At 32.4% G+C, this 144,179-nt stretch overlaps 3 protein-coding genes and 2 long non-coding RNA genes across 9 annotated transcripts; 2 read left to right on the plus strand and 3 right to left on the minus strand.

The window, feature by feature from the left end:
- Positions 1 to 8,413: 8,413 nt before the first annotated feature.
- LOC132733756 (arrestin domain-containing protein 3-like) lies at positions 8,414 to 24,292 on the plus strand. Its single transcript, XM_060720436.1, has 8 exons — positions 8,414 to 8,589; positions 13,788 to 13,938; positions 15,061 to 15,183; positions 16,291 to 16,514; positions 19,741 to 19,923; positions 20,693 to 20,875; positions 21,320 to 21,518; positions 22,802 to 24,292. The coding sequence occupies exons 2-8, from the start codon at positions 13,821 to 13,823 to the stop codon at positions 22,954 to 22,956; spliced, it is 1,185 nt and encodes a 394-aa protein (XP_060576419.1). The 5' UTR covers positions 8,414 to 8,589; positions 13,788 to 13,820; the 3' UTR covers positions 22,957 to 24,292.
- A 10,680-nt stretch (positions 24,293 to 34,972) lies between these two features.
- On the plus strand, positions 34,973 to 46,861 carry LOC132733755 (large ribosomal subunit protein eL36-like). 2 transcript variants are annotated; one of them, XM_060720435.1, is made up of 4 exons: positions 34,973 to 34,996; positions 42,484 to 42,587; positions 45,426 to 45,560; positions 46,724 to 46,861. In XM_060720435.1, exons 2-4 carry the CDS (start codon positions 42,486 to 42,488, stop codon positions 46,811 to 46,813), a joined length of 327 nt encoding a protein of 108 aa, XP_060576418.1. In that variant the 5' UTR covers positions 34,973 to 34,996; positions 42,484 to 42,485; the 3' UTR covers positions 46,814 to 46,861. The 2 variants fall into 2 exon arrangements, with proteins under 2 accessions (XP_060576418.1, XP_060576417.1); XM_060720434.1 differs by lacking the exon at positions 34,973 to 34,996 and adding an exon at positions 35,271 to 35,291.
- A 5,073-nt stretch (positions 46,862 to 51,934) lies between these two features.
- LOC132733754 (uncharacterized PE-PGRS family protein PE_PGRS54-like) lies at positions 51,935 to 81,234 on the minus strand. Of its 3 annotated transcripts, none has more exons than XM_060720432.1 (19): positions 81,078 to 81,234; positions 80,315 to 80,354; positions 77,443 to 77,502; positions 76,366 to 76,920; positions 74,047 to 75,768; positions 72,175 to 72,252; positions 70,990 to 71,058; positions 69,597 to 69,722; positions 68,908 to 69,030; positions 66,046 to 66,141; positions 64,651 to 64,778; positions 62,107 to 62,196; positions 59,120 to 59,209; positions 58,361 to 58,465; positions 56,908 to 57,037; positions 54,549 to 56,606; positions 54,313 to 54,375; positions 53,619 to 53,711; positions 51,935 to 53,020 (listed from the first exon to the last, which is right to left on the minus strand). In XM_060720432.1, the coding sequence occupies exons 2-19, from the start codon at positions 80,319 to 80,321 to the stop codon at positions 53,010 to 53,012; spliced, it is 5,604 nt and encodes a 1,867-aa protein (XP_060576415.1). In that variant the 5' UTR covers positions 80,322 to 80,354; positions 81,078 to 81,234; the 3' UTR covers positions 51,935 to 53,009. The 3 variants fall into 3 exon arrangements, with proteins under 3 accessions (XP_060576415.1, XP_060576414.1, XP_060576416.1); XM_060720431.1 differs by having other exon boundaries at positions 56,893 to 57,037; XM_060720433.1 differs by having other exon boundaries at positions 56,893 to 57,037; positions 76,387 to 76,920; positions 81,078 to 81,233.
- A 34,400-nt stretch (positions 81,235 to 115,634) lies between these two features.
- LOC132733753 (uncharacterized) lies at positions 115,635 to 124,161 on the minus strand. 2 transcript variants are annotated; one of them, XR_009626210.1, is made up of 4 exons: positions 123,417 to 124,161; positions 122,878 to 122,937; positions 121,712 to 121,781; positions 115,635 to 115,987 (listed from the first exon to the last, which is right to left on the minus strand). It is a non-coding gene; the product is annotated as an uncharacterized LOC132733753 (long non-coding RNA). The 2 variants fall into 2 exon arrangements; XR_009626209.1 differs by lacking the exon at positions 123,417 to 124,161 and having other exon boundaries at positions 122,878 to 123,029.
- Positions 124,162 to 133,399: 9,238 nt separating this feature from the next.
- Positions 133,400 to 136,751, minus strand: LOC132733757 (uncharacterized). The gene is made up of 3 exons (XR_009626211.1): positions 136,674 to 136,751; positions 136,353 to 136,437; positions 133,400 to 135,705 (listed from the first exon to the last, which is right to left on the minus strand). It is a non-coding gene; the product is annotated as an uncharacterized LOC132733757 (long non-coding RNA).
- Between the last annotated feature and the right edge of the window lie 7,428 nt (positions 136,752 to 144,179).

Genomic DNA, 144,179 nt, shown 5'->3' on the forward strand with positions numbered 1-144,179 from the left:
TACGCTCGTCCCACTCAAAGAAATGTCTATTTATACAAGAGGGGCCACTCTCGGTACAATCTGTTTACAGTTAGGGTATGTCCGTTCCACTCACAGCACCGTCGTTTTATAACAATGATATGCCCGTCCCATTTTCATAACGGTCTATTTACAAGAATGGTATAACAGTTCCACTCACAGAACAATTTATTGACAAGAATTTTATACCCGTTCTATCCCTCAGTAACATCAATTTACAAGAATAGTATTCCTGTCCCACTCACAAAGCCATCTTTTAATATGAGAAGCATCATTGTCCCACTCAGAGTACCTGGTCCACTTAAAAAACCATCTATGAACAAGAAAAGTATACCCTTCCCACTCAAGAAACTACTAGGTATCTTATTACAATGAATGTATTCCTCTTATTACATGAAGTAAATATTAGGTATCTATCTATTATAGTAATTTCTGGCAAATACCGTTTCTGACACCGATAGGAGTAATTGTTACGGAAGTAAACTAACTATTATGGTCATGTTTTTTACACCAAATATAATTAATCAAGAAACAACATGTCCTTCGTCAGATTATGTTTGCATGTATATTTTGAACTAATTTCTGGCGTGCATTGAGCTTACCATTATAATGATACCTTTGGGCATTGGTTACGCGCTCTGTCAACGTTTGTGTGTTTATACATGCAAATTTGCAAATCATAAAGCAATAAATAACGTTAAATAGAACAAAATGTCGAATTAATTATTTATAACTCTGTGCGTATGATAATGGATTTGAATGAAACATTATGAATGCATACATTTATGAATAACCTCTCAATCCGCAGACTTGTAGTTTGCAGACTTAAAGTCGAACATATCCATTTAAATACCTGCATTGTCTATTTAGTGTTGTTCCATTGTTAAATAGAATGTAATGTGAATCGTATGACAACTGCCAAACAGTAACTACCCTTTCGAGACAACAAACTCGTCAAAATTATGGGTCAGTTGCCTCCCTTCCACCAACAAAAGGTTGATTTATAAGCCGATTATGTTGTAAAGCATGTAATAATCCCGCTACAGGTGAAAATTCGATTTTTAATTTTATTTGACCTAATAAATAATTCAACAGACCGGAGTCAAAGTCGATGCAGAAATCAAACAAGAGTTAAAGAGAAGAAGAAACTATTAGCACCTATTGAGTTGAAGATGAGCACATTTTGAATCACAATGCTTAACAATGGCTGTATAAATTTAAAATCAACATATTTATTAATCATTACCACGGAAAATAATTATTCGACATGAAAAAAAAGTTGTTTTGTAATCTTTGGCAAGAAAATATTTGACTCACCCCTGACTTTTAGACTATCAAACAATTCCAGGTCTACTCTTCCGGTAACGGGTTGACCAGGGTAGAACACTCCACTTTGATTGTCTAATATTATCTGGAACACTTCTTTACCCATCTTTAAATGTCAAAACTATTATAACATTAATACATTTATTACGTTAATATTCGCGATCATTTAACTGTATTAAATATATATTTTATTCCTTCGATATTTCATAATTGCTTACATTTCAAAATGCCCTGATCAAGTATACTGTATGTTCAAACCCTTAGATAGTATAGAAAATTATACAGATCGATTTTTATAATGCATTCATATTGTAGAATGTACATTTTAACCATTCCTCGCTAAATATAGATCAAAATCGATATCGGTCAAAACCATGACCGGATTATATATTTAATTTAACCCGAAATTTAGAACAAGATTTATGTAAATTTACATAGGCCCACCTTTCTGTGTAGTCTGTGAAGAACTCCAACAACTTTATTGAAAAGTTTTACTTACATTTATTGGATTTTTTGTGTGATCGGTTTAAGATATTTAAAAGAGTTATGAATACAAAATGAAATTAGACAATCATTTATTTAACACAAAAATTTAAAAATGCCATGTCATTACAAAGAGTATGTCCGTTCAGTAACTCTCATTTATTATCACAATATTGAACTGAATAAAAATGAATAAATGGGATATTAAATACCGTTTTATGTTAACGGAAGATCATTATTTGTTGGGTTATTTTGGTGTCTTTTTTATTGGTTGGTTTGTTTTTATTATTTGGACTGAAGGGGGGGGGGGGGGGGGGGGGGGCTGGGGTGAGGCGAGGAGGAGTGATTGGGGCATCTGTAGGGCAGTTATCATAATGTATTGTGCGATGATCGCGGTGAATGATAAATAATGTAGAAATTACTGACAAGTTTAATGACATAATCAATAATCATGATAATCAAGTATAAATAGTTAAAGATGAGGAGTTATGTATTAAAGATACAATATTCGACAATAATGGAATTACCAAAAGATTGGGTGAAGACAAATAACATTTCCTAGACGAATTATGTGATAAGTAATGATATAAAGGGATTTTCCCAATGGTTTTATTTGATCTTCATAATGAATAATTAAACGTTTTGATTAAATTATTTAATAAAATGATATTAAATGTACTAAGCTATATATAATGTCTCACTTGTCATTTGAGCCGTGTCACGACAAAACCAACATAGTGGGTTTGCGACCAGCATGGATCCAGACCAGCCTGCGCTTCCGCGCAGTCTGATCAGGATCCATGCTGTTCGCTATCAGTTTCTCTACATGTAATAGGGTTGGTAAGCGAACAGCATGGATACTGATCAGACTGCGCGGATGCGCAGGCTGGTCTGTTTCCATGCTGGTCGCAAACCCATTATGTTGGTTTTGTCGTGACGCGGCTCATTTATTGATTAGACAGGTTGCCATCGATGAACTTCAATCAGTTGGAAATAAAGAAGTTAATTATGCACAACATATTGTACATGCATGCTAAAGTCTACACAGGTTTCTGCATACTCACATTTAACGATACAATATCTCGACTTGAAAAGCATAAACATTAAAAATTTTGAAGTTTTTTTTTTGAAAGGGTGTAATTTTCACCGACACTTTGTAAAGATTAGGAGGAAGACCTTAAATGTAACTTCATTCACTGTTTAAGACAGCAGCTGGCACCTGAGTAGAACCGCTGACCGTCTGTAAGCTAGCTGGATAGCTTCTTCACATGAAATAATAATAATAATAATAAAGACTTTATTTAACGAGAGAACTCATTTGAACAAACAAATCAATCTTCCATGAGGCCCTCAACAAGGAACAATATAAATTTAACATAATCAAACTATTAAAATACATAAATGTAAAACATACAGGAGATTATCAATTTGTATACATCAATGCGTGATAAAACCTCAAGTATAAGGTTTTAAAATGGTTAACAGATGAAGCAGACTTAATATAATCAGGAAGGCCGTTCCAAATACAAGATCCAGAATAAACAAAAGACTTACGAAATTGTTCAGAATTTGGTCTAGGGGTATAAAGTTGAAAATCAGATGATGAACGCAAAATGCGAGTATGAACATCTGACGATAAAATGAAATTATTCAATAAATAGGAAGGCGCCTGATTATTCATTATTTTAAACATCATAATAGCTTTTTGAAAAACAACCCTCTGTGAAAAGGTCATCCAGCGGAGTTCAGAAAAAAGTTCAGAAAGAAGTCAAATTCCCTGATCCGATGTTAGAGATCTTAACCACTCTGTCGCGTTCGGAGGCCCTTTATTGCTAGCAAATTTAAAGTATGATTATTCTCAAAATGCTAGAATGTATACACTTGACTTCTTTGCGACAGATAATTTTCATGAGAAATTCATATATTTGCTATCAAATGAAAATATTGTAAAATATTCTTCCAAAGCCTGCTTTGATATATTATGTGTGCATGAGGCGCAATTTATTATATAATGGCTAATTTTTACTCTGTACATATGTAACATAGTCAAAATCCGAATAATAGTTAGTATGCGTTTGTTTTATATGTGTAATATAAGTTTTATTGCCACCACATATTTCAGCTTTTAACAATATCTTAATATTGTTTTTAAATGTTTTTTTTTTATTTATGATCATGTTCTTAGTCTCTCATAACTCTTTTAGAGTGGTTTTGTGCACATTTTTCTTTTATAACTTTGTTATATTTGTTAATGTATGTACAAAATGAGACTTAAATAAACACATTGACTTGACTTGACTTGCAGACAAATTCGTTAATTAATATCACTCATAATCTAGAAATATGCACAAAATCATCTAGAATTGTACACTTAAGATGTGCATTATTTACAAAATCAATTATAGTCGGTACAACAATAAACTAATGTGAACAATTATGTGTGTAATGTAATAATCAATATAAAACATGTACACAAGTGAACCGGACCATGCTTGTCTTAAATGTATGTAAAATTATGAAAGTGCCAAATTGAATTTCATGTGATACGAAATGTAAACTAATTCATTAAAAAAAACGCGTGATTTTTCTTTTTTTTCTATCATTATTTTACCGTTAAGGTGGAAAAAAGACTTGATGTGTTTGAACATTTTTATGTTCTTTTAGTATTTACCTCACATTTTACACCACGAGTGACCTTTGCCATAATAAATAGAAATATTAGATTTATTTTTTTCACAGAATTTTTCATACAACTGTCTTTAATAATTTTCTTATAATGGAATAATTGAATAAAAAAATACCAAAAACATACAAAAAAATAAATAAAAAAATAAACAAAAAAACAATAAAGATCGTTATTTCACACCATTTATGAATGATACAAAGAGTGTCCAACTAATCGACCTTCTCCGGTCTCCGGTCTCCGGTCTTCGACTGTCACCGGTCTCCAAAGACCGATATATGTCCAACAAATGTAAAAAAAGTTGATTGTAATAACAACACAGTGCTACGAACCTGTAGATAAGTTTGTTATGGCATAGGTTTAAAGCCACTATTTTCTAGAGTTTATCCGAGTACTAGTTTCAAACATAACATTATATATGCGACCCTATGGGGCTCTTGGGGTGTGCACTATTGTGTCCAAACAAGGTCTACACGGCGACGTTGTAAGGGCGTCATGGAAATGTTATAGTCGTTTTAAGAACTACCTAGATGTACTGCAAACGCGTGAAGTTCAAATCTTGAATTCGTAAAGTTGAAATCGTGAATTCATGAAGATGAGCCCGAGAATTCAAGAAGTTAAAATGTCACCACCGGTCTAACGTTAAAATGTCTGCATCTTTATTTGCATTGCAGTATGTTCTGTGTATGTCACTATGTAAAACGAGTACATTGTACATTTTAAATAGACTTTCTTATTTTGGTTTTCGTAAATAAAAATAGCCAACAATTACCAGAAAGACACGTTGAGATAAATTTCTATTAAATATTCGTTAAATGACTTATAAAAATGCCAACAGATACCACTATAAAGCCGTTTCCATATTCGTATATTATCCGTACCCTTAGAAATATTTAGATTGTTCACTTTAACTCAACAGCAGTAAAATGGTCACGTATATCAGAAAACTATCTTAGTTGTGTCAATTGTAATCTAAATGAAAACAAGTAAAATGGTTTCCTGCGGTGAACATTTTAATGATATAAAGATATTTAATTTAACTATTTTCAACATTATTTGGGGTGGGGGGATAAATAAACGTTTGTATCAGGAATAACTGCAGAAACGATCAATATAGAAGAAGCTAGGTCTTAGGAAACTGGTGACAGTTGAAGACCGGAGAAGGTCGAACATAAAACAATTATTTCTTTTTAAGAAAAAGATTGAATAGGCCTACCATTTTATGAATAATTCCGAGCAAAAAGATAAATAAAGTAGACACACAAGTTTACGCAGAAAATATCTCTATTTGTTATGGCAGATGCCACTACGAATATTTTAATTTTGTAGATTTTCAGTATAAACAATTTATTGTTTGTAAAATTTGAGATAGATATTAAAGAAACATTGATAATTTTCAAAAACATCATTCAAGTTTTTCCACCTTAAACGGTAACATAATTATAGAAAATTAGAAATATCACGTAATAGTTTTTTGTTCTTAATATGTGTAATTCGGACTAATTCCCTACAGGTAAATCCGTAATGTACCGGCAAACGGTATTTAGCTAGGTTTTCGAAAAGGTCAATTAACCAATCATGTTTACAGATCACATGCTCCTCCATGTACCGAAAACGGTCACGTGCTCCTCTATGCCTCAAAAGTTAAACGCGTACCAATACCCAGCGGTTTCCAGACCGCAGGGAATAACAGAAGGTATTCACTAGTCACTCTGATTATTTACTTATCATAGAGCCATAATTTTGTCCCATTATTAAATGCATTGCGTTTGTGTTTACATGTTTCACTTGGTAGATAACTATAATTTAGTGCAGAAACTAAAAAATTACAATACCTGTCTCTTTACAAGTGCAACCTTTTAAGACCTCTTATCTCCTTCCTGAAACACTCGCCATGTATATAAATGTATGGAAACCGGTGACAATTCGCATAGAAGCAATAGAACGTATAAATCGGCCTCATAGAAGTCGTTTAGATAGACCACAATGTGGTCTTAAGAAAACTCCATAAAAGCTCACACCTTTCTGACAGAAGACGCGCTAGGATCTCCAACACGGACGGGGAGTACTAATATAATTACTTGTAGACTATGTAAACGAGTATTTGGAATGCCACAACTTGTTTAACAAAGAACAACCTGGTTTAAATCACAGAATAGTACCACTGATTATATATTTTTAAAGATGGTAATTGATACTTTTGTAAATTTGTTATAAAAGATAAAAGTTAAACACAACAGAGCAAACATGACAGGTAATTTATTTGCTATGTCATAACCTTTAACAAGATTTCTGCAATAAAAGAACAATAAGAAATTTCACAGTCCTGAACTTTAAAACTAGGTTTACCTCGACTAAGCTTGTTTTGGAAAATGAGTCAACTTTTTACTACCCGCTGTGGTGAAGATCAGATTTTAGTTGTACGTCCATAAAACCGCACTCCATTATCTCTGTATCTGCTTAAAAGAGACAACTCCTCAGGCCATGTAGTATCAGGATTAGGAAGGAGTTACGTACATTGATTTCGTATTTCAAATTAAATTTTCTATTTTACTGTTTCTATGTCTTCTTTCATTATTCATGCATTCAAAGAGGTATTTCAAAATCCCGCAAGCTTGTGACCTCATGGTTTGTAAAGATACAGTTATTTATCAATTGTTTAATAAAATAGCATTGATCAATAAGGAATTGATCATTTGTAGCGTTCGTGTTGCAGCCATTTGAAACCCAAGCATTCACGTTCCACTTATTCCCATAATTCATTTATAAATTAGATGTATTCTTCTAAATGTATGAAGCAACGAATGACTTAGATTTTCATATTCATCTTTTTTCACTTATCGAACAATCTACAATTTTATTATTATTATGCTAGTATTATTTATGTTAGTTGTTATGTTAATCGAAGATTTTATTTCAAATATTTAAATTGTTCGGATATCTAATATTGACAATAATTTTCCATGAAACTTTACCGCATTATAAATATCTTTTCTGCAAAGCTTTTGCAAACATTAAACTCTTGTATTCTGGAGTACCCCCCCCCCCCCGGATGAGCGAGGCGAAGTTTTAGTTATTAAACTTCGCCACGTGCCCTGCTAATTAGCGTGTTTTTCGCTCCGCGCCCCGTCATTTTATTTCTTAAATCTCGCTCCACACCCCCGCTAGTAAGCGTTTCTTTCGCTCCACGCCCTGCAAAGTCGAAAATTAACAAGTTAAAATGGCGGGGGCGCGAAGGGAAAACACGCTAATAAGCGGGATGAGCGAGGCGAAGTTTTAGTTATTAAAGTACGTCGCGGCCCTCGCTAATTAGCCTGTTTTCGCTCCGCGCCCCCGTCATTTTATTTCTTAAATCTCGCTCCACACCCCCGCTAGTAAGCGTTTCTTTCGCTCCACGCCCTGCAAAGTCGAAAATTAACAAGTTAAAATGGCGGGGACGCGAAGGGAAAACACGCTAATAAGCGGGATGAGCGAGGCGAAGTTTTAGTTATTAAAGTACGTCGCGGCCCTCGCTAATTAGCCTGTTTTCGCTCCGCGCCCCCGTCATTTTATTTCTTAAATCGCTCAACTTCCAACTTTTCGACATTTTGCGTGGCGGGGTCGCGGGGCGAAAACACGACTGGCACAAATCAGCCACCATAGTAGCCATAAATTTGCATAGGGTGTGAAAATTGGCTACACTAAAAAGTCGGATTCTTATTAAACAACAGGGGTAGAGCAAAAACATTCTGTAGAATGGATTAGGCAATAATAATAATCTCCGTAAGGAGTTATGTTATAGATGAATACCCGAACTTAATGCGAGGTTTAAACTACATTTAATGTCATAGATTTTGCACTCGTAATCAATAATCTATTCAGTAATTCTAAAACGTACACATACATAAAAAAGGAACACATGTGGTTTTACGAATTTTTTTTTTCGATATTGAGTTAACATAATTACGTTTTTTAATATGTCACAAAATTTAAATGGATATATTTAGTAAACTGAGTTTTATTTTGTATTTAAACTCAAAGCCAGTGTGACAAAGCTTGATTGAACACGATTCCTTGTTCATTAATTAACCAATAAAAAGGTAAGGATTATTTTACTTAGACACCTTGATGTTATTAAAGATATAAATGTAGAATGCGATTAAAATTTAAGCTTTTTAAAATTGATTTGCAAAAATAAATATGACAGTAAAGTACAGGTTCAGTCAAGATTAGCTCTAAGGTCTTAACAGATCTGCAAATTACTGCGAGTTAACCTCACAATCTTAAAGATAAACTTCATCTATGCTACTTCATCACATTATTAATTTCAAATTAAATCTAATAATTTCATGCTTAAAAGAAGCACTTATTTATCCACAATGACTGTATGTATATGTACTAAATACGCGTATTTACATGATTTATTGGTGAATATTTTTACACACAATTTATAAATGGATATCTTGTTTCTGGTTATTATATCTATACTATTTTACTCCACATTTACTTGTTATAAGTAAAATGTATGGGTTTGTTTTTATACTGTCATGCATGCAGTTTGATAGAAATGAAAAAAATCAAAGCACAGAAGGCACTAAATTTGTTTGGTCTCAGAATGTCAGAAAGGTGAAGGTTGTGAGATTATAAACCAATTTGTTTGTAAAGTGTCATCAAATTCTTTTTCCAGTGTTATAACTATAGTAAATTGGCTATAAGACTAATTGCAACACTGATATTCAATTCAATGTTTTTAGCTTAATCAATTACAAAAAATACACAAAAAAACAACAACAAAAAACATGAGTTACATGAATTGGGATTTGAACTCCGGATCTCGCTTCTAAAGCGAGCGTGTAAACCCCTTGACCACGGGGATTTATAAGATAACAGCCTGAAGACCATATTATTCTTAATTAGGGTTTGTAACCATTATTAATTTCGATATATTTTGTTCACGGTAAACCTGTTGTTTAACACTGAAGTAAATAATCATGGAGTTGAATATAAGCATGTATATCTATAAGAATAACACAATATTAGAAATCCAAACCAATCGGGAACTATTTGTTCGTTACGAAAATTAATGCGCCTGTCATTTGACAATCTTTTCGCAGTGCTCTACCCTTAATTTTTCGACGTTAATGTACATATGAAGGGAAGTAACCGCTTCGAGGAGTTTGGACTACTTTCGGCATTTGCAAATAAGAACATCAGGGTCTGAAATTTCGCTACCATTATTTGTTTGGTCTGACGACCCAAACAAAAAAAAACACAGACATACATGACTGTATTTTAGCCTGGCGGGTAGTTACCTAATGTAACCTTTACACTATGTTCCCTGTGGCCACGACAAATCCTTTTGGGCCCTGCAACACCGCACTTTGGGGTCCAACGCACTTTGGTGTCATACCCCAAAGTGCGTTACATTTCCCATCACACTTTGGGATCCAATGCACTTTGGGGTTAAAATCGAAAAACTAACCCCAAAGGGCGTTAATATGCTACATATCGACGCACTTTGGGTTCCAGAGTTCTGAAGGTGTCAACAGAGTTCTGCTTAAATACCGAGTACTGACTTATTTTCGATCTGCGACATTGAAATATTTGAGGTGGAGTTCAAGATGGCGGTCGATACTTTGTTTGATGCTTAAGTGATAAAAGTTTCATTAATTTTACCACTTGAAATATCTAAAAATTGTGTCCAGAAAACAAAATACTCTAGCACATAAATTGTGAATGTTTTCCTAAAATTAAAAGTTGCTGCGAAAAATATCCTGTGTCAGTCATTTACTTGATAACTGTTGGTGCCATATTGAGCGCGATTTTAAATATGATGGGGATGAAATAAAATGCGGTTAATATCTTTTTTCCCCAAAGAACTATAAATATACTCTATTGCAATGTTTCGGTGAAATATAAAGTTTCTCGATCGGACTGTAAATAGTGATTTTTACAAATACATGTATATTAATAATCTTATCAACAAAATTAAGTTTTGTTTGTAAGCTCCGTAACAACCGTTCGCCAGAGTCTTTTTTTAATGGGAAATCTTACATAATTATTTAGAAAGGGCAAACATGAAATTTATAATGTTTGAATAATGGTATCTGAGAAATGTAAGATGCTTGTTACCTGGATAAAGTAGCGATAATGTGAAATAATTTGTCATATAAGTAGCAAAAAGTAAACAATGTAGTAATTGACTTCCGCACAAAATGAGTAACCAATGAGTAACTCTTTAGATACTATAAAAGTACACCAAAATTAGCTTTTAAGAAATTGAAATAAAAGCGTAATGGGCCTTTAAAACGTTATTTGTATAATATCGGGGGTCGGAACACCACCATCCCCTCTAGATCCTGCAGTCAGAACTTTACATTATTATGAAGTCCCACGCTTTTTAGCTTATCTAAATGTGATTTTTAAGAAACTTGACTAGGTGTAGATGCAGGCAGTACTCAAAAATATCTTAAACTAATGTGTGACTTCTTAAACAGTTTAAGATATTTTTGAGTACTGCCTGCATCTACACCTAGTCAAGTTTCTTAAAAATCACATTTAGATAAGCTAAATAAATGGCCCTTTCAACATATTATCAGGCATATTGTTTTATTGAAATCTCTTATTGAGATTTCCAAGGATTTATACCTCTCTCTGTTCCTGTCTCTGCTAAGACTATCATATTTGTATAAAAATGTAAATAAAAAACCCGGGAAAATGATGCAATTAGCTAAAAAAACAATGGGGTTAGTGAAAGGTGTACACTCTTTTTGAATAAATGGAAAATAAGAGAAAAAAATACCTTGAGCTCATTAATTGATACAAATTCTTTATTTGATGAAAGTTCTTCACTAACTGATAAAGATCATTTAAATCCCTATTGATTCTACAATAATTCAGTGCACATGTTTTGCGTCTTTTTAATACTTTGAAGTTTGTTTACCTTTGACTATGACTACAATATATTATTTAAACATCATAAAAATTCATTTTTATTGATTTAATTTTTATGACCCCAAAGTGCAGTCGTTTGTCTGAAGTAAAAAAATGCATATGTACCTGTTTAACGCACTTTGGGGTCAAAATTGGACCCCAAAGTGCGTTGGACCCCAAAGTGCGTTGGACCCCAAAGTGCGGTGTTTGAGGGCCAATGTAAAGAGAATAGAATTAAAAATCTTGCTTTTTTACGCAACGGAATGAACTTTAATAGGTCTAATTCATCTTTTCACACTGATTTATGTATGATAATGCATGAAAAATGTAAAAATCAGCGAAAAAACGATATTTGTCTATTTTGTGATCATGATTTCTGCAAGCGTCTAGAGGTACTGCTCCAATCCTGTATTGAGCTAAATCCATTCTTAGTACCTGCAGTTCTTTTTTCAGTTTTATTACGTTGTTTACCGTGTTGTTACTGCTATTATGGAAAGCGTGTTTGTACGATAGCCATATTTCATAACATTTCAATCACGATGCAGTACGGTTTGTGATACTTTGCATCCAGGCGCGTAACGGTATGAAGCGTTCACTGTTATAGTGGTCTTTGAAAGGTGTAAGACCTTAACCTGTTCCTCCAATAACGTTGAAGATGGTATTTTTAATGAAACCTTAAAATCGAGGACCCATGCATCAATGCTCAACACCTGACATAAAATACTTATCAGACCTGAATGAAGACAGATCCCATCAGAACGCATCGTACCTGGGAGCAACATACATGTATCCCTTTTAGAACGAGGCTCGAATCTCAGTTGCACCTTAAAAGACCTGCTTCTTTGTTCAAACGGCTCGTCAGTTATAAACCATGGTGAAACTTTGCAAAACTTGATATAACTTGGATACATAGAGACATAAGTGGTCAAAATCCTACAGGGAAATAAGTTCATAACGAGGCTACCGTGACTGCCGGAAACATAGTGTAAACGTAGCATTACGGGTATACATACATGTACTATTAGCAGAGGAAACAATAAAAAAATCTCTTTCTTAGATTGATAACGTTTTACTGAGGTAAATTAGGTTTGGCAGTATTTTGTCCATGGCTGTTTAAGAATATTAAATATTCCAAATAAATAATATATTATATGACTAAAGCCCATATGGCTGATTTAACTCCGGACAGTAACATAAATTGCTCCGGATATCGGAAGGTTAATATATTTATTCAGATATAATCAATTAAAATTATATTTTGAAAAAGAGACACCGTGCTGAGAAATGCCTGCAAGATATGATAAACTCTGGATATCAGAAGCTTATAAATTATGTTTTATAGATATATAATAACATAAATAAATTTAACTTAAAGTTACATTTTGAAAAAAGAGATACTGCCATTAGTTTTTATATCAGAAAAAAGGATAAATATTTATCAAGCATATCACAATCGAATTTGCCATACAATGCCCAGGACATTTCAAACCAGAACAATTACTCTAACAGATTCGGTCGTATATTCGTCTTAGGAATACTGCCCGCCTTCGTAAAACCCTTTTTTTCTTTTTTTTAAATTGAAGAGGGACCGTATAATCCATTGGTATGCACGGAGGAAACCTCCTCAGACTATTCCACGGAATATAGAACAACGGACCGTGCTCAGATATGCCAATAAACGCATAAAATACAAACAACTCAATAAAGAGAAACGTTCTTCTTAAGCAAAATATTCTTTAAAGAAAACGTACAATGTAGCGTAATATTTAATGTAAGTTTGCTTAAAACCATGTATAACAATGTAATAATAATAACCACCATTATATAAATGCTATAAAACTTATGCAGATCTCGTAAAAACAATTCAATCATAAATGCGATAAAGGGATAGAAAACATATTAATCAATTCATCATCTATAAGGTTTGTATGTATGATTACATGGAATAATTAAAGTCTTTAGGCACGTGTCTCTAAAGTGTAATTACTAACGCAATATGAAATCCAGCCATGACGTTTCGTTTGAACACTATTGATAGCATCCATCTTAAATAAAGCTGAAATTTGAAATAAAAAAAGCACAACAAAAGCAGAAGCAAAATAAGTTAAAACTAAACTTTGTGATGGAAATAAACACAAAACAAAATATAAAAAACAAAAGCTTTTCTGTAAAGGGAGATGACTAGTATAAAATACGATCATAATGACATACCAGGGTTGTCTCCCTTCTAATAAACTGCAATTAACGAAATACGAGATTTCGTATAATGCTTATTATATAATGTTGAAGTTATGCGTATTAAACTATGGTACATATAAACGTATGACAAATGCAGACCTGACAGTGTAAATATCTTATTTTATAGGCATTAACGGCTATTGAAACCTAAAAAACATACATGGCTCTGCAAGATTTGTCTCAAATTATATTAGACAATCCTACTGGTGTTTTTTACCCTGGTCAACTTATTACAGGGAAGTTTGAACTTGTTCTAAAAGAGGAAAAAACTATTACAGGTGAGTCTTAACTACGATAATAAGTTAAGTCACCCTTTAAAGCTGACCATGCATGTAAAACATTTTTAATTACACGGTAAGACGATTTAAAGCTGTATGCCTCCAAATAAGAAAAGTAAAGATATTTGCAATTCAAGTAACAATTGACATGTTACTGATATTGTTGTAATTAATATCATATTTCTAGCGTGTGACTAACGCATTAAGGGCTTACTCTGCATATTTGTCATTCATTTGGTAATTTACGTGGACTTAAAGTTTTGTTTGCAATGTGTTAATTACTTTCTTCCTTCACTTGAAAAAAACTTAATTTTTGATATATTTTTTAAAATTTATATAAAATATAAACATGAATCTGGAGGCACGCTGCTTTAACCTGATTAAGATATTTTATTCAATCAAGCATTTACCTTTAATATAATTAGCTAATATTACTAATATCTAGAACTCAAGTGGAAAACTATCTACGGTGATATTTGTTTTGGCTAACAGACTGTATATCGTCATATTGAAAATATGTTAATATTTCCATGATGACAGACTTTTGGAAAAGTGCACGAAGGAAAATGCTTAAAACCGCACCGTTTTAAATCGGATTTTTCGTGAATGTCTTTTATACTGACTGTATTTCTTCAAATGAGGGGCATGTACATTAACACACAAATCATTTTAACACTTTCTACAACACGTTTATTCCAAACGATTCAATCGCTGGGCAATTTTGAACAATTTACAAGGATTAAGCGGCTGAATTTTTTTTGGAAGAGATTGTGGAAAATCGGCAAGACTTTGTGAACAGAGCAGAAAAGAACTAGTAGAAAATTTATTTAGATATTTCACAAAGTTGGTAACAGTCGTGAGAATAACTTTTAGGGATTTATGCAATTTATTAAAAGAAAATCTTTTTCGATATTAAAAAAAGACAAATTTCAGAAAAAGGGCAATTGTAGTGTAGTTTTCATATGGATTCTCCTACGGGCAGAAAACTTACCAAACTTGTAATAAATAAATTAAATTCAGATTATACACGAAAACTTTCTGCTGAAACTCGTTCATAACGCACAACCCGCGGTATTAACGTTAATGTTCAAAGGTTATGTAAATTGTACATTCTTATTTCAGCTATCAACTTCATTTCCAAGGGCCAAGCAAAATGTCATTGGACAGAGGGAGGGGGACAAAATACCCGATATTACTACGGAAATGAAAAATACTTCCATTTTAAACAGTGTCTGTTTGGAAAACGTGAGTGCAATTTCATGTTTTTTTTAAAGTTTCTTTTTATAGATTTATCTGTACAAGTCGCTAAACCAAGCTACTTAAACTAGTGCATAATAAATCAAAAAGTTCTTTAATAATATGTGATTGGGTGGGGGAGGGGTCTGAAGTAGTGGTGACATTGTTAATGTTAAAAGGAGACTGATTTTCCACGTTCATTTTCTTAGAATAAATCCCGCCTGCATAGCAATATTTGAGCAATGGTTGGCAAGTTATTTAAATCCTTATACTTGAGTTTTGTATGTATATAACGTATATTGTTAGCAGGTTACAAAACAGGAGACAAACAAAATAAAACGGATGGTAAGTTTTATATATCTTTTTTTTCTATATTTCTATGCCAGACTACTGTTATAGGTTAATTTGTGAACTTACGAGGCCTATAAAGACATAATCGCATACATGCATATTTAATTTAAACATTTACATCATATGTCATTTTATTGTTTTGTCAATATGTGATGATGTGGATATATTGCCAACCTAATTTTCGAATATGTTTATTTTCTATGTTAAAACTACTCCTCGTATGCGCGACACTCAAAACATTTAATGGGAATATCATATATCAGCTTTTGATCCCTCTTATCTGTATGATTTCGTTAAAACTGCATGCCTCCAGATGAGTCAAGACATTTCAAGAAAGTCAAATTTGAGAAAAAAAATGTATTAAGATTTTAAGCAAAGTGAAAAAAGGTTCAAGATTCAAGTAATAACTAACATGTTATGTGCGATTAAAGAATGATTATACAGTATCTAATTCTTATGCGTGACTAACGCAGTGAGGGCTGTCTTTGCATATTTTGATCTCTTTTAGATCATTTACGTAGATTTTAAGTGCAGTTTTAATGTGAAATTTATTTTCCTTGTTCACTTCAAAAATTTACTTTTAAATACATTTTCAAATTTTCGTGAAAATAAGCATAAATCTTTAGACATGAAGATGTTGAGTGGTGTACATGTATATTATAAAGAAACAGATAAATTCTCACCTGTCTCATCAAAGACAGAATAATCCCTATGCATTAATTGATACCTGTACATGTTTAAAAATGTGTTGTTTTTAACTTGCAGAACAATCAGGTGAGAGCAGTGTAAAATTCAAGCCAGGGAAGTATGAATACCCATTTAAAGTCCAGCTTCCTATAAATATACCGGCGTCATTCGAGGCAGTCATTGGTCATGTGAGATATTCCTTAAAGGCACACATCGACATCCCATGGGCACGGGATAAATACTGTAAAAAGCTTATAACAATTGTCGTGCCACTTGATTTAAATACAATTCCCAATGTTACGGTAAGTTACTTCACAACCACTGTGATACCATGCCGAAAAATTGTATATACATTTTCGTATATTCGAATACTTATTAGTTCTGTATAATACAGTCCTTTCATATGGTTCTGATTAACTTTTGTGTATTTTTATAATATATGTGTTTCACTTCGAACAATATTGTGAACATTTGGTTCTATGTATATATTAGTGTTTTATATTAGTGTTTATCCAAGCTGTTCTACAGAAAATAGAAACTTCGACGGCTGCGATAGCGACAAGAGTGAAACTGTACGAATGTGAAATTGTACTGTCATCCAATGAAAATGCTGTGTTTCTTAAAAATTCTGTTAGAAGAGCAAAAGACGATACTCTAGATATCAATTTCAATTCATAGTGACTGTCGCTATCTATTTTTATTGTAGCATTTTCATTGGATGACAAATAAAGCTGGACACTAAATACGTTTCAAATCTTGTTGTAGATAATTATGTTTCTCTTATCTGTTTATAGGTTTTAGTGTGCATCGCACCATCGTGACATTGTTTGCATCGTGAAATCGCGATGTCACAATGTACAATGGTGAAAACGCGATGTAATATCGCGTTTTAATCATCATGCCATCGCGATTTCATCATCGCACAACGTTATATTTCCGATCCTTAAAGATCGTTCAGCACGGCATTATTGTTGTGCTTGTGGTAATTTAGTTCTTTCTATTTGGCTTTTTTCTTGTTGGGTGGTTCCAGTATTCCTCACTTGAATACTGTTGAATCACCCTTAGGATATGTTGCCTGCTTTTCAAATTTGTCTTTTGACGTCATATCTGTGATATGCAGGCTTCATAACCTCAGATCCCCTGTCAAAATACCATTTTATTTAGTTCCGCCCATTGTTTTCTCGTTTCGGGCACACGCATTTTTTTACTTGGGGACCATATGCCGCTTTTCATGGAATGGCACCTAGTGTCACATTGAAGGTTCCATGATAACCGCCATATGAACACATCTGCGAATGTTTCAAAATTCAAAATTGTACCAGTTCATTTTAAATGTTGAATTCTGTTTAATTAAGCCGGTGCTAGGGGGCGTGGACGGTAGTTTGCACTTTACAGTACCGTCCATCAAACCGAGCCTGCAACATTTTCAATTATGTTGTGTTGGACTTTCTTTAGGGATTCTTGCTTTTTTCTATTTTACCATCGTACCATATCACTTCATCGCGCCATCATATTTAAACTGCAGGGTATAGATCCGTCAATCCTAGTAGTGTAGTATCTCGGGTTATAAACAAGGTTTTTCGAGGTCAAGTCTGCCTCTATGCACAATCAAAGTATGTTTGATATAATTGACGAATATGGAATTGTTGTTTTTGTGTCATTGGCGAGGTCATCAGACCTCTCAACAGTGTTGAGGATGATTACTGGCGGCATCCATTTTTGCTTATCAAATTGAAGTTAATGAATCTCATTTACAGCCTCAAATCATGATAACCAGCCTACAAACATTGTTATGCGCATTTTCGACATTAATGGTGAATGGTAGGAAATTTTCGTAACAGTTTTCTCAGCAACTACTTATCACAGCCTCATGGTATTTGGCATACAGCATTGATACATGGTCCCATACTGTGGGATTCTATTTCAGGTCTGTCGCTCATCCACTTTTTGTTTACCGACCTAGTTAAATTTTCGACATTTATGGTAAATGGTAGAAAATTTTCGTAACAGTTTTGCCAGCAACTACTTTTCACAGCCTCTTGATATTTGGCACGTGGTTCCATACAGTGGGATTCATACAGTTTCACCTTATACAGTTGCACAATCGTCCAGTTGCACATTCGTACAGTTGCACATTCGTACAGTTGAACATTCATACAGTTGCACATTCGTACAGTTGCACATTCGTCCAGTTGTCCATTCGTACAGTTGCACTTTCATACAGTTGCACATTCGTACAGTTGCACATTCGTACAGTTGCACATTCATACAGTTGCACATTGTCCAGTTGCACATTTGTACAGTTGCACATTGTCCAGTTGCACATTCGTCCAGTTGCACATTCGTCCAGTTGCACATTCGTCCAGTTGCACATTCGTACAGTTGCACATTCGTACAGTTGCACATTCGTACAGTTGCACATTCGTACAGTTGCACATTCGTACAGTTGCACATTCGTACAGTTGCACATTCGTCCAGTTGCACATTCGCACAGTTGCACATTCGCACAGTTGCACATTCGCACAGTTTCACATTCGCACAGTTTCACATTCGCACAGTTGCACATTCGCACAGTTGCACATTCGCACAGTTGCACATTCGTACAGTTGCACATTCGTACAGTTGCACATTCGTCCAGTTGCACATTCGTACAGTTGCACATTCGTATAGTTGCACTTCGTACAGTTGCACATTCGTCCAGTTGCACATTCGTACTTTTGCACATTCATACAGTTGCACATTCGCACAGTTGCACATTCGCACAGTTTCACATTCGCACAGTTTCACATTCGCACAGTTGCACATTCGCACAGTTTCACATTCGCACAGTTTCACATTCGCACAGTTGCACATTCGCACAGTTGCACATTCGTACAGTTGCACATTCGTACAGTTGCACATTCGTACAGTTGAACATTCATACAGTTGCACATTCGTCCAGTTTCACATTTGTACCGTTGCACATTCGCACAGTTGCACATTCGTACAGTTGCACATTCGTCCAGTTGCACATTCGTCCAGTTGCACATTCGTACAGTTGCACATTCGTCCAGTTGCACATTCGTCCAGTTGCACATTCGTACAGTTGCACATTCGTACAGTTGCACATTCGTCCAGTTGCACATTCGTACAGTTGCACATTCGTCCAGTTGCACATTCGTACAGTTGCACATTCGTACAGTTGCACATTCATACAGTTGCACATTCGCACAGTTGCACATTCGTACAGTTGCACATTCATACAGTTGCACATTCGTCCAGTTTCACATTCGTACAGTTGCACATTCGTCCAGTTGCACTTTCGTACAGTTGCACATTCGTCCAGTTGCACATTCGTCCAGTTGCACATTCGTCCAGTTGCACATTCGTCCAGTTGCACATTCGTACAGTTGCACATTCGTCCAGTTGCACTTTCGTCCAGTTGCACTTTCGTCCAGTTTCACATTTGTACCGTTTCACCAGGCTTCATGCTGAGCTGTACAAATATTTTTCACAAACTTAATATGTTATGGTTTAAACTACTATTAGGAAGGAGCAACAAACACTGGAGAGAAGAGATTATGTTGTCTTTGCTGTGAATCTGACCCGATTTCCGGCATGATCGCGATTGACAGGAAAGGATATGTCCCGGGAGAAATGATAATAGTTCGAGGAGAGATCAACAACCAAAGTAACAGAGAAATGACTTGTACAAAAGTATGCTTACAAATGGTATGTCTATAGATATACGTGTATACCGATATTTTATAATAAAGAACAAATTTTTTCAATTATGGCGATTTTAAGGGGCTCCGTTTTTGCTTTTCAAATATTTATCTAGGTCATTTTCTGTTTATCTTTTATTTCTTTCTCATTAATTCTTAAATGAAATGGTGTATTACATATAAACATAAGCACAATATAAAATCCCATATTGATAATTTTGACTGTGCATCCGTTTGACGTTATGGAATTATCTATTTTTATGCCAGCATCAGTCTGCAATTCGTTGGCATATACCGATTCATCTTATGTGTATGTATGTATGCGATGCGTGCGTGTGTGTGCGTGTGTGTGTGTGTGTGTGTGTGTGTGTGTACGTGCGTGTACGTGCATGTGTGGTACATAGATTATATAGTGAACTTAGAAAATCTTTTTAAAAAGTCCAATTTCAACATGCCAGGATTGTTTCTTGTGCAAAGGTATTCCGAAATTGTCCAAAGAATTTGATTCCATGCAGAAATTGTATTGCCATGGCAACCGAAAGGAATAATATAAAAGAATTTAAAGAAATCTACTTCTCTTGAACCAAAAGACCTAGTGCAAAGATAGTTTGCAAAAGCCATTGTCTTGTAGACCTCTACCAAGATTGATCAGATTATAGCCTTTTGGTCACAATTGGTCCCGTCCAAAGGGGTAATTGTGTTTTCCTTATACACATGTATATAATTACTTGAAGAAATCTTTTTCTTTAATCGTCTCAAATCTGATTTTGTTTCAGGAGGTTACATACCATGCAACTATGAAGTCCAAGCCTTTTAAACAAACCATAGGAGAACTGAAACATGGGAAACTTAATGGTGGAGAGACGGAAATCTTTAACAATGAAAGACTGCACATTCCACCTGTCCCGAATTCCTATCTCCATGATTGTAAAATTATTGACATCAAATACTTGGTAGAGGTAATTCTGTCCGAGAACATCCGGGCATTTGTATTTAAGAATCGCTCAAAATGAAATAAACATATTCATTATTTTCGTACTAAATGCAAACAAATGAGTTTATTGTATTTTTGCACGAGTGTATATATAATATACATTTGAACAAATATATCTTATTTTATGACAAACAAACACAATATCACATTGTAATAATTGTTATTATAATTGATTTAACATAAACTAATGGTGTTTAATAGTTAAATAATATAAATCTATATTCATAAATTTTATCAACAGTGAACTTATATTGTTTCTATAATCTTATGACTGATTCTCGAATGAGTTGTAATATAGAATGTCTATGTTATGTAACACACATGAATATTGTACGTTAACAGAATAAAATGTTGTGTAGTAGATATATAGCTTTATACACAAGAAATAATGAAAATATAATATGTACAGATTATAGCAGATCCTTCCGGCCTAGGATTTGATCTCGAGGTTCCCGTAGAGATTGTTATAGGGAGTGTACCACTAACCTCAGTTGCAGAACAGCATGGTCTTTCACTTTCGACACAAGAACCAATGTCTGTCTCGCTCCCCCAACCAGGCAATAACATTCACGGCTTATACTCTGACTTATCAATGCCAACAAATATACGTAAGTGCATATGAGCCTCGTCACGACAAAACCAACATAATGGGTTTGCGACCAGCATGGGTCCAGACCAGCCTGCGCATCCGCGCAGTGTGATCAGGATCCATGCTGTTTGCTATCAGTTTCTCTACATGTAATAGAGTATGTAAGCGAACAACATGGATCCATGCTGGTCGCAAACCCATTATGTTGGTTTTGTCGTGACGCGGCTCATATTGTTTTACAAGCATAATGCATTTAAGAAAGATATTTTTGGAATGTGGTAGCCCCACTATTGCATAAGTTAATGAATCATTTTAGAAGTGTCATTAAACTAAAACAATATACATGTACCATGTATATTCTCTAATTGCTGTCACGACGAAGGTAATATTATTTACATACATACATGTACACAAGTAATTCACAATACATAATAACAACAACCAACTTTAAGTTTATTAACATTTATACATGCAGTGTCATGAACTAAAATTTTATATGTGCATTCTTTTTTGCTGTAACAACAAAAGGTAGATTAAGCAGTAATATAATAACACACATAGAAGCAAAATAGACACTTTATAAATGAATAATCGTATAGCCATAACAGTTTGATACATCCTCAGAACGAATGTCCGTAGGAATAAAAGTCATTTGAATATGGAAATCACTGTAAACTGAATCGTCTGAATATTATGTAGTCTTTTTGAAAATATTTTTACGAGATTTCTATATTTAAATATGGGTTTGAATCAATAGCTCGTGTGTTTCAGATCACTTGTCACTAGAAACAAATTGTAAAAAAATGGTCGAGTAATGAAAACCGTTGTAATGCTTAAAAAGAAAAGATTTTCAATTAAAATTCGGAGCATATCTATATTTCTTTATTGTCGTTTGCAAATATTTCTATTTTAGGTGCTTAAAAATCATGGTTTAAGTTTACGAGTATGTACCTCAATGGAGATCCTTATTGCTCGATTTCGTTGAGTATAAAAGTATTTAGACAAAGTTGTGAATCATTTAGAAAATAGCAATACTTGTATCAACATATATGAGCCGCGTCACGACAAAACCAACATAATGGGTTTGCGACCAGCATGGATCCAGACCAGCCTGCGCATCCGCGCAGTCTGATCAGGATCCATGCTGTTCGCTATTGGTTTCTCTACTTGTTATAGAGTTTGTAAGCGAACAGCATGGATCCTGATCAGACTGCGCGGATGCGCAGGCTGGTCTGGATCCATGCTGGTCGCAAACCCATTATGTTGGTTTTGTCGTGACGCGGCTCATGTTATCACTTTCAGCAACTGCTACCATGACTGAGAGTGCAACAGGACGAGTAAAAATTAAAGAAGGGAAAGACAGCAAGGACACCGTGGAATATGCTCCAGTCTACACCTATTATAACTGGAATACACACGACACGGACACATTGTTCTCCGTACAAAAAGAAAAATGACAGAACATCTTTCAATATATAGTGATATTCATTTTTAACAAGCTTGGTGAATTTATTAATTTTATTAATTAGACGTTTGTCATGTTAATTTCAGTCTAGACATTGAATATATCCGTGCATGTATATCCCAAAACGTAGTACATCTTTAGAAGCAATAGTCAAATTGTATTATTACTAGACCTAAATAATATACATGTAATATGAAATAAGTACAGTTCTGAATTCTGTTGGACGAGAACACATGCAGTTGTCATACAGAAAATCGACGAGGCACCAGCCGAGTCTGAAATAGATTTGCAACTGTGTCCGATAAAATCAGTGTTGTTCTCAACAATACTTTATTTTGCACCATAATTTTTGACACGACATATTGTTTCAAGTACAATAAGTAACTGATTGTTCGAATCTCAAAAATAAAAACTACGCTAGATGGAGTATTTTATAAAAATGAAAACGAGGCAATATGCAATAATTAGTATCGACTTGAGTTTGGAAATGAAAACAATCCAATAATGTTTTTTATAAGAGCATCACGTGAAGCAAACACTGAAAATTCATCTGTTATACTTTATGAGGTGTGAAAAAATACTTTATTCGTGCATTTAATAAAGATTGAATATGATGAAATTTATACATTTGATAATCGTAAAGAATACTTTAACAAGGCTGATATCATATGCATCGTATGTTTGAACGATACGAGAGGAAACATTCTGAATACTTAGTTACACCCTGGCTTCAGTAAAAGCCGTTGTAGAACGTTATATCTTCGATTCGCCCGCCGTATCGTCTTTTTATATATGAATGGAAACAATTTTAAGATATAATAGAATTCCATGATGAAATGTGCCGTAGTTAATGTACATACGATGGTATACTTTTGTACGGAGCCCCTAAGGTGACATTTTCCACACTTTTTTCCCCGTAACTTAATTCGTTTTTGTGAAATAATAATTCGAAATTACGAAATAATAATTCGTAATTACGAAATATTTATTCGTAATTACGAATTATTATTTCGAAAATCGAATTAAATGCCGGTAAAAAAGTGTCGGAAACCTTAGGGGCTCCGTACTTTTGCTATGTTTTGATGTCTTTTAGTGTAAGTACGTACATAGAAGATTAGTTGTTAAAATTATGGAACTGAACATAATTGATTTTCACTCGGTAAAGAGATGACTAATTTCATGTATAGAAAAGTGACAGAAGTTGAAAAAATATTTGTTGCTCAATTTTGTATATTATTACAAATGCATTATTATCACATTTTGCTTTATTTATTTATTTTTCTCACGTTTTTTAGCTCATTTTGTTATTAAAACTAAAAGAAGTATCACTATTTTGTTCGTATTTTTTATTTATGATGAAACAAATAATACTCATCTGTTTATAAAATTTATTACTATATATTTTCTGAAGTCATGGCACTAATAAGTAGAGTCGTTTATTATCTACGAATTAAGAATCGATCTGTATATACGAGTAGATGCTTGAATGTGCAAACATTGATATCCAACCCACGTTATCGTATACAATGTACATACATGTATACATGTATTTAGTTGTAAAAATGAGCTCTCCAAAAAATACGAACCTTAAAGAAACTTGTGGAAGTTTTGTAACAAAGCCTGATATGATTTATAAGGATAACCTCAACATTCAAATTTTCAAGATCAGTTATTTATTAATCGGTCATCCATATTTATGAACAGAAAAGCCTGAATAGAAATAATTGTGAAAAATGGGAAAAGGCTTCAAAATATCAGACTTTATCATAAATTTATTTATTTATATATCATAGTTTGGGGACCTTTCTGTTGAAAATGTGTCAGAGTTAAATCATATACATAAACATGCACAATGAGTTAACTGGATTGCACGTATCAGTTACCCGCACTCCAGAGCATGCCCATTGATTGGCTCATATTTGCTGGTGTTTACTTATTGTGACGGCAGAGAAAGGGAAAGCGACCGAAATGTCATATTCAGATGCTCGTTCATTGGTTCCTTTTTTCTGGGGTTTCATGTTGTGGCAGCAGGGAACGTGTTTTATGTTTGACTATGATACAAAAGATAAAAGAACATCAAAACACTCGACAATCTGATTAATACTTGGGGGCTAAGCCCCTCATACAAACCAGATACCCTCATGTTTCGATGCTCTTTCTATTACTAAATTTAAAATAAATGATATATTAGTATATATGTTAAAAGTAGTATCAAAAAGTTTCTTGTAAAATTCAATACGCAAATTTTCGGTTGATGTTTCGGTAAGTATATGGAAACATTACTTCTACATTTTCCAAAACGGGCAGTATTTTAATCAAACAATTTTAAGTCCAGGATTTACATAGAAAATGTTTATATCATTTGATTGGAATAAACAGTATATACAGTAAAAAAGCATGCCTCTAACCACAATATTTGATGAAAATCAAACTTGAGTAAAATTTGTGCCATTTGCGCCAAAAAATCTCAGTAAAGACCGTTGCGTTATTTAGTCATACCAGATCAAAAGTTTAAGGAGCAGCAAAATTTAGTTATACGGTTCACTCGGTCATATAATAGTACATGGTGATACTGTAGCTATAATGTTCACTGTTACTATTTATCGGAACATGAAATAGTAAAACACTATTCAGAAAACAATACGGTAATCGATTTATAATGTTTAAAATATTAAACCGGTATGAAATGATATTTTCCGATTTTTCTATGTACCGATTTGTTCACCACGATATTAATTTTTCGTTTAAGTTAAGTCGTATTTTGAAACGGAGCATGCGCAAAACAATTTTTGTAGACTGCTCCTAATGATTTTTCGCTTTAAATGAGATTCATTCACTACAATCAGATACGCAAAAATGGATGCCGCCAGCAATCAGTCTGAACACTGTGGAGAGGTCTGGTGACCTCTCCAATAAGAACAGATACAATGTGTATAAACTGATGATTAGTCATGCAAACAACATTATATATCAAGAGTCGCAACAAAAGTTTTTATTTAGTTTAAACATATTTTATTTCACAGTTATTCTATACGTGTTTACCTCTATACGTATTTTCACATTCATTTGGCTGGCCAAGAAAAAAAAATCACTTCAATTATGTTCAGAATCATTTTGCATATCAGAAGATATTATTACAAATAATAATATAATTTGATCATATTTATTTTTCCAACATAGTCACTTTAAAGGAACAAATGATAATAAATGCAACATATATGTTTAACTTATTTTATTTATGGTTGGCATAAAATTTCCGTCATGACTGGTCATTAAGTAACATAAAGTTAATAGAGTTTGAACCTTTATATAAAATAGAATATTATAAAATAGGTTTTGCTTCGTCATCGATTGCAAAAACCTGTAATTTTATGTTAGATTTTCGCCATATCGACGGCTGAATAAGAGCATTAAATATTCCAGACAATCTGTTATAGAATAATATTAACAATTACATGTATATCAATTATAATATTATATGACTAATACTCATATCCTAACAGTCGGAAGTGACATTTTATATATTGCTTATATATGCTTCGGTAGCTTAATATTTTTATTCAGATATAATCAATTAAAATTATGTTTCGAAAAAGAGACAATGTGCTGACAATGCCAGATATGATAAACACTTGATATCCGAAGCTTATAAAATATGTTTTATAAATATTATCAATTAAAATTAGTTAAATTTTGAAAAGAGTGATACAGCCATTTGTATATATAAATACATTTATCAAGCATATCACGATCAAAACTGCCATAGAATGTCTAGGACATTCCAAACCAGAACAATTACTCAACAGGTTTGATCGTATATTCGTCTTAGGAATACTGGCCGCCTACGTAAAACCCCTTTTTTAAGAGGAACCGTAGCATCCGTTGGCATGCACGGAGGAAACCTCCTCAGACTATTCCTCGGAATATAGAACAACGGACCTGCTCAGATATGCCAGTAAACATATAAAAGACAAAATACATACAGCTCAATAAAGAGAAACGTTCTTTATAAGAAAAATTATAATTTTAAATAAATAGTAGTGTGATATATAATGTAAGTAAACTTGCTTGAAACCATGTATAACAATGTAATGATATGATAATAACCATTATATCAATATTTTTTTTTTTTTTAAAGAACAATATGTGTTTTATTTACACATAGGTTAAGTTAATTAACAGTGTTTATTTTTGTACCGACATCGGTTACAGGTTATCTAATGACTATTCTACAAATATCCGAAAATCAGTTGCATCCCACAGGTGTTCGAAATGTTTATGGTTATGTACAGGCCAGTTAAATGTAAATTATGAACCGACGTCGGATTCAAATGATAGGGGTCTGGCAGTCGACGTTGGTAAATTTCCGGATGTCACAAAACAAATATTGACTGTTGAAATGATAATTCCAGCCATGACGAAGAAGGGCTAAGTATCGCGGCGGTCATAATTACCTGAAAACAGAAAAAAAGAGACAACAGCAAAGCAAATGGGAAGGGCGGGTGGGTATTTTTCCGTGTTAGTTCACGGCAGCTTCTGGAGCTCGGAGACTGGATCGAAAAGGAATTTGCAGAAGCGTGCTCGGTTTATATACCCAGTCTACTAAGCATGCGCGAACGAGATTGAATGACTTGTTAGGAGGAGGAGCCAAATATACAGGTCATTGCAAAAATACTGTGACGTATAGTGTAAAAATAAAGAGTTTAAACTCAAGCGCTTAAACTGAATATTATATGCGCAATACAAAAAAAATATTCATTCATTTCGAATAAACTGCCGTTTAAAATCGGGTAATTTTGACAAAAACCCAGCGGTCAGGTCTCTGTCGAGTTACACTTGCGGTGACTTTGATATTACATATCTTCTTAAAACTTGAAAATGATTGTAATGACAGCTTAAATTCCTTTAAAAGTAATCAATTCCCTACCATTTGGTACCAAGATATTGAAAATTGGTGAAAAAATGTTTACATGGTTTTGAGAGGTAGGAGGGTTGTAGAGTGGATGAGGGGGGGGGGGGGATTGGCCCGGGGGTAGTGACAAATCAACGCGCCAAACGCCTGTGATTTGGATTTTAAAGGCGTTAAAAATTGAGCTCCACGCCATGTTGTGCACGAGAAACTTGTCTTGTAGTTCCATCCATACAATCTATGGCCCCCGATTTTCTTTCAGCATCATACTGTGTAATAGGTTTTCTGCTCGCTATTCTGAAATCAAACCATCTTTTTATTTTTAATTATGATACTTACTTATTTGAGCTGTTTCAGTTTTCGCGCTCTTCGTGTTGGAGACTAAAAGTTTAACTTGCAAGGGTGTTAAAACACTAAAAGTTGAAAAATTACCAAGTGTCTAAATATTAAAGTTTATCCTGCAATATAATAGATCATATATCAATAATGAAAATAAATACCGATTTATCATAATTATAAAGTAAGAGTTTAATGTTTGTACTTCACGTTACTATATATGCAACACTACCAACTTCTTCTTAGGACTGGGCGATGGCTAGCAATAATTTACTTCACATAATGGAAAAATGGTGCAATTTAGTGTGTTCCAAGACGATTTATAATATTATTGTAGCAATGTAATATAATTGAATGCAAAACTTAAAGTGACATTATGACCTTCCATAGATGCAAGGGTATATAGTGAGTGAACGATGAAAGTCAAAATAACTTTTCAATTTTGCTATATAATTCCTTTTAATTAAAAAATTTTCTTCGTCTAAACAATGAATAACGCACGGATTCAAACATGTTTTTGTAAATATTCGTTAGAATTAGCCTTTAACGTTCTGTTTATGAAAAGAGTGAGGCAGTCTTTGTATTTTTTTTAGGCAGATTTAAATTTTATCCTAAACATATCCACTGGCAACTGTTGGTCAAACACCATCTAATAAGTCAATCTTTTGAAATATAAAGTCAATTCAGCTTGGCTGTAAAGATATGAGCCTAATGTCTCTTACACCTAAAAAAAGGAAAACTAAACATTTGACTACAATAATTATTCTAAAGGACCGTGTCAGTGCTGACTGCATTCTGTGGAATATTGTATTCCACAGGTACTATTCAATGAACAGGTAGACTGTACAAGTAAACTATTTATAGATGGCATTTGATGAAAGTAAAAGATGATTAGCTTGATTGTGTCAATGCATTAATTGCCCGTTGTATTGCTGCTGGCTTATGCACTTGACTTACTTGTGAAGCTGACTGAGGTATCTGCAGTGATTTCAATTCATAGACAAGTAGCTTTGTTGACAGGCTAAAAATGTATATTGGTTTAAAAAGGTTTTTTTCAGACACGTTGTATAGCCACAACGGACAATGGCTGTTGTGAACGCGTTACTGTAAGCAACGGACAATCTGCGTTCCATTCTCGATAGAAGAGACAGATACCATAAAAGGTGATTATTTCGAATAGAAAGAAGTAAGTGTTTGAAAAAAAAAAAAAGTGCTACATTAAAATGAGCCGCGTCACGACAAAACCAACATAATGGGTTTGCGACCAGCATGGATCCAGACCAGCCTGCGCATCCGCGCAGTCTGGTCAGGATCCATGCTGTTCGCTATCAGTTTCTATACTTGTTATAGGGTCTGTAAGCGAACAACATGGATCCTGATCAGACTCCGCGGATGTGCAGGCTGGTCTGGATCCATGCTGGTCGTAAACCCATTATGTTGGTTTTGTCATGACACGGCTCAAATGTTGACACCTGATGACGTTTGTGTATTAGGCAGGGGAAAGTGGTTCTAATTACAATTATAAAAAATAAGAAAATGAATGGTAATTTAAAGGCATCCTTTGTCCCAACGTCTGACTCGGTCTCCCCGTTCATCTGTGTGTTAAATGTTTATCGTTTGGATCATTCATGTTACATCTTAAAATTTATTTATTTATTTATTTATTTATTTATTTATTTATTTTTTTATTTTTTTATTTATTTATTTATCGGGATTTAAGTTAGTTTCAGCATTTGTCGAGTTATCATTTTCCTTTCGATGAACAAGAAATATTCTTCTAAAATATAGTTCATATCCATTTTTACATATTTGATATTTATTACTTACTTATGGAGATATTAAAATATATATGAAATTGAAATAGTGAAACTAAATAAATAACATCGTACTGTATGAAAATGGTATTTTGTACAAACGATACAGTAAGGTATCAGTTGAAAACTAGCTCTTTAATGTATGTATGCAGGCAAATCACGGGGGAGGAACTGATACACGAAGAATGGAGTTCTTATGATAACTTGTTCAGGAGTTCTTGCGATAACTGTTACGGAGTTTGTCGGAAAACATCTGTATATACTACAAAAACATTGGACAAAAATGGTTATTTTCATCTTTCAAAAATGATAGGTGAATAAATTTAATATCAAATATTCTTTTTGTTCTGATTTCAAAATTAATCATTGTATGATGTACATAAATCACATATCATATCAGACATTATTTCTGCACAAAATAAATGTGCTTAAAGCAACATTAAACCACTCTTAAATTTACTTTCTCACCTTATTCATACAATAACCCAATAACAACAGTTTTTGACACCTTGTGAAATCAAGCGTCATGCCTAAGAGCATTCAAGCAGATAATAACAACATATCAACAAATTTACGATCTAGGTAGGTGTTGATTTGAATATCGGTGGTCTCAATAGTGAGGTCAAATAAAGAACAAAACAAAGCATTGGGACTGAATTTGGTGGTCTTAACAGTGGATAAGCGAGGTGGTCTTAATTCTGGATCATGTAACCATTGACATAATGAAACAGAAAATTCCGTTCTTTTAAAACTGGTCTCAATAGCGGGGTGGTCTTAATTCTGAGGTGGTCTTAAGTAGGGTTTCTACTGTAGTTCATATTTTAGCTACTAAAGTTACGTTACTAGCATACCTTGAATGTTGTATTCGAATGTAGAAAAGTACTGTGTGGAGCTTTGAAAGAAGCAAATATTACTACAATTTTCAAAGCAGGGAACAAAAATAATGTAGCAAACTACCGTCCCATCAGTGTAACATCAATAATATTATTTAAAAAATCATAAATGCTATTGTATATCATTTAGAGGAAAACAATCAACTGTCTTTATATCAACATGGATTTATGAAAGGAAGGTCTTGCACCATACAACTTTTAGAATGTACTGCATGGAGACTGGTCTAAAGCAATACACGAAAGGTATGATATTGTGTATATTGATATCAAAGCTGCATTCGATAAGGTACCTCACAGACGACTACTTGATAAGGTGTGAAGCTATGTATAAGAGGTAAATTTTATGAATGGATCAATTTCTTTTCGAAAACAGACAACAAAGCGTAAAGATAAATGGAATGTTTTCAGGATGGCGAACAGTAACATGTGGTGTCCGTCAGGGTAGTGTACTAGGACCTATTCTATTCCTGATATTTATAAACGATCACCCAGATGCAATTACTTGTACAGCGAAACTCTTTGCAGACGACAACAAACTATATTCTGTCATTAATGGGCACAATGATTAAACTCAACTTCCGGACAATATATTCGAAATGTGTAATTGGGCAAGTAAATGACAAATGATATACAACACAAATAAAATTTGTAAGACCATGCACATTGGACAAAACATACCATGTGATTATTTTATGAAAGACTCAAGCAATAATACCTGCAAAATTCAACAAGTAAGCGAAGAATAAGACCTTGGCGTGATCTTTGATTGCAAAATGACATTTCGTAAACATATAAGCAGTAAAGTAATTAATGCAAACAGACACTTGGGACTTATAGTCAAACACTTTACTAATATGAACAAAGAAATATTCCTATAACTTTGAACATCTCTTGTCAGGCCTCATCTTGAGTATAGCTCCGCAATTTGGTCAGTAAATTTAAAAAAAGTTGCGATATCCATTGAAAATATCCAAAGAAGAGCTTCTAGAGTATTAAGTGAATTATCCGGGAAAGGATATAGCGAAAGACTGTTACATTAGGCATGCCAACTTTAGAACACAGAAGAAATAGAGCAGACATGATTGAAACTTATAAAATAATTAACATCATTGATAAAATAGACAAAGAAATATTAAAAATACGAGAAGGCGCCATTACCAAAGGTCACAAGTATAAAATACTCAAGCCAAAGACAATAAATTACACAAGAAAAAACACATTCAGTCATAGAGTTGTGGATTCGTGAAACACATTAAATCCTGAGGTCGTAGAAGTTGCATCATTGAATTCGTTCAAGACAACATTGAATATGCTATCGGTCTGTCAAAATAACATATAAGTTTAATGCAAAATGTTATCAAACCCAGTGAAGATATAATAATCAGATAAACAATAAACTAACAGATTTGCGTCCAGTTGTTTTAAACAAGAAAATTGTATGTGAAAATATATGATCTATAAGATGCAAAAGAAACTGATATTGTATATATATTAAATTGAGGATTCACAATAATATGGGAACCCTCACAAAGAAGTAGATGAAAAATAAAAGACGTGAAAACGCTCCCAAATCGTCCTAAGAAGCTCAGCTTGGCATCCTTGATAATGTTCCGGCCTGGATACTACATTAATACATATATCTGGTTTTCAGTCATTCCAACAAAACAGGTAATAAACAGAGACATAGAATGTACATTGCATTTTTGTTCCAAGATGGCGGCGTAACTTTCATTATATTTTGTAGGAAACGACGCAGTTCTGATTACCGGTCGTGAAAAGGGAGATTTTAATGATAATTTGACCATTATTGGAGAGGCAAATGTGCCCAACGCCTGTGTTTTAAATAAGTCTATACAATAAGCCTCCGTTGTTTCTTCTGTATGTATATTTGTACAAATGTTATTCATAAAAAATCTCATATCATTATTTGTTTTACTTCATAAAAGTACAAGAATATGTTTTTTTAAGTGTTATGCCTTGTTTTGTATCGTTCAAACTCTTTACTTACCGTTATTTTTCCATTTCTTTTTCTTTCATATCAGAGTATCCTAGTTTTTATCTGTTTTATTTGTGACTAGTCATTTTTGATAATGGTTACATATGTCTTTTATAAATCTCAGTTGATTTGTCTTACATTATTTTAAACGTATATGAATTTCATGTACTATGTTTGTACATGTGAGAATTTAAAGAGACTTAAGACAGTGGCGAATCAAGCCGGGGAACAGGGATTGGTCCTCAGGACAGGCTTTGACCCTCGGGACTGGGTTTGGCCCTCAGTGGCTGGCAGTATTCTACAGTAGCTTAGGTCAATAGTTTGTAAACACCTGAAGCTGCCTTGTTGTTCATTAAAATGCTTAAAAACGGTGTGTATTAATGAAAATATATAATATGTTGTTTATTTAAATTAGACTGCAAGAGAGAAATAACTTGTCATATTCAGTTTCTTATTTAAAAAAATGAGTTTACTCCATAAGTAGCAAAAAAGCGTTATTTAATTAGCATTGCATCATCATACACGCAAAAGGGGAGGTTAATCATAGTTTTATTTTATAAACAACAGTCTAACACGTACGTAACACTAGATTTGTATCCAAGTCGGTTTACACATTTACACGTCTTGTTTCATATTTTAATGTTATGAAAACCCTGCAGTAGTAAACCGGCTTAATTTTGTACTGAGCGCGTGGTTGTCAATAATTTATTGTTTACGTTGCATGCTAATAAAAAATGAGCCATAGATAAAGGCATTCTTTTGATCTTGAACTTACTAAAGGACTTATTATCTCTTATACTCTTATACTTTACCGCCTCCGTGGTCGAGGGGTTAGAGTCGATTTCTTCTAATCCAATTACCTCTCTTGCGTGGGTTCGATCCCCGGGAGATGCTTTGGTAGTTTAGCGCTGAGGACTGGTGTAACTCTCCAGGAACGATGGTTAGGAAACTATCCGCCTATATGACTGAAATACTGTTGGGAAAAGGCGTAAAATGAAACAAACAAACAAACAAACATCTCTTATACTTTGAGGAAGTATATTCCATATGTAGAGTTCAACATTTATAAACGAATGGTACTGGATAATAGAAGTGGCTAATCACTTTTAGTAAGGCAAGATATGCAGTAATCTTTTTCATATAAAGAATTTTTAGTCTAGAGTTAAGCCTTTGCAATGACTGACATAATTATTAAATCAAAAGTAAGACTCCGGCCAATGGTTGATCCAGATAGTGTACTGAATCCTTTGATTGAATATGTTGCCCGTTATGCACATGTCACAATGTAGAATGTGTTGTCTTTGTTATTTTACATTATTAACTTACAGTAAATTACAGTTAACACCAACACTTCCTTCATAGAACTATAATTGTATCAGTATTACCATGGAGCTAAATATATCTGTGGTATTACAACTACACTTGTTTATGCCACGGACTTTAATTATTGCTTATCTGGGAGTTTCAGATCGCCTGTGTTTATGCAATGATGTTCGTTGCATTATATGATTAATTTTGGGTGGGGCATATGGTCAATTTTTAAGATTTACTACATTTTTTAATTTATATAGAATTTAACTCATTACAGGATTGGAGCAGTACCTCTAGACGCATGTAAAATTCATGATCACAAAATAGACAAACATCGTTTTATTCGCCGATTATTACATTTTTCATGCATTTACAAACAAAAATCGATGTGAAAAGACGAATTAGACCTTCTATAGTTCATTCCGTTGGGTAAAAAGGCAAGATTTTAGCATTTTATCATTCAAGCGCCTTGTCCGGTATATACCCGAATACGGTATTTAGTGTGGTGCTCCAATCCTATTTTTAGTCTCACTCATTTATATAAGGGTGCATTTTAATTTAATAAAGTCCGTGCACATAAGCTTCCGTTTAGTATCTATCACAGTGAGCAAAGTGATATAAGGCGTTTTACAACTTTAAGGAAACATATTATTTAGAGGTGTTCAATCTTAAAAAAAGTGTACGGAAAAATAACGATGTCATACAGAATGTAGTCATTCTCATCTTCACTGAACATATCCGAATGCGTATCTTCCTTTTCCGGTTTTAAATAGGTACATGATTGTTATGTGACGATAACTTTGTATAAATCTTCATATATCGTTCGCTTCTATAGTAAATCGACACTTTTTCACCCTGAATATGCTACGAACAGCAATTTTGTTGCAATTGTCATACAAAGTTTTTTGATTTCTTGTTTAACTTTTATAGAAATTGTTAGTTAAAACACACAAGGGATCCGAGTCGTCGCTAAAAGCTAAAACAGCCAAGATTTATATATATTTAAATAATTGTTTTGATACAAGTAACAAATACAGAAATAAGCTGCAAATATTCCTTGTTACATGAGTAAATTCATTCTATAGATATTTTATGACATTTACAAATTAATTTAATCTGATAGCAGTTTGACCAGATGATTTTGAAAATCACACAGGTCTGCATTATATACAGGTGCCTCATATTTCCTTGGTACCCATAATTCCAAGGTATTAGGCTTAAACAGTCCCTCCTAGTCCTCTTGCACCTGCCAGGCGTTTTACTTCACTTATTGTATTTAAAATTTTTATTGAAAAGCTACATAAATAGATCTATTCAACTGAGAAAACTTATTATTTTGGAAGTGGCTAGCCGTACAGGCCCATACAGCTAGCCAAAAGTTAGTTAGATGCAAGTTACATATGGCTAGCCAGGACACACTTGTTGAATTGTCTAGCTGTACGGCACTTTAAATTATATGAAAGTCCAAAATGCATTATGTTATTTTATGTTTCTAAGTTAGGCCGTTACAGCTAGCCGCTTCCTATTATTTTATTCAGATTAAGACCAAAGTAAATTATTTGTAATAAATAAGTCTTAACACAAGCAGTTAAAACCATCATCTTTCCTGTTTCTGCCCATTAATTCCGAAATTGTGTTGGTGCGCTATAAAACCAAACAGAAGAAACAACATTGAGATTTTTATCAGGTCCAAGATATCCCTTCAATCGAGAGATTATCTTTAAAACGAAAGATAATCTCTCCTTTTACATATAAATTTATCTTTCGATTGAAAGATATCGCCCGATAAACGTGTAACACGGTCGATTTTTAGCTCGACTATACGAAGTATATGGAGAGCTGTCCTACTCGCCCCGGCGTCGGCGTCCGCGTCCAGATTTTAGATTAAAGTTTTTGTGCAGTAAAATATTTTTCACTATAACTTTGTCATTTCTTAAGGTATCAACTTCAAACTTCAAATATATGTTCCTTATCATCAACCACATCTTATGTGACAAGGTTCATAACTCTTGCACCAATATTTTCAGATTTATCTCCCCTTGAACTTAGAATTTTCCTTAAAAAATACTTAAAAAATACTATTTTTTACTGTTACTTCTTTATTTCTTAAGGGATCAACCTCATACTTCAAATATATGTACCTTATCATCATCCCCATCTTATGTGACAGGGTTCATAACTCTAGCACCAATATTTTCAGATTTATCTCCCCTTGAACTTAGAATTTTCCTCAAAAAATGCTATTTCTTACTGTTTCTTCTTTATTTCTTAAGGGATCAACCCCATACTTCAAATATATTTACGTTATCATCATCCCCATCTTATGTGACAAGGTTCATAACTCTAGCACCAATATTTTCAGATTTATCTCCCTTTGAACTTAGAATTTTCCATAAAAAATATTATTTTTTACTGTTACTTATTTATTTCTAAAGGGATCAACTTCATACTTCAAATATATTTACGTTATCATCATCCACATCTTATGTGACAAGGTTCATAACTCTAGCACCAATATTGCAAGAACTATCTCCCCATAAACTTAGATTTTTTTACTAGAAAAAAATTATTTTTAACTATAACGTTTTTAGTTTTAAAGGTATTTAGCTCAAACTTCAAATACTTACTAGTATTCCTTATCATCAATTACATTTTATGTGACAGGGTTCATAACTCTTGAAGCAATATTTACAGATTTTCTCTCTTTGAACTTAGGATTTTCTTTAACAAATATTATAACTTCTTTACTTTTTAAGGTATCTACTTCAAACTTCAAATATATATTTCTTATCATTACACAAAATTAATGTTGTGTGACAAGGTCCATAACTCTAGCATGACTATTTAAAGAATTATTCCCCTTGATCTTGGAATTTATGTTAACAAATGTTATTTTTTTACTATAACTTAATACATAATTATACAAACTTGATTTTTCTTTCGTATTTTGTCCTCCTTACTGTGTCCAGTATTTTATTAGTCGAGCTTCGCTGTCTCCTGTGACAGCTTTTGTTGTTTACATTGTCTGAGCATTTCCGCATCATGTCTTCTCCTGAATCTGATTCGCCACATGTATTTTATTGTGGTTTACAACGTTTTTCATCAATAAATTAAATCATTTAAAAGCGGAACACTTATTTCTAACAAAATATAGGAAAGAATTACAGATAATATGAAATAATACCATATTACAAGTATTTTTCTGCATTTAAATAACCACGCAAGATGACTTCCTTATCATGGCGTCCATTTTTATGCCACCGCAGCATCTGCGATGCGGTGGCATATAGCGATTCACCTGTGTGTGTGTGTGTGTGTGTTTGTGTGTGTGTTTGTGTGTGTGTTATATAGATTATATAGTGAACTTAAAAAATCTTCTTGTGAAAAACCACTAGTCCAATTTCAACCAAACTTGGCAGGATTGTTCCTTGGGTGAAGGGCTTCCAAAGTTGTTCAAAGAATTTCATTCCATGCAGAAATCTGGTTGCCATGGCAACCAAAAGGAATTATAAGAATAAATTTAAAAAATCTTCTTGTAAAAACCCAAAAGGCCTAGAGCTTAGATATTTTGCATAAGGCATCGTCTGGTAGACCCTTACCAAGATTGTTCAAATTATAGCCCTTGGGTCAAAAATCGGCCCCGCCCCGGGGTCATTGATTTTCACTATATGTACATATAGTAAAAACTTAAAACACCTTCTTGTAAAGACCCAAAAAGGCCTAGAGCTTATATATTTTGCATTAACATTGTCTGGTAAACCTCTACCCAGATTGTTCAAATCATAGCCCTGGGGTCAAAATCGGCCCCGCCCGGAGGTCATTGGTTTTCCTTATATGTATATAGTAAAAACTTATAGTAAAAACTTCAAAAAAAATTCTTCTAGCAATTGACAAATGCTAGAGGTTAGATATTTTGCTTGAAACATTGTGTAGTAAACCTCTAGCAAGATTGTTCAAATTATAGCCCTGGGGTCAAAATTGCCCCCACCCTTGGGGTCATTGATTTCAATATATACATATAGTAAAAAATAAATAAATCTTATTGTCTGAAGGTACAAGGCTTAGAGCTTTAATATTTGTTAAATAATATCATCTAAAGGTACTCTACAAAAGTTATTCAAATTTTGCCTCTTGTGTCAAAATTAGCTCCGCCCCGGTGGCCATAGGTTTTCCTTATATGTATATAGTAAAAACTTAAAAAATCATCTTCTCTAAATTTACAAAGGCTAGAGTTAAGATATTTTGCATGAAACATTGTGTAGTGAACCTCTTGCAAGATTGTTCAAATTATAGCCCTGGGGTCAAAATTGGCCCCACCCCTGGGGGTCATTGATTTTCATTATGTACATATAGTGAAAAAATGAAAAATATTTTTGTCTGAAAGTACAAGGCATAGAGCTTTGATGTTTGATATATAATATCATTTATAGGTCCTCTACCAAAGTTGTTCAAAATTTTCCCCTGGTGTCAAAATTGGCCCTGCCCGGGGGCAGTGATTCTCATTATGTACACATAGTAAAAACAGAAAATTAGGGTTGGATATCGTTCTTCACGAAACGGTCCGATACCGATACCGGTACTGACGAAACGATACGGGTATTTTATCGATACTGATACTGATACTTTTACAATACCAAACCCGTTGCTGCAAGTATAAGAACTGTAGTAATAGAAAATAAATATGTTACATTACTGGTCTTTCTGAAATTTCATGCTGTAAAGTATAATTTTCTTTTGTTGTTTTGTGTTTACTCTTTTTTACAACATTTACACATGTTAATTGTAAAATACTTTTACTTTTTCATCAAAAGGACATGACATAATTTAAACACAGCAAAATATCTTATGCAGGACAGCAGTCTGCAGCTGAGAAGTCTACAAATTATTGTTTTAATCTTGATATCTCTACATCTGAAAGAATTTAAGACAGTTGGTTATCTATTATTTTCTTACAGCTATTATTATAACTGTGTAGAAATTTTATTCTGATGCTGATATTCTTTTTAAATCACATTATTGTTTACTGTAATAAATGAAATCACTGGATTGGTTGGCTTACTTTGCAATTTGGAATTACATGTAAGAAATTTCATAAGATGTTTTTTTCAAAGTCACTTATGTTTCCAGTCTGTTCTACTACAACAGCACAAACATATTTTCCACCAGTAATTAACTTAGAAATTTTGAAATACATGTATATGCACAGTCAGCACAGACTGTTTCCAAAATGACTTGTTTACATTTTCATGTTAACCTAATATTAGTCTTTGTAGAAGTCATAAAGCAAATACCTATGCTTTACAAATAATAAGGATTTGGTATTTATTAATATTGAATTTACCCTTCAATTGTATACATCTTTTATTTTTCAATAGCATGCACCACAGAAAAAAGTATTGTCCTTACCAAATTGCATAATTCCATACTGCTCAAATACGCAAAAATACTAGCCAACATTTGCAAAAAATCCTACAAAACACAATATGAAATATGTTACAGTTGTTTAAAGTATCACAGATCTAAATGTGTAATACACACAAGTTGACCTTTGACAGGTGCATAATAGGCTATTCAAAAGAATATGCCTCCCTTTGATGTTGTTACTCTATCACCATCAAAGAGCCGCCGACATTCACACTTTTTGATTGAAGTGCTGTCAGCATTCTTTTGTTAAGAAAATGTATACATGTTTAATAATAGTTCAGTGTTACACCAAAAACAAATAGAGGCATATTTTGTTGGAATATTTCGGCCTCATTTATGTTAAAATCGTAATTAACGTGTGGATTTGTACATGTGGTAATGGATGAAAAGAACCTGGAAACATTAAATATGTATTCATTATGAGTGTTTAGAGACTTAAACTGAAAAAAGGATTTAATTATTTTTTAAAAGCATTCTTTAAATAAATAATTGTCATATGTTGGATTTACATTGTCATTACGGCAAAAGCTGTGTGCGATGTGTTTGGAAGGACTGTGTGCGATGTTCCGATGATTACTAAAGTATTTGATTTGTTTTCTCGTTATTTCTTTGACATTTAAAACTTACAAACTTTTAGCAAAATCAGTTCGAATAATTCTATTTTCCTGCTGAGTACAAAAATATTATTATCTTGAACATAAGCGGCACAATACTTTTACAAAAATATCGCCGCGTCACAAACTTTAAGTTTGCCGCGAAAGCCGTACTCGCCGCATGATAATAGTAATTCATATTGTTTAACGTGTTTGTAGGCTGTTTTTATTTAAAAATCTTCTTATTTTTTTGACATATTGACTATTTAATTTTTTTTTTTTACAAAATTACAAAAGTATCAAATCCAGTACCGGTATTTTACGAAACGGTATATACCGGTAATTTACGAAGTTACTATTCGGTATAGGACCGATACCGGGAACCGGTGTCCAACCCTACAGAAAATAAAACAAATGTTTTCTGAATGGGAGAAAGCTATAGCTTAGATATGTTATTTGGTGGACCTGTATCAAAATTGTTTTGAATTAAACCCTTGGGTCAAAATTATGCCTTGCCCAAGGGGACAGTGACCTACTTTCTTGTCCTTTGATGTACAGCAATGACATTTTGACCACGTGCACAGTTTTAGTTGTAAAATTGAACTTTGATATCAGGTGACCTAGATTTTGATGATGTGACCTACTTTCTTGTCCTTTGATGTACAGCTATGAAATTTGAACCATGCGGTGGCATAGCATTTTTCTCAAATGCAATCTTGTTTGTCAATTGCATGCCGGGAAAATTGTTTAACACTCGGCTGCAGCAAAAAGTATCAGAATCCTTCATAAAGCAGTGTTTCTGCCAGAGCGCGTTTTTGCGTTTTTGGCGCACTATTTTCAGCCATGACGCAATGAAATTTAGTTAGTGCGTATTTTGTGACGCAAGAATTTCACCGTCGCTGATTTCAACACAAGTCAGATATACAGACTATAAACCGTCAATTCAGTATAAAAATGTACGGAATGTTTACCGTGGGCTCCACTATAATTTTAATGAGAAATGAAATTTACCGGGTCCGTGGTCCGGCATTTAGCCAATTTCAACTAGTTAATAAACGCTTGCATTTATACGTTACTGCATATATTGAAAGCGCCCAGACAAAATTATTTATTTTGTTGTCGTCATATTCTGCGAACGAATAACTGTCTGCTGGAAAATGCAGTCTGCGTATATGTTAGTGTTCATCTGTGCTGTTCTACAGAAATTAGAAACTTCGAAGGGAGCGATAGCGACAGGAGAATGTTTCTAATTTCTGTAAAACAGCTAAGGATGAACACGAACATATTTAGTGTCAAGCTTTATTTGGCCCTTGATTACGTCACTAGGCGGTACTATGAAGCACTATGAAAAATAGAAGGCGACTATGAACGAATTTCAATATAGTATCGACTTTCTTTCTTCTATGAAAATTAACACACATAATTTTTAAGAAATACAGCGTTATTATTGGATGACAAATAATCCAAAATAGCAGAGATTGACCAATTTCTTTACGAAAAATATACAAAATATTGTAAATAAAACTGTTGTTTTGGCAGTCTTTGGGTTACATCAAGGGGCTCCAAAATGGCGACGAAAATGTGAAGAAGAACATGGCACTTTACTTTTTCTAATTATTATTTACCTTGTGTGCAAATTTAAACAAATTATGGTAGGTTCTCTCCAGAAATGAAGTATGCACATGCATAAAAACTTATTTACGCTGGAAGTGACGTATTTTCTTCAAAAAAAATCCGCTTTACATCATAGAATATGTTGATGTGTGTTCGTCTAAAACGGATTTCGGATGCGCTTTTTTAAAACTATCGGAATTTTTTAAATAAAACAAAATTGTCTTTCGATCGAAAGATAAATTTATATGTAAAAGAAGAGATTATCTTTCGTATTAAAGATAATCTCTCGATTGAAGGGATATCTTGGACCTGTTTATCCCTTGCTGCTTTTGTTTACCGTCTCTTTTAAAATACTAATTTTGGACCTAATTGAGGGGAATGGAGGCCGTATGACTTCGGGATATTTTGCTGTAATAGTACTAATACAAGTATAATAGAAAAATATTTTTCAGCTAAAATATCTTGGCTGTTGTATATTTGACTCTTTTGTTAGGATTGGAGCCAATATTACTATTTGATATAAAATGAAGAAATGAAAGCATAATTTGGTTTTCTTTCAATTCAAATTCTTTACTGGATAGTGACACGTTAAAACTTTATTTGATAAATGTTATGATTTTTCATTGCAGATATGGGTCTCCCAAAATATGATTTGGCCGTTGGGCTCACCAAAGGCCATAAAACAACTAAAATAGATAATCCCTCAAAGAAGAGGCAATCAAGGAGGAGAGGGGTAATATATTTCTTTATGAATATTTTGACTTGTCACTTGATGTTTTAGTTTATGTACTACTGGAGTGTAACCTCACAATTTCATAAAAATTTTGAGTTTTGACGCATTTGATATTGATGAAGTTGTGGACCTTGCTTTGATTTTTATGCTCCCCGAAAAAATTTCGGGGGAGCATATAGTCGCCGCCTTGTCCGTCCGTCCGTCCGTCCGTCTTTCCGTCCGTCCGTCCGTCCGTCCGTCCGTCCCCTTTTCTTGTCCGGGACATAACATTGAAACAACAAGAGGTATCAACATGAAACTTTGTAGGTAGATAGATCTCATTGAGTAGGTGTGCAGTGCACAAGAACCGTAACTCTGCCTTGCCTAATTTTTGAATTATTCCCCTTTGTTTATTTTTACACTTTGAACTTTGTCCGGGACATAACTCTAAAAGTATAAGAGGTATCAACATGAAACTTTGTAGGTAGATAGATCTCATTGAGTAGAAGTGCAGTGCACAAGAACCGTAACTCTGCCTTGCCTAATTTTTGAATTATCCCCCTTTGTTTATTTTACACTTTGAACTTTGTCCGGGACATAACTCTAAAAGAATAAGAGGTATCAACATGAAACTTTGTAGGTAGATAGATCTCATTGAGTAGGTGTGCAGTGCACAAGAACCGTAACTCTGCCTTGCCTAATTTTTGAATTACCCCCCTTTGTTTATTTTACACTTTGAAATTTGTCCGGGACATAACTCTAAAAGTATAAGAGGTATCAACATGAAACTTTGCAGGTAGATAGATCTCATTGAGTAGAAGTGCAGTGCACAAGAACTGTAACTCTGCCTTGCCTAATTTTTGAATTATCCCCCTTTGTTTATTTTACACTTTGAACTTTGTCCAGGACATAACTCTAAAAGTATAAGAGGTATCAACATGAAACTTTGTAGGTAGATAGATCTCATTGAGTAGGTGTGCAGTGCACAAGAACTGTAACTCTGCCTTGCCTAATTTTTGAATTATCCCCCTTTGTTTATTTTACACTTTGAAATTTGTCCGGGACATAACTCTAAAAGTATAAGAGGTATCAACATGAAACTTTGTAGGTAGATAGTTCTCATTGAGTAGGTATGCAGTGCACAAGAACCGTAACTCTGCCTTTGTTTAATTTTTGAATTATCCCCCTTTGTTTATTTTACACTTTGAACTTTGTCCGGGACATAACTCTAAAAGTATAAGAGGTATCAACATGAAACTTTGTAGGTATATAGATCTCATTGAGTAGGTGTGCAGTGAACAAGAACCTTAACTCTGCCTTGCCTAATTTTTTAATTATCCCCCTTTGTTTATTTTTTACACTTTGAACTTTGTCCGGGACATATTTCTTAATGTATAAGAGATATCAACATGAAACTTTGTAGGTAGATAGATCTCATTGAGTAAGTTTGCAGTGCACAAGAACTGTAACACTGTCTTGCCTTCTTTTGTAGTTATTGCCCTTTGTTCATTTTGACACTTTGAACTTTGTCTGGGACATTATTCTAAAATTATAAGAGATATCAACATGAAACTTTGTAGATAGATAGGTCTCATTGGGTGGAAGTGCAGTGCTTAAGAATCATTACTCTGCCTTGCCTTATTTTGAAGTAATTGCCCTTTGTTTATTTTTACTTTTTGACTTTTGTCCTGGACATTACTTTAAAACTATTAGAGATATCAACATGAAACTTTGTAGGTAGCTAGATATAATTGGATAGAACTGCAACGCTTCAAGAACCTAAACAAAGCCTGGTGTAATTTTGGAGTTATTGCCCTTTGTTCATTTTTTTTATACTTTCCTGTGTCCAGAACCTTCTCGGGGAGCATCACCCGGTTCAACCGGTTCTTGTTCCACTTTAGTGCGCAGAGGTGAGCTTTTGTGATGGCAGTGTCTGTAGTTATCCACAATTTTTTTAAACAACTCCTTAAAGTGGATTTTGACCAAACTTCACAGTAATGATCTTTGTGTTGTCCTCTACAAAAGTTATATGGTCCCAGTCTGATGCATAAGTCACAGAGGACTGGAGCAAAAATTATGTTTTAAAAATCTTCTTGGAATAAATTGTGATCCTACGGTCAAAACCCTTTCCAGTATAAAGACCACCAAGCCAATTTCATCCAAACTTCACAGAAATGTTCCTTTGGTGGTTGCCCTTAAAAATTGTTCAAAGAATTTAAGTCCATGGCTGATGCAGAACTCTGGTTGCCATGGCAACCGAAAGAAATTTTTTTAAATATATTCTTTTAAAAAACCCTAAGAGCTAGAGCTTAGATATTTGGCATGAAACATCTTCTAGTGAGTGTCTACCAAGTTTGTTCAAATAAAAGCCCTGGGGTCAATGTTAAATGTGTGATTTTCCTCCGATTTTATTTTTGTTTTCGAGGGCATTTTTCAGGTCGAATGCCCTGGCTGATTTGGCGGAAATAAAAAAAAATCTGATTTTTTTAAGCTGAAAAAAACTTTTTGAGTCGGCTTTTCGCCAGGTCGGCCGGCAATAGCAAACAGATATTTTTACTTAGTTAACAGATTTAGATAGTAAAAGTCTTTTAAAACTAAACAAGAATGACCGAGGCTTAGATATTTGGCAAGCATCACCTTCAGCTTGTGGTCCTCTACAAAAACATGCCTCTGGTGTCAAAATTGGCTTTAGGCAGTGGGTTTGTGGGTTACTTGGTCCATGTAGACAAGTAAAATACTTTTTAGTCTTCTTGTGTCTTGATGTAACATTTTTTTATTGTGAATGTTTTAAACTGGCTGGTTATAAATTGTTCATAAATTACATAATGGAGTCTGTAAAACTGTATGCATTTTATTCAGACTGTCACAAAGAAGACAAGATTTGTACGTGATCTTGTAAGGGAGATAACTGGCTTTGCCCCATATGAGAGAAGAATACAGGAATTGCTGAGAATTTCAAAAGACAAAAGAGCACTCAAGTTCTGTAAAAAGAGGGTATGTGTTGAATCAGTTTAGAAGAAAAGTTTTTCTGTCTGAAAGTGATTAATTGTTAATTGCTACATCTATATCCAATTTAAGGAGATACATTCGAACAAATCATGGATAGATCAATGTGATAATGTCTACTATGTCTATTGGTTAAGCAAGATTTGGACTTTTCCACTACTGTTATATTGTAACATTAAAGTGTACACAAGACAAACAAACAGAAGCTTAAAGCAGTTTTAAGATAAGCATCAAATAGAAATTGATGTTAAAAAATAATACAATTAAGTTTAGTATTGTGGTTTCTCTGTTTCAATATTATTTAAAAAAATGTAAAATGCCCAATGTACCAATCACTTTTTAATCCACATACATATATGATATTTTGTTGTTCTGAGTTTGTAATTTATGTAAAATATTTTTCTCAAGTTACGTGATAATATACTCCATTTACAATATTTGTATTTCTTGAGTGCTGGTAAATTTTAACTGTTGTACTTTTAAAAGGATACAAGTTACCATGTCTCGACTACCTTTAGACATTATATTAAATAAAAATGTTGAGTAATATCAAATTCAATAAAGAAGCTGCTGGTTAAAAAAGTACTTTTAATGGTGTCGAAATTTTGATATTGCAAAAAAAGCCCTGTTTTCAGTGGGAGTTTGGTGGGTGATTGATTCATATCACAGTTGACAAAACAAATCACTTGCCCATCTACACTGTGGGTTCTAAATTCTGCCAAATTCTGGAACTATTGAAATCTTTCATGCGAGGGCAGGCTGATATTAATTTGACTTGAAGAAGAGTTTCTGGTCTTATGTGTGCCTGCTCATGTGACTGAAGTAATGTACATTATAAATGAATATATCATTATAACTAGAAAGTGGCCATAATATTTTTTTACCTTTACAGTGTCTATGTGACATAAAATCAAACTATTTTGTGAATCATTAGTCTTCCAGCAAGGTCCTGGAAGGTGAATGGGTCAATGCATTTGAGTTAAATAATACAATATAAGACATCATTCTAACATTTCCTTCTATGCAGTTTTGGCTGTATAATTGCTTTATGACATCTAATTTAATAGGAAAAAAAAAGATGTTGGAAATGTTTCAGACTATATACATATCTGTATTGTAAGTTTCATATTTATGTAATTTTTTTTCTGCAGTTGGGTAGTCATGTCCGAGCAAAGAAAAAGCGAGAAGAAATGCAGGATATGCTCCAGAAGATGAGAAAGGCAGCTCAACAACAGAAATAATTGCATTGTACTGTATATAACTTGGTCATTAAACATCATGCCAGTTGATTGATGTTGTTTTTATCTTAATTCTGAATTAAGTTCGTGTCCACTACTGGATATCTGAAATTAGGCTGTCAGAACTTAGTACTGAAATTGTTCGACATTCTTAAATCTTGCAATTGTATTTTACTGATTATTAGTTCCCTACCCGTTTAACCCTGAAAGTGCTGGAACTGAAAGCGTCAAGCCTTTGCCACCATCCGTGCAGTTTGACCAGGCTCTATACTGTTGGCTGACAAACTTTAAATATTCAAATTGACATCATAGAGAGTTCCAAAATTGGAAGTGGGACATGTCCATTTAAAATACTCAGCATGTTAAGGGTTAACTGGAGAGAACTTTAGGTTTTCCCTCCGCCCGTCTGTCTTTTTGTTCATATGTCCGTCAACAAAACTGGATCCAGATACCACGCAAAAAGATCTGAAAATATTTTTTGTGCCCCCACTTTAGTGGCGGGCATTTAGATTTACCCTTGTCCTTCCGTCCATCTGTTCTCTTTTGTGTCGCACGTAACTCAAAAAGTATTTGACCTAGAGTCATGAAACTTTACAGGAATGTTGATCAGCATGTGTAGTTGTGCACCTGGGTATTTTTGTCTGGATATTTTTAGAGTTATTGCCCTTGATTTAGTAAAATTTTGCAATTTTCAACTTGTCGCATGTAACTCGAAAAGTATTTGACCTAGTCATGAAACTTTACAGAAATGTTTATCAGCATGTGTAGTTGTGCACCTGGGTATTTTTGTCTGGATTTTTTTAGTATTTTTAGAGTATAATTATTGCCCTTGACTTAGTAAAATTCTTGCAATTTTCAACTTGTGTCGCATGTAACTCAAAAAGGATTTGGCATAGAGTCTTGAAACTTTACAGGAATATTGATCAGCATGTGTAGTTGTGCATCTTGGTATTTTTGTCTGGATTTATTTAGTATTTTTAGAGTTATTGCCCTTGACTTAGAAAATTTTTGCAATTTTCAACTTATGTCGCATGTAACTCAAAAAGGATTTGAAATAGTCATTTAACCTTACGGGAAGGTTGCTCAGCATATTTAGTTTTGCACCTGGGGTTTCGCTTGTGGACTTAGCCAGTATTTGTAGAGTTATTTCCCTTGACTTAGTAAAAAACGTTTTATTATGTTGTTATTTGTTCCTTGAGTGCTTGAGTTAGAATCAACCAACTTTATAGGAATAATGATCAACATCACTAAATTAAAGGAATAATGATTCACATCACTGTGAAGCTATGCACCTGGGACTTTGCATGTGGATTTTTTACAGTTTTGTTAGAGTTATTGCTCTTGACTTACAGTTACAGTAGTATAAATTTGCAATTTTCAACTTGTTCATGCATAGCTCAAAAAGGCCTGAAAGTTAACAAGAATGTTGGTCAGCATGTGTACTTATGCACCTTGGGGGTTTGCTTGTGGATTTATTCAGTATTTGTAAAGTTCTTGCCCTTTACTTAGTAAAAGATTTTTAGTTTTCAAAAAATATTTGACCTAGAGTCATAAGATTGACAGAACAGTGGCATGTGGGGGCACCCGTGTCCTATTGACACATTTCTAGTATTAAACTTGATATATGGATAGATGGCAGTCTGGAGATTATGCACATCTCTTACTTTTCTTCATGTATGGAAAACTGATTGCTATGGCAACATACTGAAAATACACAAAAGCTGGATCCTGTGATAATGCAAAAAGTGCTGAAAATATTTTTATGAAACTTGAAATATAGATAGATGGCAGTATGGCACTATTTTTAGTATTTTTAGAGTTATAATTATTGCCCTTGACTTAGTAAAATTCTTGCAATTTTCAACTTGTGTTGCATGTAACTCAAAAAGGATTTGGCATAGAGTCTTGAAACTTTACAGGAATATTGATCAGCATGTGTAGTTGTGCATCTGGGTATTTTTGTCTGGATTTATTTAGTATTTTTAGAGTTATTGCCCTTGACTTAGAAATTTTTTGCAATTTTCAACTTGTGTCGCATGTAACTCAAAAAGGATTTGAAATAGTCATTTAACCTTACGGGAAGGTTGCTCAGCATATTTAGTTTTGCACCTGGGGTTTCGCTTGTGGATTTAGCCAGTATTTGTAGAGTTATTTCCCTTGACTTAGTAAAAAACGTTTTATTATGTTGTTATTTGTTCCTTGAGTGCTTGAGTTAGAATCAACCAACTTTATAGGAATAATGATCAACATCACTAAATTAAAGGAATAATGATTCACATCACTGTGAAGCTATGCACCTGGGACTTTGCATGTGGATTTTTTACAGTTTTGTTAGAGTTATTGCTCTTGACTTACAGTTACAGTAGTATAAATTTGCAATTTTCAACTTGCGTCATAGTTTCTATTTTTAGAAATTGCGTCATTGTTTCTATTTTTAGAAATTGCGTAATGTTGTTATTTTTAGAAATTGCGTAATGTTTCTATTCATTATATATATACAAAATATATAAACAAAACTAATGTGACAAGACAGACCAACTAAATTTATAAAAGGAAACGTTAAGATATGTTCAAACCTTTCTATGTTTGCATTTAGAAAAAGTAGAAAGTCGAGCGTTGCCCCCGCCCGGCGGTGGCTCTTGTTAAGCTTACAACACTTTGTTATTGTAGTGAGGTGCAGTTGTAAGAATAAGACAAGGGACTCAATGCTGAAAGTTAGATTTCTGAAATTATGCCTCTAACGTTTTGGTAAACATTGCCTATTTAGTAAATTTGATTTTTTTTTAAACTAACATGAAATACTTGATTATCATCACAAGGTCCAGTGTAAGGGGCAATATCCTGAAAGCAAATATTTTTACGGGTTGTTTCCCTTTTCAATATATACTATTACTGCTTGACAGGCAAATGATAACACCACATGCAGCACTCTTGCTTTATCATCTCCCATCGTTAGCATGGAGGACGGTAGTCTAGTACTGGTGTAACTCTCTAGGAACGATGGTTAGGAAACTACCCGCCTATATGACTGAAATACTGTTGGGAAAAGGCGTAAAATGAAACAAACAAACAATCTCCCATCGTTATACTTAATAATTCTTTTCCTATGAGGTAGTCTGCTCGTAACTGTTGCAAGGATCTTTGTCTGAATTATACAACTCTTTGTGATTTTATAAAAAATTCCTGTTTGAGAAACAGCTTGAAATAACATGATTCAGAATTATTCCATGTATGGGTGACCTTGTACCCTCCTAACAAGTATGCAGGACAAATTAATTTTGTTATGACAATGGCAAGTTCTATGCCAGTCTGTCTTGTATATTTGATAAAAAAAGGTGCAAATTAAAAAAAATACATGTACATGCGAAGCACATGAATTAAAATCTAGGCTTACATGATTTCTATAATAATTGAGATTTGTGAAATCTACTTCTGGGCGAAAACTTAATGTGTGAAAATACTCTGAAGATCAAAACCTGCATGCCAAATGAAAAGAAGAGGCATGTCTGTTTGTGCAGTCCTACTTATTTAAGGAAACTGTTTTATAAGGAAACTGTTTTATAACTGGGAAATTTTATCATCTTATTCATTAGGAAACATCTAGTTTTATACCAACGGCCTTTTAAGGCTTCTTACTAAGAGTAATATACAACTTGACCAAAAGCTATTATTCTTTAGAGTTTAGACATCTAAGGGACACCAAAGCTGAAAATTAGAATGTATAGTTTAATAATATATATCAAGATGAATGTATTTAGCATATTTGTACCGGTATAGTCTGCTTCCTTTCAGAAATTGTGTCAATATTCATATAATTATGGAAGCATGGCCCTGCCGGCAGTAGTGCTTATAAACAAATTGGACCACTGCATCGTTTTATTCCAAACCCCATAAAACTGGAATGTTCTTGTGAACTTTCATCAAATTCTGTCCGTTTTTTATTTCATGTGAGGGAGCTATCCAGCTAAGATAATGGAAGGTCGGTGGTTCTACTCGGGTGTGACCACTTGTGCTTGAAATAATGCACAAATCAGCAGCTGGAAAGTTGCCATAGGACCATAGCTGTGTTGGTGTGACTTAAAAACCAACAAAACAATAGAAATTTGTTTAATCTCTATGGTCCGTCTTCTTAAGGTGGTTTTACACGAAATTTTTCTTCCCTCAAACTGGACACCATGGCTAAAAGGGACACTTTTTATTTAACTTATCCTTCACAATATTATAATTAAACATACATTCAAGAAATGAATGGAACATACATCTCAACTAAACTGATATGATAGAATATTTCCTGTTTATTCCACTCACAAATATTGTTTCACTCAAATCATACATGTACAAATGTTAAAAAGTATTAAATCATACAAAATAATAATACATTCTCTGTGTTTTCAAGTACATGAAAGAAATTATTCATATCATGTTTAAAGGCACAAAAATATCTAATTATGCATGATTATAAAGATTTAAAAAATACTATGAATTCAAACATGTTATTATGAATATATAGGAAACTGATAATCTAAGATCAGAAGTTTTGGGCAAACATACATGTAATCACGTACAATCTTTGACGTAGTTAAACACAAAATAGGTTTAAAAAATATGGTATTAGAACGAATAACTAATGTACGTGTATAATGTAGATAAAAAATGAGTTGCTTTGGGAATGTAACAGTTGATAATAATTTAAATACATATACATTTATACAGATGATTACATCATCGTCATGTTTAATAAACATTATATTATTTGTTAATATAAAGATTTTGACAGGTTATATATGGCCCTTTATAAATGGTTGTTTGCATGATATATCCAAAACCACTTAGTCTAGTATATTTATAATACAGCAAACTTCCTTTTTTTAGAGAAAAAATGTGAATTCTTCACAACTGGACAGCAGCTGTGTATATAAAACTACAAAATGTATATTAACATCATGATTATCCAATGAAAAGCATCAATACACACATACAGTGTTATAAAATTATGAAATAAAATATCACATAAAGAATAAGTGCCTTAGTGCCCATTAAAACACAGAGCATTAAAGTTTTACAGTTTAACTGATGCCTCTTTTTTAAAGTATATACAAGTGCAAAAATCACTCAAAGTGTAGCAACAATTTCAGATATTTTAATTCTGTATCATAATAAAAGCTGTAAAAACATTTTAAAAACAGTCTTATTTATTAAAAAAACCTTCAAGGTTATAATCATAACTTCAATGCAATATGTCAACATGTACATTATATAATTGTAAGCAAAGGACAACCATAATATAATTAAATTGCAAGCAAAGGACAACTAATCTTGCAGGTATCAGAGACTGAAATAATGAATTGTCCGTTTAATTGCAATACATAACACAACAGTAAGAATCATTCTAAAATAATAATTATAATAAAATACGAAAAAGAACAAAAAAAACAACAAAACAAACAACAACAAAAACCACTAAAATAATGGTACGAATAATCTGAACCAAAACTGGTCTAAAAAGGACAAAATTTGTCACCTTAGTGCAATAACTGGTCAACTCCTATTGAATTTAGAAGGACTTAATCCATTATTGCACTAAGGTGATGAAATATTTGCCCCAAACACTGCTATATAATAACTTTATTAGACATGGCATAAATTTTATCATGTGGAGTGAATGTTTTTAAAATACACTGTAACAGTATCACAAAACAAATGTTTAATCATTTCAATGATTATTATGAGCACTTTCATCTCAACATTAATGCCATATTATGACAAAATACAAATACCGAGACATTCAGTGTTTTGTCAAGCATCCTGTGCAACTGAAAACTTTATGTTGTCAAAACTTTTCAAGGGTACTGTACATACATCTTTTATGGCACTATGTAAATAATTATTCCTCTTTATGCTTACATAAATATTTTATGTGGACAAGTTTCTTCATTTGAACATGATGGTGTAATATGATTTATGTAATTTTCAACATGTAACTGACTGTTCATGATTCAAACTTTCAACATGATGAAGATGATTATAGATTACACAGAAATCACTTTATGTCAAAATGTTTATGAATTACACAGAAATCATTAGGAAACATGTTATGTCAACATGGCTGATAGTGTCATAATATTGTCTCTCACAAAATGTCTGCAAAATCCGATCTGTTTTTTTCTTTATTATCCAACATTAGTTGGTCCATCATTTATTAACCTTGACCTAGGATGAAAAACAACATGTGAAAAATAGAGTATAATCAAAAGATCTTTTTCCAATGGTTTATGCAAAAAAAGAAGATAATCAAAAGGTTTTTTTCAATGGTTCATGCAAAAAAAACACCCTGAGCTAATATGATCTCCCTGCCAAGTATATACTTGAGTCTCCACTATGACTAACCCTTATCCTGCTGGAAATAAAATTCATCAGCATTAAACAGTGTGCCATTCATGCAGTCTCACACCATGCGCTTGTTTTCTGGTAGCTCAGTTTTTATATTTAGATACTGAAATCCCTTTCCAGTTGAATTGACCGTTCCAAATTCAAAGCAGGTAAAGACAAAAATTATAATAGTGCTCAGGTTACAAATATCTCACAGTAACTTTATGCCATGGGTTCAAGTCCCTCCACGGAAATAGCTTTTTTTCATATTATTAAACTATTTAGCTTTCTTGTGGGTGGTTGATGCTGGCCTGATATACATTGTGTATTTGGAACAGAGGAGCATTTTAGAATCTAAAACTAGGTAGTTAGTGGTATCACTGACCAAACTCATTACGACTTTGAAAGACCTAACAATAAATCTGATATATTTACAAACCTCCAAATGGATTTTGTCCGCCTGGTAAATTACCCATTCCACCCATACCTAGCTGTGCCAGCAACTGTTCTACAGATGGCATACCTTGGTTATCTGTAAAATACATTACAGTTTATCACTGCAGATAGACATATTAACCGGTTGAAGTTCTCAAATAGATTTGTCCAGCTTCCATTGTTGGAACTGTTCATAATTAAGTTTGTTGATACAAAGATGAAAATTTGAAATAAGTCAGTCAACAGTATTAAGAACCGGTAGTTCAGGCCGGCCTATCTTCATACTGTTGCCAAAGACTTATCACTTTTGGTTCAAACAGGTTATGGGTTATTAATCATCTTTGCATGGCTATTTTTAACTCGAATGAGAAACAGACAATACAGTGGCACTATTTTTAGCAATTTCTTTCTTTGTATTTATTCTAGGCAAGCTTCATACATGTTTCTTCTTCCCCAGTATTGATCTGAAGGAAAACAATGCTAAATTTTATTTATAGATCAATTTAGATTTACAAATTTCATTAATGTGGGGATAACCAAATGTCACAACTACATATGTATCAAATTGTTCAATTGTGCAGACCTAGTGACAAAAATATACCACTAACCTCTTATACTTTTGCTTACATAACTTCAGTTATGTAACATATATGCATTGGTAACTTTTGACTGGAGAAAGAGAGAAAACAATTACTTACCTCCTCCAGCATTCTGCAAAATCTGTTCAAGTTGTTGTAGGTTTTCTGGAGCCTGACCAAAACCTAAAACAATTACAGTAGAATCAATGACCTTTTATTCAATGAACTACAATTAGCTTTATCATTCTATGTTGTAAAACACATCATTTACAGTTTTACAAAACTTATATAGGCACTGAATTTCAATAACATCTTCCAAGTATCATGGAACAAAAATAGCTTCAATGTTAATTTACCTTGTGGCATAGGAGCTCCTTGCTGCCCTCTATTAACACCAAATGGTAGGTTCCCTCCACCAATACCACCTAAACCAGCAAATGGTGCACCTCCTTGTCGCTGTCCCATGCCTCCAAGTCCCCCCATTATTACGTCCCCATCTTCATCTCTTGCACCTCCAATGTTTTGTCCCATAGATTCTCGGCCCATATTTTGGAGATAGTCTCTAATATTAGGTGGGGGACCGCCTATATTTTGTGGTTGGTTACCTCTATTACCTGGCATACCGGGTATTCCTCCTGCCCTTCTACCTCCTAAGCCAAGAATATCCGGTAATCCTCGGAGTAAACCACCTCTTTCTCCTTGATTTTCATCATTATTATCATTATCATCTTCTTCACCATCATCACCCAAATCAGAATTTTCAAGTAATTCAGATAGTTTTGCCATAAGCTCTTCTCCTTCTTTGTCATTGTCTCCCAAGCCACCCATGAGGTCAATAAAGTGGGCTTTTCCATGCTCGTCAAGACCAAAGCTCATTGGAGGAACATTGTTAAATAAACCACTACCACGTTGATTTTGTCTTGGAGGTACATTTCTTGGCTCATCTGCATTACCCGATCCTCCAATCTCTGGGTTACCATTGACTTTACCAGAACCTGAGGGTTCTCCATTGTCACCACTATTTTTTCTAGCTGTTTTTCTTCCTTTTTTCTTTTTTTTATGTTTAATATCATTTCCTTCTGCAGCTTCTGCCCCTTTAGACCCATCGCCTGATAACAAGCCAAGACCACCTTGTGCTCCTTGTTCAGTCTCATCTTCCTTGCTTTGGAACTGGCCTAGGCTACCATCCTCATCACCAACTACTGGTTGTGCACCTTCACCTTGCTTTGGACCTTTACCCGAGCGGCTCTTTTTACTCTTTTTCCTATCCTTGCCCTGGCCTTTATCCCCTTCTTTTTTTGCACCTGGTAAAGTTTCAGGTAGATCACCCATTCCCAACATTGCATGAAGACTGCCACCTGGCAAATGACTAAACAAACTTTTTCCTTGCTCATTTTCTTCCTCAGCATTTCCCAATCCAAGCATCTGTCGACGTATGGCATCACCTTGGTTTCTGCTTTTTTTTTCACCAACTGGGTTCGGGTTTCCCCTTCCTAACATTGCTTGAGGGCCAGCACCTGACATTTGATCGATTCCAACATTTTGTTGTTCATTTTGGTTGTCCCCACCTCCCATTCCAAGCATTGTTTGTTTCTCCCCAGCTCCATTTGCTTGTCCAGACACAGGTTCAAGTCCAGAATTGCCAGCTTGAGACCCTCCTCTGTTCCCTTGTCCTTCATTTCCTTCCGGTTTTCTTCCCATTCCAAGAAAAGCATTTCGATCACCACCTCCATCTGGTCCTTTACCAGCTGAACCAAAACCGCTTCCAGCTGCACCTTGTCCCATACCACCTAAGGCTAAACCATCACCATCTCTTTGATCCCTTCCTCCTCTGCTCATATTAAACAAAGCCTCTAAATTATTTCCTTGGTTACCACTTCCTCCCTGTCCCATACTAGGTAAACCTCCTAATCCACCTGCAGCATCTCCTCCACCCCTACCCATTCCTCCCATTAGACCCTCAAGTCCTCCTCCACCCCTACCCATTCCTCCCATTAGACCCTCAAGTCCTCCTCCACCCCTACCCATTCCTCCCATTAGACCCTCAAGTCCTCCTCCACCCCTACCCATTCCTCCCATTAAACCCTCAAGTCCTCCTCCACCCCTACCCATTCCTCCCATTAGACCCTCAAGTCCTCCTCCACCTCTACCCATTCCCATCAAACTGTCCATTCCACGACCTTGTCCACCACCCTGTCCCATATTTCCTGCCATTCCTAACATTGCCTGTATTCCACCTAATCCCCCTCCACCTTCTGTCATCATTGGCATGCCACCTCCGGGTCTACCTCTGCCCATTAAAGATGGAAAACCACGGCCTCTTCCACCTCCTCCTGCCATTCCCATCATTGACTGTAAGCCCCCTGGCATTTGTCCACGGCCTTGTCCCATTAAAGCAGCCATTTCTTCCATTCCTGAAATTTGGACCAAGTCATGAAATGAAATGAATAAAATAAGCTATCATATCTACGAGTATAGTATGCACGTAAAAATGTGTAAATTTTGTACCATGACTTTGGAACGCAATCTATATTATAACAACATGTTTTATGAAATGATACACACCTACTTATAGATGAAAAAAAAAAAATGTTATATTATGCAAAGAACTTAACTTTATACAGTAAAAGAAATAAGCATGTAAGTTAGAGATAGTCATGAAAACATGTTAATTTGTGTTTAATGATTCTATTTTTTTACCTTGCATACCTCCACCTCCGCCACCTCCACCTCCGCCACCTCTACCTCGACCTCTTCCTCTACCTTGCATCATTTCCTGGGCAACTCGTGCATCTCTTGCTTGTACATCTGGCTCCCCTTCTCTGATTACTTCAAATACGCCATTCTGTTAGACAAAAAAAATCAATCACTTAAAAATCCAAAGTAATATTTTCAAAATAATAATGTCTAACTGATTACATCTAGTCATATATGACACCGATATACAAACCAACACCTTACACCACAGGAGTTTAAATTAATGACCACTATTAACTCATTAATCTTACATTGTGAAGGTTAAAGCAGCAATGTATGAAAAAGTAAAAAGTTTGTGAATGCATGAACAAAGAAAGTAATTTACACATTGCAAATATCAGTTACAATACATACTGTCATGTAAATTATCAAAATAGGTAAAAATAGCCCATACAGGATTAGTAATGCAGTAGAAATATGGTGGTAAATACAGAAAAATAAGTCTCAAATCACATATGACATAAAAATTATTACTGAATATTTTTATTTTTCTTTATCTCTTAAATTTGTATATTTTTCTTAAATCTAATTTCCTGAAAACTGTTGGCTTATCTGGAGGTAACTTTTTTGTCAAGAAAAAAATTTGCTCAGGCTGAAAATGCATGAGCCCAGTGCTTCTCAAATAACTTTGAAAGAGAGATACATTTACAGCACAGAGAATCATAGTATTCAAACTGTTTTAGCATACATGTACTTGTTCACCTTGTTTACAGAGGCTGCTTTAAAAAAGAAAGAATATAAGGGGCTTACAAAAATTCCTATTCAGTGCTAACTTTCAAATTGTATTAATATTGATATACCTCAACTCACTATGTTCAGTTTTGACTGTCTGATGGAAGACATGTCCATGACATAAAATCAAGAAGTGGCAAACTTAAAAAGCAGAATGAGAAACAAGAAGGCCATAATGTCCCATGTTGCTCACCTTTGTATAAAGGCTCAAAATAACAGAGGACTCAGATGATATTAATAACTACGGATGAAAGACAGGCGTCATGTTGAAATCTAGGTCAAATGGTATGAAAGTGCATGTGGTAGAAAATTAATACATAAAGCTCTAACTACAAAAAGTTGGTTGCTGGGTCAAATTGTAGGCCAACTGATATCAAAGTTCAAATCTGCACCTGAATCTGTGACAGAAAAAGGGCTATTATTTAAACAATTTTTTTTTTTAGTTTCCTTACAAAATATCTAAGTTCTAGGCTTTGCACTTTCAGAGAAGATTTCTAAAACTTTCATTATAAAAACATCTATTTTTAGCCTTCTGACCCAGATGTTCAATGAAGCAGAACCATTTGAACAAGTTAGGTAGAGCTTAATGCTAGGAATATCCCAGGAAAATTTGTACAGACTTATTATGCCCAGTGACAGGTGCCGGACAAATTATAATCATAAAAACTAAATTTCTTACAATATCATCTTCATCAGCAGTAGCTGTAACTTGTTTGAGTAACTCGGCTACAGCTGCACGTGTTGGTTCCTTCTGACTATTCTCACGTAGTTTAGCAACCAGATTCTGTAATATAAACAAGTAACAGTTTTATAACAGAAACATAGTTTTAAGGCAAACAACTTGAGTTACAATCTTACTGCAATAGAATGTCTAGGGTCATCATTACAGTCATAACATTGATGGAACAGAATATCAGGGAAGATAACTCCTTTTTCTGATTGATTAATTAGTGTATATATATATATATATATATATGTTATATTACAGTACCTTACAGACAATTTATTACAATTTATTACAGATATATCTATCATATTATATTGTAGTTAATGCAAAACTAATAATTTAAACATTCATATTAAATCATAAATCTAGTTGATCTCAAGACATATTTACAACACAGGATAAGCCATGAAAGTTCAATATTGAATAGAGAACATGTTTCCAATGGGGTCTTTCAAAAGTCTTAATCTTGTAGGAATATACTGTCAGGGGAGAAAACTACAGTCGTAATCTTGCAGGGACAGACAAAATATAATTTCTGACAACGGTAGTGATTCTTATCATCTCTTACTAAGTTAGACATTGTTATCAAAATCATAATAACACTAATACTCCTTTTTAAAAATGGTATTGCTTAAATGCACTAACAGAGGGTACTATGACTATGACGTTTTTATACAAAAGAATTACAAGTGGAGAAAAGTGGAGACATACATGATGAAGGAGACAATGGCTCATGTGTTTAGCATCAGTTGACTGCATCACTCTTCCTCCAGTAGTAGAAGATAACATTTCCATAAAATTCTATAATAAAAATAAACATAGATTATTAAGTTATGTAAAATAAGCATGGAAGCAACAACATCTGAGTTAATACATCCTCTTTGTTCTATTTTGAAACATTTGGTAAATGCACACAATATGGTACATAGATAAAGAAACAAGTGAAACATGACAGATAACCCTGGAAGACTGTTCATTTCATGAAGAATAATGATGGAGGAGTGTTTATCTCAAGAAGGTTAGCAATAGGAGAAAGTTTATCTCAAGAAGGTTAACAATAGGAGAGTGTTAATCTCAAGAAGGTTAACAATAGGAGAGTGTTTATCTTCAGAAAGTTAACAATAGGAGAGTGTTTATCTCAAGAAAGTAAACAATAGGAGAGTGTTTATCTCAAGAGGGTTAACAATAGGAGAGTGTTTATCTCAAGAAGGTTAACAATAGGAGAGTGTTTATCTCAAGAGGGTTAACAATCGGAGAGTGTTTATCTCAAGCAGGTTAACAATAGGAGAGTGTTTATCTTCAGAAAGTTAACAATAGGAGAGTGTTTATCTTCAGAAAGTTAACAATAGAAGAGTGTTTATCTTCAGAAAGTAAACAATAGGAGAGTGTTTATCTTCAGAAAGTAAACAATAGGAGAGTGTTTATCTTCAGAAAGTTAACAATAGGAGAGTGTTTATCTTCAGAAAGTAAACAATAGGAGAGTGTTAATCTCAAGAGGGTTAACAATAGGATAGTGTTTATCTCAAGAAGGTTAACAATAGGAGAGTGTTTATCTCAAGAGGGTTAACAGTAGGAGAGTGTTTATCTCAAGCAGATTAACAATAGGAGATGTTTATCTCAAGCAGGTTAACAATAGGAGAGTGTTTATCTCAAGAGAGTTAACAATAGGAGAGTGTTTATCTTCAGAAAGTTAACAATAGGAGAGTGTTTATCTCAAGAAGGTTAACAATAGGAGATTGTTTATCTCAAGAGGGTTAACAATAGGATGGTGTTTATCTCAAGAAGGTTAAAAATAGGGCAGTTTTCCTCTCAAGAAGGTTAACAATAGGAAAGTGTTTATCTTCAGAAAGTTAACAATAGGAGAGTGTTTATCTTAAGAAAGTTAACAAAAGGATAGTGTTTATCTCAAGCAGGTTAACAATAGGAGAGTGTTTATCTCAAGAAAGTTAACAATAGGAGAGTGTTTATCTCAAGCAGGTTAACAATAGGAGAGTGTTTATCTCAAGCAGGTTAACAATAGGAGAGTGTTTATCTCAACAAGGTTTACAATAGGATAGTGTTTATCTCAAAGAGGTTAACAATAGGAGATTGTTTATCTCAAGAAAGTTAACAATAGGAGTGTTTATCTCAAGAAGGTTAACAATAGGAGAGTGTTTATCTCAAGCAGGTTAACAATAGGAGAGTGTTTATAGGTTAACAATAGGAGAGTGTTTATCTCAAGCAGGTTAACAATAGGAGAGTGTTTATCTCAAGAGGGTTAACAATAGGAGAGTGTTTATCTTAAGAAAGTTAACAAAAGGATAGTGTTTATCTCAAGCAGGTTAACAATAGGAAAGTGTTTATCTCAAGAAAGTTAACAATAGGAGAGTGTTTATCTCAAGCAGGTTAACAATAGGAGAGTGTTTATCTCAAGCAGGTTAACAATAGGAGAGTGTTTATCTCAACAAGGTTTACAATAGGATAGTGTTTATCTCAAAGAGGTTAACAATAGGAGATTGTTTATCTCAAGAAAGTTAACAATAGGAGTGTTTATCTCAAGAAGGTTAACAATAGGAGAGTGTTTATCTCAAGCAGGTTAACAATAGGAGAGTGTTTATAGGTTAACAATAGGAGAGTGTTTATCTCAAGCAGGTTAACAATAGGAGAGTGTTTATCTCAAGAGGGTTAACAATAGGATAGTGTTTATCTCAAGGAGGTTAACAATAGGAGAGTGTTTATCTCAAGAAAGTTAACAATAGGAGAGTGTTTATCTCAAGCAGGTTAACAATAGAAGAGTGTTTATCTCAAGCAGGTTAACAATAAGAGAGTGTTTATCTCAAGGAGGTTAACAATAGGAGAATATTTATCTCAAGAAGGTTAACAACAGAAGACTGTTCATCTCAACAAGGTTAAATATAGGAGAATGTTTATCTAAGGAGAGATAACACTAGGAGAATGATTATCTCAGGAGAGATAACACTAGGAGAGTGTTTATCTCAAGAGGGATAACAATAGAAGAGTGTTTATCTCAAAAGGGATAACAATAGAAGAGTGTTTATCTGAAGAGGGATAGTCAGTGAAGAGGTTTATATCTCGAAAAGAATACAGGCATTGTAGTTTTGTTGAAGAAAACTAATATGTATTTGACTGTAGTGTATTTGAATGGTTATTTGCATATATAACCTGAGCTATTCCTTTTTAGAGAAAAAGAAATTTCTTCATAACTTGACAACTTTCTTGTAATTATAAACATCACAATTATCAATTGACATTAAAAACATGCGGTAATTTAGAAGTCTATAGAAATTACAAGACCCAAGCTTTGTATTATACAAGTCCATAAACTAAATTAGCCAAAGGGAAGGGCCACTTTTGACCGGAGGGGCAATAATCATATAACTTTTGTAGAAGACCACCAGGTGATGCCTTATGTAAAATAACTAAGCTTTGGAAATAAAGTTTCCAAAAAGATTTTTTAAAAACATTTATGCTAATAAAGCCTATTAAAACTATGAGACCCCACAGACAATGACATTATGTGATATTGCAACATGTTAATGTATAACGATGATGAGCAACTGATTACAGCTAAGAATGCCGGTGTAGTTATCATGCACATGTTACAACAGAGATTTCAGTATGAATGCCCAGAAATGTCAATTTTAAGGTTAAAGATGTAATTTGCATCTTAGATATATATTGAGAAAAAATATAAATACCAGATTACTATTTCCCACTGGCACACAATAAACTTTACAAAGTGTTCTCTGTGTAACAGTCTGTGTTAGCTCTACACAAAGGTTTTGCAGCTGAAAACAAAACAAATGAGATAGAAACTTGATCTAATTATCAATCACTGAAATTTTAAGGAATCAATAAATAATACAATAATATGTCTCTTAGCATTTTCTTTTACCTACCCTTAAGTTAGGTGATCAGCTTGAGTTACTGTCAGTATCAATAGAAATTCCTATTTGAAAGACTGTCAGGTAGAATGCATTTATTTGTGAAAAGAAGCATGGTCACTCAATTTAACCTAAAGTGAGAAAATAGATCAACAATAAACATCAACTACTTAAACAAGAGGGCCATCATGGCCCTGAGGTCGCTCACCTGTATAGAGGCCCCCCCTCCACCACCGGCAGGGCCAATTTTAACCCAAGGGCTTTTATTTGAACAAACTTGGTAGACACCCATAAGAAGATGTTTCATGCTAAAAATCTAAGCTCTAGCTCATTGGGTTTTTTTAAAAGAAGATTTTTTAAGTTTTTACTATACACATATAGTTAAATGACACCCATGGGGCGGGGCCAGTTTTGACCCAGGGGCTTTTATTTGGACAAACTTGGTAGACACTCACTAAAAGATGTTTCATGCTTAATATCTAAACACTAACTATTTGGGTTTTTTCAAAGAAGATTTTTAAGTTTTTGGTATACACATACAGTCAACTATCGTTATCTCGACATCGCTTTTCTCGATATTACGTTATCTCGGTGAAATTTTGAAAGTCCCGATTTTCTTCCTTCTTTATCTTTATTGGAAATATTTGTTTATCTCGATATTTTTATTTCGATATTTTCAGTATCTCGATGTAAAATTTCAGCCCCAACAGTTATTTTCACACTATTATTCTTTGTTTATCTCGACTAATAGTTTTCTTTCGTCTGTTCCATTCAGACGTGTGAAAAACACAAACTAGACGATAATTGCTCAATAGCGCGTGTCATAATGTTGATTATGTTTGTAACATATTTAGCTGTCTTTTAAAAGGTAATCTATTTAGCGATTGACATATGTCCAAAATGAGTAAATTTTACGTTCTTTATAAATATTCGAACACTGTATCAATTCATTATGACTTTAAATGTAAGTGAAATAGTGAAAGTATAGAAACGCTATCGTTTGACAACATCACCACCAAATCAATCAGCGGTCGAACAATCTCGAGAAAGACACGATAACTAACCCGGGAGGGTATCCGGATTAACCACCCTGAAAACAATGTTTTCACTATTTGGTGTATTACTGAGTAAACCTCACTATGTGTTTTTATCAAAGACACCCGTATTTCCGCTGGTAAACATCCGTTTTTACTTTGTTAAATATTGTCTAGGCTATGAAAACAAGACATGGGGATATCATAGTTTATTTGACATAAAGTATGCACATGTCTTTTGTAAAAATCACTTTCTGCCTTATTCAAACCCTAATATGTTTATCTCGACATTTCGTTATCTCGATATTTTTGGACGGTCCCGATGACTTCGAGATAACGATAGTCGACTGTATAAGAAAAATCAATGACCCCCAAGGAGGGGCCAATTTTGATCCCAGGGCTTTTATTTGAACAAACTTTGTAGACACTCACTAGAAGATGTTTCATGCTTAATATCTAAATTCTAGCTATTTGGGTTTTTTTAAAGAAGATTTTTTAAGTTTTTGCTATACACATATAAGGAAAATCAATGACCCCCGGGGCGGGGCCAATTTTGACCCAAGGGCTTTTATTTGAACAAACTTGGTAGACACCCATTAGAACCTGTTTCATGCCAAATATCTAAGCTCTAGCTCTTTGAGTTCTTTAAAAGAAGATTTTTTAAGTTTTTACTATATGCATATAGGGAAAATCAAAGACCCCCTGGGGCTGGGCCAATTTTGACCCCGGGGCTTTTATTTGAAGAAACTTGGTAGACACTCATAAGAAGATGTTTCATGCTAAATATCTTAGCTCTAGCTCTTTTGGTTCTTTAAAAGAAGATTTTTTAAGTTTTTACTATATGCATATAGGGAAAATCAATGACCCCTGGGGCGGGGCCAATTTTGACCCTAGGGCATTTATTTGAACAAACTTGGTAGACACTCACTAGAAGATGTTTCATGCCAAATATCTAAGCTCTAGCTCTTAGGGTTTTTTAAAAGAAGATATTTAAAGTTTTTTCTTTTGGTTGCCATGGCAACCAGAGTTCTGCATGGAATTAAATTCTTTGAACAATTTTTAAAGGTGACTACCAAAGGAACATTCCTGTGAAGTTTGGATGAAATTGGCTTAGTGGTTTATGAGGAGATGTCATTTAAAGTAAAAGTTAACAGACGGATGGACGACGGACAGACGGATGACGGCCGGACGCCAGACGAAAAGCGATCACAAAAGCTCACCCTGTCACTTTGTGACAGGTGAGCTAAGAACACAATTGAAGGGTGCATCCATTGCAAAAACAATTAGCATGATACAGGTAACTAACTGTGTATATATAACTTACAGCAAGGGTCATCTTATCATCAGGTCGTGGTTGATGGCCGGGAATGTCATCACTTGTGGTTGGGTAGCCATCACTGATGAATATAACACGGGGACATGCCAGATGTCCATTTATATTACATATGCCACCTGAAGATTAATAAATGTAATGTTAACTAAATGCACAAAAATGATAACCAGTGTCATAAACTATAAATGTTATTTATATATATATATACATTGTATATGTAATGAAATACAAAGTTCTTGGGTCCTGCTAGGACATGTCATACATCCTGAGCCACAATGAAAGAAAGAGTCTCTGTAGAACTGCCCGCTAACCGTAGTCATACGCACAGTCAATAACTCTTATCATGTGACTAAACTGGTTATACCAGTTTTGATATCGCACCTGTTGAGACAAAAGTTCTCCATCTATACGATGTAATGCAGAGAACTACATTAAATATCACTAGTCTTAAAGATTTATTTTATTGTAAGTCATATTTTGTTTTTTATTATGCTTTTTATTTGTTGTTGCTTAACTCATGACAATAATTATTTGATATTGTTTCTCATTCTGTAACATGATATGCCATGTATTTATACACCGAAATAAATGATTATTCTCATAATTGATTGCATTTTCTCCTCTATACAATTTCTATGAAAATATGTTCATTAAACTATGTAACATGATAAAAATCTTGTAGACAGACAATGTAAGTTATTCCTAATTTTATGCTTTAAAGATGTAAAGAAATTTAGCAACTGTCTCTTCCAGGACTGGTATGTTTATTTTGATCATTTTTATACTGTTTTTATGAAATAATTCAAATATATATGAGTAAGTGAGACCCCTGATTTCATTTCAATGTGTATTAAAATTTTAAGTTACAGAAACTTTATTATTCTCATATCTTTCTGGTTAAAAATTTATGTCTAGAAAATGGTTCATAATTATTTCAGTGACAAATTATATGAAAGTGCATTTAAAATAATTGCACTAGTATGTTAATTTCAAGTGTTTAATGTAAATACATTGAAAGAAACTGGTGCCCAGTAAATTTCTTATCAGTTTAAATGACACTTTTTCTTATATACCAGTAATATTGTTCAAATATCTTTTCTAGTTAGAAAAGAATTTTGTCATAACATTTTCAACCCTTACCCTTCTGAAATCAAAATTGGTTAGCCAGTTTGCCACCAGTACAAATGAAGCTACTGACCAGCCTGCATTTTGTCAAGTCTGACCTGAGGCTCTGTACTGTTGGCAGTTCAATTTTTGTATTTTGATATTGAAATCCCTTAAAAATTGATGGACTGTTCCATATTCAAAGCAGGCCATGTCCATTACACAAATTCAGCAGGATAGGGTTCAGTAAGAAGCATCATATACCGTTATACAAATACTGACCTTCATTTCTGCTGTCAGGGCCACCACTATGAAGTACTGCTATTGGCAAAAGTAAACCAAGTTGAAGTCGACTTGATCCTGATGCACTTAATGAATCTAAAAAAATAACAACATTTTTAAATGACTCAGATTTTAACAGTGAGTTATGTAAAATCACTTAAGAAACATGTCTACATATATCATACTTTAAAGACACATATCTATACATATCATACAAGAAACATGCCCAGACATATCATGCCTGTCCATATATATCATACAAGACACATGTCCATATATATATCATACAAGAAACATGCCCAGACATATCATGCCTGTCCATATATATCATACAAGACACATGTCCATATATATCATACAAGAAACATGCCCAGACATATCATGCCTGTCCATATATATCATACAAGACACATGTCCATATATATCATACAAGACATATGTCCATATACATCATACAAGACACATGGCCAGACATATCATTCCTGTCCATATATATCATACAAGACACATGCCCATATATATCATACAAGACATATGTCCATATATATCATACAAGACATATGTCCATATATATCATACAAGACATATGTCCATATATATCATACAAGACATATGTCCATATACATCATACAAGACACATGGCCAGACATATCATTCCTGTCCATATATATCATACAAGACACATGCCCATATATATCATACAAGAAACATGTCCAGACATATCATGCCTGTCCATATATATCATACAAGACACATGCCCATATATATCATACAAGACATATGTCCATATACATCATACAAGACACATGGCCAGACATATCATGCCTGTCCATATATATCATACAAGACACATGTCCATATATATCATACAAGACATATGTCCATATACATCATACAAGACACATGGCCAGACATATCATTCCTGTCCATATATATCATACAAGACACATGCCCATATATATCATACAAGAAACATGTCCAGACATATCATGCCTGTCCATATATATCATACAAGACACATGCCCATATATATCATACAAGAAACATGCCCAGACATATCATGCCTGTCCATATATATCATACAAGACACATGTCCATATATATCATACAAGAAACATGCCCAGACATATCATGCCTGTCCATATATATCATACAAGACACATGTCCATATATATCATACAAGAAACATGCCAAGACATATCATGCCAGTCCATAATTATCATACAAGACACATGTCCATATATATCATACAAGAAACATGCCCAGACATATCATGCCTGTCCATATATATCATACAAGACACATGTCCATATATATCATACAAGAAACATGCCAAGACATATCATGCCTGTCCATATATATCATACAAGACACATGTCCATATATATCATACAAGAAACATGTCCATATATATCATACAAGAAACATGCCCAGACATATCATGCCTGTCCATATATATCATACAAGACACATGTCCATATATATCATACAAGAAACATGTCCATATATATCAAACAAGAAACATGCCCAGACATATCATGCCTGTCCATATATATCATACAAGACACATGTCCATACATATCATACAAGACACATGTCCATATATATCATACAAGAAACATGCCAAGACATATCATGCCTGTCCATATATATCATACAAGACACATGTCCATATATATCATACAAGAAACATGTCCATATATATCATACAAGACACATGTCCATACATATCATACAAGAAACATGCCCAGACATATCATGCCTGTCCATATATATCATACAAGACACATGTCCATATATATCATACAAGAAACATGTCCATATATATCATACAAGAAACATGCCCAGACATATCATGCCTGTCCATATAATAATACAAGACACATGTCCATATATATCATACAAGACACATGTCCATATATATCATACAAGAAACATGTCCATATATATCAAACAAGAAACATGCCCAGACATATCATGCCTGTCCATATATATCATACAAGACACATGTCCATATATATCATACAAGACACATGTCCATATATATCATACAAGAAACGTGTCCATATATATCATACAAGAAACATGCCCAGACATATCATGCCTGTCCATATATATCATACAAGACACATGTCCATACATATCATACAAGGAACATGTCTAAGTATATCATACAAGAAACATGCCCAGACATATCATGCCTGTCCATATATATCATACAAGACACATGTCCATATATATCATACAAGACACATGTCCATATATATCATACAAGAAACATGTCCATATATATCAAACAAGAAACATGCCCAGACATATCTTTCCTGTCCATATATATCATACAAGACACATGTCCATACATATCATACAAGAAACATGTCCATGCAATTACCATACATGAATATCTTACATATCTGTACATATATTCCAAATTTAATAATGTGTCCAGTCTGACAGACAAGCATTCTTACACAGTAAATAAAAAAATTGACCTCTAAATGTAACCTTATGAACTTTGACCTTAACTTTAAGCTAACACATTTCTTCTCCATGACATAGTTATTGGTGAAGGAAAATATCTATGCATCATTTTAGGCACATGAAAGTTTCAGAGTAAAACTTTGGACCTTCAGTAAGCTAGCTATATAGTTTCCTCATGAAAAAACTATTCAAATTCTTTGGTGGGATTTGAACTTATAGATCTACAGCAATGAGGGGAAAAAAAGTCAGTGATTTTCATGATTTCAGCTACATCATTATAAATTAGAAGGCTCCCGACTGATTTGTCACATTTGAATTATATCTCAACAAGTAGAAATAAAGTGTTATCATTTAAAATTGTCAAAACTTTCATAAACTTACCAGTGGCCTGTCTAATGAGACTGTAATCATTGGTGAAATGTTGAACAACTTGTGTTTCCCCACCTACACAGACCAGCGCCACATTTTCTTGCAAGTTATATTCAAATTGTAATTCTTCCAAACCTAGAATATACCAGTGAAACTTTTATAATTCTATGAAAAATGCAAATACTATTAAATATATGGAGCAGTAGTTTTTGTTTTATTTAGTACTCAATTGCTTGATGAAACTAAAAAAACTCAGCAACATATCCATTCATAATATTTCTGTAAGAAGATTTTGAAGTGCAAAATAGAAAAAAAATATTACAATATAAAAATAAGTATCTGCTCTACAAATGATTTGCCAAATATCTGAATGGAAATCAATCAATGAAAATAATTAATATGTTAAAGACGTTTTCGGGAGTTTTCATATAGACATATAGGCAAAATTAAAACTGTTCAATAGAATTTCTTTAAACTTGGCATGTTGTTAGAATATGATAACAGAATCATTTTAAGTGAAAAAAAATTGGGGTCACTGTTCTTGTTTTTGAGTTATCTGCCCCTGAATCAGACTTTTCTACTTATTTGAGGTCATTTCAAGGGTGCTGAAAACAACTATGAAGATGTAAATCAATGTGTTTAAATTTTAAAACAAGCTATATCATTCTGTGTTTAGACAAGTTGTCAAATTTTGAACTAACCATTTATAAACTGTGAAATAAATTGCCCTGCTTCTATCAAAGGTTGACCATCCATGCTTCCAGAAGTATCCACTACAATGATTGTACTCATGGCATTATCAGCACGAGGAGCACGGCTACTTTGTGCTGAAAACAAATAAATATTTAGTAAAAAGATAGTGGGGAAAGGGGATCTTATAAAGGAGAGGTGGCCTTAAAATTGGGTAATAATGTTCTGACTGGGAGAGAGATGGGATCTTATAAAATTATGATGTTTCCAAAAAGTAGGGAATCTTATTAGAAGTGGCCTTTAAGTGGGGGAAAAGTAATCTTATTAGAAGAAATGGCCATTAAGTGGAGAAAAGTGATCTTTTTATATGTGGACTAATGGAGAGAGGTTATCTGTAAGGAAATTAAGCCTTGAAATGGGGAAAGGTGATCTTATAAAAAGGGGTCAGCCTTAAAATCAGATGCTGCCTTAAAGTGGGGAAAGCTCACATATTATTAGAAGATTAAATAAAGTGGCCTTATGTGGAGAAAGGTGATCTTTATTAATTGGGAGCGATGGCCTAGTGTAAAGGGCCCTATTTGGACTTATGATATTAAAATTGGAAAAGGCTATCTTATTAAGGGATGTGGCGTTAAAGTAGGGGAAGGAAATATCTTATAAGAAGATGTGGCCCATGGATAAAGGTGACCTGATAGGGAGCAGTGGACTTGTGGGGGAGATATACAGTAAGATGTTACTCTCTCATAATTTAGAAATAAAGTTACATAAAAATATAAATAACACTGGAGTTACTACTCTAAAGTCCAGAGGTTTCCTCATTTAGCAACTAATTTAGTCTCATCAAAATAAAAAATATTTAATATATATAAATATACAACAAAAAATTTGATTAAATATGAAATATCTGAATAATTATTTGAAAAACACAGTTTCTTATTATTTTTATTGTAATTAAATATTAATAAACCTACATGTAGGTAGAGGATAAGTATGTATAGACATATGCAGGCATTTTTCAAGAATGAATATATAACTAATTTGCCATTATAGTACCATGAAGTACTGGGTTCCCTCCCTTGTATCATAAAAACATCTAAAACACAGCTTTTACAGTGTGTTGTTTAAATGCCATATCTATTGCTATTGAAATTATTGAACAAATAACTTTCACTAAGTGACAATTAACCTCCCAGCTTTACAAGTGGTCAGACAGACCAAAAATGCCTAAATTTGTGGGGGATTTTTTGCAAATAAAAAAATTCAAGAGGTCTGCTGGCCAGTGACTAAATATTAAACCCATATAAGCATGATGAATAAATGATTCAATGTATGCAATCATAAATTCAATGTATGCAATCATAACCATACTGCTAGTCAGATTAACAAACGTGAAATTAGTCATACCTCTCATAGATTCATAAGCTAGTAACTGCTGCATGATCTCATTATCCCCAGCATTTTCCGGAGTTAATTCTGAAAACAACAACAACAGGAAGTCCATGTAATGAACAACAATCTCTGTTCATCATGCAATATCAATCATCTTCCAGAGATAAAAAAAAAACTAATTAGGAAATGCAGCATGTGGCTTCAATCCCTGAATTTTAACATGTTTTTCGTTATATAAAATTAACATTCAAAACAAAATAACAAATGTATAACATCATGGAGCTAAACTATAAAATATTGTAGACTCTATATAATTATATATCTGTGATAACATCTAAAAAATGTATAATGAACACTTATATTGTTGTCTGAGAATTGGAGTTCATAAAAAATCTAGTTGGCTTGGTTTGATTGAGCGTGCCATGCCATTCAGGGACAGGAGTGGTAAGTTTAACTTTCAATGCAAGACTTTAGTGCCATTCTATGAAAAGTGGTCCCTATGCAAGTAAAGGAATTTGAGTGCCCCAAATAGAATGGAAGTTTGCAAAGAGATCAGAGACTATGAATTTTGCATATCACCAACAGATGTTGAAAGAAACCATTAAAAACTAGCAACATATACTAAGGGGGATATTACTGCATTTGTATATTAACTATGTTTACTTGAAACCACCAATATTTAAGAAAAGTATCAAAAAAGAAGAAACTAAAATTGCATATACCAGATTTACTTTTTACATGAAGTCACAAAAAAATCACATATATCTGATTATGTGTCACTCAAGGTCCTAATTACCTTATAGGAGACTTAGGCTAATGGGCCCTCAGATAGTGTCATTTAAAAAAAGAAAAAAAGAGGAATCTTGTCTGCCAATAAACAAAAATACTAATTGTCATTATATTTTGCAAGTCTTATTTTGAATAAGGCAAATTTCAATATGATTTTGTTATGGGTAGTCTGCCTGAGGCAGGTAAATTAAAAAAAAAACAAAACAAAAAAAACAACAATTATTTAATATAAAGTTATATAACATATGTCAATTTGGGGAGAGGAATGAGGCCAAATTTCAGCCCCAAAAATTGTAAAATGAGGGCCCAGTCACTGCAAAACAAAAAAAATATTCTATATTTCTCATACATTGTAAAACAATAATTATCAAATTATTCTATATCTTTGATAAATGGTGAAAAAAAACCTACCATCTTCCTCTGAGATACCAGCCTGTCCCATCATTTGGCGCAGTAACTGTTGTTGAGGTCCGTCAGACCCACCACCTCCTGTATCATACAATGATCTTATAAACTATTTACAACTTTTATTTTACTCTATTTTGATTAATATTATCTGAGTAGGAGAGTCTTAGTGAATACAAGTTCTATATAATACATTTGAGTAATATGTATCTGCCTCTGAACAAACAAAACACAGATCAGTCTCAGCTCTACTCATGTTTTTAAAAGTCTTTATCTTATAAATAGGGCTGACAGGTTCTGTTTATTTTGTTGTGTTTAAAATCAGGTGACACTTTAAAGGTCATATGGGGACTGTTTCAGCTTTACTGGTGGAGGAAGACCTTAGGTGCCACCCATGCATTATTTCAGGCATGTGTGTTTTGCACCAGGAAAAAAGATTTAACGTCAAAAGGAAAAAAGATTTAACGTCAAATTTCTAAGTCTTATACTTGAAATTGTCATTTGGGTAGCAGGCACCCAAGTAGAACCACTGAAATTCTCCAAAAAATAGGGGTCTATAATATATAGAATTGGAAAAGAAAAATCAAGAGAATTAACGTCTATGACAAAATACAGTTTTTCCTATAATTCATCTAGTTATTTTCAACATAGATAATAATTAAAGCAGCTATAAAATACATGCAATCATGTTGATCAAATTAACTTAAAAAATGCATTTCATACAGTGTATAGTAATTGTGTTTATTATCTCTTTGTATCTGAATCATTTAATAGCAATCGATCTGTAATTTTATTCGTTATTTCACACCTTGTAAAATTAACCAATGAACTTTCATCACTTGATCTTCATGATGTTCCAATTGAAGAGATTCAATTTTAACAATTTAGCCTTGTTTCATTTCCAGAGTCCAAATAATTCATATCAAATGCATAAGATATTATCTTACCCCATATAGCCCCCTTTTCATTTTCAGAGTCCAACATATCTATATCAAAATGCATATAACCAGTTGCCCCTCACTGCTTTGGGTTCGAATCCAAACAGGGACTTTGGATATTTTCATGTGAGGAATCTATCCAGCTAGCTTACGGATGTGAGGGTGTGACGTAAAACCCATTATCACATAAACCGCAGCGCAGGAGTGTAATTAAGCCATTTAATAAAAACGATATTACACTAGACCATTTTACACTAGTGTAATAACACTTTGACGTGACATCATTTGCGCTATAAACATTGCGTTAAATCACGCTAATGTTTGCGTTACACTATAAGCATCAAATAAAAAAGACTCTTGTTTACCGTTCTTATTTTATATATGTAATAAATAGAATATTATATTCATGTAGATTCAATACTATATTTATTTAACTGAATAAAACAGTATAATGCTCGCCAGAGGCTCGCATAATATGATTTTATTCAACTCGTTCAATAAATTTAGTATTAAACCTACACTCATTCAATATCCTCTATATCAAACAAACAAACAAACAAAATGCATATCATACTTCACCTAGGCTCATTTTCATTCCCAGGGTAAACAAAGTCATATCAATTCCTTATAGTACTTAAAGTAACAAAGTTCTGGCACAATGTCAAAAAATGTGAAATAAGGAGGTCATTATATATTGTTGAGAACAATACTGATTCCATTAGACTTGTACACAGCTGCAAAACATATATATGACTGGTACCTAGTTCAATGTTGGCTTGACAGCTGTGTACTCCTCCAATATGATTCAGTATTGTACTCAACAATGTATAATAACCTCATAATATCATTCTAAAAACAATATAGTGTGTAGTGTTGTAAATTGAAAGATTATTTGTCCCGCAGGATTTATCATGCATAATAAAAAAAATAAAATAATCACCTCCTCCAAGTGATGACATGAGTGACGCCATTGGATTACCCCCTGATCCTCTCCCTGCGCCACCCATGATTGACGCAAGAGCCTGTGACATCTGGTCTCCTCCTCCTCCACCACTTGTCCCACCTCCCCCAAACATACCAGGTAATCCACCACTACCACCTCCTCTACCTTGGCCTCCCATTAGCCCTGCTAGAGGGTTACCACCTCCTCTTCCACCCATCAGTGAGGCCATGGAGTCCCCATCTGGACCACCTCTTCCTCTTCCACCTCTGCCCATTAAAGCTGCTAGAGGATCTCCTCCTCCCTCAACTCCTCCCATACTTCTTCCACCTCCACCCATTAAAGCTGCTAGAGGATTTCCTCCCCCACCCATTAAAGCTGCTAGAGGATTTCCACCAGCTTCAACTCCTCCTCCCATACCCCCTCCATTTCCACCCATTAAGGCTGCTAGAGGATTTCCACCTGATTCACCTCCTCCACTTCCTCTTCCACCCATTAATGCTGCTAGAGGATTTCCACCTGATTCACCTCCTCCACTTCCTCTTCCACCCATTAACGCAGCTAGAGGATTTCCACCTGATTCACCTCCTCCACTTCCCATTCCACCCATTAGGGCTGCTAGAGGATTTCCACCATCACCATGACTACCTTCACCCATTAACGCAGCTAGAGGATTTCCACCTGATTCACCTCCTCCACTTCCTCTTCCACCCATTAGGGCTGCTAGAGGATTTCCACCATCACCATGACTTCCTTCACCCATTAGGGCTGCTAGAGGATTTCCACCTGGTTCACCTCTTCCACTTCCTGCTCCACCCATTAAGGCTGCAAGAGGATTTCCACCTGCTTCAACTCCTCCTCCCTTTCCTCTTCCATTTCCACCCATAAGTGCTGCTGGAGGATTTCCACTGCCACCTTGCATTGAAGCAAAAGGGTTACCCCCACCACCTTGTCTATCACCATTGCCTACTGAAGCTAAAGGGTTCATACTTCCTTGACCTGCACCCTTTACACCTCTCATTTGACCCAACCCACTAGGTTCTCTTTTCTTATCACCACCAACCTTAGATGCACCTTTTGCAGCCAATGGACTAGCATTTACTTCCATATCTTTGGTCATTTCATCTAACATTGCACGGATTGGATCTTTTCCCTGTCCCATTGCAAAAGGAGTTTCCTCCGCAGAACTATCATCATCCTCATCTTCATCCTCAGAACTGCTTTCATCTTCAGAGCTTGCATCATGTCCATTACGTTTTTTTGCTGCCCTACTAGCTTGTACATTTTCTTTCCTCTGTTTATTTTGATCACCTACAAGTGATGACATTAAATCATTATCAAAATTCTGCTTGTTTTTTTTAGAATTAGCAGCACCTCCTCCCATCATATTAGCTAATGGATCCCTTCCACCACCAGCAAGCAAAGCTGCCATTGGATTTTCATTGTCATTTCTATCACCACCTCTATTCCCCATCAATGCAGCTAATGGATTTTCTCCATCACCGAATAACCCTCCCATTCCACCATTACCACCTGGCTGACCTCCAAATAGTGCTGCTAATGGATCTTCTCTCTCATTAACATTCTGACCTCCACCCATCAAAGATCTCAGCATTTCCTGCATAGCATCTGGTGCTTGATGTTGTTCTTGTTTATTGCCCATCATTTCATCATCTTTTTTATCAACCTTCCTTCCATGCCCTCTTTTAAGGTTCCCTGAACCTGTTTCAAAATAATTAAATGTTCCTATACAAATATTAGATGCATTTTAATGAAAGTACATGTTCTGTATTAAGCTGACCATCTACATTGAGTAGATTTACCTTACGTAAATAGCTGATTTTTTTTTCAATACATTAAAGGAACTACACTTAGGTCCAACTTATTGAAAACATAAAGTTTTTATTTCTTACACAGATCCCCTGAGCCACCTAAAACGGAAGGAAATGCAAACAAAAAAATGAAAACATACTCAGATATAATTTTTGGTCATAAAAGTTAAAAGTGTTAAAAAATTTTTCTCTGAAGGTCATATTTTACAATTCATATAAACATGCTGGAATAAAGTGAAATATCAATAATTTTGCATACATATTATAGGTCAAGACCTTCATCAAATAATACATTAATCTTGAAGAATATTTCTAGTCCTGTCACGCTATGTACCTTAGTAAAGTCCCTTTAAGCATCTTTATAATACATGTAATAATATTATTGTTAGGTCCTATTGTAAGCATTTAAGATTAAGATGCTATTTTCAACCTCTAGTCCTCTACACAATGAGCATAAGAATAAAAGTACGTATGAACTATATCTAACCATTTTGATATTGATGCAAACCTTGTGGAAGACTGTTTCCACCTTGTGGTCCCGATCTTGCAAATACACCGCCGCCTGCAGGGATATTGAATGCTTGGGGAGATTCCACATCATCAAAATTATTTTCAAATACCGCTTCTGACCCTCCTTGAGATTTCTTGCCCTTATGAGACATATCATCTCTGTCCAGTTCACCTATAACACTATTTAATGCCTTATCTAAATGGTCTTGTCCACCTGACGCACCTTGATCTTGTAACTTACGACCTTGACTTTTTGATGTCCTTGACTTTCCTAAATCTGAATTGTGGCCATCGTGAAACATAAAATTGCCATTTGCGTCTGGATCATTTAATACAGGAGTTTCTCCTCGTCCCCTTTGTTTTTCCCTTGGTTCACCTGATGAAGCTGCAGCACCTTCTGGTACCTGTCTAAAAGCTCCCGTCCGACCACTTGCATCTTCGAACAGAACAGGTGATGTGTTTTCACTGCTTGACTCTGGATTTCGATTTTGAAACCTTCTTCGCATTTTTTCTTGTAAATCAGGTCTTGCACCTATAAATAAGTCTCATACATGTATTTATAACAAAATTCAGTTTTGTTCATCTTTTTTAATAAATACGTCAATATTTGACTTTCTTTACTTCAATAATAAATGCACTGACACTATATACAATAAACTATAGCAGTGGAGAAATGACATATAAATCAACGGGTCATTACTTGTAATCAAAACAGATACACTGTCCTGCTTAAACAATCGAGATTAATCTGCCCCTAAATCAAATCTACAGTGGCAAATGGAAACTAATTTTTGTCCTGCTGTTTTCTTCTAAGATTATACTTCCCTCATTAAAGAGCGGATAACGATTTAAAAAAAATCAAAACATCTTTAACTTATCAAGGAATATTCTCATTTCTTTTTTGTGTTAAACATGACTCCATGTGCTCAATAATTGTACTACTGGCTGCGGGATGCATGGGGCTTTGTTCTGTGAACGTCGCCTTGGTTCTCATTTTTTTGTGACAATGCTTATAAAGATAAGAAAACCATTCACATTTGTGGATATTACATACCACGTTTAGGCGGTTTTCCCTTGTCTCCACCAGCGTCCAAATCGTTCCAGTCCTTTGATCCTACAAGTAAGATATGTATCCAATTAAATGATATCGTATGGTTTAAAATTACATGTGTATGTTCATTTGAACTGAAATTACTTCTATATATATTTTCTATTGCGTTTCAATCACAAAATTAAAAATACCCCATCTGTATACCTGACAATACATGTATTTCTTTTGTTTCTATGGAAAAAACCTCTGCGAATCTAGAAACATGTCGCCTATTTACGTCAGAATCTTACGACGCACTGACAATACTTAATTTCATTTACTGATCTAATCATTTTCTTCATTTCAATTTGCATTAGCCTAATAATTATCCAGTAAACGATTCATGTATTCAAACTATTGTAAGTCTGAGCAACATATTGCTTGGTCATTCCAAATGAACTGCTCAATCGTTTGTCTTCGTCAGTTTATATCAGTCTAGCAGATAAGGAAGAGATGACGTTTTTTGGTAATTCAGGGTGGGTGACCATGTGGCTGTTACCCAATGTTATCGTAAACAAATGTCACGTGATCATTCACCTTTTGGCTCATGTAAAGAAACAAATTGACGATAGACAGAACCGGTCATAATAAGGCATCATAAGCATTTTCGTGCGCAGATGAGCTTAAGAAAGAACACAGAAATGTCTTAAAAAGATAAAAATGAATTTTGATATACACTATCAATTGTAACAATTGTAACTGTAAATTGTATGTTATTATGGTCTTTTAAATTCAGACACAAATTGATAAATTGACATGTTTCAATATCAAAACAGGTATAGTGAACTGGTTTATCAAAATTGATAGACCCCTACCCTGCCGTTTCATTTGAATAACAATAGATTTAATTAACCACAAACATTGACATGCGCTCTTTTGTTAACAAATATGTTTTGATGGAATTCTTATTATATTCACTTATCTGATAATTAGAATTGGACAGATAGGTATTGCTATGTATAGATGTTATCCAGAACTCGACAAATGTGTTCTCCGTTAAGTTAACTTTTACCGCTACGCAGCTACAATGGGCTCTTATATTCAAAAAAAAGTTGCTCTAACTGAGATTTGAACTCCAGACCGCTCGCTTCCTAATCGAACGTGTAACCCCTCGACCACGGGGAAGTTATAAAATCACAGACTGAAGAAAATCACACTATTCTAAATAAGGGTTTGTTATTTCGATATATTTTTTTTAACGGTAAACCTGTTGTTTAACACTGATGTAAATAATCATGGAGCTTAATATTAGCATGTATATCTGTAAAGCTTAATATAAGCATGTATATCTGTAAAGAATAACACAATACCAATCGGGAACTATTTATTTTTCTCCCCCGAGAAGGCTTGAAAATTAATGTGCCTGTCATTTGACAATCTTTACGCAGTGTTCTCCCCTTAATTTTTCGGCTTTAGTGTAATTATAAAGGGAAGTAACCGCTTCGATGAGTTTGGACTACTTTCGGAATTTGCAAATAAGCACATCAGAGTCTGAAATTTCGATACCATTATTTGTTTGGTCTGACAACCCAAACAAATAAAAAGGTATTGCTGAATTAGTTTATCAAAACAGGTATTGATACATGTATTAGATTATCAGAATTGCTATTAATACATGTATATATAGATTGACTGTACTGATATATGAATTGACTATATTGATTAATCAAAATAGGTACTGATTTATGGATTGACGGTATTGATTATTCAAAGTAGGAACTGACGTTGATGCATGGATTGACAGTATTGATTAATCAAAATATGTATTGATGTATGGATTGACAGTATTGATTATTCAAAGTAGGAACTGACGTTGATGTATGGATTGACTGTATTGATTAATCAAAATAGGTACTGATTTATGGATTGACGGTATTGATTATTCAAAGTAGGAACTGACGTTGATGTATGGATTGACTGTATTGATTAATCAAAATAGGTATTTATCACTTATTGATGTATGGATTGATTCTATTGATTAATCAAAATAGGTATTGATGTATGGATTGACTATATTGATTAACCACAATATGTATTGATGTATGGATTGACTATAAAACAGCATAATTATTACTGTATGAGTCTGCTGAACCGTTTCACCCCTAGGTAAAGGCAACTTCTATATTAATAAGATCAGATGACAGACATATATTAACAATCTTGATAAAGGCTTTATCTTAGTGTTCAATTGGAACATTTACATGCATAAATTGACAATTACTTTCCTGAATAAAATCTTCCTTGCAATGACAAATATCACCCCCGTCCTGTTTTTTTTTATAAACAGAGATGATACAGTATATAGTTCAATATTTTATAAGGAAATATCTCGATTTATAAAGCTTAACTCATCTGACATAAGAGTGTTAAGTACTGTTTCAGAAGTTATCTAAATGATTTGAAGTAATAGAAAATAAACTTCCGAAGTTTAGTGTATTCGAAACTTGAAAAATGCTTACGTCAAGAAAATGTCAACATGTACTTGTTGAATATGTATTTGCTCTTACAGTGGAAATTTTAGTCTTACTTTTGAGAGGTAAATGTTGAAAAAAAATCATTTTATGCAAACACAATATTTACAAAAATAGAATCTACTGATTTTCAATTCATATGTCTAGTCCACAATTTGTGTTTTTTACATCTTAATTAACTCAAAATGATCTACATGTACAAGAGAAAAAAAAATCACTTGAAAATAACATACATGTACTGGAAAAGATCAGAACTACCGATGAAAAAGAATGGATCTAAACGAATTAGATCTAGTTATATAGTTCTACATGTTTGTACCTACTGTACTTTTTACTTTACATGATGGACCAATAAAATCACTTACCTGACATTTTCTGACATTAAATTCAAAATACTGATGGTTTCTGAAAAAAATATAGAGAAACAAAACATCAAAGAAGTTACAACCAAAAATAAAATAAAACATCAAAGAAGTTGTAACCAAGCGTTTGACCCGTTAGATCAACAGAGATAAGACGCTTGGATCTTAATAATTATCCCTTACCGCTAACCACAACCCTTCGTGTTACAAACCCGCAAAAATATAAATAAAAGTCAATTTAGACATTCAGTATTCATAAAAGCAATAATATGACACTATCAAACAATTGTTTTTAGTATACTATTAGTTACTGGCGAGGGGGTGGGGGAGGGAGAGAGAGATCATTGAAGCGTCTTAATTATCCCTGTGGTTACATCTACATGATAATTAAAGATTTTAGACAACCATTTTTATTTAACATGAACACTGTATTTCATAAGATATCGGTCGTCAGTTATTTAGCATTATGATGTCAGAAGACAGTTAAATTTAAAATTTAACAGGAACGTGCTTGTCTAGTAGATGTACTTTTTGTTCAGAACACAGAGTTTTTAATCACTTAATAACTACAATACAAATCTATTAGAAGTAACCCAGCTTAAATAAACCTATCAAATCAAATCTTATTACTGGATTTGTATCGTTTATATTACACTGAGATTGTTACTAACAAACAATTTATGTATCTTTAAACCGAAAGTACATTAATATTAACTATAAATCTACACTAATACCGCATTATTTTCAATTTAGAGATTTTACTCACCAATCAGTTTTTCATTTTCCGCACTTCTTTTTCTTATGCACCAAAAACAAAAATGATAACAGTAAATTAAGTCTTTTTAATCGCAGTAAATTTGAGAGGAAAGTATTACGGAATTTCACATACGTAATTTTAATGGGAAATCCAGATCTATAAATAGCACAAATTTCGTTCGATACACTACCATGCACTACTAAATGATTGGGGATAAATACGTAATAACATTATCAGAGGACATAGCAAAAGTGGTTTTTGTTAACATTCCGATGAAAACATTTTTTTGATATGTTGTATGTTTTACATTAACAATAAAAAAGTGAAAAACATAATTATTTCGTTTAGGAATTGGTGTAACCAAGCTAAATATAGAAACACACTTTGTTTATTTTTAGCTACAAGTCATTCAACTTTCGTTTTCATATGCAAGTTTTTTTTAAATGTAGTTTTTTGGGTATCATCATCATCATCATTATCATCATCATTATTATTATTATTATTATTATTATTATTAGAGATAAAAAATTATCATTTAATTGACTGTCCATTTTGAAGACGTGACTTGTTACTTGAATTAAAATCGAGATATTTTGAAATTAGAATACAATACCCTTTCTTTTTATAATCTACAAGAGCCGATTATGTCTACAGAGTTCTGATGATAACTCAGATGATGTGACAACATATTCGTAAAATAGGGGGTGTCGGTTACATCTTTACAAATAATGCTTTTTTTTGGAACTTACAATATTGATAAATCTTTTTATTTGAGCATTATATTTATGATATAATACCATTTGAATTGAGTTACAGGACTAAAAGAAATCGTGATGGATGCCGGCGTGGGTTTCGGGGTGCGTGTCCATAACGGCACACTCTTTGCGAAATGAACTCAAAGGGTACAATGTCATTCTCTTTTGAAAGCAAATCGGCGACATACTGATAAAAGGTGGTATGCCGTATGAAATAGAAATATACCACGGAACACTTTTTTATATGAAGTCTAAGAAAGACACACCAGTATTTAAAACACTCAAATGTTCCGTCGTTTACTTCTTTTATACATAACATACCATATTTTATCAGTAGAGAATTGAAAAGAGGGTACCGTTTAAATAGGGTACTGATAATGATATTCACCGTGACTTTGGTTATGGTTTGCGTGCAAGTTGGAAACTAAAAACGTACTAAATGGAATGAGTTGAAGCTTCACACACTTACATGGGGGCATAATATGAGGTCACTGACTAAATCTCCAACATTGAGATTGACGCATTATAGACCCTTTTGAAGAGGCTAGTGTTTTACTATCAAAGCACTGAGAACAATGTCTAACACGCTGTTCTACCGACATCTCTTGTTCTGGCAGCCGGTGCTTCTGTGTTTCAAATAGCTTAAAATGATCTAATATATATTTAAACTTGAAAGTGAATGTTTGAAAATTCAAAGGAATGTTTGAATTTTTAATATGTTCATGATGGTCCTTTAATTGCATAAATAAAATGGACATCGAAATGACATGAAATTGTAGACAACATCGTCAATTTGGAAAGCCTTCTGATAATACATCAATATTATTTATGCAATAAAACTTTTTATAAAGTGTCCTAGTCCCCAATATATTAAAATATTCTTGAATAGTACTGAAAACAGATCTCCCATAGGGCTTCAAACCCATATAATGTAAAATGTGCAACTTCAGCAAAACTCTACACAAATGACATAACACACAAGTTTTCATGAACCATATTAGTTTAGTCTTTTTAATATTTACACAAATAAATTTAATTTAATATTATGTTTCTCTGTCAATGTCAAAAGTGTTATCAGGGTGGAAAGTTAAATGTTATAAGAGTCATCAGAAAGTATTTTGCCTTGTACATTTATACTTTTCACAGGTGTTTGGCATCACAGCACACCAAAACATGTCTAATGAATTTGATATAGATAAACGTATTTCTTTTCTAATCTCTTTAAATTCTAAAGCAGCAGCAGCAGCAACAATAACAAATAAATGTTATTTAACATTATATAGTCAGCATTCCCATACATTGACTGTATGACGGGTAGCAAATGCAAATTTAATTTCATTTTCTCAGAACAGGACAGCTAGCTTGTTCTTGATCACATTCATTTATCATTTAAAGATGTTTAAGATGTTTATATATCTTGAAATTACATCGATGCCATTTTAACGCCCTATTTATAATAAATATATTCAAGAAGTGCTTATTTTCTCATTTCACGATTGTTAACTATTATTATAATAATCATAGGTCATGAATGCAAAAAACTGATCAATAAATATTCCTATCCATCAATACTAAATTAGCTGATTGAAATTTTACTACGTATTCAATCTATAATCCAACGCTTAAACACTCGGAGAAAGCTGTAAATGTTTATAGACCAATTTATTTATATTAAACGTTTCTATAATCATATACATCTTAGAAGAAATCCAGTGCAGTGTAACTTAATTGGCAGGGCATGTGCTCGGGAAATTCCTATTAATTTTAGATTTATGTCTGGGAGATATATTTGAACTTCTATTGTTTATACAGCTTCTAATGTTTGACACATTAAACATTTTGGAAATACGTGCTTGTGATATATTCCAGGACTAGCTTCACATGATTCAATTTGCTCTAAACAAGTGTACCGAAACAGGTGAGTGGCTTATATACTGTTAAAATTTAAATTGAAATATACATCAGATCGTGTAATAACCTTTTCATATAACGTCAAAGGTCTTTTTTAGGGAATCAATAGTTTTGCATTTTATGGTACATAATGGCTTAGAAATGATTTTATTTCTTTCTGAAGGAAACGCAAATATGTGCTTTATAATATAATAATGGATTTAGAACATGTAAGATAATTATCAGCTGGATGTGAAACACTTCGTCATAATAGTAGCAAAATGTAAACAAAATGATTTTTTGACTTCCATACAAAATACTTAATCACACTATAACTGTACTTATTGCATTAACGATGAGTAACGTTTCTTTTGAAACTGTAACAGGGCATCAAATATAAATAGGCTTTGAAAAATAAAAAATACCATTTTTTAAGACTTGATGGGCCTTTAATATTTTATAATGCAGTTTAAAAGTCGGCAATATATGTTGATATGTTACACAATGTCACTATGTCTTTACAAATGAATACACGTTCGAATAACTATTAAAATATGTTTGAGTCAGATGTATGCGCACATCTTTATCCGTTAATGCTATTTAATAAGTAAAATCTCCTTAAATCTTTTAATGCGGATTATACGTTGATGACCCTACTTCACCTCGTTAAAGGCAATCTTTAATCAATTCAAAATCTCTTTAGTTTGATATCGTAATTTTAGAATTCTCAAATAAGTTTGCATAATTTAGCTTATTTAAAGCGATACTTTTATATAATAATCTATATATTATGCCGTAATAATTTTGTTCCTTTTTGGTTTTGATTTAATATACCGGAAAAGGGCAAACGAATACAGTACCTATAATAAAATGTAAAGTTTATTGTTTACAATCAAAACAAGATACAAAGAAAAAGAGACATGTTCTAATATAGTGTTCTGTAACTGTAGAAAATACACATGCAGATTTAAGCTGTAACATCAATATTTATTCAATATTTAAACACTGTATGATTTTATTATACATTCAGAACATAATTGTGAAATGTACTTGAGATATACAAATAAATTAAGATGTTAGATACAATCTTAACCTGAGATAAACATGTACAATACCAAAATGGTTTTTATAAGACCATATAGGAACTATTCATTCTACTTAACAATGTGCACCAACTTAACAGTAATATATTGTATATTTTTGTTTTGTTTTTATTTTGTTTATTGTATTACAATCCGGTAATTGCATTAAGAGAATAATTATATATTCGCTTACCATAGCGTATAGCAATATAGTAATACTTGACATGAATACATATATTTTCTAGTCTAATATAAGGCAAATTAAGGCAATGGAGTTTTACGGACTTGACAAAATTTAATGTAACATCATCATTAAGTAGTTGATTAAAATGAGCGTACAAAATTACTGTAAGCAGTGTCACACCAATGATGCTTACATATAAATGAGCCGTGCCATGACAAAACCAACATACATGTAGTGGGTTTGCGACCAGCATGGATCCAGACCAGCCTGCGCATCCGCGCAGTCTGATCAGGATCCATGCTGTTCGCTGTCAGTTTCTCCACTTGTAATAGTGTTGGTAAGCGAACAGCATGGATCCTGATCAGACTGCGCGGATGCGCAGGCTGGTCTGGATCCATGCTGGTCGCAAACCCATTATGTTGGTTTTGTCATGGCACGCCTCAAATATAGAAACGCTAGATGAGATTATAGGAATTACATACACATATTACAATTACCTTTCAATAAGTTAGTTTAAAAGTCGTCTGCTAATTTCTATCCGTATGAAGAAGATTTTGTATGAATTCAGTGCATTAGGGCGTTTTATACACTTTTTTTTGGCGTTTCGACCTCAAGGACCAGAAACTCGTCTATAGATATCAGCTGACTCATTTTTTAATATTCTAAAGTTAAAAAACTGTTGTTTGAAGAAAGTTGTTTGTGTATATAAAATTCATGCATTCGTCCAAATCACTTATGTCAGTTACTCAAACGAATTGAGTAGGTCTTCTCTTCATCAATAATATCTATAGTGGTATTCATTCAACGAGAAACTTGAATGGTTGAGCTTTTAGATATAAAGATGTAAGGAAAATATACAATATGTGAACTGTCAATTATCAAATTACCGTGCTTGCAATGCGTAAGTAGTTTGCATATTTGCATAACTCAGATTTCAGTGAATATAAAAATGCTTACGTAAACAAATAAAATCATAGAAAAAATCAAAGTTGAATATTGAATTTCTTCTGTATTATATGTATTATGGAATTAGAAATAACCCCTAGTATTCATTTGATTGTAATTCATACAGAAGTAAACGTCGTGCCATCGAGTTAATAAACGACTATATTAATGTGTTTTAAAGCAGCACGCCTCCAGATTAATGCAATTTTCATGAAAATTTTGAAAATGAAATTCAATGTATATTATTGTATAGTAACCAAAATAAATCATTTTACACATTATCAAATGAACTTACAAACAACGTTTATTTCAAAAAGAGGTCAAAATATGCAAGAATTACCCTTACTGCGTTAGTAACGCAGTAGAATTAAAGTTACGCAATAATGAAAAGTTCACTTTTAATTACTCATAACAAGTAAATTATTAGTTGAATTTTGAATCTTACTACTTTGTCTAAAATCTTAGTACAATTTTCACAAGTTTGATTTTTTAAAAATATTTTCGCTCATCTGGAGGCAAGCTGCTTTAACCTTATTATGATGAACCATTATTTTGATATAAACGTTTTGTATTTGTTAACAAAACGAACAGTGATAAGTTAAAGTTTATTTTATAATGAGTATAAAAATGGGTATCGAAAATAACAAATTATGACCAGTTGCAGAGTTTGTTTATAGTGGTCTGCTCTTCATTTCCCAAGTATCTACTGTAACAAAGTACCCCCTATTTATTAATTTATATAGGAGAATCATGCGATAAATGGTTCATCAGAATGGTTTACAGTATAAACATGACATAATGTCACGTGTGGTAAAAAAAATTTCAGTGATGAATACAAGGGAACGTTTGTTGTTGTATGATATATACAATCGGGTCTTGTTTGATTTTCACAAAATTTGCCGACCAGCGAGTTGCGTTTATATAAAAAAAATGAAAGAGCTTAACGCTGTATTAAAGGGTTGAACATCTACTTTTGCAAAATGTGTGTGAATCCAAGTTTTTATTTTATAATATTGTCAGTACAAATATGTATTCAGGTATGGGATTGCAAATACACACAATATCATATTTATTGTAAATATATAATTTTCTTTATAAAAAAGTAAATACGGAAAATGAAAACATTATGACAATATTTGTATAGTAAATATTTGAAGATGTACGTTGAAGTGATTATTATTTTTACATGCGAAAAAGTGTAATTATATATTTAATGATAACATCTTGTCATATAAGACGTTTTTGAAATGTTTATATAGCACATCTTATTCAAAAGCACAATACCCATCTTGAATAATTGATAGTAAACATATTTTAAATAGACGAAGCAAAACATTTTTTTCTATCTTATATCTCATTATTAATGAAATATATCACAGATAGATCAAGATTCAACACATTCCTATTTAAAAACTATTTAAAAAGCATTTATGAAGAATAATATGTTAAGCCGTCCGGTTATTTCAATTGGTAGAATGTTGGCCTGTGAATGGGCTCGATTCCCGGACGGTGCAGGGTCACGATCAGGCAATCCTTCTACGGTCATTCGCACTGTATCTTTGCTCCGGAAGCCTGTCTAGAAACGGTGCGGTGGCTGAACTGTGATCCAGTGATTTTAAAACGGCTTACTGCCGGTAAAGTGCTAAATTCACCAGCATCAACACAGCTTTTATTTGGACGGAAAGTCTACTTTCTATAATGTCATTAATAAGACTCACCCAAGCCCAGTTTTCATAAGAATAAATTTTTTATCGTTATTTAGTTGTCTTACAAATCTCTAGTGAATGCATAACAGATGAGTTTATCGAAAGGTTTCTTTATAAAAAAAGAATAAATATGAGAAGAAGTGATAAAAATATCGAACTTCAATGAAATGGATTAAGCATGATGAGTTAGGTACAAAATGTCACAAATGTCGATGAATTATAACTTGATTTATTCTCTATTGTAATCAAACGCCTTTTCTATTTAAAAAAATCAAAGTTGAATATTGAATTTCTTCTGTATTATATGTTTTTTGGAATTAAAAATATATTTTCTATTTAGTAAAGAGATAAAGAGGGCCTAAAACGGGCGGTAGTGTTTCTATTTTAAAGAATTGACGCCAGCAGACCAAGAGTTAACTAAATCAAGTGAATGTTGAATCGAAGTGTTACATTTCCAAGGTTATATTTGTTGAAAATAATCCAAGAAATATATATCCGATAAAGGTCTCTAGAATAAAATACGAGAGACGAGGAGATGAAAATATACAGTATTGTGAAAACTCAAGTCGGGACTACATTGTTGATATTCATGAGAAAACACCTCTCACAAATATTTAGCACCGGCTTAAACGCGCTTCAACTATTTTACTCCCAACGCACGAAATAGTCTAAGATAAAAGTGATGTTCCTGTTTTCCATTTGCTTATCACAGTTACCTAAATATCTTAGTTGTCTACACATTCCGTACACGTTGTAAAAGCTTTTCTTTAAAGAAATGTCTTATAAGTCAGCTAGCCTCTTGTTGTTACCAAACAAAACATGAACCTGATGAATTTTGAATTGAACATGACTAGCTTATATTTTTGAAACTTTTCTCTTTCCTTTTTACGAATATCAAAATGAAAGATTGTGAGCTTTAAGTAACGAAGAAAGTATGCACGAGTATATACTGGCGGCACTGAAAGGTATTTTTCAATTATTTATAGGTCGGAAGGAATGAATATTTCGACACGTACATTATATGTGCTTTCTGTTTCTTGCACGGCACACTGTTGTATTGAAAGCAAATATCTTTACATAAATACATACACCCTTCCCGAGGGGAGTTGTCCTACGAGAAGACAGGGACGACGAGGGAGGGTACTAGGGTGCATGAGCCCCTAATACATGTAGTAAATGCTTGAAAGGCAGGCACTTTGCATGGCACCAATAGCCCATCTCAGACGACTTCAACTTTTCATATTGTCTCTGGATACTGTTAAGGTGACCTACTTTCGGCTCAAAATTATTTCTTTGGAAATAACACGGGGGTAAATCATCCGTACTAGTCAGCGAAAGCTGCTTGTGCCTTAACATATGGATGGACTCTCATTAAGCATAGTTTACAAACACACATACGTATTCTTCATTCATTTAAGATATAAAGTAGAAAATATGTTCATTTATGGGTGTCTAACCCTCATATGTACTCCCCGGAAACCATCATATTATAAATGGATCGCATTTTCGGTGAGGTTGGTCAACCATGTATAGTTACATCATTGGATTAACGCTTTTCCTTTTAGTTCTTTGTATCTGATATTCACTAATAAAAACGATTCAATGAAAAGATACTACGTTGATTTCAGACGTTTTTCAGATTAAACAAATTATTGATATGTGCCTAGAAAATAATGTATAAAAATTGAAATAACAATTTCACGAAAATATGACGTCCAAATGTTAACTTGTGTAGACAAATTTGTTTCATTTAAAATTTCCTATTTAATGTTGGTAAATTACAAATAATTATAAGTTAAATGGTATTCATTTTGTATTTTGTATGTGAACGAAAAAAAAAAAAAAAAAAAAAAATAATAATAATAATCACATGGGTTTTTTAATTATGTGAAGTGTATTATCTGTAGATAAAAAGAATTGAACAGTGCAACATTATGATAATGAAAATGTATTTTCTACGATCGTTTTTCTGTATCTTTAGATATAGGGAAACACCTTGTTTGCTTAAACTCGAAGTATTCCGACCATGCTGAAAATGGTATATCTGCGGTGATTTCAAGTACATTTTGTGTGTAAATCTTATACAATGTAAAACATATAAGATATCACAGTTGAATCTTTCTTAAATGACTATCGAACAACTAGAGGAACCACTTGCCTATCTAAATTTTGAGTTTATACACATGAAATAAACATAGGATAAGAAGCATATGGAAATTAACCACTTCACTTGTTTTGAACTTCAATTTTTTCATGGTGTATAACTATATATATATATTAGAAAAGTCTGTGAACTTATATACAAGTATGTTAAAAACATGGCATGAAGTGTATAAACGGTGATCTGAAAAAGACTAACTTTTCTTAAATCATTTCATTTTGAATAATTTAATTCTGAAATAAATTTCATCATGATAAAAATTTCTCAAGAGTTTATGCATCAAAAACAACATATTTTTGAACTAGAAAATTTTACGAAATAAATGCCATCAATTGTTATAAAGTTGCAAGGGGAATTAACTTCTTAATTAATGCAAGATGATTGGTTTTTTTAAATCTGATTTTTGGCTGTCCTTATAATGTGTCATTTTTTTTCTTGCCTGTCAAAACACTATGAGATTATTCCCTTTCTGAGAAAAAAAGAAGTCATTTTTTTCTGGTCATTCGGATCATTGATTCCAGCATTTTTAGTGTTGAAAATTGAGTACCGCTCAAGCCGGTGCTAGGGGCGTTAGGGATGTTGCACTATTATCCCTTATGTACATACTCAATGAAACTGAGTCTGCAATGCTCATTAAGTTTGTTGTAATTTAGCTTCCGCTGGATCACACTTTTACACACTCTCAGCTGTACTGGGCTCATATATGTATTGGCCAATTATTATGGTAGTAACATTTAATTTTTGTCTTAATAGTTTTACAGTCAGCAATTATTGTTACGGTGAATAGTATGAAATTTAATTTTTATTTATTCCAGGACATTATTTTTTATACCAGAACGCCTATTTCATTACCCTTGCAAAAGTCACGTGATTTTTCTAGAACATTTACGAAAATGAATAAATGTATTGATATGTCAAATAACCATTCGTGTCAGTCGAAGTCATTACCTTTCTTATTCGATATCACATTGATTTACTGTCTGATCAACGTAATATGATAATATAAAATGAATTAAATTAAATTCTTTAAACCATAAAACGGCTTTATGGTTTATTTTATAAAAAATGATACCGCAGACGGACGACCTTTCAATTTTGTATATTAATTCTGTCGTTTAGTAAAAGTATGTATGTCTTGAATTCAGTAACAGTCATGTGTTATATATCTCATGTATCTCAAAAGTAAATTAAAACATTTTTCTCGATTCCATTGCTGAAAACCTTTTCAAACTATTCCCTGTTTAATTTTGTAACCGTGTCTTAACTTGACTTAAAATATACCATTTCCAGGAAATAATGTGTGACTATGTGTTGCATAAAAGAACATTTAATTTAATTTAATAATTATTAGTCATACATTTTCCTGTCTTTTTGTCATATTGTTTTGTTCGGTATTCCTCATGAAAAAAGGAAAATGCAACAACAACAAAATAAGAAAATAAAGAAAACAAAGAAAAAAAAAAATCAAAGCACAGAAGGCGCTGAATTTGTTTGGGTCTCAGAATGTCAGAAAGGTGAAGGTTGTGAGAATATAAACCAATTTGTTTGTAAAGTGTCACCAAATTCTGTTTCCAGTGTTGTAAACTCCTCAACCACGGGGGTTATAAGATAAGCCTGAAGAATACCATATTATTCTTAATTAGAGTTTGTAACCCTTATTAATTTCGTTATATTTTGTTCACGGTACACCTGTTGTTTAACACTGAGGAAAATAATCATGGAGCTGAATATAAGCATGCATGTCTATAAGAATTGCATAATAATAGAAATATTCGACTTATCGGAAACTTTCGTTTCGTTACGAAAATTAATGCGCCTGTCATTTGACAATCTTTATGCAGTGATCTCCCCTTAAGTTTTCGGCGTTAATGTTCATATGAAGGGAAGTAACCGCTTCGAGGAGTTTGGACTACTTTCGGTATTTGCAAATAAGAACATCAGGGTCTGAAATTTCGCTACCATTATTTGTTTGGTCTGACGACCAAAACAAATAAAAACAATAACACAACAACAACAACAAACAGGAAAAAATATACACAAAACAAAAACCAACAAAAAATACAAAACCTTAAAACACCAATACAACCAAAAACATAAAAGCAACATAGTAACAAAAAACAAAAACAAAACAAAAAACCACACACACAAAATCGAATATATAAAAACCAACAACAAATACAAAACATTCTTTAGTTTTTATTGAAAGAATAGAATATAAAGTTTAATATGTTAACATATTTCAACACATACGTACTTATGTGCGGTTTGCGATAATTGGATTGTGAACTGAATAAAAAGCGGAAGCCTTATTGGTTACTTCTCAAAATAAGAATTGAGTAAATCTAATGATATGACTATTCTTCCGGCAAACAAAGGCAAGGTAAAGAGATTCTTTCTCATTATTGAGAGTCAGAACAATTTTGATTGACAAAACAACATATGCCAAATTGAAGACAAATATGTTTACTGTGTATAAGACACAACTGAACGAAAAGAATGATGCAATATGTTTTTAGTCTTATTTTATTTCTTCTTGGGGAATGTATTGTTTTTTACAGATAAATATGCAAAACTTGTTAACATGTTCATTGTCAAAAGAGACTATTTGCAAAAATAGTTTCAAGACACAATTATGAAAGCAAACAACATGACTACATAATAAAAATGATTGAATGAAAGCTCAATTATATACTTGGATACAAAATATGTTGTAGTGCAAAGTCGTCATACTTGCCTTTTTGAAATAAGTAAATATCGTATGCTATAAGCTATCAGAAATAAAAATAAAAGAAGGATTGAAAAAAATCCTTGATATCCCTTAAAGTGAAGAAAAATATAGAAAAGCAGATTCCCTAAAGAATGCCCAAAACGACAAAATTTGAAATGATTGCCGGCTGGTTTAAACATATCTATATTAGCTTGATTTGGAAACAAGTTCTTGCAACTTGTATTAATCACTTTTGAGTCCGCTTCCTGGAACCAACCAGTACTGATGTCATATGAACCAACATGGTCGTGACCTGATTAGAGCTCGAACTAATGATCCCTGACTTGACAGGCAGACACTTTAACAATAAGGCCACCGCTCCCCTTGCAGGCCCGGTTTCATTGAGCCTGTTCATGGACCGTTCACGGCCCAGTCACCGGTTTCTCAAGCTGATAAAGTAAAAAATATTCATTTGTTTTCATGCTTAAATAATATTTATGCTATACGCACAGTGCTTTTGTTGACATTGTAATATTAAAAAATTAAAAACGTTTCGCAAACGAACATGCTTTTCAAATTCACATACAAAATTTTATTTTTTATATTTTTGATCGCTATTTTGTTATAAAACGATAAAAGCTCACACATGCGTATTTAATCTGTCAACAGCAGGAATTATAATTTGCAAACAGTATTTTATTCAAAGTAATTTAATCTCTCACAAGAGATAGAGCGGATGCAATTAGCGATAATGACGATGCAAATGTGAACAACACATGTACATATGCAAATATATTGTTTTAAATCTGAATTAATTACTTTAAAATTTATATTTATGTATTAATCCTGTTTAATTCTGTTTAACAATTTTATGTCTGTGGACAATTCAATGATTATAATATATCACACGAATGTGTTTAAGCGGCAATGCTCTTGCAATTATCATGGCGTATCATTTCATGAAGGAACGGAATATTTTCTCAGTTACGTAAAGCAGTTCACCAAACGCGAGAAAAATATTGGCATACGTTAGTAACTGATTTTTAGTATTATTGTCACGCAATACAGTGTAAAATAAAAAATGGCAATAGGAAGTGTAAACACATAAATTATGAAATATTTACTTCAGTTGACACATTGTAGTCTTATCACAGCATTATCGCATATTAACCAACTATAAATTTTCTTCAACTTAACAGTCTGCACCATATTTCAGTTTATTGCAAAATAGAGAAAACGGAATACCTTAAGAACGCCGAAAAAGGACAACATTGAAAATGTTGCAGGCCTGTTCATGGGAACTGGAAAGTTACCGTCCACGCCCACTAGCACTGACTTTTTGGACAAATCAAATGCACTTCTCATGGATACCGTTACAATAAACATATGTATAGACAGACTGTATCATTCATGTTTGGGATATAATGTAATACCATTAAAGGGTTTATTAGGGAAACAGAAACACAAAATTACGACGAAAATCAAGTTAAAATTAAACAGTCAAAATGTCCAAATCATTTTTTAAGTGCTTTGTTTTCTTTGCAACAGAATGTACTTCCTCTTGTGAAAATATTGCTGATTTATCATCATGACAAGATGAAATTATATTATTAAGTATTTTAGCATTTTCAAAAATATTTGAGTATCTTTTGTAAGGGAATTGTTCATTTATGCAAGTTGTCTTAAACTGGCATTTTAAGACTTTTAAAATCTGTTTTGAAAAATATTACAGATATCTGTCAATAATATTAAATCTGGAAATTAATGTTATAACCAGGTTTTCTGAAAGAAAAAACTGCAGACTGCGAGCGAACATAAACTTTTTCTAAACTGACATAAGAACTATTGTCATTGCATACTCTTTTACATATTGTCTTGGTACTTTGATTATTTTTGTCGGAGTTTTGGCCTTTTGTTGTTACATGTATGTAATACTAGTATATAGCAAAATACTTCTCTGTGCGCAGCTCCTACAATTTTCAGGAGATTCCAGCAAACCTTTCACAGAACTATTGTCACAAAATGCTATGATGCGTATTATCGGGGTTTTGAAAAGTTATCTTTTTTTGACGGAATAATGAACCTTTATTTTCGTTTCAAAATTCGTTTCTGTGTAACTCATGAATTTTGCCTCATTGGTTTGGAAGGGGGGTAGAATATGTTTAATGGTAATAAACATGATAAAGAAATGAGAACAAAGATCATTTAATGATATGACAAAGATCACAATGACATTCTAACTTTTCATTTTAATATAAACATTAAACTACTTTGTTGTCGATTCGATTTCCTTTTGTAAGATTTGAAAATCAAAACCACAATTATGTACATGTAATTCACTGTTTTTTTTTCTTATAGTGTTGAATATACCAGACATGTTTTTGTCTACTCCAGACTGTTGATGCATAGAATATCATGTAATAAAAGTATCGTTTATATTTTATATTCAAGTCTAGAAATAAAACTTCAGTATTTCACCAAGCAACACAAAATTAAAATTTAATACGAGGTATAGATTTAAACAGAAAACGCGAATGTCAGATGCCGTTAAGTGAAATTTATAGGATTAATATTTGTATAAGAAATAATATCAAATACAGCTTTAGAGCAAAAATATTTGATTCATTCTATTATAATACCTACAGGTTTTGTGCAATATGATTTAATATGTAACTAAATTTTTAATATCGAAATAATTATTTTATTCAAATATCATATTAGATAATTCTCTTTAGTTATCTTAGGGTCTCTAGCTGCATAAGTTCAACATATCAAAGTTGTAAGTGACCTGTTTGATGTGCAATGTAGTTTTGACTGATCAGATGCACGTCTGGTGATTTGGGTTAGTATTTTCATTTTGTGGCAAATAGTTCACATTAAGCAAAAGTAACCATATCATTTAAAACCTTATTACAAATATCTGCGACAATTGTAAAAGTGAAATTGAAATCGTGAATTCGTGAAGTTGAAATCGTGAATTCATGAAGTTGAAATCGTGAATTCGTGAAGTTGAAATCGTGAATTCATGAATTTGAAATCGAGAATTCATGAAGCTGAAATCGGGAATTCATGAAGTTGAAATGTCCCCACCGGTCTTTCGTATACTACAGTATATACTGTTACATGTTGTACGGTATTTAGTGCTTTCGTCATTATATATTGCAGTACAGAGTAATACACATTCAATACTACATAAGGTTTAGTACAAATATCTAAAAATCACAACATTTGGAATGCACTTATGTCTTATTTATACTACACAAAGGAGGTTATTTACCTAATATTTTACCACCTAAAAATGTTTTGCAGTCTCCATAGCACAAGGGGTTTTATATCATCATGGCAAAAAATATCGTTCCACAGATTAATTTGTGTTTGTAATATCTGGGGAGTAACAAAGTGTCATTTCAAGGAGGGTTTATTTTCATTGTTGACGTTATCTCTCAGATTTATTTTGACATGTTTGAGGATGATGGCATAGAATTGACATCTTTTGTCAAACAATACATGTATTTTCTCAGATACAAGCAACTGTAAATTTTAAAAGAAGGAAACCTCCAAGGATTATTATTGCACGGTGTCAAAGTGTATAAAGCTTTATATATATTCTGCGTCTAGTTTACAAAATTATTTCTTGAGTTTTGGAAAAGAATAAATCCAAAATATGAAAGAATATGCTTAAGAGTCATTGTTTAATGGTTGAAACACCACTTATGGTAGCGTCATACTATTTTAATATTGCTGTACAATAACAGAGAATTATTACGTTACAATTCTTTCGTGAATCAACCATAACTTTATGGAAAGTACATGATTTACTGTTGATAAAAAAATATTTCATTAGATGTAGCACACTAACCATTAAGTCCTATCACATACTTTCGTACGATTTCGACTATAATCATGGAAAAATGAATTTGATTGTGAAGAAAAGGTGAACTAAACCTGTAACTTGTCAAAAGAAAAGTTTGGTTAAGCAATTGATATGACTATTCTTTCTAGAAACAAAGGCAAGGTTACACTTTTGAGGAAAGAAATTCTTTTTCATTACTGAGATGGTCTATTTTGAAAATCAAAGCAAGATATTGAAGAAGGATAATATATTTATTGTGTATAAGCCACAAGTGAACAAAAGAAATTAATGCAGTATGTTGTCATTTTTCCTTCCAGAAATGCATCTTAACCGATTAACATGCAAAACTTAACAAGCAAAACTTATTAGAATGTTCGTTGTCAAAAGAGATTACTTGCAAAAAAGTGTCAAGACACGAATAAATAAAACCCAACAAACAACATGACCAACATATAATCTAATTTGTTGAATGAAAGCTGCTCATTTATATACATGTACGTAATTTATCAATATTAGATACATAGTAAGTTTCAGTGCAAACTATCATACTGACTTTTCCCAATTTGTAAATGCAATATGCACCAATTTATCCTAAAATGTAACATCTTATTTCCTACAAAACTTCTACAAATAACAACTAAAACACTCGAATGCAATATGCGAGGACGATTGTATTTAGGGACAGTATACAAGTTGACATAATAAACGTGCAAATATAGCATAAAACAATAAATATTGTAATTGGTTAATAAATTTTATCTCTGTCAAATAAATGTTTTGCAAATCGTGGTCGACTCGTCCAGGAAAAACCAAAAACAAAAAAAAAACCCTTTTAAAGTTTTTGAATTGATTTCAGTGTTATTTAAGGGAAAATATTTTGGAAACCTGTGCCCATTTGCCATCACAGATAAGTGACTGTCAAATACCACCGAATGTTGGGCCTCATCCTTGCAAAACATTTAACATTTATACAAAACGATGTAAAATGTCTACACTATGTTTGCGTTAAAATTTGAACAATACATTTTATCAAGGCAAAAAGTGTACACTTTTAAAATTGTACTTATCACAAAAAAATGTTGGCATTGAATTTAAATGTGTGAGTGTCCCTAAGAGTTGCTCGCTAGAAACTGATTTTCGAATATGAAAACCCCGATTAAATACAGCTCGAATCATTCGAGCGAACAATGAATGTACATAAACCGGTTTTGTATTAAAAACGCTAGTACAAAGGTACTCATCTATACGTTGTAACGATGAGTACCAAATAATAGGAATGATTTAAAGAAAGGAAAGTCCAGATATCCTTTATCATATATCATATTTACTTTAACATGATAACGTAGATATAAACAATTACTATAATTTGTTATCATGCTTAAATTTTGCTGAATACAAAGTGCAATAGTCGACGTTGCAATGTCCAGAAAGTATATGTGTTTTGCAATATAATTCACTTCAAATGTTTGACTTATGAAAGTAAATACATCATCTGTGAGGTCAAATGATATGATCAACAAAAGTCTTACGAAAGGCAAGATATGATCAATATCAATTTACAATAGATGTTAAACATTCCGTCTCTTGTCCCGTCAATCGTATTTTGTTTTGTAACAATGAGGTGAATGTCAATATTTTCTTACCATGATTCTCCATGATTGTTTCATGATTGAGAATGGCATTTCAATATTAGAATACTCACAGTGTGTTTTATCATTCTTTAAAAGATGAACTACCATGCAACCTTGGCAATGAACTGACTGAATGAATGTATTCTAAAATATGACTCATTTACCAGCAAATGATCAGATGTTTTTTTATTCTTATTTTTTCAATCTCTCAAAACTCGGGGACTTTATATCTGTAAGTAATCTGTACAGAAATTTTAAAAGAAAAAAAGAATGAAATTGCAAACACAAATCACAGATATTTTTGCTGTACACTCTCTTCTTGAATGCCATTATGTAACTCAGGTTGCAGGATAAGGTGGACCAATATATGCTTTTTATTTTCACAAATACAGTTTTAATATTTTATAACTTTTGATCGTTGGTTCCGTAATTAAACAATAAAAGATCAAACATGTGTTTTTAATCTGTTAACAGAAAGAGTAATTAATTACAAACAGTGTTTTATAAAATGCGATTCAATCTCTCATGAGAGATAAAGCGGATGTAATCAGCGATGATGATGGTACAAATGTGAATAACTCATATAAAATATGCACAAAGATTGTTTTCAATCTGAAGTTATGATATCAAAATTCATATTTATTTGTTTGTCGTGTCACAATCTATTTAACAATTCTACTTCCATGGACAATTCAATAACTTTAAAACATTACAGAACAAATTTGTTTAAACAGCAGAGTTCTTGTAATTGTCAAAACTTGTTAAAAACAGCATATTGTGTGATTTAAGGTGATTCCGCTTTGTCAGCCATGTTTGTTTCCAAAGTGAAAGTAGGCCAAAATTCATATAACAACAAAGCTCACATTGTTATATGATGAGCCATTTGCAAGTACACTTCCAGTTCTACGTTCTAAAGACTATTTTAAACAAAAAATAAAAATGATAAAAATAAGAAAAATTACCTTGAATGTGCTACATTTCTGAAAACCAAAAACATTCTGTTGCAAAGTTTTATGCACATTTCATGAATGGCAAAATACTTTTTAAAGTCTGTTTTAGAGCCTACAAAAGCTATATTTTGCAGAAAATACAAAAAAACTTTAAAAAACATAAATCTTAGGAAAGTAGTTTATCTGACCTTGAAAAAACATGGCCACGATGACATGTGTAAAAAAGTAGTATCATGAAAATAAACATCATTTACCTATTTCTTGTGGACATGACAAACACGCACACTTCACTGTTACACATAAAAAGGTTAGATTTTAATGTTTGATTGTGTTTTCAATTAAATTGTAGTTCATAAGGCTATAAATGATGATTGTTTTCTTGCACTACTTTTTTACAAAAAATAATGGAGGCCATGTGCTAAGAAGGACATGAGATACGGATTTATTTGGAGTTAAGTTTGGAAAGATTTTTGTATTTGCGGCAAAAAATAGCTTTTGTAGGCATTAAAACAGACTTTAAAAAGGATTTTGCCATTCATGAAAATGAGCATAAAACTTTGCAACAGAATGTTTTTGGTCTTCAGAAATGAAGCACATTCAAGGTAAATATTCTTATTGTTATCATTTTTATTTTTGTTTATAATTGTCCTTAAAATATAAACCTGTGTACTTTCAAATGGTTCATCATTTTACAATAAGAGCTTTGTTGTTATATGAATTTTGGCCTACTTTCACTTTGGACAGACTTTGTGAAAACAAACATGGCTGACAAAGCGGAATCACCTTAAAGAAAAGAGTGTTTCCAAATAGCGAGAAAACGATCGACGTCCGTGACTGAATTTATCATCATAGTTACGCAATACTTGGCAGTCATAAGAAAGATACAAAATGTAAGAATGACATAAAGAAGGTGTAAACATGTTTATCATCAAACTTCTTCTGTTAATAAATTGTAACTTTGATTCTTATCACATCAGTATTGTAGACAAACTATCAATTTGTTTCCAACTTAACAGTCTTCACCATATTTCAGTTCATTGTAAATCTTTCGACTGATCTAACAAACAAATCGCATATTGAACAATTTATGTCAATATTTTCTCAAATGAAACATGTATTTCGCAAAGATGCTGGGACAATAAACATATTTACGGATTGAGCAAATTCCTGTTTAGAATGCAATGTAGTATGGACAGTCAGTTTAAAATATCCATAAAGTCAGAAACACCCGTTCATGATACATAGAGCGTACATCTTCTGTTACAAGATTGAAAAAATGTACGTCAATTTTCTAATAAGATGCTATGTTTCATATTGTATTTAATAACATTTTAGTTGTCATAAGGAACTGTTTTTTTCCTTTGACTAACATTATTTATTAAAAGGGTGCAATGAGCAGGAAACAATATTATTTGCCTATTAAGTGAAACAGAAACATGAAACTACGAGGAAGATTATTTAACAACTTGTCAATAGGTTAAATATGTCATGATAGAAGGTAAAAAAACCTCTAAAAGTTAGGTCAATACAGACTAAATAATAAATGTGGCACTGAAGATTTATTCCTTGAATAAAGTCCGTTTATGTAACTAACTTAAAACGCATCCCTGCCTTCAATATACATGTATAACAGCTATTTTAGGAGTCAATTATTGTCGTCTTTTGGAACTCAGTGTATTCCTTCTTTAGAATCTGTTTCTGATATAGACTTTTAAAAAAATGTTATGAGGTATATTCAACATTTTCGTCATATTTGTTTAGAATCAAAATGACCAGATAAATGGATAAAAAATACCGCATTTGTTCTCTCTTGAAAAAAATTTGAAACTGTGTCTTTCAAACTGTGCAACCGTCATGAAAGTTTAAATCTGGAAACAAATTTTTTCAACTCAGATTTCTTAAAGAGAATACTGGTTATTATCAAATTGGTGGATGTTCATTGGCGTTCATTTAGTAACAGACTTCAAGCAACCTTTCTACGTTAAAAATTATATAATCGCAGAATTATTATCACAAAATGCCTGGTGCATACTGTTGGGCTTTTGAGATTCGATCATTATGACACTTTGTGTGTTTTTACGTACATATGTAATATATAGAGAATTACTTTCTGTGTCCACCTCGTCCTAAATTTTTAAAGTTTTTTTACCGAACTGTCACAGAAACATTGTGTCATAAAACCACAGCTTTTAGAATGCAACCTCTTATTTATACAACAGAAAGGAAGATGTTAACATAATATTTTACCTATCCATAATGTTTTGTCATCTGTTGAGTTCTATATCATCGTGGCAAAAAATATCGCCCGAAAGATTAATTTGTGTTTGTAATATCTGGGGAGTAACAAAGTGTCATTTCAAGAAAGGGTTTATTTTCATTGTTGACGTTATCTCTCAGATTTATTTCAAAGATGATGGTAAAGTATTAATAACCTGTGTCAACAGATAAGACTGTAAAGTCGATGATTATATTTGGTAAATTTTCTCTTTGTCTTTCATACACATTTAATAATTCTTGTTTATACAGGCCAATGTTTACGTAAGTTTACTTATGAAACAGAATAATTTATCCATTAAGTGATATGAAGATAATTACAATAATATCATACTTATCTTTATCAGGTGATGCATATTTGAACCTGAATTAATCTGATTAAAATTAGCTCTAAATAACGCGCTCCGCTTTTAGATCTAACAGTGGCCAATTACGAAGTTATTTCTGGTGCTCTTTCACATAGCCAATCATTGGCGAGCTTTCATAATTTTGATAGCCTTGCGGGTTCTAATTTTTACCCTGGGAAAACCAAAACTGAGTAGGAAATTGTCACGATTTCGAGAACAATCTTGCCTTTGTCCATATTCCCCACAGGTAAACTGGCAAACTAATCTTGCCAATTAAAAATTGACTCTATTATTTCAAGTTTATCTGTTAAAAATTACTTCAAACATTTTTTATAACAAAAATCACCAGTTTGTTAAACTTCCGTGGATAATGGTATTTTGATACTTTTTCTAATTCCTATGTAAAAACAGGTTTGATTGCATGGCTAAAAATAGCTTTCTTGGGAAATCCTAATTATAAAGAAGGCGAAACATACATGTATACGGTCGTAATCAGATCTGCATAACAGAAATAGGTTGATCTGATCTTAAGTCAGATTGAACCTGAATCATCCCATGTTTTTAATGAGACATTGGGATTGTTACTGTTGTGACAAGTGTCAATGAGTTTGTGTTTTGCATTTGTTTGCTCATGGCACCATGGGCGTTCTGCAAAAAAGCAATTCCAGTGAAATTTTAATTCAACATTTCTATATAATCAATATTTTATATTACAACAGGTTGATGTAAAGTTGGAATTCTTAATACATGTATAGGTATCATTGATTAATTTAATGCATATGTGGGTGGACACTTAAATCCATAGTATTTCTCTTTGTTCCTCAGGCAAAAGCCGGTTTTCATTTTGGCATGTTTCAGGAATTAAATATCTGTTTATTGAATATTCTATACTAACTTAATTATAATATCTTATCCGTCAATTAAATTGGTATTGATGATATTTACAGCTCAGTCACAAATCTTGTTTTGTCTGTTTCAATGTTAAAATATGTCTTTTCTAATATGAGTAGCGATCTTTACAAAGGACGTAATTGCTTTTATATGATAATTTTTATGTTTTAATTAGTCGAAAAGTATAGAAGAAACTATCCTTGTAAGACACATGAGTTTTACTAACGGACAGTTTTCCTTATCTTAGTCAAAATTTGCAAAATTATAAATCAGCATCCAAACAATAGAAACCTGAAAGATTACCCATCACGGTGCAATTTTAAATGTGCAGGTTCACTTTAAATTGAGCCTGAACACATAGAAGGACGTTAATCGCCTCTGATATTCTCACGTGGTTAATTTACTATTAATATATCTTTTGCAGAGTTTAAATGTTATTTCTTAATTACAAAACAATCCCGAAGAAAGCGTATATACTGCAAGGTACCTTTAATGTTGGGTTTACAAATTGTTAGAAGCGATTGCGAAAACCAAATTCGCAATTTATGCAATCCCCTTTATTATAACATTTTTGGATTCTTAATTATATTACAGTAAATTCCCAGATGCCACCTATCGGGCCCAACATAAAATTTTATTAACGAATGGAAAGTTCTTTTTTATCTGTTAAAATTGAAAATCGAAAACAAGCCCAAGCCTGTTTCTTTTGCAATTTATTTCTAAGGGGGAAAAGGCCATATTCCATTTACATTATACAAGAATGATCAAAATTTAACATACTTCCATGATATTGTATTAGATATCAAACTACGGGAAGAACAAAACAAACGGAATTTTGAAAATTTTTTTTTTTTTTAGGCTTTTTTTTTAACCGGGGTTTAACCCCCAACCATAATGGGTTTTTTTATTGGTTTTTTTCATAATATTTACCATTCCCTATATCAAGTATCTTTGGTAATGTAAATAGTCCACTTAATTTTTTTCAATTATATACCAACGTAAAACATGACCAATGACGTAGTTAATCTGTGACCTGCCAGAAGATAATTTGTGATGAATGATGTTCGTTATTGAGAAATATTCAATTCTTTTTCTGTTAGTTATTATTTTATCAATAATTAGGATTTTGAAATAAGTCGCTCGCTAGTGAATTTGATTGAAATTGGCCATTTCCTATCATTAAACAAAAAAAAACTTCAAACAAAGTATGTTTTGTGTAGATGAAACTTCCCGTGGCAATGACAAAAAGGGAATTTTTTCAACCCTTTTGCTGTACCTTTTGTAAATTTTACTCAATTTTAGGGAGTTTGAAAATGAAATTTTCAAGTAAAGGAGCAACGGAGCAAATATTACAAGGGCAAATATTACAATATATTAAAAGAGAACGTAACAACTGAAAGGTCAAATTATCATTAATTATTTTAGAAGAATAAATTGTACAAATAATAACTACAAGGATATACAGAAATTTATAACAGACTGAGATTAGTCCATATAAGTCAAACAGGTATAAGTGATTTAGTATGACTCAAAAGTACGGACCTCAAGATTTCAGAACTTGAATCTTTCCACCTAACTAACTTATCATGCATTTAAGATTATGCTTTTGATTTTGAACACATAATCCTTTCATAAGTTTTGACAAAATGTACCAATTTCGACTTAGTTTTCGTACCACCTCACTAATAAGATCGCTTTTTTATGTTGCATATGGTGTATTACTATTTATGCGAATATTTGTTTATGTTTAAAAGTATAAAACGATGAAAGGATTATAGTCTTATGTTCGTATACCATTTGCGCTTGTGTTATATTTAAAACTTTTCACGCAATGTTAAGGAATCTTTGCTCAAGACACATACTATCATGGCATTAGTTAATAATTATCATCAGAAAAATAAATCACGTTATCCACTACTTCCCTCATCCCCAGCCCCCAAACAATCACAATCACAATTCTTTTTAATCATTTTAGTCTTCGATCAGAGGATTATTTTATATCAAGCTAATTTGATAACATATTTCTCAAGAACATGTTAGGCAACTGTCTGCCTGTTTTCAACAACATTTTTACCTTACCTTTATTGTATAAATTAGTGCACATGTCTAGACAAACAAAGTTAATATAAAAGGCTTGAATTTCCTGAAAAATAAAAAATGGTAGTATTATTCATTCTTCCCAGACATGCCATCAATTACGTATTATCAAGACATTATTGATTTTCTGTACTGTCATGCATATCCATATTATAGTTATCAAATATTACGAAATCAAATTAAAGAACAAGTATTTGGCATTACTACCATTACTATCAATACCTTTTCAACTTTATGAGATAAATAAAGACATTTTTGCATTATTTCTTTAAAGTTGTAAAACGGTTTGCGCCTTTACTATTGCTTAAATATCTTTTCTTTCACTTGTTCATCGTACAAAATATTTTAACATTTTTCCTAGGTATCGGAATATGGTATAGAAGTATATACATTTAATCAAAATTGTACCGACTACATTCAGTTAAGAAACCGTTATCAGTAAAATTATCTGGCACTTTCAACGGCGTTTACAAAAAAGAAAGCCTAAGCTTATCTCTGAATTTTATGACCATAAGACAAAAATTGACACAGCCAAAAAGGAGTCAAGGGCTCCATATATTAAAACGGGGAATGCCTGTAAAAAGCCTGATTATGCTCGTCTCAATAATACAATTGTTGCAATTGTAACATAATATATTTACAATTAAATGTATATGTATAAAAGTTTTACAAAACCATTTCTTTACCGTACCGTGTTATAAACAAACGGGAATTAACATATGCGATGATAAAGAAAGTCCAAGAGGGGACGCGATCTGATGAATATAAATTGACAATTAATAGGACAATATTACATTATTTCTCTTGCCAATCATATTTTTGAAGATACAGTATGATTTCTCCACTGGTAGCTTCTTGATTAAAACTGGCAATCCCATTACGAAATAATCAGCATAACATAAAATCAAGTTCTAGTCTGCCTTATTTAGATCAATATCCAGCAGACGTTTACAATTGTTATTATGGCGTGTTGTATTTCTGTGTATGTACCACACCTAAAGATTAAAAATGCCTGAAGAGAAATCTTAGAAATAAATTATAATAATGATATTTTGTAAGGGTATTATAAGGGAATGACTAGATATAGAATACAAACGTTAATAAACACATTTTAGTTACTTTGTATTGATGGTAAGCTTAATTGAATAAACTTGCAAACGTTTGTTGATATGATGGAGAGGCGGGACTTCTGTTATCATTGTTTGCACATCAAGATAAAACAGTCTCAGCCTTTTTTCCGTACAAGGACGTTTATAAAAACGATTTAGGCTTTAAGAATTCTTTATTTTACACAAATATTATCGAACGGAGTAAAAGTATATTCACTTAAAGATTATGTAATTGTATCTATCTTTACCTATCGTTTTGTGTGTTATATTATTTATATATATTGTCTCGGATGTATGTAAACGTATGCATTCTGCATATAGTCGTAGTTCTTATTTTATGATGTTGTTCTTCGTAAGTTTGAAAAACTCGAGGTTCTAATCATAATTTTAATTAGATCAAAAATAATCATACGATAACGGCCCAAAAATGATTATTTTTAACTTTGGAAAGTCCGCTTTTAAATAATCATTTATATCTTATACGTGTTCAGTTCAAAATTATTGATCATGTTGAAAGAGAAGCAAAGACGAGCTTGCAACATGTTTTTTTCTCATTTTACCTTGTTTGGCGTTTGTTTCTATTAAGTCTGCTTGATTTGATAAAAAGTAATTTCTAAGTTTTAAGTCTGTTTGTTATCCTTCTTGGTTTCTTGCCGGTGCTCATGCCTTGTGGCCTTGTGGGGTTGTTTTTGGAAATGGATTAATTGAATGTCACACTTTCCAGTTGATTTTTGTTTTCAAATCTTTGAATAGTTAAGAATGACAGTGAAGTAGATTTAAATAGAAAAACATATAAACAGCAATATTCAACAATTTATCATCATAAAAATTTTATTAAGAGTTTTGTTACTGATTATCTAATCAAGTCAAGATCCAGACGACCTATCCATTTTCTTAAAGAGATTGTTTGTCTAAATTCTCAGATTATAGCAGATCATGAGACGAAATCACCAACTTAATTTCAATTTTTGTCAAATTTTCTCAAATTGAATATTCATTGTTCTCGCCTACTACAATAAACACATAGACGATAATACTTTCCTAACATTATTATATTCCAGCGGCTGATGTGTAGTTGTTCTAGAAATAATGCTTGAAAAATGTTGTAAAATAATCTTGAATTATCTGTTTTATTGCTACTATTTTTTGCTTTATCTGTTATTGATTTTTATATAGTGGGTAAATCGATTGATTTTACCTAATTCAGAGTTTGTATTGATGTTACTGTATGCAAATGAAACAATATGTCTACATTTTAAAAGGGTGGTGACGTCCACATGAAAACAGTAGTGTATATAACATATAATATTTGACATTTTATGTCGTTGATATTCCTAGACTGATCAGTTATATGTTTGGTTGATATGATGATATTCTGTGATATTGCACAAAATCAGCTCTGATTTGAGTGTTGATTACAATAAAGGAAGAACATAGTTTATTACGCTATTTTACTGCCGGTGGTCCTTCTTGTTGGGTTGTTTTGGGGATGCGTTTATTGAATGTCACCCTTTCTTATTTTGATATTTGTTTTCAAAATTTTAAATAATGTTAAGAAGTAGATTTGAACAACAACATATAAACGACATAAATATAGAATAGAATGTGCAGTAATCAACAAATATATTATCCAACATTTTTTGAAGAGTTTTGGTATTGATTATCTAATCAAGTCAAGATCCAGACGACCTATCCATTTTCTTAAAGAAATTTGTTTAACTGAATTCTAAGATTTTGGCAGATCATGAGATCTACTACACTAAATACATTGACGATAATACTTTCGGTTGACTATCATTTTCCAGGGGCTGATTTGTAGTTGTCACACAAACAATACATTTACATTTTTACATTTTTGTATTGCTTTTTAATCGCTGTTTCGTCTCTGACAGTCATTGTGTATGAATTAAAATATTATTAAATGCACTAAACTACATATTGTTTAATTTATAAACCTGTCAATTGCATGCTGATTATACGATCATGTACAAAATGTATTAAACTTCGATAAATTTTCTGTAAATTTCATGAGATGTACGCAGTAAGGTGTGTTTAAATTTTATTTTGTTTCTATGAAAAAAAGTTATACTGACCGTTACAGCGCAATAGGTTAATCAACATGTAAGGCATGTGTATTTAGTTAAGGTATAATAGTAATAGAAACGGCCACATTTTGTAGTGTTTCTATATGTCTCTCATTTAAACGCCATAATTATAAACATTTTTATCCGGATTATGGAAATTGTCTATTAAGAAACGTTTGAAAACAATGTTCATGTAATTTTGTCATATTCAAAGATTATGAGTTTAAAAGTTCATCTTGAAATCCATACCAAAGCTATTTATATTGATATTTGAAAGGCAAAATTTTGAGATGGATTGAGAACCCTTTTACATGACAAAATTCGGATGTAAACAGATTTGAAGTGATGTTGATTTTATTGTTTTTTCGTTGCAAAAGCATCGATTTTAAATATATATATATATATAATCAAGATAGTAAACGTTTGTACACATATAAACTGATGTTTAAATATGATACGTATAGCGAAGGTAACAATGACATGTTTCATAATACTCATTTTCATATGTATGGTAAATTACTTTATTATCGATAAATTTCCCAGTGGTAAGATTTGAAAATCAACAATTTATATAACAAACAGTGTTCTTCTCACAGTGTTGAGAAAACCAGGCATGCTATTGTCTATTCCAGACTTATTAACAACATCTACAGTAATGGCTGTTATGTGTCTTATTTTTCTTTGTGTCTTTTTTTGATTACCCTTTTGCTTTTGAAAATTGCACCCTGTCCCTGTTTTTGTGTTTGGAAAATTCCTGGGCCCCTTCCCAAATGGTTTTTGTTTAATATTTTTTTGGGATTTTCAAGTCTAGAAACTAGACTTAAACAAAATTCCCTTTGAACATTGCAGACTCAAATTTGATTGAGTTGTACTTTGAGGGTTTATTTAAAGTGAACATCCCTAACCCCCCCTTAGCACCGGCTTGAGCGTCCCTTAAATTATCAATATTTAAAGTGTTTGGCATCAATGTCTCGAAGGGGCCCAAAAAAAAAATTTTAAAACACTGAAGTGAAGTCCCGGGGAAAGTTTTACAGCTACACGCGGCATTGACACTTGCTTTTTAAAGAAAAAAAAAAATTTTTACAAAAAGTAAACCCCTTTAAAAAAAAGGACCCCTCGGAGGCATTTATCACAAGATTTCTTGAAAATTGCAGATTCGGTTTAATTAAGTCTAAACATGACGGATAGTGAATAAGTGCAACATCACCCTAGCCCCCATGACATGCTTGAGCGGTACTCAGTTCTCAACACCTAATAGTGCTGGCATCAATGATCCCGAAGGGCCAGAAAAGTATGACAACACTGAAGTGAAGTACGGATCAGCCTTTTACAGTTGCCACACGGCACTTGACACATGCTGTTGTGAAGTATAAAAATCAGGAAACAAAGTGATCCCTCGGAATCAGTCATCACAACAAAATTACATGAAATTACATGAAAATTGCACACTCGGTTTGAATGAGTCTGCACATGGAGGATAGTGAATAAGTGCAACATACTTCACGCCCCCTAGCATAAACCCACAACTCTTAGAATGCCACATTTTATTCATACTTAAAATATTTCTCTTTTTCACTATCCCTCATGTACAGACTCAATCAAAAGGAAGATGTTAACATAATATTTTACTATCCATAATGTTTTGTCATCTCATGAGATAACACACTAGATTCTTAAATCATCATGGCAAAAATAACGTTTGAAAGATTAATTTGTGTTTGTATCATCTTGGGAGTAACAAAGTGTCATTTCAAGGACGGTTTATTTGCATTGATGATGTTATCTCTCAGATTTATATTGGGGATGATGGTAAAGTATTAATAACCTGTGTTAACCGATAAGACAGTAAAATCGATGATAATATTTGGTAATTATCATTTTTTTAAACATTAAATAATTGTTCTATTTATACTGACCAACGTTTACTTAAAGTTACATATGAAACAGAATTATGATAATACAGTGAGGAGATTTCCTATTAATGTAATTTTTTCATTAACTAATATGTAGATAAAAACAATAATATTATACTATCTTTTCCAGGTGATATATAATTGAAACTGAATCATTCCTTGTTTTGTTATGTGATATTTGGATTATTACTTGTCATTGAGTATATATTTTGCATTTATTTGCACGGTAGTGGGACAATGATTTTTCTGCAATACAGCAATTCCAGAGAGATTTCCATTCAATATTTCTATATATTCAATGTAATATTTTACAACAGGTTAATGTAAAGCTGCAATTTTAAATAAAAGTAACATTGGTTAATTCAATGCATGTGTGGGTGGATACTTCAGTCCGAAGTATTACTTTTTGATCTTCAAAAATCAAATATCTCTGCATTGAATATTCTATACTAACTTAAAATCTTATCTGTCTATTAAATTGGATATTGGTGATATTTATAGCTCGGTCACATGACTTGAAGAATGTTTAATATGTATCTCATTTCAATGTTAAATGATGCTTCTTCAAATATAACTAGTGATATTTACCAAGGATGTGATTGCTTATTTATGTTATTCTTTTGTATTAATGAAAGAGAATATAATAGAAGAAAACATATTCGTAGATAACATGTGTTTCACTCACGGAGAATTTCCTTATCTTATTCCAAATTTGCCGACATTACAATTAAATTTTTCAAACAATAAAATCCCGAAAGGTGTCCCATCACGGTATAATTTTAAATGTTGAAATGTAGTCTGCATATATAAAAGGACGTCAGTCGCCTCTGATATTCTCACGTGGTTAATTTACTATATCTTTTACAGAGTTTTACAGAGATGCTATTTCTTAATGACAAAGAATCCGAAGAAAGCGTATATACTGTAAAGTACCTTAAATGTTGAGTGTGCAATTATGCAATCTTTATGTTACTTATCAAATCTGGATTCTTAATGTATTGCATTATTCCCAGATGCCATAATCGCCCATATAAAATGTTTACGAACGTTCTTATCTGTTAAATTTAAACATTTTGTAAACAAACAATCTGCTTTCTTACATCGTTTTTCACCAAAGCCATAGCTATTGTACAGCGATCATATTTTGCATACTTTGCATACTATGAGGTATCATGTAGGAAGCGAAAAGTAATTTGAAATTGTCTAAGTTTAATTATATTGACCAACAAAATATTTTTTTATATCAGCATCCTTTGTTATAGTCACTTTAAATATTATTTATATATAACACACAAGAATGGTCAATTACGCAGTTAATCTGTGATCTACCAGAAGGTCATTTGTTGTGATTAATGTTAATCGACAGTTAAAATGGGAACTATTCACTTTTCCCCGTCAGTCATTATTTTATCAATCATAAAGGTTTAGAAACAATTCGTCGCTAGGAGACATTTGTTTGAAATGACACCATGAAACATAGAGCAACATAAAGTAGGTCTACGCTTTGTTAAATTCCCGCACAAGTGACAATAATTTAATCATAAGTAACAACTCACTTTGCATGTATTTTCATTCATTTTGGGGACTCTTTGAAGAGGAAACGTTCAAGTAAAGGAACAAAGGGGCAAATATTGTTACAATATATTCAAAGAGAATTTAACAAAGGCAGGAAGCTCAAACTATGTACAAACATTAACGACAAAGCTATGTATAGAAGTTTGAACAGACGGAAATTGTTCTATATAATTCAAATAGGTATGAGTGATTTAGTATGACTCAAAAGTACGGATTTCAAGATTGCTTCCACCTCACTAAATGATAAGACCCTTTTAGTTTTTGTTTTTGATTTTGAACATAAACCTGTCATACGTTTTGAAAAATGTTACCAATTTAGACTTAGTTTTTGTACCACCTCACTAACATCGCTTTTTATGTTGCAGATTGTGTATTACTATTTATGCGAATATGTGTTTATGTTTAAAAGTATGAAATGATGAAAGGATTATATTCTTATATTCATCAACCTTTTGCACTTGTGTTATATTTAAAACTTTTCACGCAATGTTAAGGAATCGTTGCTCAAGACACAGACTATCATGGCATTAGTGTATAATCATCATCAGACGAATCAACCGAGTTACTCATCCTCAGCCCCCAAACATGCACAATCACAATTCTTTTTAACTTTTTATAGTCTTCCATCAGAGGATTATTTTATATCAAGTTCATTTTATTACATATTTCTCAAGGACGTCTGTATCTATAAACATGTTACGCAAACTATCCGCCTGTTGTTTTAACAATACTTTTACCTTTATTGTATAAATTAGTGCACATGTCTAGACAAACAAAGTTGATATAAAAGGCTTTAACTTCATGAAAAAGAGTAAATTGTAGTATTATTCACGCTAATCAAATCTCACTTCCAGACATACAATCAGTTACGTATCATCTTGACATTAATGCTTTTCTGTACTTTTATGCAAATCTATATTCAGTACTTTTAATCAAATTCTAAATCATAGTTATAAAATGTTACGAAAAAAGGACTAGTATTTGGCATTGCTATCATAACTATAAATACTTTTTCAACTTTATGAGATAACTATAGACATTTTTGTATTATTTCTTAAGAGTTGCAAACGGTTTGCGCCTTTACTATAACACAAATCGTTTGTTTAAATAGTTTTTATTTCACATTCTTTTTATCTCATCGGATAAAATTTTACTATTTTCCCTATTTATCGGAACATGGTTTTGTTTGTTTGTTTGATTGGGTTTTATGTCACACCGACACAGTATAGGTCACGCCACAATCCAGCTTAACTGGTGGAGGAAGACCTCAGGTGCCCTTCCGTGCATTATTTCATGCATGAACGGGCACCTGAGTAGAACCACCGACGTTCCGTAAGCTAGCTGGATAGCTTCCTCACATGCAAGAATTCAAAGTCCCTCTCGGGATTCAAACCCACAGCCGTAAGGGACAAGTGGTTCGAAGTCAACGATCTAAACCACTCGGCCACGGACTGTCTTGTTTATGTTTTGAACTAAAGTTGTAATACAAATAAATACATACACTATATCTCGTTTTTCTGTAGCTAAAATTATTGTTGTAGTGCATGTTATTCCCTGCGGTCTGGAGACCGCAGGGTATTGGTACGCGTTTAACTTTTGAGGCATGGAGGAGCACGTGACCTGTTTTCGGTACATGGAGGAGCATGTGATCTGTAAACCGTACATGATTGGTTAATTAACCTTTTCGAAAACCTGGCTAAATACTGTTTGCCGGTACGTTACGGATAATCCTCTGGGGAATAAGTCAGAATTACACCTAATTAAGAACAAAAAACTATTACGTGATATTTTTAATTTTCTATAATTATAATACCGTTTAAGGTGAAAAAACTTAAATGATGTGCTTGAAAATTATCAATATTTCTTTAATATGTATCTCAAAATGTTACAAACAATAAATTGTTTAAACTGAAAATCTGCAAAATTAAAATATACGTAGTGGCATCTGCCATAATAAATAGAGATGTTTTCTGCGAAAACTTGTGCGTTTGCTTTTTCTTTGCTCGGAATTATTCATAAAATAGTAGGCCTATTTAATCATTTTCTTAAAAAGAAATAATTGTTTTATGTTCGACCTTCTCCGGTCATTAACGGTCACTAGTTTGCAAAGACCTTCTTCTGTATTCGATTATTGTCAACTATATTCCTGATACAAACGTTTATTTATCCACCCACCCAAACAATGTTGAAGATAGTTAAATGAATTATCTTTACATCATCAAAAATGTTCCCCGCAGAAAACCATTTTACTTGTATTTATCTGTATATTAAAAGGTAAATAAGGATGCTGACTATCGATAAAAAAATCTTACAAAAGAAAGAGTCAAATAATCAGAGTCAGCTCAAAGAATTTGTAAACACGAATCTTAAAAGTGTTTGTTTAACTTTTTAGATATTTAATTATGCCATTGGTATTTTTTGATTGAATAAAACACAAATCCATCTATTAATTAAAAAATATCACTATTATTTTGTTTGTTACAATTGATGCTTGCATACGTATAAAAATGATTCTCACATAAAGTACATTCAAGGATGTTGAAATTGTTACCAGAAGCCAAAAACAATTCTCGTTATTTTCTCTCCATTTATTTAAAGTGTAGAAAAGTCGTTTGTACTTGTTGTCTTTGTTCCTTAGTTCAGTTAATGTGTTTAATAACCGTTAATAGTACACTGTCTAACACTTTCATCTGCGCTAAAATATCAAACTAGAGAGCCTAAGCTTATCTCCGATTTTTATGACTATAAGTACAAAAATTATCACAGCCATAAGAGGAATCAATGGCTCCATAAATATCTTACTTTGTTGTAAACAAACGGGAATTAGCATTATGCGATGATACAGAAAGTCCAAGAGGGGACGCGATCTGATGAATATAAATTGACAATTAATAGGACAATATTACATTATACTCTTGCCAATCATATTTTTGTAGATTAAGTATGATTTCTCCACTAGTAGCTTCTTGATTAAAACTGGCAATCCCATTACGAAATAATCAGCATAACATGAAATTAACTTCTAGTCTGACATAGTTCGATCAATATCCAGTAGACTCTTATAGTTGTTGTCATACAATTGTTGTCATGGAGTGTTGTATTTCTGTGTATATACCACACCTTGAGAAAGTCTGATTAAGAGAAGTCTAAGAAATAAATAATCACAACGGCATTTTGTAAGATTATTATAAGGGAATGACTTTAAATAAAAACAAAAGTAAATAATCGCATTTTAGTTACTTTTGTATTGATGTTTAGCTTAAATGAATAAACTTTCAAACATTACTTAGTATGATGGAGATCATAGTCAGCACATCTGGATAAGAACAAACCGAGCCTTTTTTCTGTACAAGGACGTTTAGAAAATAAAAGATTTTTTTGCAACTTTATACAAACATTATCGAACGGAGAAATAGTATATTCACCTATAGGTTATGCTAGTGTATCTATCTGTACATATTGTACTGTTTGTTATATTAATTATTTATATTGTCTCTTATGTTTGTAAACCTAAGAATTCTGCATATGGCCCTTGTTCTAATTTTATAATTTTGTTCAGTCAAAAGTTTGAAAAACTTTAGGTTCTAACCATAATTTTTAATTACATTAAAGTTCTAAGATTAAAAACAATCATATGATAACGGTCCGAAAATGATTATGTTTAAACTTTGGAACGTATGGTTTTAAATAATTATTTACATTGATTTTAACAGGTGCTCCTTTCTCCTATTGAACGCTTACTTTTGTTGTTGTCAAAAAAACTATCTAATTGTTTGATTTGTCAAAAGAATGATCTTTTACCAAGACGTGCGCCTTTTAGAAAACTTCACTACGGAAAGTATCTACTGCAAGGAGCAAACTGATGAAATTGCAAATGTTACAGATGTTATCAATCTGGAATTATGTTAGGGATGGTGTAATTCTACACTGCATGCAATTCAAACGTTGAGATTTATTTTGTTGTTATATTCTACTTCACTATTTTGTGACCTTTATTAATGTCTAAACCACCAAACCTTGCAATTAACCTTTTTATGGAAAGCCATGGCTGTCTGATATTGTTCTTTTTCAATTTATGTAACCATTTGGATAATATATGAGTTCACTTCGACTATATATGAATTGAAAACACCTTCTTATTTAACCGGAATCCATTGTATTAATCCACAGTTACAATATATGAAACCATACCGTCAGTGTATGAAACCGAGTTAGCAATATATAAGTTGATTTTCTCAATATATGATTCCAATTCTTCAATATATGGTACCAAAGTAGCCATGTATGGAACCAGATGTCCTTATATGAAACCGAATAATTGTCGTATAGCTGGTTGCACAGGCTAATGAGTCATACACGCTATATTCAAAAAGAATGACAAGTCAACATGTATATACATATATTAAGGTTTTTATTTCATAATGTGCACTATGGAACATGACATGATTTATGAGTATTATAGTTCAGGATGCATGCGGACTAGCTTATGTCAAAATGATTTATATATGTAACTCTCAAACGCGTGTATTTATATACATTATAAAATGTCCTTATGACAGGTTGTCTTTATATATACTATTCTCAAATGTCCATGAGGGGAGTTCGTCTTTGGTATTCCACTCGTTCACATGTGTGTTTGTATTTGTATATTAAATGTATGTAACATCCGTGAGTTCTTCCTACGTTATACGACAACGGTTGATTTGGCGCCTAAGACCAGCGATGTCGAAGCGACGATTTTGGACAGCGGGACACAACGAAGTACCTGAAAGAGAAAATTAAAGGTGAGTGATCGTTTATATACCTGTAATTTGCTAATTTTGAAGATGTCAGATCAAGATATAGCTACAATTTTTGAAAATTTGTCAGATAAATTGAACAATATTTCAACTATCATAGGTACACAGGGTTTATCAGAAATAGTACAAAATTTTGATGGAAATTCTAAATATTTAAATGACTGGATAAAATCTATAGAAAAATATGCTGTTTTAAAAGGTTTGGATGATAATAAAATAAAATTAGTCGCATTCCAATCAAGTAAAGGGACTGTAAGCGATTTTATATGTAGATATTTGCGTGATAATCATCGTAATTCGTGGGAACAATTCAAAGAAGAAATAAGTACTAGATTTGGGGAAATTAAAGATTTACATCATGAATTTTATCTTTTGAGAAATTTAAAACAAGATTTGGGAGAAAGTGTTCAAATTTTTGGGGAAAAATTTATTAATTGTGCTGAAACCGCTTATGAAAATTATAAACTAGGAAATAATAGTTTTATTGAACTTCAGTTAGTGGAATTGTTTACGGATAATTTAGCGCATAATTATTTAAAACTTAAACTTATGAGAGAAAAGCCAAAAACTTTACAAGAAGCAATTACTTGCGCAATGAATGAACAGAATTTCAGAGCTAGATTTTCTGCCAGAGTAAAATTTTCTAATGCTCAAAATCACGCAAAATACATGAATTACAAAGCAAATAATTTTAATCATTATTATACAAGAAATTTTTGCGTGTACTGTAAGAGACCAGGTCACCATGTGCGTAGTTGTAGATTTAGGAAAAATGAAATATATTCTGTATTTCACCGACAAAATTTTTCACGATTTAGGAAAAATAATAGCAATAATAGTTTGAAATCAAAGATTAAGTGCTGGAAATGTAATAATTTTGGTCATATTATGCGTGAATGTCGTAAACAAAATTTTTACGACAGAAACAAAATAAATTTTCAGGAAAACTAGCAAGTTCCTGTCACAAAGGGGTCATTGACAGGAACGATAAAATACCAAAATTTAGTATAGCATTAGTTGGAAGCCCTAATTCATGTTTGATTAAAATAGAAAACTATAAATACAGATCGTTAGTAGATTCAGGTGCTGAAGTTTGTCTTCTGCATCGCAGAATATATAGAAAATTGAAGAATCCCCCTCAACTTATAAAAACAGAAAATAAATTTATTGTTCAGTTGACGGAAATTATTTACATATAGATGGTTATATAAATCTAAATTTTCAAATAGGGAAAACAGAAACAACTCAAAAATTCTATGTTGTTTCTAAAATGAATAGAAATATTATTTTAGGCCGTGATTGGTTAACACAAAATGGCGTTAGATTATATTTTGATTTAGGCTGCTTAAGAGTTAATAATACATATGTACCCCTCGAAGAAGATATTCATATTGCATCAATTGTTAGATTAAAACAGGATGTTATTCTGAAACCTCAAACAGTTAATGTGTGCACTGCTAAGTTAAAACAAAAATCCAGGCTTGGAAAATGATAAATTATATGAATTAAAAGTATAGAAACTGGGAATGATTGCTTCTGAACCAGGTCTTATGATAACAAATTCTGTTATGAAACTTTCGGCTGATAGAAGATTTCCTATTATGATTGTCAATAATACTCATAAAACTATAAGATTGAAACGAGATTCAGTAGTTGCTAAAGTTTCAGAAGTTGAGAGCATTAACTCGGTCACAGAGGCTCTTCAAACAACTTCCCCTCTTAACAACGATTTCGAACGTGATATTCATACACCTTCAGAGCATTTTAATATTGTTAGAGACTTATTAAGGAAAAATAGAAATATTTTCGCAAATAAAGATTCTGAATTATCACAGACAGATACTGTAACCATGAAAATACCAACAGGTAATCATCCTCCAATCAAATTACGCCCATATCGCACACCTTTAAACAATAGAAAATTTATGAGTGACGCAATAGATGAGATGTTAGATGCTAATATTATAAGAAGAAGTCACAGCCCTTATTCATTTCCTGTTGTTATTGTCGGGAAACGTGACGGCAGTAAACGGTTTTGTGTTGATTTTAGACAATTGAATAAAATTACAAAGCCAACATCATATCCTCTCCCATTAATTGATGATATTTTAACACTACTAGGGTCTTCAAAATATTTTACAACACTAGACATGCGATCAGGGTTTTGGCAAATACCCGTGCATGAATCAGACAAGGAAAAAACGGCTTTTACGACATTCCGAGGCTTGTTTGAGTTCAACCGAACCCCTTTTGGCCTAATTTCTGCCCCTGGAGTTTTCCAAGAACTCATGTCACATGTCTTACAAGGTTTAGAGGCATTTGCTGTCAGTTATCTTGACGACATTCTAATATTTTCGAAGTCATTAAATGAACATTTATCACATATACAGACAGTATTTTCAAAGCTTAAAGAGCATAAATTAAAACTTAAACTGAAAAAGTGCAGTTTTTATTCAGCAACAAACAAAGTACCTTGGTTTTATAATTGATCATGAAGGTATATAAAACCAGACCCAGAAAAAGTAAAAGCTATTAGGTCACTTCCGGTAACAAAATGTGTTAAAGATGTCAGATCTTTACTTGGTGCTGCTGGTTTTTATAGAAGATTTTGCCCTAAATATTCTAAAATTGTTGAACCTCTAATCAATCTTACAAGAAAACGTGTTTTGTTTAAATGGACAAAAGAATGTCAAGAAAGTTTTGAACAATTAAAGAAAATGTTAACACGTATTCCACTTTTAGCATTCCCAGACCCAAATAAGCCTTATATTCTATACACGGACTCCTCAGATTTAGTGGTCGGAGCATGTTTAAGTCAGAAATGTGACAAATCTGGTATTGAAAACCTATATACTTCTTATCTCATAAATTAAGTGAATCTCAAAGAAAGTACAGTACCATAGAAAAAGAAGCGTTCAGTATTCATTATGCGTTACAAAAATTAGATGTTTATTTACATAATGCAGAGTTTACTATATTTTACAGACCATAAACCTTTAAAATATCTTTTAGAAGCACCTATGCAAAACAAAAGAATTTAGCTTTGGGCTTTAAATATTTCTGCCTATAACTGTAAAATTGAATATTTGCCAGGAAAATTAAATTTAATTGCCGATTTCTTTTCTAGACCCCAGCTGATGATAAAAATGCTAACAAGTCCGATATTGAACTTTATGAGCCCGATATAAAATGACAATGCCTTCGAAATAACAGTCTCAAATTCAAGTAATAATTCAAATAATGATAATGTACATGCTGTGAAAACTAATGAAAGCTATGAAGTAAGTGCTTTTTGATTCTACGCACTTTAATGCCAAAGACATAGCAAACAAAGAATACCAATTTCAAGAGCCAATTGTAGAAGATATTAAACAATTCGAAAAATTAAATATGGCATCAGAGCAAGATAAAGATCAAACTATTCTTGAACTGAAAATGTTACTACGTCACGGACAGCCAATTAAATCAGTGCAGAGCAAATATTTAGAAATTGACACCAAGTTCTGTATTATCTGTCTAATGTAGATGATAATCCTAATCTTAGATTGTTTGTTCCGCAACACTTAAAACACCTTGTCATTACTCAATATCATTTAAATAATGGTCACCCAGGAACACAGAGGTTATTTACAACAATAAAACAAAAATATTTTTGGCAAATATGTTCAAAGAATTGTATGAATATGTTTCTAAATGTTGTTGATTGTCAGTCACGTAATCTTACAAAAATAAAAGCACCTATGGGCGAAACAAGAGTACCAATGTATTCATTCCAGACATGAGTATCGACGTTATTGGGCCCTATGAGAAAACAATGAGTGGTAACCGCTACATTATTTGTTTTATTGACCTTTACAGTGGTTATCCCGAGTGTTTCCCTACTGCTGACAAAAGTACTGATACAATTATACATTTACTTTTAGAAGAAAATTTACCCTAGATACGCATGTCCATTACAAATTGTCACTGACAATGGATCAGAATTCACAAAGTAATGCTTTTTAAAGAAACACTTAAAGAGTTAAAAATTGATCACGTGCGTACAACTACCTATCATGCTGCCGGAAACGCGAAAAATGAACGTTTCTCACCATGTCATAACATGATATCTTAGCTAAAAGAATCCAAGGAAATCTCAAACAATGGGATATTCATCTTAACATGACACTAGCCGCACTTAGATTCAATGTCTCTAGGACTTCAAAGCATAGTCCATTTTATTTGCTATATAACCGTGATCCAATCCTCCCGGTGGACCTGTTGCTACAACCAAGGCAACGCTATCATGGCGAAGAATATCACAAAATTGCATTACAAGAACAACATAATACTTTTCTATCTGTTTATAAAAACCTTAAAAAAGCAAAACGCGAACAAGCTAGCTATGCAGATAAGACCGCAAAAGATATCAAATTTGAAATAGGCGATCCCGTATTTTATAAAAATTTTCGTAAAAGAAGCAAACTAGATGTGAATTGGAAGCCATTTTATAGAATTATGGAGAAAAGGTCACCATTAACTTACAAAATAAAAAATCAATTTGACAATTCAACAGTTAAAGTCCATGCAGAACAAATTAGGCTTGCAAATATTAATGACTGGTCAATACCAAAAGCAGATAATACTGGCAGACCAAAAAGAAATGCCACATTTGTAGTTACACCTTAAATAGCGATACTGATGATGCTTCAGAAATACCAGAATCAGTATTACCCCAAGTTGCTAAGAATGTTAGAAAAGAAAGGTCAAATTCTGATAGTGAAGATGATATTCCATTAGCCGAATTACAGAAACATCTTCGACAACAACAACAAATTTCAAATAATGAAAATGCTCAAAGTAATGCACATTCAGAAGAAATGCAATCGCAGACTGATTCAGAATTATCAGACTCAAATTCCATACAAGTAAATAGCAATCCTCCGTCACAAGCAACATATAATGCTATTCAGTCAGATTCAATGGCTGATGATAACGATTCAGATAATGAAATGTTTATAAACTCTATTTCTACTAAAAAGAAAAGTATTGTAAAACCTCGATATAAAGTATCTGGTAAGGTAAACACAAAGGTACATAATAATAATAAACGCTTGAAACCGAATGTTAAAATGTTTTTACAAGGATTAGCCAGTATGCTATAGAAAGTTATATTCCGTGTTATGTGCTATACTAATTTTCGGTAAATTGACCTCAGGCATTGTAAATAGTTATTATAAAAAAAACTATATATGTTACAAGAAACGATAATAAAACAAAACAGAAAATTTCATTATTTAATCATATATCTTTATATTTTTGGTGGTTGTATTCATTTATATCAAGTTTCAACTTGCTTTTTTTAGAAATATATATCTTTGATTTTTTTATTGATTAAAATGATCGTTATTCGCTCTATGTTTATTAATAGATCGGTTAATTAAAATGCATTTCAAAGTAAATGACAGCACTTAATCATGAGTTTCAAATTGATTATTTACTTTATTTCATATTAGAATAACACGTGTATACATACATGTTTCAACTGTCAACGCACAATCATTAAATAAAGTTTAAATTTGGATAAGTCTTATTGTCGAAATAAACTAAAGTTAATAGCTTAGTTAAAACAAAATATGTCTATATGTCTAAAAATCCAATATGAAAAGAAAAATTTTAAATATCAAGTATTACATAAATAAGATACTTACACTTAAGAACATCTTTCATTGGAATTCTTATCCTATGCATTTTATGACAGTTGTCTTGTTGTTCATATATCTGAAACAAAATTATGTTTATTGTATATAATATCTATTAACCGATCTGACAACGGACGAAAATGCAAAATATTGGTCTAACGATCACTTGTCGTCCAGCCAAGACAGAGAGGTGCGAGCGAATTCGCCGGTACAGTCAAACACCGCCTGACTAGAAATATTACAGTCAGCCTCTACGATGTCAAACTATGTACAACAAAAACCATGCAGATATAACCATAAACACCTTCTTCGATGTAAAACCATGCAGATATAACCATAAACACCTTCTTCGATGTAAAACCATGCAGATATAACCATAAACACCTTCTTCGATGTAAAACCATGCAGATATAACCATAAACACCTTCTTCGATGCAAAACCATGCAGATATAACCATAAACACCATCTTCGATGTACAACCATGCAGATATAACCATAAACACCTTCTTCGATGTAAAACCATGCAGATATAACCATATAAACACCTTCTTCGATGTAAAAATTATATGAAATAAGCGTCTACGATGTTAAATATATAACTATGCTGACACAGCCGTCAACAACAACAACAACAACAACAACAACAACAAAATTGTGGAATCAAATAAACTTTTGTTCCTGTCTTCAACCAGAGAAAGCCGAAAACTTCCGTTTATCAATAGAATGTGTTTTTCTATGTGTTATATAAACTTAAAAACAAAAAACCCAGAGAAATACTGATGACAACTTCTTATCAAAATAATTATTTGTGCGCGACAGAGATATCCAAAATAAATATCACATAAACATTTGCGAGGAATCGTGCAACAGCAAACTGTTAATTTAATTATCTTTTACTCAAAAACATTGCTACATAAATGAAGAATTATAGATCTATCATCACTTTGTTGTATTGTTCAATACAAGACATTCTTTTTACAACGACGAAACAAGAATAGCGTTTACAGATGTGCCAATAAATATTCGAATATAACTTTATCAACTTGTGTATAAAGTCTACGTTTACACATATCAAATACATATATATTAATTTAAAAGAATCTTCAAGAACATCAAACATTTATGAACAATTATGAGTGTCAATTTAAAAATTATTCTTTAGAAAGCTACATACCAACGATTTGAAATTCCCGACACGTCACGAAGACCAAGCCATACTGATGTCAGCAAGTACCTGTTACAAAAAAATATACGTGTCACAAGAAGTGTTCAATGCGCATGCACAATACACGTTTAACAGGAAATGAAACACCTGGACATTTTATTAATTATCAATTGTTTATAATATATTTTTTAAACTTTTTCGTATATAAATATCTTTTTTACTCTTATCATACACATAATTCTGTTAAATTTTATACCTTAAAGTTTTTCTAATTAATATTCTTAAAATAATTTGTTCTTTAAAAATTGTTAACTTATTTGTTTGTTTTTTATGTTTTCTTGATCTCTAGAAATTAACTTTTTTTTATGATGAAATAAAGGAAATTTAATATTTATTGAAAAAATTATAAAGCTATAATATTTACCTTATGTTACTTTAACATATTATTTTTGTATTTTTTTTTTGCATAAAGATTAATCGAACATTTAACAATAATTATTATTTTACTTATTCAAAACTTTTAAAACTAATATCAAAAGTAAACTTACCTGTGCTACATTGTATCTATCCATTTCTCTATTAAAATGAATTCAAACATGAAAAGGTTACACACGATATTCAATTGACCAATCAGAGATGATATGGCCTAAAGTGATTTTTTCTTTTAAAAATAAAGTAATAAAAAGTCATTAGATAACATCTCTGACCGGACATCTCTGACCGGATATTACCTTCGGCGATTTTTCTTTGAGAATAAAGTAACAAAAGGTTGATGTAAAACATCCTTACCTTAGGGGTAAAAACAGATATCAAGTTGATTTTAGATTTTTTTTAATTTGTTACAACGAGTTTGAAATATTTGATATTTGATACCTTGTTAAATACTTTTTTTTAAATTTTTTTTTATATAAGTAAAGGAGGAATTGTCGTATAGCTGGTTGCACAGGCTAATGAGTCATACACGCTATATTCAAAAAGAATGACAAGTCAACATGTATATACATATATTAAGGTTTTTATTTCATAATGTGCACTATGGAACATGACATGATTTATGAGTATTATAGTTCAGGATGCATGCGGACTAGCTTATGTCAAAATGATTTATATATGTAACTCTCAAACGCGTGTATTTATATACATTATAAAATGTCCTTATGACAGGTTGTCTTTATATATACTATTCTCAAATGTCCATGAGGGGAGTTCGTCTTTGGTATTCCACTCGTTCACATGTGTGTTTGTATTTGTATATTAAAAGTATGTAACATCCGTGAGTTCTTCCTACGTTATACGACATTATCAATATATTAATTCATTTTTCAATATATGAAACCAATGTATCAATTTATGAAACCAAAGTAGAAATATATAAGTTGGTTATTACATTATATGATACTAATTCTTCAATATATGGTACCAAAGTAGCCATATATGGAACCAGATGTCCTGATATGAAACCGAATTATCAATATATTAGTTCATTTTTACAATATATGAAACCAATTTATCAATGTATGGAACCAAAGTAGCAATATATGAGTTGGTTATTACATTATATGATACCAATTCTTCAATATATGGTACCAAAATAGCCATATTTGGAACCAGATGTCCTTATATGAAACCGAATTATCAATATATTAATTCATTTTTACAATATATGAAACCAATTTATCAATGTATGGAACGAAAGTAGCAATATATGACTTGATTATCACTTTATATGATACCAGTTCTTCAATATATGGTACCAAAGAAGCCATATATGGAACCAGATGCCCTTATATGAAACCGAATTATCAATATATTAAGTCATTTTTACAATATATGAAACCATTTTATTAATGTATGGAACCAAAGTAGCAGCTAGTATATAAGTTGATGTTACATTCTATGATAGCAATTTTCATTATATGGAACCAAAATAGCCTTTTTTCAAGTCAACAATTTAAAGGCCGAGGTCACTGGGTTCTGTTATTACAATGCATATACTTTTTCATGAAATCAATTATTATTTGACTGAATATTAAACTTTGTGAGTAGATTAACCTTGATGTGTCCTACTGGCCATGCCTTTTTTTGATCAAAGGTAAAGGTCGAGATGAACTTATTTTTTAAATATGTTTTTGTTAATGGTCAGTACGACTCAATAGCTTAAATTATGACATACAACTCCTACAAATATAACGATACGTTTTGCCTGCCCAGCCCATTTGAAGTGAATGTGACGTTAAATTCAATAATATTTCCTTATTTAGAAAATAAGCAGTATGCAATCAGTGAAGCACGCTGGTCTTTTGAATATTGGCGCGAAACTGTAATACCGGTGCAAGGATAGAATACAGTCTTTAAAAAAAAGTCCCGTTGATATAATGACATTTTGGTTCAATATATTGCTACTTTGGTATCATATATTGAAGAACTGGAAACATATAATGTGAAAATCAACTTATATATTGCTACTTCGGTTACATATATTCATAAACTGGTTTCATATATTGTAAAATTGATTTAATATATTAATAATTCGGTTTCATATAAGGGCATCTGGTTCCATACATGACTTACTTGGATCCATATATTGAAGATCTGGTATCATATAATGTGATAATCAACTTATATATTGATACTTCGGCTCCATACATTGATAAAATGGTTTCATATATTGTAAAAATGAATTAATATATTGATAATTTGCTTTCATATAAGGACACCTGGTTCCATACATTATTACTTTGGTTCCATACATTGAATAATTGGTATCATATATTGTAATAACCAACTCATATATTGATACTTTGGTTCCATACATTGATAAAATGGTTTCATATATTGTAAAAATGAATTAATATATTGATAATTTGGTTTCATATAAGGACACCTGGTTCCATACATTGTTACTTTGGTTCCATATATTGAATAATTGGTATCATATATTGTAATAACCGCCTCCGTGGTCGAGGGGTTAGAGTCGATGACTTCTAATCCAGTTACCTCTCTGGCGTGGGTTCGATCCCCGGGAGATGCTTTGGTAGTTTAGCGCGGAGGAAGGTAGTCTAGTACTGGTGTAACTCTCCAGGAACGATGGTTAGGAAACTACCCGCCTATATGACTGAAATACTGTTGGAAAAAGGCGTAAAATGAAACAAACAAACAAACAAACAATATATTGTAATAACCAACTCATATATTGATACTTTGGTTCCATACATTGATAAAATGGTTTCATATATTGTAAAAATGAATTAATATATTGATAATTTGGTTTCATATAAGGACACCTGGTTCCATACATTGTTACTTTGGTTCCATATATTGAATTATTGGTATCATATATTGTAATAACCAACTCATATATTGCTACTTTGATTCCATACATTGATAAAATGGTTTCATATATTGTAAAAAATGAATAAATATATTGATAATTTGGTTTCATATAAGGACACCTGGTTTCATACATTGCTACTTTGGTTCCATATACAAATGTATTGAATAATTGCTATAACCAACTCATATATTGCTTACTTTGGTTCCATACATTGATAAAATGGTTTCATATATTGTAAAAATGAATTAATATATTGATAATTCGGTTTCATATAAGGACATCTGGTTCCATACATGGCTACTTTGGTACCATATATTGAAGAATTGGAATCATATATTGAGAAAATCAACTTATATATTGCTAACTCGGTTTCATACACTGACGGTATGGTTTCATATATTGTAACTGTGGATTAATATAATGGATTCCGGTTAAATAAGAAGGTGTTTTCAATTCATATATAGTCCAAGTGAACTCATTTATTATCCAAATGGTTAAATAAATTGAAAAAGAACAATATCAGACAGCCATGGCTTTCCATACCTTTTCATAAAGACGTACATGTATAGGCAAAATTAAACTGTTCTATAGAATTTCTTTAAACTTGGCATTTTGTTAGAATATGATAACAGACATTTTAAGCGGACTAAAATTTTGGGTCACCGTTCTGGTTTTTGAGTTATCTGCCCCTTAATCAGAATTTTCTACTTATTTTAGGTCATTGAAAGCGCATATAACTTATACATACGTAAATAAATTTTTGTTTTTACTTCTGGATAATGTTTTTTTTCTTTTATTTTTGAATACAATACACAATTACATGCAATTCCTTTTATCGTTTCTGTTTTTTTTTCAATGAAAATAAAGGTACTTTAAATTCATAAAAAATAGGCCAATTTTTAAGACAAAATGCACAGGTTAAGATAAGAAGTTGTGAAAAAACTATCCACTCTAAATTTGTTCTTAAAATTTTGAGTATTGACTAAGATGAAATTAAGATTTTAAAAATTTGCTGCTTTTATTCATGCCTAAGCTAGAGCATTGTTTCGCTTCGTTGTAAATTATCTGCCCTTGAATTTAACGAAAAGGTCCAATTCAAGGGCAGATAACTCGAAAATGAGAACAGTGACCCCAAGTTTTTTTCCGTTTAAACTGTTTCTTATATCATTTTCTAAAAACAAGCCAAGCTTGAAGAAATTCTATTGAACAGTTTTAATTGTGTCTATATGTCTATATGAAAACTCCGGAAAACGTCTTTAATGTAAAATTTCAAGCAACATCAGTATCTATCTATACTTCATTGTCAAATACATTCTGATATTTTATACGTGTTCAACTCAATAATTAGGATTATGTTAAAATAGAAGCAAAGAAGAGCGTGCAACAATTTTTATTTCACCGTGTTTGGCGTTCTTTTTTATTTCCATTAAGATAAAAAGTAGTTTCTAGGTTTTAAGTCCGTTTTTTTGTCCTGCTGAGTTCCTTGCCGATGTTGCTGTCTTGTTGAGTTGTTTAAGGGGAGGGATTCATTGAATGTCACCCTTTCCTGTTGATTTTCCAATCTTTGAATAGTTAAGGATTACAGTGAAGTTGATAAAAAAACATAAGACAGTAACAATAAAGAATTTATCATCAAAGAAGATTTTTGTCATTGACTATGTAATAAATTCATGATCCAGACGACCTATCCATTTTCTTAAAGAGATAACTTTGTCTGAATTTTAAGATTTTGGCTGGTCATGAGGCAAAGTTACCAAATCAATTTTTATCAAATTTCCTAAATTGAATATTCATTGTTCTCGCCTACTACAATAAACACATTCACGATAATATTTTCCTTAGAATATTATATTCCAGCGGCTGATTTGTAGTTGTCACACTAACGATACATTTACTTTTTGTTGTTTTTTTGCATCGCTGTTTTGTCTTTCACAGTAATTGTGTATGAATGCAATTATTTTCCAATATATGCAGATATTGTACATGTACGTTTGTTGTGGTCAGACAGATGATATACAGTAAGGACCAAAATAACAAATTAAACTAGTTTTACTAGTTAATTGTTGTTGCTCTTTTAAAGGTGTAATTTTGTGTTGTAGTTGACAATAGGTTTTTATGTTATCATCATTTATATCCAAAAAATAAATAAATAAATAAATAAATAAATAAATACATAAATGAAAATAAATAAATAAATAAATAAATATTACTCAGTAGAATAGCTTTTACTTGTCTTGCAAAGTCTATTAAAATTCGCATATTATTTCAATCGTTTGAATAATAATAATTAAATGTAATTTGTTTCTTAGAATAATTTTTCGGGTCACAGTTATTATCAGTGTGAAACTGTCAAGGAGTACCAACGAATTCTGATTTTGGTTGAAGTCTGATTTATTCACGTACATTTGATCTACTTTTCGTAATTATGTTAATTTTGTTACTCTAAAATTCACGTCTTAAATCTGGTGTTTGCAAGAACTGCACATATTTCATTAATCAGTTTGCGTGTTTTGTGACAAATTATTAATCAAAGCGCTGAAAGCACTGATGTATTCGCTGCGCATTAAAAATACATATGTGTCTTACTAAAAATGTTGCAATTGTAACGAATAAAGGAATATGGGCCACTGAATTACAGATTATCAATCTGATAGAGACATTATTTAACACTGGTTGTTGAATATTACATTGAAAGAGGGAAAGAAATAAGAATAAACTAAATGAGAACAACTTTATTACATTATCTAAGTGGTACAATAAAATATACATCCAAAATATGAATGCATGCAGTACATTCATGACTAGATCTTTAACATGATGAGAGAATTATGTTATAATGAATATATAAACAGTAACAATACCTAGAATACTATATTGCTACATAAGCTTCAAATGTAATGACAGACAGATTACCTAGCTAAAGCATTTCAGTTTTGATGAAAAGTGAAACTTGGAACATGTTAATTTCATGAAATTTAAGAAGAAAATATAGGTATTTTTGTAAAATACTTTAATTTTAAAAATTTCTGAGATTAAAAAAATACAAAAAAAGTACTTTTAATAGTTTGAGTATTATAATTTTAATTAGCCTGTAACAGTCAAAAATAAATTTTAAAAGTCTGTTATTTACTTTTTTTGCAAAGAAACATTACAAATGGAATGGGAGTATGAGGAAATGGCTTTAATAATGCAAAACAAGCAAAATGGGACAATAAGAGAAAAGGATGGTTGTAATATCTAATCTTTTTTTACCTACTGTGACCTTATCATGCAAAAGACCAAATTAATTTTAAGCGTTCTTGCACACAGTAAATGAGAATTTTTGACGTTTTCAAACTGAGTAGTTTAATATGACATTATTGAAATATGGATGATGGACAGACCAGGAATCTTTGACTGTCTGTAATAGCTGAGCTTTTGCTAATGTGAGCTAAAAAAATGAGAATACTGATGTCAAGGATGATTCAATAATATCCATATTTAAGAAAACACAGCTTTAAAACCAATTGCAATATTGATAAACAAGAGGGCCATGATGGCCCTAGTTGCTGCCTGTATAAAGGCCCCGTAGCGGGGCCAGTTTAAACCCGAGGGCTTTTATTTGAACAAACTTGGTAGACACCCGTTAGAAGATGTTTCATGCTAAACATCTAAGGTCTAGCTGGTCAAGTTTTTTTTTACACATATAGTTAAAAACAATGACACACCTTGGGCAGGGCCAGTTTGGACCCAAGGGCTTTTATTTGAACAATCTTTGTAGACACTTACTAGAAAATGTTTCATGCTTAATATGTGAACTCTAGCTATTCAGATTTTTTGAAGAAGATTTTTAAGTTTTTGCTATACACATATAAGGAAAATCAATGACCCCCGGGGTGGGGCCAATTTTGACCCCAGGGCTTTTATTTGAACAAACTTTGTAGACACTTACTAGAAGATGTTCCATGCTTAATATCTAAACTCTAGCTATTTGGTTTTTTTTCAAAGAAGATTTTTAAGTTTTTGCTATACACATATAAGGAAAATCAATGACCCCCGGGGCGGGGCCAATTTTGACCCCAGGGCTCTTATTTGAACAAACTTGGTAGACATCCATTAGAACATGTTTTATGCTAAATATCTTAGCTCTAGCTCTTTTGGTTCTTTATAAGAAGATTTTTTAAAGTTTTTACTATATGCATATAGGGAAAATCAATGACCCCCTGGGGCGGGGCCAATTTTGACCCCAGGGCTTTTATTTGAACAAAACTTGGTAGACACCCATTAGAAGATGTTTTCATGCTAAATTTCTTAGCTCTAGCTCTTTGGGTTCTTTAAAAAGAAGAATTTTCAAGTTTTTACTATATGCATATAGGGAAAATCAATGACCCCCCTGGGGCGGGGCCAATTTTTGACCCCAGGGCTTTATTTGAACAAACTTGGTAGACACTAAACTAGAAGATGTCTCATGCCAAATATCTAAGCTCTAGCTCTTTGGGTTTTTTAGAAGAAGATATTTTAAGTTTTTTTTCTTTTGGTTGCCATGGCAACCAGTGTTCTGCATGGAATTAAATTTGAACAATTTTCAAAGGTGACCACCAAAGGAACATTCCTGTGAGGTTTGGATGAAATTGGCTTAGTGGTTTATGAGGAGATGTCATTTAAGGTATTATAACCCTAATGCATTACCTCCGCTTTGAAGAGTATTCAAATAGGCTAGAACTACTGTTAACTACATTGAAAATGAGGGCCATGGGTTCAATCCCCAGAAGGGTCACGTTTTTTTTCTTTATTTTTTTCTTTTAACATTATTTGTGTATCTCTCATGTCCCATTTGGAAAGAAAAAAGTGTCTAATTTTGATTTTTTAATTTATATTAGGTATTTACTTGGCTAAATTATGCTAAATCTAGTAATAAATATGGTACCTGATATTTTTCAAAGTGTAATATAATCAAAACTAGACGGTAAAAGTATTTTCATATTTTTACAAGATCAACCAACATACTTTTTTTTAAAAATTTAGGGAAACTTTGAAAACAGGCACTCATTTGGGTAAATTTAAAGAATTTTTTAAATTAGGCTCCCTAAGTAGAAAATTGGTCAGACACGTGGTAAAAATGGGTGGGGTAGGGTAACATTTTATACAGATTTCATAAATTTTAAGTAGAAACCATAATTTTGCTTATTTGGATTGTTAGCTAAATGGTACTATTTGTTTCTTACCAAAAGTTAATGGGAAAACATTTTTCATTAGAATGTTATTGCAGATTATTTAAAGGTTCCTACTTTCTAAAAAAGGGCCCTCATAACATCCTAGCAAGAGTTCAGAAAAGTGGCCATAACTTGATTTCCGTACGGTAAACTTTGTTTAAATTTTGCATACAGGTGCACTTTAAGGTATACATCTGACTTATGATGTCATTTTTTAGTTCCTGATAGTGCCCATTAGGGTCCTAATACCTTAAAGTAAAAGTTTTTGATCGGACGGACAACAAGCGATCACAAAAGCTCACCCTGTCACTTTCTGACAGGTGAGCTAACAAGAGCTGTCGGTAGGACAGCACGCTCGACTATTCTAAGTGCTTGATAGCAAAAGAGCCTTGATAATGTTAAATCTTTTAAGTTCACAAAAAGGGCTATTTTTTTTATATAAATTCATGTTATAGGCCTTAGAGAGAGTCTAATTATACAGTATTGGCTTGACTATTCGGAAGGAAATGTCACAAGGGTGTTTTTTTGAGTATAATAATATTTAAATTACCTATGAATACATAAATTTGACAGAAAAGGTACAAAGGCTTGTTATTAAGATGTTTTATCAAGTAAATCACTGCTTTATTATCATGAATGCATAAAATAGTCCCAAAAAAGGCACAAACCCTTCAGTAGTTGTTGATATAACAGCTTACAAGCAAAACTTTACCATGAATTTCTAAGTTGAAAAAAGGGGGAAAAATCCACCTAAATGCAAGATAGAATTATGGATCTTGTCAGTGACCTACAATTATGACCCTAAATCATAAGTGAAATTTTAAATAAATTTCTTTAATAGTTATTGAGATATGTAAAACTTGCATGTAAACATTAACCAAGAGACTAAGTAGAAAAGGGGATATGAATCAGCCTTAATGCAAGATAGAGTTATGGAACATGGTCAGTGACATACAATTATGACCTTCCAATTATGACCCTAAGTGCATGTGTAAAGTTTCAAGTAAATATCTTTGAAAACCTTTAACCAAAGTTCTAAGTTTCAAAGGGGCAAATAATTCTGCAAATATTGCAGGCAGAGTTATGCAATTTCGCAAACTGATGTACATTGTTACTATAAAAAAGTATTTCAAATTTCAATTGAATATCTCAAGCAATAATTGAGATATTTGACTTTACAAAAAAACTTTAACCAAAATACTAAGTTCCAAAGGGGCATAATTCTGTCAATATTGTAGGCAGAGTTATCCAACTTGTCAATCTGATGTACCTTGTTAGTATCAATAAGTATTGTAAGTTTCAATTAAATATCTCCAGCAATAATTGAGATATTTGACTTTACAAAAAACTTTAACCAAAATTTCTAAGTTAAATAGGGGCATAATTCTGTCAATATTGTAGGCAGAGTTATCCAACTTGTCAATCTGATGTACCTTGTTACTATAAATAAGTATTGTAAGTTTCAATTGAATATCTCAATTAATAATTGAGATATTTGACTTTACAAAAAACTTTAACCAACGCAGACGCCGACGCTGACGCCGACGCGACTACAATAGCTCTCATATTCTTCGAATAGTCGAGCTAAAAAGTAAACAATGTATATTATCTATGCCCCTCGTTAAAACATGATAGAAATATCCCCAGAACCTTTTTACTCACAATAATAATACATGTAATTATAACAGCATTAATAAGTACATCGCCTTATCTAATAGTCTGAATTTTACCCAATTTAATGTTGCATGACAAACATTCAGTTACTTCATACATAATCAGTGTTCTTTTCTAATTAAAGCATATATACAGAACTTGCTAACATGAAAAACAAATTTGGTCACGATAAGTTTATCTCATGTATAAAATTGCAACTTGCTTGCAATTTAAGTAATTTTACTTTAAGATTCTTATGCTAGAAAGTATGGTGATTGCTCAATTTTAAGTTATTTGTTAAAAACATTTTCATAAATCGGAAACACACTCTATAAATGGCTTGTTACTTCATATCAATTGTGAAATTTCTTTTATTAAGAATATTACTTACTGATAAATGTTCACAAAATTGCAAATACAATGTAAATCATAAAACAATGCTACAATGCTACATAATTAAGGTATTATCAAATTATATAATGATTAAGACATTATGGATTGAAATGATAGAAAAAACAAGCAAATGTAAAATGAACATAAAAAATTATATACATGTAACACTATTGACCATAAGAAACAGTTAAGTCAAACAAATGTAATAGTTATTATGCATTTAAATTTGGGGTGTAGTGTCATGTTTCTTCGGAAATTGAAGTCAAAATAGTTTATTTCTTAGAAATCAAATATTTCTCTGACAAAGATAGAAATGTTATGAGCATGTAAAGCTCCCACAAACTTTCTTATATAACTCTAGTGCAATCACTGTTTGTTTTTACTTTGACTAGAATCAAAAATGATACCTTTGTTTACAGTTTGTGTCCACAATGATAATAGCATATACATAAATATTATCTTGTCACTTGTGCCTGGTTATATAAAAAAGACAATTTCTAATAAAGGAATGTACAAGTTTGTTTTGTGTATGTTAAGAACAACTTAAGCATGTTTATAAAAAGTACTGGGAACATGGTATTTTAAAGGTATTATAAGTAGATTTCAACAATAATAAATGAATGTTTTCAAAATTTAAAAAAAAAAATGGGTCAAAGACAGAAAAGGTCGGGTTGCATTTCTATACCAAATATCATGATGCTGTAATGTTTTGAAAAATATTTACCACTGACCATTAATGTGGAAAATTTAAATAAGACAGTTAACAGGAAGTGGATGAATGAAAGACTTGAAATCGAATCCCACAGTATAAGACCATGTGTCAATGCTGTTTGTCAAATATCAAGAGCCTGTGATAAGTAGTTGCTAAAAAATCTGTCACAAAAATTTCCTACCATTGACCATTAATTTTGAAAATTTAACGGTAAATGGGGCTTGGTGAGCGACAGAACTAAAATCAAATCCGACGGTATGGGACCACGTCAATACTGTATACAAAATATCAAGAGGCTGAGATAAGTTGGTATGGAAGACAAAACTATGAAACTAAGAACGTTTGTTTACATAAATTCCATGAATAAGTTCAAGGTGGGGGGGGGGTAATTCTGGAAATAGTCATGCTTGTCACACAACATATGTGTAATGATAAGAAATATAAACAAGAGGGCCATGATGGCCCAAAGTCGCTCACCTGTATATAGGCCCCCGGAGCGGGGCCAGTTGAAACCACAGGGCTTTTATTTGAACAATCTTGGTTGACACCCATTCGAAGATGTTTCATGCTAAACATCTAGAGAAGAAGATTTTTTTAGATTTTACTATATACATATAAGGAAAAACCTATGACCCCCTAGGTTGGGGCCAATTTTGACACTAGGGACAAAATTTGAACAACTTTGGTAGAGGACCCATAATGATACCATATACCAAAAATCAAAGCTCTGGCCCATGTACTTTCAGACAAGAAGATTTTTTAATTTTGTGTTTTTTGAAATCCTTTTCTGGCCCTATGACCTACATATGCAACAGACCGGAACCATTTGAACAACTTTGAAAGGGGCCCACCCAAGGATCATTTCTGTAAAGTTTGGTCGATGTGCAGTCATTGGTTTCAGAGGAGATGATGTTTACGTTAAAAGTTGACGACGCACGACGACGGACACAGGGCCATCACAATAGCTCACCCTGAGCATTGCTCAGGTGAGCTAAAAAGTAAATTAAATTACTTATTATATTTCTTTAAAAAATAGTTCAAAGGGATATTAACCTGGAAATATTGCTTTAAGAGTAAATTATGAACCTAGTCACATAAGATGTAATTGATGATAAGGAATATGTATTTGAAGTAAGAGGTAGATGCCTTTGAAACTAAAAAAGTCATAGTAAAAAATAATAGTTTTCAAGTAAAAAAAATATCTGTGTGGAAAAGTGTGTATGGTACGTTTTAACATAAATAACTATTGCTTCTTATGTAAGTAGAAAATGCTTCGTCTTTTTTTGTCAATGTTCCTCTTGGAATTGAATATGGCGGTATTTTGGCTACTATTACCCAGGATGCATCAAATCTTGGAAAATCCCGAAACACATGATAACTTGCACTAGAACAACCCCGATAATACTGAATTTAACTGTATGACGTCTAAGTTACTTCTCCATCTATATTAAGCTCCATGACATGTCCAATCAATCAGTAAATCAATAAGTTGATTGATCATTAGAAATCAAAGAATGAATCATCGAGTCAATGAAATCGAGGAAATCAACACTCTGAAATTAAACAAATTACATCAACATAAAAATAGAGTTAAATCAATTTCCTTTGCCTGAAATGCATAATTATCATTTAAATAAAAACCTCCAAATTTATGGTCAATTACAATAAACCCATTCACACTTTCTATATGATCTACTAAAATAACCGAGGTATATCAAGTGAAAAAATACAAGTTGCTTCCCTTATCTTCGAGTAAAATTGATATCTCTTATGCTTAAACAAAACCGCTAGTTTGTTCTGATTAAATGTCTGCTTTTAAAATGAATTACACCAATAGCAAACGTTGGATCTTAGCTTCATCACAGTATATTCTTCAACACATCTTTTGACTCCACAAAGTATTCAAATGAACAGTTAACCCTACCACATGTCAGACCATTTTACATACAATTTATATAGTGAGAAAACAACCGGTTATCTTTATTCCTAAAACTACTGATAAGAAAAGCCTCTCGTCTGCTAGTTCTGAAAGTGTTTATCGGTGTATTAAATATTTACAACACATTGAACAGCTTACTTAACCTGTAGGTATATTAACTTATAATATAGCTATATGCTTTCTTTGGCCGCCACAATCATAAGTTCATTTAATGAAGTTATTATAAAATACATCATAATCATAAATAAATTCTAAACTCACCAGTTTGTGGAATTGAATGTACCAATAAAAGCATTATCTTCTTCAAACACGCATACTGTCAAACTCTCTCTCTCTGCTGTAACTTCTGCAAAATATAATAAACACAATGTGCAAAGTGATATGAATAAATTGTGAGATTAAGTAAACAGAGAGCTAGATTAACGGATTTTTTCTGAAAACAATTCTCAAAAGGTTCCAAATCACGAAAAACTGATGACATTTCGAATCAGACCACACTCGTTACTTAATTAAAAAATCATCTATGACATACACTCTATAAAACACTAATTCAAACCAAATGCAACTCAAAATAATACTGACCAACTATCAATAATCCATATTTCCAATAAATTAAGAACACTTTGAACTTTTTACAAACAAAGCCGCTTAAACATAGACAAAACAAGTGATATTGCGGGAAAACAAGGGAAACAACTCAAACAAACAAAAAATATATCAAGACACCTGAATTATCAACACTGTTACGCATCATGAAATCCAAATAAGAATTCCAAAACAGAATAAAATTAAGTTCAAATAATATTGGTAAGTTTTCTGTACCTACTTTTAGAAAATGATGAGACCAGCTTTCACGTCGAAAACTTTGTTTTGGTACGAACTACTTCCTTACGCAAAGTTAACGCGAATGAATACTAATGATATTTTTTACTGATTATATCCTGAAAACATGCAAATAATATACGATAGAAATAACACAATCAAAAATGAACTACTGACAATTCAAAATCTTATCACTTGTGTGTGACAAGAAAATCTGTGTAGAGCTACTTTGCGTTGTTCGGTACCCATTCTTCTATTGCAATCCCGCAAATTGTGATAGAACTGTATTCACTGCTAACGCAGCGAATACAAAAAACGATATTGTCAAAAATGCGTAACTTACATTGATATGTGAATATCTCAACATCATATATTATGTTCAAGATAAATATTACAAAATAAATGAAAACAATAATACAATTCTATTTTAAATTTATCTTGTATTAATAAGAAAATGGCATATTTGAAAAATAAAAAAGAGCGTTTTTCAAATTAAATTCATGTTACATTTAAATAGTGGGTATCTTTTTTTAAAGCATCTTATTTGTTATTTTCTATTTTATAAATTTTATAACGTTTTATAAAATATTTTATCCATTTCAAATTATAGAAGAATAATCATAATATCCTCTTTTCGACAAGTTTACATTATTTATCAAGGACTATTTTTAACACTTAAAGTGTTTTGTCTTCTGTTATTGATGGAGTTTTATAACAAACAATATTTCAATTTATAAAAGTGTATTGTATGCATGAGCTTGAAAAAGCCTTTTAAAAAGTAACAACAGTCTGAATACGCTTTTTCATTATAAGAGATTGGAAAATCTCATTACTTTTGCCGCACGAAACGTTACTATGCACTCTTAATAATCAGTCTGATTATGCTTTTGCCGATGCAAATTGCAGAGACAAGACTAGACTAGGAAGTCAAAACTGTATTTCACCTCACAATGGTATTCTATGTAGTATTGATGATTTCTACAGGCAGCTTATTAGCGATTTCAGACTCATTAACGTCCGTAATTGTTGTTTGTATTTGTCTTAAATTTCAGTACACCAACTGCATAACAATATTGATTATAGAAATATTCTTTATACTTGTATTTGTCTTAAATATTATACTCGTATATAATGTAGATCAGTGGCATCAGTAATATTGCTGAATGCAAACAAATTGAGAATAAAAGTAATATTTTCATTTTACACTTTCTATGTATTTTCCGAGAACAATGTTGTAAAATAATCTTGTATTATAAACATGTTTTAAATGCTACTATAGTTCGCTCTATCTGTTGTTGATTTATATAGTTGATAAAGCGATTGTATACCTAATTCAGAGTCTGTATTGATGTAATTGTATGTAAATGAAACAATATGTCTTACATTTTAAACGTGTGGTGACGTCCACGTGAAAACAGATCTGTCTGTAACATATACTATTTGACGTTTCAGCCGTTGTTATACCTTCACTGACCAATCATATCTCGGATTGATATTCAGTAACTTTGCACAAAGTCAGCTCTGATTTAATTGTTAATTACAATAAAGTATTGACTTAATTTACTGCTCAACCAGTCTGAGATTATAAATGATTGAATATTGTTTTTTTCAAACTTTCATAAAATTACAATTGCTAGCTAGAATTTAGAAGTAACATACAATTTAAGCGTGTGGTATATAAAGCATGTCTTCTGCTCAGAAGAGAATAAACTTAGGCTTACCATGATAAATTTCACCTTATAAGTACATCCTGGCTATTATTCAATAAAAAAACATGTTTGGTTAAACTCTTTAGTTTCCTATTCTATTAGGACTTACGCTGCATTTTTCCAAATTAGTAAACAATTTCAAGAAATAGGAAATATTTGTTTAAAAAATGCAAGCAAATTATAATTTTGTTTCTGCTTAAGATTTATAGTTTACAGAAAATTAAAGTTCTTTACCTTTCTTTACGCACGGCATTTTAAATAATTTAATACACAGTATAGCATTGTGATAAAACATTTAATATTTCTAAATTTCAAAAACTTTTGTTCTCCATGAAACATACAGACTGATTCCATCAGATTGCAGCATTTTGTAGTCTCTATAGATAGCATATTTTTGACTGGATAATGTCGTTCGAAAGATTCACATGTGTTTATCATATCCGGGGAATTATAATGTGTCATTTTCCAGGAATGGTTTATTTTAACTGCAGCAGCTCTCATAATCTCAGATTTATCCCACAAATGAGCAGAAAAATCAAATTTATCTGTTGTATGATAATGATGATCGATTTACCGACGTTGTTGCTTGTCCATATTATGTTTTCTAATTACTCCTTTTTTGATATCGTTTTAAAAATTTCAAGGTTGTCAAGAATAAGTGAAAAATATTAGTCGATGTTTAGACTTAGACTAGACCGTTTTACCCAACAAGCATACAGATGGGATGATGGTAAAAGACTAAAACATTACTAGATTTTGTAATGGAAGAAGAGATGTAAGTATGTCTCTATGCTTTTAGTATCCTTACTAGGTAAATTCGTACTTTTGCAATATCATGATACAAATGCCGCTGTCTAAAGAAAAAAGGATAACAGATGTTACGTTTTAATATGATGTATGGATACCATTGACAAGATTCATGAATATGTTTGTTTGGTGATTAGCTGTCACTAAAAATGTATAACATGAGATGTTAAACAATCAACCAAATATTTAAACCGGTCACGACTCCTTTTAGGATTGATGTTTCGTGGCATTATTACAGATAAGTTGTCTGTTTGGCGCAATGTAAAGTCCACAATAATATTTTCGTACATTAAAGCTTGAAGAACGTAAAGTAAAAATTCGTTGGCTTGAAAATTTTATATGAAACTAACGGGCAATCTCGGACATTTAGTCTTTTTCTCATTCATCTCTTATCGATGAGTCAAAAATATTTTAGGATAAGTAGTGGGTCACTTGTTGAGAAATTGGAAATTACTTGTAAGCTTTGAAGGAAAGCTTGTTAGGTGGACCGACTAAACACGTGCTAAAAAAGGCATTATACAAACCAACCAACCGACCAACCAAACAACCGACCAACCAACCAACCAACCAACCAACCAACCAACCAACCAACCAATCAACCAACCAATCAACCAATCAACCAACCAACCAACCTAACTAATTAACAAACCTAGCTAACTGTGATTTTTAAGAGCATTGTTCAATGTATATAATAGATGCATGTTAATATGTTTTCAACGCGGAAGTTCGAATCTAGTTCTTGTTTATATGAAGTTTGCTGTTGTCTTAATAGCCAACCTTGTAAAACTATCAATTCCACAGTCGTCTTTCGTAAATTAAACCTTTGAAACATTTCACGACTATGATTAATGTTTCATACACTGTCTACTTTTACAATGTTTAAAGCTACTTTTTAGTAGTAGTAATTTATTTGGTGATACGATCTGTGTTCAAAGTTGCTCATATTTACGAGTCAGGTAATAAAAGTAAAAAAATAGTGCCGACGTAAAAAATACTTTAAAAAGCTTAAGGCTAAGTGAGCAAATGTTTAAGTTCATAGAGAATTTGATATGATGATAGATAAGTGTTATCCCAGGATTCCATATATTCTGATTGTTTGTTTCGACACTGTCTAAGCCTGAAACAACGTTTGGCAACTACTGTTTGTGAAGAGAGAAGTTACGGTATATTATTTCACAATCTTATAATCCCAGAAAAACTCTAGACGACCTATCCATTTTCTTTTGCTGCACAATTCCCACAATCCTGGAATTCTTACACATCTGGAGACTGATTTATCCGCTTTATACTAATTTTGTTAAATATTCCGACAAATATATCTTTTTTGTTTTGATCGTTTTGAAGTTGTTTTCGCTGTTTTGTTTCGGAATTATATGTATATGGAAAATGTTTTGGAAATTATATTCAATACCTTTTGAAAGAAACATAAAACGAATTACACTTAAAATATGTAATGGCATAAAAACAAACAAAATGGTAACAACAATCATTATATAATGGTCTGTAATTAGCAAGGATTAGATTAAAAAAAAAAGTAAAATAGATTTAAATAGGATGACTGCCGATGCTTCCTTCCTAGGCAAATTCTACACTGTCGTTTCTTTATCATTCATTTTAACCAATCGCTAGTAACTTAACGTCACAACTTGTGAAATTACAAATAACAATTTTGAAATATAATCTTTTTTTAAAGTAGAAGGCGATATTTATGAAATCAATAAACTTAATATTATACACTTTCAGTACATGCATGTAGTTTTTGTAATCTTTCTGGCATTATCGCTGCACAGAAATACGTGTAGGCAAGAACATTTTTTAACTTGTCGCACATAAAGAGAAGATATTATCGAATGGAAAGTTAAAGTTATGTTTGAGATTTTTGCGCATATACGTGTGCTTATTTGTAATCTTGTCACAAGTTCTGTCTTTTATCAATTCAAAACCACGCGATTCAAGCATTTTTTGATTGTCCGAGAAAGGTTATTAAGAGAAAGGTTTTTTTGTAATAAATTTTCGTATTAATAAAACACAATGCTCAAGAAATAATGAAAAGTGGAAAGTTTAACCAGTTAAAAGTTTAACTTATCAGAATTGTCGAATAATGCAACTATGTAGGATGTGTCTGATTAAAAGGCACTCTAAGTACAAAATAATGATGGGCAGGTTTTGTTATGTAATGATAGTTATTCACACGTATGGTTCTCATTAAACCTAACGAGATATGCTTATGTTTGCGAAATTTCTCTCCACTCTTTCTAATCACGTTTTGAAAACGTAATGAGAGAGTTCGTCAATATGGTTCTGTTGAAAGGATAAGAGTTCTATCTAAATATCACCTGATATAGATTATGAAATTACTTTAAAAAAAAGGAACAAACAGTGTAAAAATATCGTGAAAAATTGATTCAACATTAGATCTTGCTGATAGTCATCTTTTTTACTTGGCCACATATGCGACAAATGTCCACTGAAATAACAATTTCAAAATGGTTAGAAGCATGACTCTCATTACAACACAATACTTTAATTTATTAGACACTTGTAATGGTTTACTTTGTAAAAAGTAGGACCTTTTTTTCAAGATGTGTTTTGTAGAAAACTATGACTAGACGTATAAAATTGCAAATGTAATTAATATCTTGAATTATGCTGGGGTATGAACTAAATTTACACTGTATGCAATTCAAACGTTGAGATTTATTTCGTGGTTAAATTCTTCTTCTCTTTTTGTGACCTTTGCTGCAGCTTTAAAAATATATGCTAAACACCAACCTAAACATTGCTACTGTCATATTTAATCGTCGAATACATTTCTAAATTTGTATTCATGTACAGCTCAATAATAAGGATAACCGGTATTGTTATAAGAGAAACAAAGCCGAGTCTGCAACACTTTTTTGATTGTCTCGTGTTTTGTGTCCTATTTCGTTTTCATTTAGACTACTCCATTTAGTAGGAAGTTATTTCCAGGTTCTAAGTATGTTTTGTGTACTGTTGGACTTCTTGCTAGTGGGCCTGACTAGTTGGGGGATGTGTTAATTGGATACCATCCTTCCTTGTTAATTTGTGTTTTCATGAACAGGCTCAATCAAACCGAGCCTGCAACATTTTCAATTTTGTCGTGTTGAGCTTTCTTTAGGGATTCTGTATGTCTCTATTTCAAACATTTAAATAGTGTTGAAAATTACAGTGAAGTAGATTTTAACATCAACATATTAACGACACAAATAGATGAGTATGTGCAGTAATCAACAATATATTATCAAAGAGCGTTGGTATTGATTACCTAATCAAGTCAGGATCCAGACGACCTATCCATTTTCTCAGAGATTTGTTTGTCGAAATTCTCAGAGTTTGGCAGATCATGAGACAAAATTACCAAATCAATTTCTATCAAATTTTCTGAAATTGAATATTCATTGTTCTCGCCTACTACATTAAACACATTGACTATGATATTTTCCGCAGAATATTATTTTTTAGCGGCCGATTTGTCACACAATCAAAACATTTACTTTTTTTCATCACTGTTTTGTCTCTGACAGTCATTGTGTGTGAATGAAAATTTTATTTAGTGTGTATGGAAATAACATGTCTAGTCTGCGTTTGTCGTGAGGAACAGTTTATGAATCAGACAGTTGATATACAGTAAACGTAGCACACACGAACACAATAACAAAATAGTTATAATATGATAACTGTTTTAAATTTTGTTGTTGTTGCTCTTTCAAAGGTGTAACTGAATATTTTATGTAGTAGTTACCATTTATATCCAATAAATAAATGAATAAATGAATAAATAAATAAATAAATAAATGTTGTAATATATTTTTAACTTGTCTTGCAAATTGTATTCAAATTAGGATATTACGTCAATAGTTTGATAGCAATACTTTTCCTTTGAACTTCTATAAAGCTGTGGTAGGTACATGTAGTTAAAGTACATTTGATCTACTTTAATTTTGTGATGATGTCAATTTTGTTATTCTAAAGATCCCTTCTTAAAGCTGGTATTTGCAAGATCTGTACAGATTTTATTAAAATAATTATTTGCATCTCAGTGTGCGTGTTTTGAGACCAGTAATTGGCAGATATAATGTTAAAAAATGCGTAACTTACATAAAAATATGGATATTTCACAATTATTAGCTATGTTCAAAATCAATGATACAATATAAATGATTACAATTCTATTTACGTCTTGTATTATTAAGCAAAACATATAAAAAGAGCGTTTTCCAAATTATACTCATGCTACTTTCAAGTAGTGGGAATTTAAAAAGCATCTTATTTATTATGTTGTATTATATGATTACTAAAACATATTTTTTACAATACATTTTATCCATTTCAAGTTATACAAAAATAATCATAATATCCTCCTTTCGATAAGTGTACAATATTCATAAAGGAATATTTTTCATTGGAAATCAGTCTGATTACGTTTTTGTCCATGCAATGTGCAGAGACAAGACTAGACTAGGAAGTAAAAACTGTATTTCACCTCACAGTGGTATTTTATGTAGTATTGATGATTTCTATAGGCAGCTTATTAGCGATTCCAGACTCATTAACGTCCGTAATTGCTGTTTGTATTCGTCTTAAATTTCAGTACACCGACTGCATAACAATATTGATTATAGAAGTATTCTTTATATTTGTATTTGACTTGTATATTATATTTCATGCAGAACAGTAGCATCAGTAAATTAATTCAAACAAATTGATTATTTCACACTTTTATATTTAT

Source organism: Ruditapes philippinarum, unplaced genomic scaffold (assembly GCF_026571515.1).
Source record: "Ruditapes philippinarum isolate M1 unplaced genomic scaffold, ASM2657151v2 ctg4527_1_1_1_1, whole genome shotgun sequence".
Taxonomy (NCBI): Eukaryota; Metazoa; Mollusca; class Bivalvia; order Venerida; family Veneridae; genus Ruditapes; species Ruditapes philippinarum.

Excerpts from the sequence above, each read along its gene's own strand:
- LOC132733756 (XM_060720436.1), top strand. The coding sequence starts at position 13,821 with ATGGCTCTGCAAGATTTGTCTCAAATTATATTAGACAATCCTACTGGT. Across the intron at positions 16,515-19,740 it reads ATACAATTCCCAATGTTACG|GAAGGAGCAACAAACACTGG; the intron begins GTAAGTTACTTC and ends AACTACTATTAG. Across the intron at positions 21,519-22,801 it reads ATCAATGCCAACAAATATAC|CAACTGCTACCATGACTGAG; the intron begins GTAAGTGCATAT and ends TATCACTTTCAG.
- LOC132733755 (XM_060720434.1), top strand. Across the intron at positions 42,588-45,425 it reads GGCAATCAAGGAGGAGAGGG|ACTGTCACAAAGAAGACAAG; the intron begins GTAATATATTTC and ends CATTTTATTCAG. Across the intron at positions 45,561-46,723 it reads TCAAGTTCTGTAAAAAGAGG|TTGGGTAGTCATGTCCGAGC; the intron begins GTATGTGTTGAA and ends TTTTTTCTGCAG.
- LOC132733754 (XM_060720431.1), bottom strand. Across the intron at positions 66,142-68,907 it reads TCTCATTAGACAGGCCACTG|ATTCATTAAGTGCATCAGGA; the intron begins GTAAGTTTATGA and ends TTATTTTTTTAG. Across the intron at positions 59,210-62,106 it reads CAGTGGGAAATAGTAATCTG|AATTTTATGGAAATGTTATC; the intron begins GTATTTATATTT and ends TTTTTATTATAG.